Here is a 144179-nt window from a genome sequence, read left to right on the forward strand (position 1 = left end):
CCGAATCCGTCATGCATGTAGCATGTACGGAACCCGGAATGCCATGTTGTTGGAATACATGTAAATTACATATCTGTTAGGTGGAAAATGCTCCAGAACTATTTTTCTGTGAAAAATGAACGAATTCGAACCTGGTGTTAGGGAAAGATTGTGAAAATGTGTACACGTGTCTAGATGAATATAGTACTTTTATAGAGGATGAAAGATTAGTATCCACATGATCTCAACTCAGGAATGCATGTTTGTCAAAGCCGTCATGTATGTAGCATGTACGGAACACGGAATATCATGTAGATGGAATCTATGCAAATTACATATGTCTAGGGAAGAATTCGCTCCAAGAGGGTTTTTGTGGGATCAAAGTGTGATTCTTGAAACTGGTGATAGGAAGAAGATACAAAGTCAAAGAAAATATTTCAGAGTGCATAGGTAACTTGTTTGGTGGTTGAAACATCAGTCATGCGCATGATCACTATTCAGAAATGCATGTTTGAAGAATCCGAGATGCATGAAACATGCTCGTAATACGGAATGCCATGGTTATGTAAACAATGTAAATTACATGTGTATTTTTGAGAATTCGCTCAAAGAGTGTTTTCTGGTGCCAAATGTCCAATTTAGAAACCTGGTGATAGAAAAATCTATGAAGTCAGAGTAAATAATTCTAAGTGTATATACGCATTGTTTGGTGGATGAAAGGTCAGTAATCCACATGCTCACAAGTCAGAACTGCATGATTGCCGAAGCCGTCATGCATGTAGCATGTACGGAACCCGGAATGCCATGTTGTTGGAATACATGTAAATTACATATCTGTTAGGTGGAAAACGCTCCAGAACAATTTTTCTGTGAAAAATGAACGAATTCGAACCTGGTTTTAGGGAAAGCTTGTGAAAATGTGTACACGTGTCTAGATGAAAATAGTACTTTTATAGAGGATGAAAGATTAGTAATCCACATGCTCTCAACTCAGGAATGCATGTTTGTCAAAGCCGTCATGTATGTAGCATGTACGGAACAAGGAATAACATGTAGATGGAATCTATGCAAATTACATATGTCTAGGGAAGAATTCGCTCCAAGAGGGTTTTTGTGGGATCAAAGTGTGATTCTTGAAACTGGTGATAGGAAGAAGCTACAAAGTCAAAGTAATTATTTCAGAGTGCATAGGTAACATGTTTGGTGATTGAAACATCAGTCATGCGCATGTTCACTATTCAGAAATGCATGTTTGAGGAATCCGAGATGCATGAAACATGCTCGTAATACGGAATGCCATGGTTATGTAAACAATGTAAATTACATGTGTATTTGTGAGAATACGCTCAAAGAGTGTTTTCTGGTGCCAAATGTCCGATTTTTGAACCTGGTGATAGGAAAAACCTATAAAGTCAGAGTAAATATTTCTAAGTCTATATACGCCTTGTTCGGAGGGTGAAAGGTCTGTAATCCACATGCTCACAAGTCAGAAACGCATGATTGCCAAATCCGTCATACTTGTAGCATGTACGGAACCCGGAATGCCATGTTGTTGGAATACATGTAAATTACATATCTGTTAGGTGGAAAACGCTCCAGAACTATTTTTCTGTGAAAAATGAACGAATTCGAACATGGTGTTAGGGAAAGCTTGTGAAAATGTGTACACGTGTCTAGATGAAAATATTCCTTTTATACAGGATGAAAGATTAATAATCCACATGCTCTCAACTCAGGAATGCATGTTTGTCAAAGCCGTCATGTATGTAGCATGTAAGGAACACGGAATATCATGTAGATGGATTCTATTCAAATTACATATGTCTAGGGAAGAATTCGCTCCAAGAGGGTTTTTCTGGGATCAAAGTGTGATTCTTGAAACTGGTGATAGGAAGAAGCTACGAAGTCAAAATAAATATTTCATAGTGCAATAGTAACTTGTTTGGTGGTTGAAACATCTGTCAAGCACATGTTCATAACTCAGAAATTCAAGTTTGAAGAATCCGTGATGCATGAAACATGCTCGTAATACGGAATGCCATGCTTATGTAAACAATGTAAATTACATGTGTATTGGTGAGAATTCGCTCAAAGAGTGTTTTCTGGTGCCAGATGTCCGATTTTAGAACCTGGTGATAGAAAAATCTATGAAGTCAGAGTAAATAATTCTAAGTGTACATACGCATTGTTTGGTGGAGGAAAGGTCAGTAATGCACATGCACACAAGTCAGAACTGCATGATTGCCAAATCCGTCATGCATGTATCATGTACGGAACCCGGAATGCCATGTTGTTGGAATACATGTAAATTACACATCTGTTAGGAGGAAAACGCTCCAGAACTATTTTTCTGTGAAAAATGAACGAATTCGAACCTGGTGTTAGGGAAAGCTTGTGAAAATGTGTACACGTGTCTAGATGAATATAGTACTTTTATAGAGGATGAAAGATTAGTAATCCACATGCTCTCAACTCAGGAATGCATGTTTGTCAAAGCAGTCATGTATGTAGCATGTACGGAACACGGAATATCATGTAGATGGAATCTATGCAAATTACATATGTCTAGGGAAGAATTCGCTCCAAGAGGGTTTTTGTGGGATCAAAGTGTGATTCTTGAAACTGGTGATAGGAAGAAGCTACAAAGTCAAAGTAAATATTTCAGAGTGCATAGGTAACTTGTTTGGTGGTTGAAACATCAGTCATGCGCATGTTCACTATTCAGAAATGCATGTTTGAGGAATCCGAGATGCATGAAACATGCTCGTAATACGGAATGCCATGGTTATGTAAACAATGTAAATTACATGTGTATTTGTGAGAATTCGCTCAAAGAGTGTTTTCTGGTGCCAAATGTCCGATTTTAGAACCTGGTGATAGGAAAAACATATGAAGACAGAGTAAATATTTCTAAGTCTATATACACTTTGTTCGGAGGTTGAAAGGTCTGTATCAACATGCTCACAAGTCAGAAACGCATGACTGCCAAATCTATCATACATGTAGCATGTACGGAACCCGGAATGCCATGTTGTTGGAATACATTTAAATTACATATCTGTAAGGTGGAAATCGTTCCAGAACTATTTTTCTGTGAAAAATGAACGAATTCGAACCTGGTTTTAGGGAAAGCTTGTGAAAATGTGTACACGTGTCTAGATGAAAATAGTATTTTTATAGAGGATGAAAGATTAGTAATCCACATGCTCTCAACTCAGGAATGCATGTTTGTCAAAGCCGTCATGTATGTAGCATGTAAGGAACACGGAATATCATGTAGATGGATTCTATTCAAATTACATATGTCTAGGGAAGAATTCGCTCCAAGAGGGTTTTTCTGGGATCAAAGTGTGATTCTTGAAACTGGTGATAGGAAGAAGCTACGAAGTCAAAATTAATATTTCATAGTGCATAAGTAACTTGCTTGGTGTTTGAAATATCAGTCATGCGCATGTTCACAACTCAGAAATTCAAGTTTGAGGAATCCGTGATGCATGAAACATGTTCGTAATACGGAATGCCATGGTTATGTAAACAATGTAATTTACATGTGTATTGGTGAGAATTCGCTCAAAGAGTGTTTTCTGGTGCCAGATGTCCGATTTTAGAACCTGGTGATAGAAAAATCTATGAAGTCAGAGTAAATAATTCTAAGTGTATATACGCATTGTTTGGTGGAGGAAAGGTCAGTAATCCACATGCTCACAAGTCAGAACTGAATGATTGCCGAATCCGTCATGCATGTAGCATGTACGGAACCCGGAATGCCATGTTGATGGAATTCATGTAAATTACATACCTATTAGGTGGAAATCGCTCCAGAACTATTTTTTTGTGAAAAATGCACGAATTCGAACCTGGTTTTAGGGAAAGCTTGTGAAAATGTGTACACGTGTCTTGATGAAAATAGTACTTTTATAGAGGAGGAAAGATTAGTAATCCAGATGCCCTCAACTCAGGAATGTATATTTGTCGATTCCGTCATGTATGTAGCATGTACGGAACACGGAATATCATGTAGATGGAATCTATGCAAATTACATATGTCTAGGGAAGAATTCGCTCCAAGAGGGTTTTTGTGGGATCAAAGTGTGATTCTTGAAACTGGTGTTAGGAAGAAGCTACAAAGTCAAAGTAAATATTTCAGAGTGCATAGGTAATTTGTTTGGTGGTTGAAACATCAGTCATGCGCATGTTCACTATTCAGAAATGCATGTTTGAGGAATCCGAGATGCATGAAACATGCTCGTAATACGGAATACCATGGTTATGTAAACAATGTAAATTACATGTGTATTTGTGAGAATTCGCTCAAAGAGTGTTTTCTGGTGCCAAATGTCCGATTTTAGAACCTGGTGATAGGAAAAACATATGAAGACAGAGTAAATATTTCTAAGTCTATATACACATTGTTCGGAGGTTGAAAGGTCTGTATCAACATGCTCACAAGTCAGAAACGCATGACTGCCAAATCTATCATACATGTAGCATGTACGGAACCCAGAATGCCATGTTGTTGGAATACATGTAAATTACATATCTGTTAGGTGGAAAATGCTCCAGAACTATTTTTCTGTGAAAAATGAACGAATTCGAACCTGGTGTTAGGGAAAGATTGTGAAAATGTGTACACGTGTCTAGATGAATATAGTACTTTTATAGAGGATGAAAGATTAGTATCCACATGATCTCAACTCAGGAATGCATGTTTGTCAAAGCCGTCATGTATGTAGCATGTACGGAACACGGAATATCATGTAGATGGAATCTATGCAAATTACATATGTCTAGGGAAGAATTCGCTCCAAGAGGGTTTTTGTGGGATCAAAGTGTGATTCTTGAAACTGGTGATAGGAAGAAGATACAAAGTCAAAGAAAATATTTCAGAGTGCATAGGTAACTTGTTTGGTGGTTGAAACATCAGTCATGCGCATGATCACTATTCAGAAATGCATGTTTGAAGAATCCGAGATGCATGAAACATGCTCGTAATACGGAATGCCATGGTTATGTAAACAATGTAAATTACATGTGTATTTTTGAGAATTCGCTCAAAGAGTGTTTTCTGGTGCCAAATGTCCAATTTAGAAACCTGGTGATAGAAAAATCTATGAAGTCAGAGTAAATAATTCTAAGTGTATATACGCATTGTTTGGTGGATGAAAGGTCAGTAATCCACATGCTCACAAGTCAGAACTGCATGATTGCCGAAGCCGTCATGCATGTAGCATGTACGGAACCCGGAATGCCATGTTGTTGGAATACATGTAAATTACATATTTGTTAGGTGGAAAACGCTCCAGAACTATTTTTCTGTGAAAAATGAACGAATTCGAACCTGGTGTTAGGGAAAGCTTATGAAAATGTGTACACGTGTCTAGATGAAAATATTCCTTTTATAGAGGATGAAAGATTAGTAATCCACATGCTCTCAACTCAGGAATGCATGTTTGTCAAAGCCGTCAGGTATGTAGCATGTACGGAACACGGAATATCATGTAGATGGAATCTATGCAAATTACATATGTCTAGGGAAGAATTCGCTCCAAGAGGGTTTTTGTGGGATCAAAGTGTGATTCTTGAAACTGGTGATAGGAAGAAGCTACAAAGTCAAATAAATATTTCAGAGTGCATAGGTAACTTGTTTGGTGGTTGAAACATCAGTCATGCGCATGTTCACTATTCAGAAATGCATGTTTGAGGAATCCGAGATGCATGAAACATGCTCGTAATACGGAATGCCATGGTTATGTAAACAATGTAAATTACATGTGTATTTGTGAGAATTCGCTCAAAGAGTGTTTTCTGGTGCCAAATGTCCGATTTTAGAACCTGGTGATAGGAAAAACCTATAAACTCAGAGTAAATATTTCTAAGTCTATATACGCCTTGTTTGGAGGGTTAAAGGTCTGTAATCCACATGCTCACAAGTCAAAAACGCATGATTTCCAAATCCGTCATACATGTAGCATGTACGGAACCCGGAATGCCATGTTGTTGGAATACATGTAAATTACATATCTGTTAGGTGGAAAACGCTCCAGAACTATTTTTCTGTGAAAAATGAAGGAATTCGAACCTGGTGTTAGGGAAAGCTTGTGAAAATGTGTACACATGTCTAGATGAAAATAGTACTTTTATAGAGGATGAAAGATTAGTAATCCACATGTTCTCAACTCAGGAATGCATGTTTGTCAAAGCCGTCATGTATGTAGCATGTAAGGAACACGGAATATCATGTAGATGGAATCAATGCAAATTACATATGTCTAGGGAAGAATTCGCTCCAAGAGGGTTTTTGTGGGATCAAAGTGTGATTCTTGAAACTGGTGATAGGAAGAAGCTACGAAGTCAAAGTAAATATTTCATAGTGCATAGGTAACTTGTTTGGTGGTTGAAACATCAGTCATGCGCATGTTCACAACTCAGAAATGCATGTTTGAGGAATCCGTGATGCATGAAACATGCTCGTAATAGGGAATGCCATGGTTATGTAAACAATGTAAATTACATGTGTATTGGTGAGAATTCGCTCAAAGAGTGTTTTCTGGTGCCAAATGTCCGATTTTAGAACCTGGTGATAGGAAAAACCTATAAAGTCAGAGTAAATATTTCTAAGTCTATATACGCCTTGTTCGGAGGGTGAAAGGTCTGTAATCCCCATGCTCACAAGTCAGAAACGCATGATTGCCAAATCCGTCATGCATGTAGCATGTACGGAACCCGGAATGCCATGTTGTTGGAATACATGTAAATTACACATCTGTTAGGTGCAAAACGCTCCAGAACTATTTTTCTGTGAAACATGAACGAATTCGAACCTGGTGTTAGGGAAAGCTTGTGAAAATGTGTACACGTGTCTAGATGAATATAGTACTTTTATAGAGGATGAAAGATTAGTAATCCACATGCTCTCAACTCAGGAATGCATGTTTGTCAAAGCCGTCATGTATGTAGCATGTAAGGAACACGGAATATCATGTAGATGGATTCTATTCAAATTACATATGTCTAGGGAAGAATTCGCTCCAAGAGGGTTTTTCTGGGATCAAAGTGTGATTCTTGAAACTGGTGATAGGAAGAAGCTACGAAGTCAAAATAAATATTTCATAGTGCATAGGTAACTTGTTTGGTGGTTGAAACATCAGTCATGCGCATGTTCACTACTCAGAAATGCATGTTTGAGGAATCCGTGATGCATGAAACATGCTCGTAATACGGAATGCCATGGTTATGTAAACAATGTAAATTACATGTGTATTGGTGAGAATTCGCTCAAAGAGTGTTTTCTGGTGCCAGATGTCCGATTTTAGAACCTGGTGATAGAAAAATCTATGAAGTCAGAGTAAATAATTCTAAGTGTATATACGCATTGTTTGGTGGATGAAAGGTCAGTAATCCACATGCGCACAAGTCAGGACTGCATGATTGCCGAATCCGTCATGCATGTAGCATGTACGGAACCCGGAATGCCATGTTGTTGGAATACATGTAAATTACACATCTGTTAGGTGGAAAACGCTCCAGAACTATTTTTCTGTGAAAAATGAACGAATTCGAACCTGGTGTTAGGGAAAGCTTGTGAAAATGTGTACACGTGTCTAGATGAATATAGTACTTTTATAGAGGATGAAAGATTAGTAATCCACATGCTCTCAACTCAGGAATGCATGTTTGTCAAAGCCGTCTTGTATGTAGCATGTACGGAACACGGAATATCATGTAGATGGAATCTATGCAAATTACATATGTCTAGGGAAGAATTCGCTCCAAGAGTGTTTTTGTGGGATCAAAGTGTGATTCTTGAAACTGGTGATAGGAAGAAGCTACAAAGTCAAAGTAAATAGTTCAGAGTGCATAGGTAACTTGTTTGGTGGTTGAAACATCAGTCATGCGCATGTTCACTATTCAGAAATGCATGTTTGAGGAATCCGAGATGCATGAAACATGCTCATAATACGGAATGCCATGGTTATGTAAACAATGTAAATTACATGTGTATTTGTGAGAATTCGCTCAAAGAGTGTTTTCTGGTGCCAAATGTCCGATTTTAGAACCTGGTGATAGGAAAAACCTATAAAGTCAGAGTAAATATTTCTAAGTCTATATACGCCTTGTTCGGAGGGTGAAAGGTCTGTAATCCACATGCTCACAAGTCAGAAACGCATGATTTCCAAATCCGTCATACATGTAGCATGTACGGAACCCGGAATGCCATGTTGTTGGAATACATGTAAATTACATATCTGTTAGGTGGAAAACGCTCCAGAACTATTTTTCTGTGAAAAATGAACGAATTCGAACCTGGTGTTAGGGAAAGCTTGTGAAAATGTGTACACGTGTCTAGATGAAAATATTCCTTTTATAGAGGATGAAAGATTAGTAATCCACATGCTCTCAACTCAGGAATGCATGTTTGTCAAAGCCGTCATGTATGTAGCATGTAAGGAACACGGAATATCATGTAGATGGATTCTATTCAAATTACATATGTCTAGGGAAGAATTCGCTCCAAGAGGGTTTTTCTGGGATCAAAGTGTGATTCTTGAAACTGGTGATAGGAAGAAGCTACGAAGTCAAAATGAATATTTCAGAGTGCATAGGTAACTTCTTTGGTGGTTGAAACATCAGTCATGCGCATGTTCACAACTCAGAAATGCATGTTTGAGGAATCCGTGATGCATGAAACATGCTCGTAATACGGAATGCCATGGTTATGTAAACAATGTAAATTACATGTGTATTTTTGAGAATTCGCTCAAAGAGTGTTTTCTGGTGCCAGATGTCCAATTTAGAAACCTGGTGATAGAAAAATCTATGAAGTCAGAGTAAATAATTCTAAGTGTATATACGCATTGTTTGGTGGATGAAAGGTCAGTAATCCACATGCTCACAAGTCAGAACTGCATGATTGCCGAATCCGTCATGCATGTAGCATGTACGGATCCCGGAATGCCATGTTGTTGGAATACATGTAAATTACATATCTGTTAGGTGGAAAACGCTCCAGAACTATTTTTCTGTGAAAAATGAACGAATTCGAACCTGGTGTTAGGGAAAGCTTGTGAAAATGTGTACACGTGTCTAGATGAATATAGTACTTTTATAGAGGATGAAAGATTATTAATCCACATGCTCTCAACTCAGGAATGCATGTTTGTCAAAGCCGTCATGTATGTAGCATGTACGGAACACGGAATATCATGTAGATGGAATCTATGCAAATTACATATGTCTAGGGAAGAATTCGCTCCAAGAGGGTTTTTGTGGGATCAAAGTGTGATTCTTGAAACTGGTGATAGGAAGAAGCTACAAAGTCAAAGTAATTATTTCAGAGTGCATAGGTAACTTGTTTGGTGATTGAAACATCAGTCATGCGCATGTTCACTATTCAGAAATGCATGTTTGAGGAATCCGAGATGCATGAAACATGCTCGTAATACGGAATGCCATGGTTATGTAAACAATGTAAATTACATGTGTATTTGTGAGAATTCGCTCAAAGAGTGTTTTCTGGTGCCAAATGTCCGATTTTTGAACCTGGTGATAGGAAAAACCTATAAAGTCAGAGTAAATATTTCTAAGTCTATATACGCCTTGTTCGGAGGGTGAAAGGTCTGTAATCCACATTCTCACAAGTCAGAAACGCATGATTGCCAAATCCGTCATACATGTAGCATGTACGGAACCCGGAATGCCATGTTGTTGGAATACATGTAAATTACATATCTGTTAGGTGGAAAACGCTCCAGAACTATTTTTCTGTGAAAAATGAACGAATTCGAACCTGGTGTTAGGGAAAGCTTGTGAAAATGTGTACACGTGTCTAGATGAAAATATTCCTTTTATAGAGGATGAAAGATTAATAATCCACATGCTCTCAACTCAGGAATGCATGTTTGTCAAAGCCGTCATGTATGTAGCATGTACGGAACACGGAATATCATTTAGATGGAATCTATGCAAATTACATATGTCTAGGGAAGAATTCGCTCCAAGAGGGTTTTTGTGGGATCAAAGTGTGATTCTTGAAACTGGTGATAGGAAGAAGCTACAAAGTCAAAGTAATTATTTCAGAGTGCATAGGTAACTTGTTTGGTGATTGAAACATCAGTCATGCGCATGTTCACTATTCAGAAATGCATGTTTGAGGAATCCGAGATGCATGAAACATGCTCGTAATACGGAATGCCATGGTTATGTAAACAATGTAAATTACATGTGTATTTGTGAGAATTCGCTCAAAGAGTGTTTTCTGGTGCCAAATGTCCGATTTTTGAACCTGGTGATAGGAAAAACCTATAAAGTCAGAGTAAATATTTCTAAGTCTATATACGCCTTGTTCGGAGGGTGAAAGGTCTGTAATCCACATTCTCACAAGTCAGAAACGCATGATTGCCAAATCCGTCATACATGTAGCATGTACGGAACCCGGAATGCCATGTTGTTGGAATACATGTAAATTACATATCTGTTAGGTGGAAAACGCTCCAGAACTATTTTTCTGTGAAAAATGAACGAATTCGAACCTGGTGTTAGGGAAAGCTTGTGAAAATGTGTACACGTGTCTAGATGAAAATATTCCTTTTATAGAGGATGAAAGATTAATAATCCACATGCTCTCAACTCAGGAATGCATGTTTGTCAAAGCCGTCATGTATGTAGCATGTACGGAACACGGAATATCATGTAGATGGAATCTATGCAAATTACATATGTCTAGGGAAGAATTCGCTCCAAGAGGGTTTTTGTGGGATCAAAGTGTGATTCTTGAAACTGGTGATAGGAAGAAGCTACAAAGTCAAAGTAATTATTTCAGAGTGCATAGGTAACTTGTTTGGTGATTGAAACATCAGTCATGCGCATGATCACTATTCAGAAATGCATGTTTGAGGAATCCGAGATGCATTAAACATGCTCGTAATACGGAATGCCATGGTTATGTAAACAATGTAAATTACATGTGTATTTGTGAGAATTCGCTCAAAGAGTGTTTTCTGGTGCCAAATGTCCGATTTTTGAACCTGGTGATAGGAAAAACCTATAAAGTCAGAGTAAATATTTCTAAGTCTATATACGCCTTGTTCGGAGGGTGAAAGGTCTGTAATCCACATGCTCACAAGTCAGAAACGCATGATTGCCAAATCCGTCATACATGTAGCATGTACGGAACCCGGAATGCCATGTTGTTGGAATACATATAAATTACATATCTGTTAGGTGAAAAACGCTCCAGAACTATTTTTCTGTGAAAAATGAACGAATTCGAACATGGTGTTAGGGAAAGCTTGTGAAAATATGTACACGTGTCTAGATGAAAATATTCCTTTTATACAGGATGAAAGATTAATAATCCACATGCTCTCAACTCAGGAATGCATGTTTGTCAAAGCCGTCATGTATGTAGCATGTAAGGAACACGGAATATCATGTAGATGGATTCTATTCAAATTACATATGTCTAGGGAAGAATTCGCTCCAAGAGGGTTTTTCTGGGATCAAAGTGTGATTCTTGAAACTGGTGATAGGAAGAAGCTACGAAGTCAAAATAAATATTTCATAGTGCATAGGTAACTTGTTTGGTGGTTGAAACATCAGTCATGCGCATGTTCACAACTCAGAAATGCATGTTTGAGGAATCCGTGATGCATGAAACATGCTCGTAATACGGAATGCCATGGTTATGTAAACAATGTAAATTACATGTGTATTGGTGAGAATTCGCTCAAAGAGTGTTTTCTGGTGCCAGATGTCCGATTTTAGAACCTGGTGATAGAAAAATCTATGAAGTCAGAGTAAATAATTCTAAGTGTATATACGCATTGTTTGGTGGATGAAAGGTCAGTAATCCACATGCGCACAAGTCAGAACTGCATGATTGCCGAATCCGTCATGCATGTAGCATGTACGGAACCCGGAATGCCATGTTGTTGGAATACACGTAAATTACACATCTGTTAGGTGGAAAACGCTCCAGAACTATTTTTCTGTGAAAAATGAACGAATTCGAACCTGGTGTTAGGGAAAGCTTGTGAAAATGTGTACACGTGTCTAGATGAATATAGTACTTTTATAGAGGATGAAAGATTAGTAATCCACATGCTCTCAACTCAGGAATGCATGTTTGTCAAAGCCGTCTTGTATGTAGCATGTACGGAACACGGAATATCATGTAGATGGAATCTATGCAAATTACATATGTCTAGGGAAGAATTCGCTCCAAGAGAGTTTTTGTGGGATCAAAGTGTGATTCTTGAAACTGGTGATAGGAAGAAGCTACAAAGTCAAAGTAAATATTTCAGAGTGCATAGGTAACATGTTTGGTGGTTGAAACATCAGTCATGCGCATGTTCACTATTCAGAAATGCATGTTTGAGGAATCCGAGATGCATGAAACATGCTCGTAATACGGAATGCCATGGTTATGTAAACAATGTAAATTACATGTGTATTTGTGAGAATTCGCTCAAAGAGTGTTTTCTGGTGCCAAATGTCCGATTTTAGAACCTGGTGATAGGAAAAACCTATAAAGTCAGAGTAAATATTTCTAAGTCTATATACGCCTTGTTCGGAGGGTGAAAGGTCTGTAATCCACATGCTCACAAGTCAGAAACGCATGATTTCCAAATCCGTCATACATGTAGCATGTACGGAACCCGGAATGCCATGTTGTTGGAATACATTTAAATTACATATCTGTTAGGTGGAAAATGCTCCAGAACTATTTTTCTGTGAAAAATGAACGAATTCGAACCTGGTGTTAGGGAAAGCTTGTGAAAATGTGTACACGTGTCTAGATGAAAATATTCCTTTTATAGAGGATGAAAGACTAGTAATCCACATGCTCTCAACTCAGGAATGCATGTTTGTCAAAGCCGTCATGTATGTAGCATGTAAGGAACACGGAATATCATGTAGATGGATTCTATTCAAATTACATATGTCTAGGGAAGAATTCGCTCCGAGAGGGTTTTTCTGGGATCAAAGTGTGATTCTTGAAACTGGTGATAGGAAGAAGCTACGAAGTCAAAATAAATATTTCATAGTGCATAGGTAACTTGTTTGGTGGTTGAAACATCAGTCATGCGCATGTTCACAACTCAGAAATGCATGTTTGAAGAATCCGTGATGCATGAAACATGCTCGTAATACGGAATGCCATGGTTATGTAAACAATGTAAATTACATGTGTATTTTTGAGAATTCGCTCAAAGAGTGTTTTCTGGTGCCAGATGTCCAATTTAGAAACCTGGTGATAGAAAAATCTATGAAGTCAGAGTAAATAATTCTAAGTGTATATACGCATTGTTTGGTGGATGAAAGGTCAGTAATCCACATGCTCACAAGTCAGAACTGCATGATTGCCGAATCCGTCATGCATGTAGCATGTACGGAACCCGGAATGCCATGTTGTTGGAATACATGTAAATTACATATCTGTTAGGTGGAAAACGCTCCAGAACTATTTTTCTGTGAAAAATGAACGAATTCGAACCTGGTGTTAGGGAAAGCTTGTGAAAATGTGTACACGTGTCTAGATGAAAATAGTACTTTTATAGAGGATGAAAGATTAGTAATCCACATGCTCTCAACTCAGGAATGCATGTTTGTCAAATCCGCAATGTATGTAGCATGTACGGAACACGGAATTTCATGTAGATGGAATCTATGCAAATTACATATGTCTAGGGAAGAATTCGCTCCAAGAGGGTTTTTGTGGGATCAAAGTGTGATTCTTGAAACTGGTGATAGGAAGAAGCTACAAAGTCAAAGTAATTATTTAAGAGTGCATAGGTAACTTGTTTGGTGATTGAAACATCAGTCATGCGCATGTTCACTATTCAGAAATGCATGTTTGAGGAATCCGAGATGCATGAAACATGCTCGTAAAACGGAATGCCATGGTTATGTAAACAATGTAAATTACATGTGTATTTGTGAGAATTCGCTCAAAGAGTGTTTTCTGGTGCCAAATGTCCGATTTATGAACCTGGTGATAGGAAAAACCTATGAAGACAGAGTAAATATTTCTAAGTCTATATACGCATTGTTCGGAGGGTGAAAGGTCTGTAATCCACATGCTCACAAGTCAGAAACGCATGATTGCCAAATCCGTCATACATGTAGCATGTACGGAACCCGGAATGCCATGTTGTTGGAATACATGTAAATTACATATCTGTTAGGTGGAAAACGCTCCAGAACTATTTTTCTGTGAAAAATGAACGAATTCGAACATGGTGTTAGGGAAAGCTTGTGAAAATGTGTACACGTGTCTAGATGAAAATATTCCTTTTATACAGGATGAAAGATTAATAATCCACATGCTCTCAACTCAGGAATGCATGTTTGTCAAAGCCGTCATGTATGTAGCATGTAAGGAACACGGAATATCATGTAGATGGATTCTATTCAAATTACATATGTCTAGGGAAGAATTCGCTCCAAGAGGGTTTTTCTGGGATCAAAGTGTGATTCTTGAAACTGGTGATAGGAAGAAGCTACGAAGTCAAAATAAATATTTCATAGTGCAATAGTAACTTGTTTGGTGGTTGAAACATCTGTCATGCACATGTTCATAACTCAGAAATTCAAGTTTGAGGAAACCGTGATGCATGAAACATGCTCGTAATACGGAATGCCTTGGTTATGTAAACAATGTAAATTACATGTGTATTGGTGAGAATTCGCTCAAAGAGTGTTTTCTGGTGCCAGATGTCCGATTTTAGAACCTGGTGATAGAAAAATCTATGAAGTCAGAATAAATAATTCTAAGTGTATATACGCATTGTTTGGTGGATGAAAGGTCAGTAATCCACATGCTCACAAGTCAGAACTGCATGATTGCCGAATCCGTCATGCATGTATCATGTACGGAACCCGGAATGCCATGTTGTTGGAATACATGTAAATTACACATCTGTTAGGTGGAAAACGCTCCAGAACTATTTTTCTGTGAAAAATTAACGAATTCGAACCTGGTGTTAGGGAAAGCTTGTGAAAATGTGTACACGTGTCTAGATGAATATAGTACTTTTATAGAGGATGAAAGATTAGTAATCCACATGCTCTCAACTCAGGAATGCATGTTTGTCAAAGCAGTCATGTATGTAGCATGTACGGAACACGGAATATCATGTAGATGGAATCTATGCAAATTACATATGTCTAGGGAAGAATTCGCTCCAAGAGGGTTTTTGTGGGATCAAAGTGTGATTCTTGAAACTGGTGATAGGAAGAAGCTACAAAGTCAAAGTAATTATTTCAGAGTGCATATGTAACTTGTTTGGTGATTGAAACATCAGTCATGCGCATGTTCACTATTCAGAAATGCATGTTTGAGGAATCCGAGATGCATGAAACATGCTCGTAATACGGAATGCCATGGTTATGTAAACAATGTAAATTACATGTGTATTTGTGAGAATTCGCTCAAAGAGTGTTTTCTGGTGCCAAATGTCCGATTTTTGAACCTGGTGATAGGAAAAACCTATAAAGTCAGAGTAAATATTTCTAAGTCTATATACGCCTTGTTCGGAGGGTGAAAGGTCTGTAATCCACATGCTCACAAGTCAGAAACGCATGATTGCCAAATCCGTCATACATGTAGCATGTACGGAACCCGGAATGCCATGTTGTTGGAATACATATAAATTACATATCTGTTAGGTGAAAAACGCTCCAGAACTATTTTTCTGTGAAAAATGAACGAATTCGAACATGGTGTTAGGGAAAGCTTGTGAAAATATGTACACGTGTCTAGATGAAAATATTCCTTTTATACAGGATGAAAGATTAATAATCCACATGCTCTCAACTCAGGAATGCATGTTTGTCAAAGCCGTCATGTATGTAGCATGTAAGGAACACGGAATATCATGTAGATGGATTCTATTCAAATTACATATGTCTAGGGAAGAATTCGCTCCAAGAGGGTTTTTCTGGGATCAAAGTGTGATTCTTGAAACTGGTGATAGGAAGAAGCTACGAAGTCAAAATAAATATTTCATAGTGCATAGGTAACTTGTTTGGTGGTTGAAACATCAGTCATGCGCATGTTCACAACTCAGAAATGCATGTTTGAGGAATCCGTGATGCATGAAACATGCTCGTAATACGGAATGCCATGGTTATGTAAACAATGTAAATTACATGTGTATTGGTGAGAATTCGCTCAAAGAGTGTTTTCTGGTGCCAGATGTCCGATTTTAGAACCTGGTGATAGAAAAATCTATGAAGTCAGAGTAAATAATTCTAAGTGTATATACGCATTGTTTGGTGGATGAAAGGTCAGTAATCCACATGCGCACAAGTCAGAACTGCATGATTGCCGAATCCGTCATGCATGTAGCATGTACGGAACCCGGAATGCCATGTTGTTGGAATACACGTAAATTACACATCTGTTAGGTGGAAAACGCTCCAGAACTATTTTTCTGTGAAAAATGAACGAATTCGAACCTGGTGTTAGGGAAAGCTTGTGAAAATGTGTACACGTGTCTAGATGAATATAGTACTTTTATAGAGGATGAAAGATTAGTAATCCACATGCTCTCAACTCAGGAATGCATGTTTGTCAAAGCCGTCTTGTATGTAGCATGTACGGAACACGGAATATCATGTAGATGGAATCTATGCAAATTACATATGTCTAGGGAAGAATTCGCTCCAAGAGGGTTTTTGTGGGATCAAAGTGTGATTCTTGAAACTGGTGATAGGAAGAAGCTACAAAGTCAAAGTAAATATTTCAGAGTGCATAGGTAACATGTTTGGTGGTTGAAACATCAGTCATGCGCATGTTCACTATTCAGAAATGCATGTTTGAGGAATCCGAGATGCATGAAACATGCTCGTAATACGGAATGCCATGGTTATGTAAACAATGTAAATTACATGTGTATTTGTGAGAATTCGCTCAAAGAGTGTTTTCTGGTGCCAAATGTCCGATTTTAGAACCTGGTGATAGGAAAAACCTATAAAGTCAGAGTAAATATTTCTAAGTCTATATACGCCTTGTTCGGAGGGTGAAAGGTCTGTAATCCACATGCTCACAAGTCAGAAATGCATGATTTCCAAATCCGTCATACATGTAGCATGTACGGAACCCGGAATGCCATGTTGTTGGAATACATTTAAATTACATATCTGTTAGGTGGAAAACGCTCCAGAACTATTTTTCTGTGAAAAATGAACGAATTCGAACCTGGTGTTAGGGAAAGCTTGTGAAAATGTGTACACGTGTCTAGATGAAAATATTCCTTTTATAGAGGATGAAAGACTAGTAATCCACATGCTCTCAACTCAGGAATGCATGTTTGTCAAAGCCGTCATGTATGTAGCATGTAAGGAACACGGAATATCATGTAGATGGATTCTATTCAAATTACATATGTCTAGGGAAGAATTCGCTCCAAGAGGGTTTTTCTGGGATCAAAGTGTGATTCTTGAAACTGGTGATAGGAAGAAGCTACGAAGTCAAAATAAATATTTCATAGTGCATAGGTAACTTGTTTGGTGGTTGAAACATCAGTCATGCGCATGTTCACAACTCAGAAATGCATGTTTGAAGAATCCGTGATGCATGAAACATGCTCGTAATACGGAATGCCATGGTTATGTAAACAATGTAAATTACATGTGTATTTTTGAGAATTCGCTCAAAGAGTGTTTTCTGGTGCCAGATGTCCAATTTAGAAACCTGGTGATAGAAAAATCTATGAAGTCAGAGTAAATAATTCTAAGTGTATATACGCATTGTTTGGTGGATGAAAGGTCAGTAATCCACATGCTCACAAGTCAGAACTGCATGATTGCCGAATCCGTCATGCATGTAGCATGTACGGAACCCGGAATGCCATGTTGTTGGAATACATGTAAATTACATATCTGTTAGGTGGAAAACGCTCCAGAACTATTTTTCTGTGAAAAATGAACGAATTCGAACCTGGTGTTAGGGAAAGCTTGTGAAAATGTGTACACGTGTCTAGATGAAAATAGTACTTTTATAGAGGATGAAAGATTAGTAATCCACATGCTCTCAACTCAGGAATGCATGTTTGTCAAATCCGCAATGTATGTAGCATGTACGGAACACGGAATTTCATGTAGATGGAATCTATGCAAATTACATATGTCTAGGGAAGAATTCGCTCCAAGAGGGTTTTTGTGGGATCAAAGTGTGATTCTTGAAACTGGTGATAGGAAGAAGCTACAAAGTCAAAGTAATTATTTAAGAGTGCATAGGTAACTTGTTTGGTGATTGAAACATCAGTCATGCGCATGTTCACTATTCAGAAATGCATGTTTGAGGAATCCGAGATGCATGAAACATGCTCGTAATACGGAATGCCATGGTTATGTAAACAATGTAAATTACATGTGTATTTGTGAGAATTCGCTCAAAGAGTGTTTTCTGGTGCCAAATGTCCGATTTATGAACCTGGTGATAGGAAAAACCTATGAAGACGGAGTAAATATTTCTAAGTCTATATACGCCTTGTTCGGAGGGTGAAAGGTCTGTAATCCACATGCTCACAAGTCAGAAACGCATGATTGCCAAATCCGTCATACATGTAGCATGTACGGAACCCGGAATGCCATGTTGTTGGAATACATGTAAATTACATATCTGTTAGGTGGAAAACGCTCCAGAACTATTTTTCTGTGAAAAATGAACGAATTCGAACATGGTGTTAGGGAAAGCTTGTGAAAATGTGTACACGTGTCTAGATGAAAATATTCCTTTTATACAGGATGAAAGATTAATAATCCACATGCTCTCAACTCAGGAATGCATGTTTGTCAAAGCCGTCATGTATGTAGCATGTAAGGAACACGGAATATCATGTAGATGGATTCTATTCAAATTACATATGTCTAGGGAAGAATTCGCTCCAAGAGGGTTTTTCTGGGATCAAAGTGTGATTCTTGAAACTGGTGATAGGAAGAAGCTACGAAGTCAAAATAAATATTTCATAGTGCAATAGTAACTTGTTTGGTGGTTGAAACATCTGTCATGCACATGTTCATAACTCAGAAATTCAAGTTAGATGAAACCGTGATGCATGAAACATGCTCGTAATACGGAATGCCTTGGTTATGTAAACAATGTAAATTACATGTGTATTGGTGAGAATTCGCTCAAAGAGTGTTTTCTGGTGCCAGATGTCCGATTTTAGAACCTGGTGATAGAAAAATCTATGAAGTCAGAATAAATAATTCTAAGTGTATATACGCATTGTTTGGTGGATGAAAGGTCAGTAATCCACATGCTCACAAGTCAGAACTGCATGATTGCCGAATCCGTCATGCATGTAGCATGTACGGAACCCGGAATGCCATGTTGTTGGAATACATGTAAATTACACATCTGTTAGGTGGAAAACGCTCCAGAACTATTTTTCTGTGAAAAATGAACGAATTCGAACCTGGTGTTAGGGAAAGCTTGTGAAAATGTGTACACGTGTCTAGATGAATATAGTACTTTTATAGAGGATGAAAGATTAGTAATCCACATGCTCTCAACTCAGGAATGCATGTTTGTCAAAGCAGTCATGTATGTAGCATGTACGGAACACGGAATATCATGTAGATGGAATCTATGCAAATTACATATGTCTAGGGAAGAATTCGCTCCAAGAGGGTTTTTGTGGGATCAAAGTGTGATTCTTGAAACTGGTGATAGGAAGAAGCTACAAAGTCAAAGAAAATATTTCAGAGTGCATAGGTAACTTGTTTGGTGGTTGAAACATCAGTCATGCGCATGTTCACTATTCAGAAATGCATGTTTGAGGAATCCGAGATGCATGAAACATGCTCGTAATACGGAATGCCATGGTTATGTAAACAATGTAAATTACATGTGTATTTGTGAGAATTCGCTCAAAGAGTGTTTTCTGGTGCCAAATGTCCGATTTTAGAACCTGGTGATAGGAAAAACATATGAAGACAGAGTAAATATTTCTAAGTCTATATACACTTTGTTCGGAGGTTGAAAGGTCTGTATCAACATGCTCACAAGTCAGAAACGCATGACTGCCAAATCTATCATACATGTAGCATGTACGGAACCCGGAATGCCATGTTGTTGGAATACATTTAAATTACATATCTGTAAGGTGGAAATCGTTCCAGAACTATTTTTCTGTGAAAAATGAACGAATTCGAACCTGGTTTTAGGGAAAGCTTGTGAAAAAGTGTACACGTGTCTAGATGAAAATAGTACTTTTATAGAGGATGAAAGATTAGTAATCCACATGCTCTCAACTCAGGAATGCATGTTTGTCAAAGCCGTCATGTATGTAGCATGTAAGGAACACGGAATATCATGTAGATGGATTCTATTCAAATTACATATGTCTAGGGAAGAATTCGCTCCAAGAGGGTTTTTCTGGGATCAAAGTGTGATTCTTGAAACTGGTGATAGGAAGAAGCTACGAAGTCAAAATAAATATTTCATAGTGCATAGGTAACTTGTTTGGTGGTTGAAACATCTGTCATGCACATGTTCATAACTCAGAAATTCAAGTTTGAGGAATCCGTGATGCATGAAACATGCTCGTAATACGGAATGCCATGGTTATGTAAACAATGTAAATTACATGTGTATTGGTGAGAATTCGCTCAAAGAGTGTTTTCTGGTGCCAGATGTCCGATTTTAGATCCTGGTGATAGAAAAATCTATGAAGTCAGAGTAAATAATTCTAAGTGTATATACGCATTGTTTGGTGGATGAAAGGTCAGTAATCCACATGCTCACAAGTCAGAACTGCATGATTGCCGAATCCGTCATGCATGTAGCATGTACGGAACCCGGAATGCCATGTTGTTGGAATACATGTAAATTACATATCTGTTAGGTGGAAAATGCTCCAGAACTATTTTTCTGTGAAAAATGAACGAATTCGAACCTGGTGTTAGGGAAAGATTGTGAAAATGTGTACACGTGTCTAGATGAATATAGTACTTTTATAGAGGATGAAAGATTAGTATCCACATGATCTCAATTCAGGAATGCATGTTTGTCAAAGCCGTCATGTATGTAGCATGTACGGAACACGGAATATCATGTAGATGGAATCTATGCAAATTACATATGTCTAGGGAAGAATTCGCTCCAAGAGGGTTTTGTGGGATCAAAGTGTGATTCTTGAAACTGGTGATAGGAAGAAGCTACAAAGTCAAAGAAAATATTTCAGAGTGCATAGGTAACTTGTTTGGTGGTTGAAACATCAGTCATGCGCATGTTCACTATTCAGAAATGCATGTTTGAGGAATCCGAGATGCATGAAACATGCTCGTAGTACGGAATGTAATGGTTATGTAAACAATGTAAATTATATGTGTATTTGTGAGAATTCGCTCAAAGAGTGTTTTCTGGTGCCAAATGTCCGATTTTAGAACCTGGTGATAGGAAAAACCTATAAAGTCAGAGTAAATATTTCTAAGTCTATATACGCCTTGTTCGGAGGGTGAAAGGTCTGTAATCCACATGCTCACAAGTCAGAACTTCATGATTGCCGAATCCGTCATGCATGTAGCATGTACGGAACCCGGAATGCCATGTTGATGGAATTCATGTAAATTACATACCTATTAGGTGGAAATCGCTCCAGAAATATTTTTTTGTGAAAAATGCACGAATTCGAACCTGGTGTTAGGGAAAGCTTTTGAAAATGTGTACACATGTCTAGATGAAAATATTCCTTTTATAGAGGATGAAAGATTAGTAATCCACATGCTCTCAACTCAGGAATGCATGTTTGTCAAAGCCGTCATGTATGTAGCATGTAAGGTACACGGAATATCATGTAGATGGAAACTATTCAAATTACATATATCTAGGGAAGAATTCGCTCCAAGAGGGTTATTCTGGGATCAAAGTGTGATTCTTGAAACTGGTGATAGGAAGAAGCTACGAAGTCAAAATTAATATTTCATAGTGCATAAGTAACTTGCTTGGTGTTTGAAATATCAGTCATGCGCATGTTCACAACTCAGAAATTCAAGTTTGAGGAATCCGTGATGCATGAAACATGTTCGTAACACGGAATGCCATGGTTATGTAAACAATGTAAATTACATGTGTATTGGTGAGAATTCGCTCAAAGAGTGTTTTCTGGTGCCAGATGTCCGATTTTAGAACCTGGTGATAGAAAAATCTATGAAGTCAGAGTAAATAATTCTAAGTGTATATACGCATTGTTTGGTGGAGGAAAGGTCAGTAATCCACATGCTCACAAGTCAGAACTGAATGATTGCCGAATCCGTCATGCATGTAGCATGTACGGAACCCGGAATGCCATGTTGATGGAATTCATGTAAATTACATACCTATTAGGTGGAAATCGCTCCAGAACTATTTTTTTGTGAGAAATGCACGAATTCGAACCTGGTTTTAGGGAAAGCTTGTGAAAATGTGTACACGTGTCTTGATGAAAATAGTACTTTTATAGAGGAGGAAAGATTAGTAATCCAGATGCCCTCAACTCAGGAATGTATATTTGTCGATTCCGTCATGTATGTAGCATGTACGGAACACGGAATATCATGTAGATGGAATCTATGCAAATTACATATGTCTAGGGAAGAATTCGCTCCAAGAGGGTTTTTGTGGGATCAAAGTGTGATTCTTGAAACTGGTGATAGGAAGAAGCTACAAAGTCAAAGTAAATATTTCAGAGTGCATAGGTAACTTGTTTGGTGGTTGAAACATCAGTCATGCGCATGTTCACTATTCAGAAATGCATGTTTGAGGAATCCGAGATGCATGAAACATGCTCGTAATACGGAATGCCATGGTTATGTAAACAATGTAAATTACATGTGTATTTGTGAGAATTCGCTCAAAGAGTGTTTTCTGGTGTCAAATGTCCGATTTTAGAACCTGGTGATAGGAAAAACATATGAAGACAGAGTAAATATTTCTAAGTCTATATACACATTGTTCGGAGTTTGAAAGGTCTGTATCAACATGCTCACAAGTCAGAAACGCATGACTGCCAAATCTATCATACATGTAGCATGTACGGAACCCGGAATGCCATGTTGTTGGAATACATTTAAATTACATATCTGTAAGGTGGAAATCGTTCCAGAACTATTTTTCTGTGAAAAATGAACGAATTCGAACCTGGTTTTAGGGAAAGCTTGTGAAAATGTGTACACGTGTCTAGATGAAAATAGTACTTTTATAGAGGATGAAAGATTAGTAATCCACATGCTCTCAACTCAGGAATGCATGTTTGTCAAAGCCGTCATGTATGTAGCATGTAAGGAACACGGAATATCATGTAGATGGATTCTATTCAAATTACATATGTCTAGGGAAGAATTCGCTCCAAGAGGGTTTTTCTGGGATCAAAGTGTGATTCTTGAAACTGGTGATAGGAAGAAGCTACGAAGTCAAAATAAATATTTCATAGTGCATAGGTAACTTGTTTGGTGGTTGAAACATCTGTCATGCACATGTTCATAACTCAGAAATTCAAGTTTGAGGAATCCGTGATGCATGAAACATGTTCGTAATACGGAATGCCATGGTTATGTAAACAATGTAAATTACATGTGTATTGGTGAGAATTCGCTCAAAGAGTGTTTTCTGGTGCCAGATGTCCGATTTTAGATCCTGGTGATAGAAAAATCTATGAAGTCAGAGTAAATAATTCTAAGTGTATATACGCATTGTTTGGTGGATGAAAGGTCAGTAATCCACATGCTCACAAGTCAGAACTGCATGATTGCCGAATCCGTCATGCATGTAGCATGTACGGAACCCGGAATGCCATGTTGTTGGAATACATGTAAATTACATATCTGTTAGGTGGAAAATGCTCCAGAACTATTTTTCTGTGAAAAATGAACGAATTCGAACCTGGTGTTAGGGAAAGATTGTGAAAATGTGTACACGTGTCTAGATGAATATAGTACTTTTATAGAGGATGAAAGATTAGTATCCACATGATCTCAACTCAGGAATGCATGTTTGTCAAAGCCGTCATGTATGTAGCATGTACGGAACACGGAATATCATGTAGATGGAATCTATGCAAATTACATATGTCTAGGGAAGAATTCGCTCCAAGAGGGTTTTTGTGGGATCAAAGTGTGATTCTTGAAACTGGTGATAGGAAGAAGATACAAAGTCAAAGAAAATATTTCAGAGTGCATAGGTAACTTGTTTGGTGGTTGAAACATCAGTCATGTGCATGATCACTATTCAGAAATGCATGTTTGAAGAATCCGAGATGCATGAAACATGCTCGTAATACGGAATGCCATGGTTATGTAAACAATGTAAATTACATGTGTATTTTTGAGAATTCGCTCAAAGAGTGTTTTCTGGTGCCAAATGTCCAATTTAGAAACCTGGTGATAGAAAAATCTATGAAGTCAGAGTAAATAATTCTAAGTGTATATACGCATTTTTTGGTGGATGAAAGGTCAGTAATCCACATGCTCACAAGTCAGAACTGCATGATTGCCGAAGCCGTCATGCATGTAGCATGTACGGAACCCGGAATGCCATGTTGTTGGAATACATGTAAATTACATATCTGTTAGGTGGAAAACGCTCCAGAACAATTTTTCTGTGAAAAATGAACGAATTCGAACCTGGTGTTAGGGAAAGCTTGTGAAAATGTGTACACGTGTCTAGATGAAAATAGTACTTTTATAGAGGATGAAAGATTAGTAATCCACATGCTCTCAACTCAGGAATGCATGTTTGTCAAAGCCGTCATGTATGTAGCATGTACGGAACAAGGAATAACATGTAGATGGAATCTATGCAAATTACATATGTCTAGGGAAGAATTCGCTCCAAGAGGGTTTTTGTGGGATCAAAGTGTGATTCTTGAAACTGGTGATAGGAAGAAGCTACAAAGTCAAAGTAATTATTTCAGAGTGCATAGGTAACATGTTTGGTGATTGAAACATCAGTCATGCGCATGTTCACTATTCAGAAATGCATGTTTGAGGAATCCGAGATGCATGAAACATGCTTGTAATACGGAATGCCATGGTTATGTAAACAATGTAAATTACATGTGTATTTGTGAGAATACGCTCAAAGAGTGTTTTCTGGTGCCAAATGTCCGATTTTTGAACCTGGTGATAGGAAAAACCTATAAAGTCAGAGTAAATATTTCTAAGTCTATATACGCCTTGTTCGGAGGGTGAAAGGTCTGTAATCCACATGCTCACAAGTCAGAAACGCATGATTGCCAAATCCGTCATACATGTAGCATGTACGGAACCCGGAATGCCATGTTGTTGGAATACATGTAAATTACATATCTGTTAGGTGGAAAACGCTCCAGAACTATTTTTCTGTGAAAAATGAACGAATTCGAACATGGTGTTAGGGAAAGCTTGTGAAAATGTGTACACGTGTCTAGATGAAAATATTCCTTTTATACAGGATGAAAGATTAATAATCCACATGCTCTCAACTCAGGAATGCATGTTTGTCAAAGCCGTCATGTATGTAGCATGTAAGGAACACGGAATATCATGTAGATGGATTCTATTCAAATTACATATGTCTAGGGAAGAATTCGCTCCAAGAGGGTTTTTCTGGGATCAAAGTGTGATTCTTGAAACTGGTGATAGGAAGAAGCTACGAAGTCAAAATAAATATTTCATAGTGCATAGGTAACTTGTTTGGTGGTTGAAACATCTGTCATGCACATGTTCATAACTCAGAAATTCAAGTTTGAGGAATCCGTGATGCATGAAACATGCTCGTAATACGGAATGCCATGGTTATGTAAACAATGTAAATTACATGTGTATTGGTGAGAATTCGCTCAAAGAGTGTTTTCTGGTGCCAGATGTCCGATTTTAGATCCTGGTGATAGAAAAATCTATGAAGTCAGAGTAAATAATTCTAAGTGTATATACGCATTGTTTGGTGGATGAAAGGTCAGTAATCCACATGCTCACAAGTCAGAACTGCATGATTGCCGAATCCGTCATGCATGTAGCATGTACGGAACCCGGAATGCCATGTTGTTGGAATACATGTAAATTACATATCTGTTAGGTGGAAAATGCTCCAGAACTATTTTTCTGTGAAAAATGAACGAATTCGAACCTGGTGTTAGGGAAAGATTGTGAAAATGTGTACACGTGTCTAGATGAATATAGTACTTTTATAGAGGATGAAAGATTAGTATCCACATGATCTCAACTCAGGAATGCATGTTTGTCAAAGCCGTCATGTATGTAGCATGTACGGAACACGGAATATCATGTAGATGGAATCTATGCAAATTACATATGTCTAGGGAAGAATTCGCTCCAAGAGGGTTTTTGTGGGATCAAAGTGTGATTCTTGAAACTGGTGATAGGAAGAAGATACAAAGTCAAAGAAAATATTTCAGAGTGCATAGGTAACTTGTTTGGTGGTTGAAACATCAGTCATGCGCATGATCACTATTCAGAAATGCATGTTTGAAGAATCCGAGATGCATGAAACATGCTCGTAATACGGAATGCCATGGTTATGTAAACAATGTAAATTACATGTGTATTTTTGAGAATTCGCTCAAAGAGTGTTTTCTGGTGCCAAATGTCCAATTTAGAAACCTGGTGATAGAAAAATCTATGAAGTCAGAGTAAATAATTCTAAGTGTATATACGCATTGTTTGGTGGATGAAAGGTCAGTAATCCACATGCTCACAAGTCAGAACTGCATGATTGCCGAAGCCGTCATGCATGTAGCATGTACGGAACCCGGAATGCCATGTTGTTGGAATACATGTAAATTACATATCTGTTAGGTGGAAAACGCTCCAGAACTATTTTTCTGTGAAAAATGAACGAATTCGAACCTGGTGTTAGGGAAAGCTTGTGAAAATGTGTACACGTGTCTAGATGAAAATAGTACTTTTATAGAGGATGAAAGATTAGTAATCCACATGCTCTCAACTCAGGAATGCATGTTTGTCAAAGCCGTCATGTATGTAGCATGTACGGAACAAGGAATAACATGTAGATGGAATCTATGCAAATTACATATGTCTAGGGAAGAATTCGCTCCAAGAGGGTTTTTGTGGGATCAAAGTGTGATTCTTGAAACTGGTGATAGGAAGAAGCTACAAAGTCAAAGTAATTATTTCAGAGTGCATAGGTAACATGTTTGGTGATTGAAACATCAGTCATGCGCATGTTCACTCTTCAGAAATGCATGTTTGAGGAATCCGAGATGCATGAAACATGCTTGTAATACGGAATGCCATGGTTATGTAAACAATGTAAATTACATGTGTATTTGTGAGAATACGCTCAAAGAGTGTTTTCTGGTGCCAAATGTCCGATTTTTGAACCTGGTGATAGGAAAAACCTATAAAGTCAGAGTAAATATTTCTAAGTCTATATACGCCTTGTTCGGAGGGTGAAAGGTCTGTAATCCACATGCTCACAAGTCAGAAACGCATGATTGCCAAATCCGTCATACATGTAGCATGTACGGAACCCGGAATGCCATGTTGTTGGAATACATGTAAATTACATATCTGTTAGGTGGAAAACGCTCCAGAACTATTTTTCTGTGAAAAATGAACGAATTCGAACATGGTGTTAGGGAAAGCTTGTGAAAATGTGTACACGTGTCTAGATGAAAATATTCCTTTTATACAGGATGAAAGATTAATAATCCACATGCTCTCAACTCAGGAATGCATGTTTGTCAAAGCCGTCATGTATGTAGCATGTAAGGAACACGGAATATCATGTAGATGGATTCTATTCAAATTACATATGTCTAGGGAAGAATTCGCTCCAAGAGGGTTTTTCTGGGATCAAAGTGTGATTCTTGAAACTGGTGATAGGAAGAAGCTACGAAGTCAAAATAAATATTTCATAGTGCAATAGTAACTTGTTTGGTGGTTGAAACATCTGTCAAGCACATGTTCATAACTCAGAAATTCAAGTTTGAAGAATCCGTGATGCATGAAACATGCTCGTAATACGGAATGCCATGCTTATGTAAACAATGTAAATTACATGTGTATTTGTGAGAATTCGCTCAAAGAGTGTTTTCTGGTGCCACTTGTCTGATTTTATAACCTGGTGATAGAAAAATCTATGAAGTCAGAATAAATAATTCTAAGTGTATATACAAATTGTTTGGTGGATGAAAGGTCAGTAATCCACATGCTCAGAAGTCAGAAACGCATGATTGCCGAATCCATCATGCATGTAGCATGTACGGAACCCGGAATGCCATGTTGATGGAATTCATGTAAATTACATACCTATTAGGTGGAAATCGCTCCAGAAATATTTTCTTGTGAAAAATGCACGAATTCGAACCTGGTTTTAGGGAAAGCTTGTGAAAATGTGTACACGTGTCTAGAAGAAAATAGTACTTATATAGAGGAGGAAAGATTAGTAATCCAGATGCCCTCAACTCAAGAATGTATATTTGTCGAATCCGTCATGTATGTAGCATGTACAGAACACGGAATATCATGTAGATGGAATCTATGCAAATTACATATGTCTAGGGAAGAATTCGCTCCAAGAGGGTTTTTGTGGGATCAAAGTGTGATTCTTGAAACTGGTGATAGGAAGAAGCTACAAAGTCAAAATAAATATTTCAGAGTGCATAGGTAACTTGTTTGGTGGTTGAAACATCAGTCATGCGAATGTTCACAATTCAGAAATGCATGTTTGAGGAATCCGAGATGCATGAAACATGCTCGTAATACGGAATACCATGGTTATGTAAACAATGTAATTTAAATGTGTATTGGTGAGAATTCACTCAAAGTGTGTTTTCTGGTGCCAGATGTCTGATTTTAGAACCTGGTGATAGAAAAATCTATGAAGTCAGAGTAAATAATTCTAAGTGTATATACGCATTGTTTGGTGGATGAAAGGTCAGTAATCCACATGCTCACAAGTCAGAACTGCATGATTGCCGAATCCGTCATGCATGTAGCATGTACGGAACCCGGAATGCCATGTTGTTGGAATACATGTAAATTACACATCTGTTAGGTGGAAAACGCTCCAGAACTATTTTTCTGTGAAAAATGAACGAATTCGAACCTGGTGTTAGGGAAAGCTTGTGAAAATGTGTACACGTGTCTAGATGAAAATATTCCTTTTATAGAGGGTGAAAGATTAATAATCCACATGCTCTCAACTCAGGAATGCATGTTTGTCAAAGCCGTCATGTATGTAGCATGTAAGGAACATGGAATATCATGTAGATGGATTCTATTCAAATTACATATGTCTAGGGAAGAATTCGCTCCAAGAGGGTTTTTCTGGGATCAAAGTGTGATTCTTGAAACTGGTGATAGGAAGAAGCTACGAAGTCAAAATAAATATTTCATGGTGCATAGGTAACTTGTTTGGTGGTTGAAACATCAGTCATGCGCATGTTCACAACTCAGAAATGCATGTTTGAGGAATCCGTGATGCATGAAACATGCTCGTAATACGGAATGCCATGGTTATGTAAACAATGTAAATTACATGTGTATTGGTGAGAATTCGCTCAAAGAGTGTTTTCTGGTGCCAGATGTCCGATTTTAGAACCTGGTGATAGAAAAATCTATGAAGTCAAAGTAAATAATTCTAAGTGTATATACGCATTGTTTGGTGGATGAAAGGTCAGTAATCCACATGCTCACAAGTCAGAACTGCATGATTGCCGAATCCGTCATGCATGTAGCATGTACGGAACCCGGAATGCCATGTTGCTGGAATACATGTAAATTACATATCTGTTAGGTGGAAAACGCTCCAGAACTATTTTTCTGTGAAAAATGAACGAATTCGAACCTGGTGTTAGGGAAAGCTTGTGAAAATGTGTACACGTGTCTAGATGAAAATAGTACTTTTATAGAGGATGAAAGATTAGTAATCCACATGCTCTCAACTCAGGAATGCATGTTTGTCAAAGCCGTCATGTATGTAGCATGTACGGAACACGGAATATCATGTAGATGGAATCTATGCAAATTACATATGTCTAGGGAAGAATTCGCTCCAAGAGGGTTTTTGTGGGATCAAAGTGTGATTCTTGAAACTGGTGATAGGAAGAAGCTACAAAGTCAAAGAAAATATTTCAGAGTGCATAGGTAACTTGTTTGGTGGTTGAAACATCAGTCATGCGCATGTTCACTATTCAGAAATGCATGTTTGAGGAATCCGAGATGCATGAAACATGCTCGTAATACGGAATGCCATGGTTATGTAAACAATGTAAATTACATGTTTATTTGTGAGAATTCGCTCAAAGAGTGTTTTCTGGTGCCAAATGTCCGATTTTAGAACCTGGTGATAGGAAAAACCTATAAAGTCAGAGTAAATATTTCTAAGTCTATATACGCCTTGTTCGGAGGGTGAAAGGTCTGTAATCCACATGCTCACAAGTCAGAAACGCATGATTGCCGAATCCGTCATACATGTAGCATGTACGGAACCCGGAATGCCATGTTGTTGGAATACATTTAAATTACATATTTGTAAGGTGGAAAACGCTCCAGAACTATTTTTCTGTGAAAAATGAACGAATTCGAACCTGGTGTTAGGGAAAGCTTGTGAAAATGTGTACACGTGTCTAGATGAAAATATTCCTTTTATAGAGGATGAAAGATTAGTAATCCACATGCTCTCAACTCAGGAATGCATGTTTGTCAGAGCCGTCATGTATGTAGCATGTAAGGAACACGGAATATCATGTAGATGGAATCAATTCAAATTACATATGTCTAGGGAAGAATTCGCTCCAAGATGGTTTTTCTGGGATCAAAGTGTGATTCTTGAAACTGGTGATAGGAAGAAGCTACGAAGTCAAAATAAATATTTCATAGTGCATAGGTAACTTGTTTGGTGGTTGAAACATCAGTCATGCGCATGTTCACAACTCAGAAATTCAAGTTTGAGGAATCCGTGATGCATGAAACATGTTCGTAATAAGGAATGCCATGGTTATGTAAACAATGTAAATTACATGTGTATTGGTGAGAATTCGCTCAAAGAGTGTTTTCTGGTGCCAGATGTCCGATTTTAGAACCTGGTGATAGAAAAATCTATGAAGTCAGAGTAAATAATTCTAAGTGTATATACGCATTGTTTGGTGGAGGAAAGGTCAGTAATCCACATGCTCACAAGTCAGAAACGCATGATTGCCTAATCCGTCATGCATGTAGCATGTACGGAACCCGGAATGCCATGTTGATGGAATTCATGTAAATTACATACCTATTAGTTGGAAATCGCTCCAGAACTATTTTTTTGTGAAAAATGCACGAATTCGAACCTGGTTTTAGGGAAAGCTTGTGAAAATGTGTACACGTGTCTTGATGAAAATAGTACTTTTATAGAGGAGGAAAGATTAGTAATCCAGATGCCCTCAACTCAGGAATGTATATTTGTCGATTCCGTCATGTATGTAGCATGTACGGAACACGGAATATCATGTAGATGGAATCTATGCAAATTACATATGTCTAGGGAAGAATTCGCTCCAAGAGGGTTTTTGTGGGATCAAAGTGTGATTCTTGAAACTGGTGATAGGAAGAAGCTACAAAGTCAAAGTAAATATTTCAGAGTGCATAGGTAACTTGTTTGGTGTTTGAAACATCAGTCATGCGCATGTTCACTATTCAGAAATGCATGTTTGAGGAATCCGAGATGCATGAAACATGCTCGTAATACGGAATGCCATGGTTATGTAAACAATGTAAATTACATGTGTATTTGTGAGAATTCGCTCAAAGAGTGTTTTCTGGTGCCAAATGTCCGATTTTAGAACCTGGTGATAGGAAAAACATATGAAGACAGAGTAAATATTTCTAAGTCTATATACACATTGTTCGGAGGTTGAAAGGTCTGTATCAACATGCTCACAAGTCAGAAACGCATGACTGCCAAATCTATCATACATGTAGCATGTACGGAACCCGGAATGCCATGTTGTTGGAATATATTTAAATTACATATCTGTAAGGTGGAAATCGTTCCAGAACTATTTTTCTGTGAAAAATGAACGAATTCGAACCTGGTTTTAGGGAAAGCTTGTGAAAATGTGTACACGTGTCTAGATGAAAATAGTAATTTTATAGAGGATGAAAGATTAATAATCCACATGCTCTCAACTCAGGAATGCATGTTTGTCAAAGCCGTCATGTATGTAGCATGTAAGGAACACGGAATATCATGTAGATGGATTCTATTCAAATTACATATGTCTAGGGAAGAATTCGCTCCAAGAGGGTTTTTCTGGGATCAAAGTGTGATTCTTGAAACTGGTGATAGGAAGAAGCTACGAAGTCAAAATAAATATTTCATAGTGCATAGGTAACTTGTTTGGTGTTTGAAACATCTGTCATGCACATGTTCATAACTCAGAAATTCAAGTTTGAGGAATCCGTGATGCATGAAACATGCTCGTAATACGGAATGCCATGGTTATGTAAACAATGTAAATTACATGTGTATTGGTGAGAATTCGCTCAAAGAGTGTTTTCTGGTGCCAGATGTCCGATTTTAGATCCTGGTGATAGAAAAATCTATGAAGTCATAGTAAATAATTCTAAGTGTATATACGCATTGTTTGGTGGATGAAAGGTCAGTAATCCACATGCTCACAAGTCAGAACTGCATGATTGCCGAATCCGTCATGCATGTAGCATGTACGGAACCCGGAATGCCATGTTGTTGGAATACATGTAAATTACATATCTGTTAGGTGGAAAATGCTCCAGAACTATTTTTCTGTGAAAAATGAACGAATTCGAACCTGGTGTTAGGGAAAGATTGTGAAAATGTGTACACGTGTCTAGATGAATATAGTACTTTTATAGAGGATGAAAGATTAGTATCCACATGATCTCAACTCAGGAATGCATGTTTGTCAAAGCCGTCATGTATGTAGCATGTACGGAACACGGAATATCATGTAGATGGAATCTATGCAAATTACATATGTCTAGGGAAGAATTCGCTCCAAGAGGGTTTTTGTGGGATCAAAGTGTGATTCTTGAAACTGGTGATAGGAAGAAGATACAAAGTCAAAGAAAATATTTCAGAGTGCATAGGTAACTTGTTTGGTGGTTGAAACATCAGTCATGTGCATGATCACTATTCAGAAATGCATGTTTGAAGAATCCGAGATGCATGAAACATGCTCGTAATACGGAATGCCATGGTTATGTAAACAATGTAAATTACATGTGTATTTTTGAGAATTCGCTCAAAGAGTGTTTTCTGGTGCCAAATGTCCAATTTAGAAACCTGGTGATAGAAAAATCTATGAAGTCAGAGTAAATAATTCTAAGTGTATATACGCATTGTTTGGTGGATGAAAGGTCAGTAATCCACATGCTCACAAGTCAGAACTGCATGATTGCCGAAGCCGTCATGCATGTAGCATGTACGGAACCCGGAATGCCATGTTGTTGGAATACATGTAAATTACATATCTGTTAGGTGGAAAACGCTCCAGAACTATTTTTCTGTGAAAAATGAACGAATTCGAACCTGGTGTTAGGGAAAGCTTGTGAAAATGTGTACACGTGTCTAGATGAAAATAGTACTTTTATAGAGGATGAAAGATTAGTAATCCACATGCTCTCAACTCAGGAATGCATGTTTGTCAAAGCCGTCATGTATGTAGCATGTACGGAACAAGGAATAACATGTAGATGGAATCTATGCAAATTACATATGTCTAGGGAAGAATTCGCTCCAAGAGGGTTTTTGTGGGATCAAAGTGTGATTCTTGAAACTGGTGATAGGAAGAAGCTACAAAGTCAAAGTAATTATTTCAGAGTGCATAGGTAACATGTTTGGTGATTGAAACATCAGTCATGCGCATGTTCACTCTTCAGAAATGCATGTTTGAGGAATCCGAGATGCATGAAACATGCTCGTAATACGGAATGCCATGGTTATGTAAACAATGTAAATTACATGTGTATTTGTGAGAATACGCTCAAAGAGTGTTTTCTGGTGCCAAATGTCCGATTTTTGAACCTGGTGATAGGAAAAACCTATAAAGTCAGAGTAAATATTTCTAAGTCTATATACGCCTTGTTCGGAGGGTGAAAGGTCTGTAATACACATGCTCACAAGTCAGAAACGCATGATTGCCAAATCCGTCATACATGTAGCATGTACGGAACCCGGAATGCCATGTTGTTGGAATACATGTAAATTACATATCTGTTAGGTGGAAAACGCTCCAGAACTATTTTTCTGTGAAAAATGAACGAATTCGAACATGGTGTTAGGGAAAGCTTGTGAAAATGTGTACACGTGTCTAGATGAAAATATTCCTTTTATACAGGATGAAAGATTAATAATCCACATGCTCTCAACTCAGGAATGCATGTTTGTCAAAGCCGTCATGTATGTAGCATGTAAGGAACACGGAATATCATGTAGATGGATTCTATTCAAATTACATATGTCTAGGGAAGAATTCGCTCCAAGAGGGTTTTTCTGGGATCAAAGTGTGATTCTTGAAACTGGTGATAGGAAGAAGCTACGAAGTCAAAATAAATATTTCATAGTGCAATAGTAACTTGTTTGGTGGTTGAAACATCTGTCAAGCACATGTTCATAACTCAGAAATTCAAGTTTGAAGAATCCGTGATGCATGAAACATGCTCGTAATACGGAATGCCATGCTTATGTAAACAATGTAAATTACATGTGTATTGGTGAGAATTCGCTCAAAGAGTGTTTTCTGGTGCCAGATGTCCGATTTTATAACCTGGTGATAGAAAAATCTATGAAGTCAGAGTAAATAATTCTAAGTGTACATACGCATTGTTTGGTGGAGGAAAGGTCAGTAATGCACATGCTCACAAGTCAGAACTGCATGATTGCCAAATCCGTCATGCATGTAGCATGTACGGAACCCGGAATGCCATGTTGTTGGAATACATGTAAATTACATATCTGTTAGGTGGAAAACGCTCCAGAACTATTTTTCTGTGAAAAATGAACGAATTCGAACCTGGTGTTAGGGAAAGATTGTGAAAATGTGTACACGTGTCTAGATGAAAATAGTACTTTTATAGAGGATGAAAGATTAGTAATCCACATGCTCTCAACTCAGGAATGCATGTTTGTCAAAGCCGTCATATATGTAGCATGTACGGAACACGGATTATCATGTAGATGGAATCTATGCAAATTACATATGTCTAGGGAAGAATTCGCTCCAAGAGGGTTTTTGTGGGATCAAAGTGTGATTCTTGAAACTGGTGATAGGAAGAAGCTACAAAGTCAAAGAAAATATTTCAGAGTGCATAGGTAACTTGTTTGGTGGTTGAAACATCAGTCATGCGCATGTTCACTATTCAGAAATGCATGTTTGAGGAATCCGAGATGCATGAAACATGCTCGTAGTACGGAATGCAATGGTTATGTAAACAATGTAAATTATATGTGTATTTGTGAGAATTCGCTCAAAGAGTGTTTTCTGGTGCCAAATGTCCGATTTTATAACCTTGTGATAGGAAAAACCTATAAAGTCAGAGTAAATATTTCTAAGTCTATATACGCCTTGTTCGGAGGGTGAAAGGTCTGTAATACACATGCTCACAAGTCAGAACTTCATGATTGCCGAATCCGTCATGCATGTAGCATGTACGGAACCCGGAATGCCATGTTGATGGAATTCATGTAAATTACATACCTATTAGGTGGAAATCGCTCCAGAAATATTTTTTTGTGAAAAATGCACGAATTCGAACCTGGTGTTAGGGAAAGCTTGTGAAAATGTGTACACGTGTCTAGATGAAAATATTCCTTTTATAGAGGATGAAAGATTAGTAATCCACATGCTCTCAACTCAGGAATGCATGTTTGTCAAAGCCGTCATGTATGTAGCATGTAAGGTACACGGAATATCATGTAGATGGAAACTATTCAAATTACATATGTCTAGGGAAGAATTCGCTCCAAGAGGGTTATTCTGGTATCAAAGTGTGATTCTTGAAACTGGTGATAGGGAGAAGCTACGAAGTCAAAATTTATATTTCATAGTGCATAAGTAACTTGCTTGTTGTTTGAAAAATCACTCATGCGCATGTTCACAACTCAGAAATTCAAGTTTGAGGAATCCGTGATGCATGAAACATGTTCGTAATACGGAATGCCTTGGTTATGTAAACAATGTAAATTACATGTGTATTGGTGAGAAATCGCTCAAAGAGTGTTTTCTGGTGCCAGATGTCCGATTTTTGAACCTGGTGATAGAAAAATCTATGAAGTCAGAGTAAATAAGTCTAACTGTATATACGCATTGTTTGGTGGATGAAAGGTCAGTAATCCACATGCTCACAAGTCAGAACTGCATGATTGCTGAATCCGTCATGCATGTAGCATGTACGGAACCCGGAATGCCATGTTGATGGAATTCATGTAAATTACATACCTATTAGGTGGAAATCGCTCCAGAAATATTTTTTTGTGAAAAATGCACGAATTCGAACCTGGTTTTAGGGAAAGCTTGTGAAATTGTGTACACGTGTCTAGATGAAAATAGTACTTTTATAGAGGAGGAAAGATTTGTAATCCAGATGCCCTCAACTCAGGAATGTATATTTGTCGAATCCGTCATGTATGTAGCATGTACCGAACACGGAATATCATGTAGATGGAATCTATGCAAATTACATATGTCTAGGGAAGTATTCGCTCCAAGAGGGTTTTTCTGGGATCAAAGTGTGATTCTTGAGCCTGGTGATAGGAAGAAGCTACAAAGTCAAAGTAAATATTTCAGAGTGCATAGGTAACTTGTTGGTTGGTTGAAACTTCAGTCATGCGCATGTTCACAATTCAGAAATTCATGTTTGAGGAATCCGAGATGCATGAAACATGCTCGTAATACGGAATGCCATGGTTATGTAAACAATGTAAATTACATGTTTATTTGTGAGAATTCGCTCAAAGAGTGTTTTCTGGTGCCAAATGTCCGATTTTAGAACCTGGTGATAGGAAAAACCTATAAAGTCAGAGTAAATATTTCTAAGTCTATATACGCCTTGTTCGGAGGGTGAAAGGTCTGTAATCCACATGCTCACAAGTCAGAAACGCATGATTGCCGAATCCGTCATACATGTAGCATGTACGGAACCCGGAATGCCATGTTGTTGGAATACATTTAAATTACATATTTGTAAGGTGGAAAACGCTCCAGAACTATTTTTCTGTGAAAAATGAACGAATTCGAACCTGGTGTTAGGGAAAGCTTGTGAAAATGTGTACACGTGTCTAGATGAAAATAGTACTTTTATAGAGGAGGAAAGATTAGTAATCCAGATGCCCTCAATTCAGGAATGTATATTTGTCGAATCCGTCATTTATGTAGCATGTACGGAACACGGAATATCATGTAGATGGAATCTATGCAAATTACATATGTCTAGGGAAGAATTCGCTCCAAGAGGGTTTTTGTGGGATCAAAGTGTGATTCTTGAAACTGGAGATAGGAAGAAGCTACAAAGTCAAAGTAAATATTTCAGAGTGCATAGGTAACTTGTTTGGTGATTGAAACATCAGTCATGCGCATGTTCACAATTCAGAAATGCATGTTTGAGGAATCCGAGATGCATGAAACATGCTCGTAATACGGAATGCCATGGTTATGTAAACAATGTAAATTACATGTGTATTTGTGAGAATTCGCTTAAAGAGTGTTTTCTGGTGCCAAATGTCCGATTTTAGAACCTGGTGATAGGAAAAACCTATAAAGTCAGAGTAAATATTTCTCAGTCTATATACGCCTTGTTCGGAGGGTGAAAGGTCTGTAATCCACATGCTCACAAGTCAGAAACGCATGATTGCCGAATCCGTCATACATGTAGCATGTACGGAACCCGGAATGCCATGTTGTTGGAATACATGTAAATTACATATCTGTAAGGTGGAAAACGCTCCAGAACTATTTTTCTGTGAAAAATGAACGAATTCGAACCTGGTGTTAGGGAAAGCTTGTGAAAATGTGTACACGTGTCTAGATGAAAATATTCCTTTTATAGAGGATGAAAGATTAGTAATCCACATGCTCTCAACTCAGGAATGCATGTCTGTCAAAGCCGACATGTATGTAGCATGTAAGGAACACGGAATATCATGTAGATGGAATCTATTCAAATTACATATGTCTAGGGAAGAATTCGCTCCAAGAGGGTTTTTCTGGGATCAAAGTGTGATTCTTGAAACTGGTGATAGGAAGAAGCTACGAAGTCAAAATAAATATTTCATAGTGCATAGGTAACTTGTTTGGTGGTTGAAACATCAGTCATGCGCATGTTCACAACTCAGAAATTCAAGTTTGAGGAATCGGTGATGCATGAAACATGTTCGTAATACGGAATGCCATGGTTATGTAAACAATGTAAATTACATGTGTATTTGTGAGAATTCGCTCAAAGAGTGTTTTCTGGTGCCACTTGTCTGATTTTATAACCTGGTGATAGAAAAATCTATGAAGTCAGAATAAATAATTCTAAGTGTATATACAAATTGTTTGGTGGATGAAAGGTCAGTAATCCACATGCTCAGAAGTCAGAAACGCATGATTGCCGAATCCATCATGCATGTAGCATGTACGGAACCCGGAATGCCATGTTGATGGAATTCATGTAAATTACATACCTATTAGGTGGAAATCGCTCCAGAAATATTTTCTTGTGAAAAATGCACGAATTCGAACCTGGTTTTAGGGAAAGCTTGTGAAAATGTGTACACGTGTCTAGAAGAAAATAGTACTTATATAGAGGAGGAAAGATTAGTAATCCAGATGCCCTCAACTCAAGAATGTATATTTGTCGAATCCGTCATGTATGTAGCATGTACAGAACACGGAATATCATGTAGATGGAATCTATGCAAATTACATATGTCTAGGGAAGAATTCGCTCCAAGAGGGTTTTTGTGGGATCAAAGTGTGATTCTTGAAACTGGTGATAGGAAGAAGCTACAAAGTCAAAATAAATATTTCAGAGTGCATAGGTAACTTGTTTGGTGGTTGAAACATCAGTCATGCGAATGTTCACAATTCAGAAATGCATGTTTGAGGAATCCGAGATGCATGAAACATGCTCGTAATACGGAATACCATGGTTATGTAAACAATGTAAATTAAATGTGTATTGGTGAGAATTCACTCAAAGTGTGTTTTCTGGTGCCAGATGTCTGATTTTAGAACCTGGTGATAGAAAAATCTATGAAGTCAGAGTAAATAATTCTAAGTGTATATACGCATTGTTTGGTGGATGAAAGGTCAGTAATCCACATGCTCACAAGTCAGAACTGCATGATTGCCGAATCCGTCATGCATGTAGCATGTACGGAACCCGGAATGCCATGTTGTTGGAATACATGTAAATTACACATCTGTTAGGTGGAAAACGCTCCAGAACTATTTTTCTGTGAAAAATGAACGAATTCGAACCTGGTGTTAGGGAAAGCTTGTGAAAATGTGTACACGTGTCTAGATGAAAATATTCCTTTTATAGAGGGTGAAAGATTAATAATCCACATGCTCTCAACTCAGGAATGCATGTTTGTCAAAGCCGTCATGTATGTAGCATGTAAGGAACATGGAATATCATGTAGATGGATTCTATTCAAATTACATATGTCTAGGGAAGAATTCGCTCCAAGAGGGTTTTTCTGGGATCAAAGTGTGATTCTTGACACTGGTGATAGGAAGAAGCTACGAAGTCAAAATAAATATTTCATGGTGCATAGGTAACTTGTTTGGTGGTTGAAACATCAGTCATGCGCATGTTCACAACTCAGAAATGCATGTTTGAGGAATCCGTGATGCATGAAACATGCTCGTAATACGGAATGCCATGGTTATGTAAACAATGTAAATTACATGTGTATTGGTGAGAATTCGCTCAAAGAGTGTTTTCTGGTGCCAGATGTCCGATTTTAGAACCTGGTGATAGAAAAATCTATGAAGTCAAAGTAAATAATTCTAAGTGTATATACGCATTGTTTGGTGGATGAAAGGTCAGTAATCCACATGCTCACAAGTCAGAACTGCATGATTGCCGAATCCGTCATGCATGTAGCATGTACGGAACCCGGAATGCCATGTTGCTGGAATACATGTAAATTACATATCTGTTAGGTGGAAAACGCTCCAGAACTATTTTTCTGTGAAAAATGAACGAATTCGAACCTGGTGTTAGGGAAAGCTTGTGAAAATGTGTACACGTGTCTAGATGAAAATAGTACTTTTATAGAGGATGAAAGATTAGTAATCCACATGCTCTCAACTCAGGAATGCATGTTTGTCAAAGCCGTCATGTATGTAGCATGTACGGAACACGGAATATCATGTAGATGGAATCTATGCAAATTACATATGTCTAGGGAAGAATTCGCTCCAAGAGGGTTTTTGTGGGATCAAAGTGTGATTCTTGAAACTGGTGATAGGAAGAAGCTACAAAGTCAAAGAAAATATTTCAGAGTGCATAGGTAACTTGTTTGGTGGTTGAAACATCAGTCATGCGCATGTTCACTATTCAGAAATGCATGTTTGAGGAATCCGAGATGCATGAAACATGCTCGTAATACGGAATGCCATGGTTATGTAAACAATGTAAATTACATGTTTATTTGTGAGAATTCGCTCAAAGAGTGTTTTCTGGTGCCAAATGTCCGATTTTAGAACCTGGTGATAGGAAAAACCTATAAAGTCAGAGTAAATATTTCTAAGTCTATATACGCCTTGTTCGGAGGGTGAAAGGTCTGTAATCCACATGCTCACAAGTCAGAAACGCATGATTGCCGAATCCGTCATACATGTAGCATGTACGGAACCCGGAATGCCATGTTGTTGGAATACATTTAAATTACATATTTGTAAGGTGGAAAACGCTCCAGAACTATTTTTCTGTGAAAAATGAACGAATTCGAACCTGGTGTTAGGGAAAGCTTGTGAAAATGTGTACACGTGTCTAGATGAAAATATTCCTTTTATAGAGGATGAAAGATTAGTAATCCACATGCTCTCAACTCAGGAATGCATGTTTGTCAGAGCCGTCATGTATGTAGCATGTAAGGAACACGGAATATCATGTAGATGGAATCAATTCAAATTACATATGTCTAGGGAAGAATTCGCTCCAAGATGGTTTTTCTGGGATCAAAGTGTGATTCTTGAAACTGGTGATAGGAAGAAGCTACGAAGTCAAAATAAATATTTCATAGTGCATAGGTAACTTGTTTGGTGGTTGAAACATCAGTCATGCGCATGTTCACAACTCAGAAATTCAAGTTTGAGGAATCCGTGATGTATGAAACATGTTCGTAATAAGGAATGCCATGGTTATGTAAACAATGTAAATTACATGTGTATTGGTGAGAATTCGCTCAAAGAGTGTTTTCTGGTGCCAAATGTCCGATTTTTGAACCTGGTGATAGGAAAAACCTATAAAGTCAGAGTAAATAATTCTAAGTCTATATACGCCTTGTTCGGAGGGTGAAAGGTCTGTAATCCACATGATCACAAGTCAGAAACGCATGATTGCCAAATCCGTCATACATGTAGCATGTACGGAACCCGGAATGCCATGTTGTTGGAATACATGTAAATTACATATCTGTTAGGTGGAAAACGCTCCAGAACTATTTTTCTGTGAAAAATGAACGAATTCGAACCTGGTGTTAGGGAAAGCTTGTGAAAATGTGTACACGTGTCTAGATGAAAATATTCCTTTTATAGAGGGTGAAAGATTAATAATCCACATGCTCTCAACTCAGGAATGCATGTTTGTCAAAGCCGTCATGTATGTAGCATGTACGGAACACGGAATATCATGTAGATGGAATCTATGCAAATTACATATGTCTAGGGAAGAATTCGCTCCAAGAGGGTTTTTGTGGGATCAAAGTGTGATTCTTGAAACTGGTGATAGGAAGAAGCTACAAAGTCAAAGAAAATATTTCAGAGTTCATAGGTAACTTGTTTGGTGGTTGAAACATCAGTCATGCGCATGTTCACTATTCAGAAATGCATGTTTGAGGAATCCGAGATGCATGAAACATGCTCGTAATACGGAATGCAATGGTTATGTAAACAATGTAAATTATATGTGTATTTGTGAGAATTCGCTCAAAGAGTGTTTTCTGGTGCCAAATGTCCGATTTTAGAACCTGGTGATAGGTAAAACCTATAAAGTCAGGGTAAATATTTCTAAGTCTATATACGCCTTGTTCGGGGGTGGAAAGGTCTGTAATCCACATGCTCACAAGTCAGAACTGCATGATTGCCGAATCCGTCATGCATGTAGCATGTAAGGAACCCGGAATGCCATGTTGATGGAATTCATGTAAATTACATACCTATTAGGTGGAAATCGCTCCAGAAATATTTTTTTGTGAAAAATGCACGAATTCGAACCTGGTGTTAGGGAAAGCTTGTGAAAATGTGTACACGTGTGTAGATGAAAATATTCCATTTATAGAGGATGAAAGATTAGTAATCCACATGCTCTCAACTCAGGAATGCATGTTTGTCAAAGCCGTCATGTATGTAGCATGTAAGGAACACGGAATAACATGTAGATGGATTCTATTCAAATTAAATATGTCTAGGGAAGAATTCGCTCCAAGAGGGTTTTTCTGGGATCAAAGTGTGATTCTTGAAACTGGTGATAGGAAGAAGCTACGAAGTCAAAATAAATATTTCATAGTGCATAGGTAACTTGTTTGGTGGTTGAAACATCAGTCATGCGCATGTTCACAACTCAGAAATTCAAGTTTGAGGAATCCGTGATGCATGAAACATGTTCGTTATACGGAATGCCATGGTTATGTAAACAATGTAAATTACATGTGTTTTGGTGAGAATTCTCTCAAAGAGTGTTTTCTGGTGCCAGATGTCCGATTTTAGAACCTGGTGATAGAAAAATCTATGAAGTCAGAGTAAATAAGTCTAAGTGTATATACGCATTGTTTGGTGGATGAAAGGTCAGTAATCCACATGCTCACAAGTCAGAACTGCATGATTGCCGAATCCGTCATGCATGTAGCATGTACGGAACCCGGAAAGCCATGTTGATGGAATTCATGTAAATTACATACCTATTAGGTGGAAATCGCTCCAGAACTATTTTTTTGTGAAAAATGCACGAATTCGAACCTGGTGTTAGGGAAAGCTTGTGAAAATGTGTACACGTGTCTAGATGAAAATAGTACTTTTATAGAGGAGGAAAGATTAGTAATCCAGATGCCCTCAACTCAGGAATGTATATTTGTCGAATCCGTCATGTATATAGCATGTATGGAACACGGAATATCATGTAGATGGAATTTAGGCAAATTACATATTTCTAGGGAAGAATTCGCTCCAAGAGGGTTTTTGTGGGATCAAAGTGTGATTCTTGAAACTGGTGATAGGAAGAAGCTACAAAGTCAAAGTAAATATTTCAGAGTGCATAGGTAACTTGTTTGGTGGTTGAAACATCAGTCATGCGCATGTTCACAATTCAGAAATGCATGTTTGAGGAATCCGTGATGCATGAAACATGTTCGTAATACGGAATGCCATGGTTATGTAAACAATGTAAATTACATGTGTATTTGTGAGAATTCGCTCAAAGAGTGTTTTCTGGTGCCACTTGTCTGATTTTAAACCTGGTGATAGAAAAATCTATGAAGTCAGTGTAAATAATTCTTAGTGTATATACACATTTTTTGGTGGAGGAAAGGTCAGTAATCCACATGCTCACAAGTCAGAACTGAATGATTGCCGAATCCGTCATGCATGTAGCATGTACGGAACCCGGAATGCCATGTTGATGGAATTCATGTAAATTACATACCTATTAGGTGCAAATGGCTCCAGAACTATTGTTTTGTGAAAAATGCACGAATTCGAACCTGGTTTTAGGGAAAGCTTGTGAAAATGTGTACACGTGTCTAGATGAAAATAGTACTTTTATAGAGGAGGAAAGATTCGTAATCCAGATGCCCTCAACTCAGGAATGTATATTTGTCGATTCCGTCATGTATGTAGCATGTACGGAACACGGAATATCATGTAGATGGAATCTATGCAAATTACATATGTCTAGGGAAGAATTCGCTCCAAGAGGGTTTTTGTGGGATCAAAGTGTGATTCTTGAAACTGGTGATAGGAAGAAGCTACAAAGTCAAAGTAAATATTTCAGAGTGCATAGGTAACTTGTTTGGTGTTTGAAACATCAGTCATGCGCATGTTCACTATTCAGAAATGCATGCTTGAGGAATCCGAGATGCATGAAACATGCTCGTAATACGGAATGCCATGGTTATGTAAACAATGTAAATTACATGTGTATTTGTGAGAATTCGCACAAAGAGTGTTTTCTGGTGCCAAATGTCCGATTTTAGAACCTGGTGATAGGAAAAACATATGAAGACAGAGTAAATATTTCTAAGTCTATATACACCTTGTTCGGAGGGTGAAAGGTCTGTATCAACATGCTCACAAGTCAGAAACGCATGACTGCCAAATCTATCATACATGTAGCATGTACGGAACCCGGAATGCCATGTTGTTGGAATACATTTAAATTACATATCTGTAAGGTGGAAATCGTTCCAGAACTATTTTTCTGTGAAAAATGAATGAATTCGAACCTGGTTTTAGGGAATGCTTGTGAAAATGTGTACACGTGTCTAGATGAAAATATTCCTTTTATAGAGGATGAAAGATTATAAATCCACATGCACTCAACTCAGGAATGCATGTTTCTCAAAGCCGTCTTGTATGTAGGATGTAAGATCACGGAATATCATGTAGATGGAATCTATTCAAATTACATATGTCTAGGGAAGAATTCGCTCCAAGAGGTTTTTTCTGGGATCAAAATGTGATTCTTGGATCTGGTGATAGGAAGAAGCTACGAAGTCAAAATAAATATTTCATAGAGCATAGGTAACTTGTTTGGTGGTTGAAATATCAGTCATGCGCATGTTCACAACTCAGAAATTCAAGTTTGAGGAATCCGTGATGCATGAAACATGTTCGTAATTCGGAATGCCATGGTTATGTAAACAATGTAAATTACATGTGTATTGGTGAGAATTCGCTCAAAGAGTTGTTTATGGAGCCACTTGTCTGATTTTATAACCTGGTGATAGATAAATCTATGAAGTCAGAGTAAATAATTCTAAGTGTATATACACATTGTTTGGTGGAGGAAAGGTCAGTAATCCACATGCTCACAAGTCAGAACTTCATGATTGCCGAATCCGTCATGCATGTAGCATGTACGGAACCCGGAATGCCATGTTGATGGAATTCATGTAAATTACATACCTATTAGGTGGAAATCGCTCCAGAAATATTTTTTTGTGAAAAATGCACGAATTCGAACCTGGTTTTAGGGAAAGCTTGTGAAAATGTGTACACGTGTCTAGATGTAAATATTACTTTTAAAGAGGAGGAAAAATTAGTAATCCAGATGACCTCAACTCAGGAATGTATATTTGTCGAATCGGTCATGTATGTAGCATGTACGGAACACGGAATATCATGTAGATGGAATCTATGCAAATTACATATGTCTAGGGAAGAATTCGCTCCAAGAGGATTTTTCTGGGATCAAAGTGTGATTCTTGAAACTGGTGATAGGAAGAAGCTACGAAGTCAAAATAAATATTTCATAGTGCATAGGTAAGTTGTTTGATGTTTGAAAAATCAGTCATGCGCATGTTCACAACTCAGAAATTCAAGTTTGAGGAATCCGTGATGCATGAAACATGTTCGTAATACGGAATGCCTTGGTTATGTCAACAATGTAAATTACATGTGTATTGGTGAGAAATCGCTCAAAGAGTGTTTTCTGGTGCCAGATGTCCGATTTTAGAACCTGGTGATAGAAAAATCTATGAAGTCAGAGTAAATAAGTCTAAGTGTATATACGCATTGTTTGGTGGATGAAAGGTCAGTAATCCACATGCTCACAAGTCAGAACTGCATGATTGCCGAATCCGTCATGCATGTAGCATGTACGGAACCCGGAATGCCATGTTGATGGAATTCATGTAAATTACATACCTATTAGGTGGAAATCGCTCCAGAAATATTTTTTTGTGAAAAATGCACGAATTCGAACATGGTGTTAGGGAAAGCTTGTGAAATTGTGTACACGTGTCTAGATGAAAATAGTACTTTTATAGAGGAGGAAAGATTAGTAATCCAGATGCCCTCAACTCAGGAATGTATATTTGTCGAATCCGTCATGTATGTAGCATGTACGGAACACGGAATATCATGTAGATGGAATCTATGCAAATTACATATGTCTAGGGAAGTATTCGCTCCAAGAGGGTTTTTCTTGGATCAAAGTGTGATTCTTGAACCTGGCGATAGGAAGAAGCTACAAAGTCAAAGTAAATATTTCAGAGTGCATAGGTAACTTGTTTGGTGGTTGAAACATCAGTCATGCGCATGTTCACAATTCAGAAATGCATGTTTGAGGAATCCGAGATGCATGAAACATGATCGTAATACGGAATGCCATGGTTATATAAACAATGTAAATTACATGTGTATTTGTGAGAATTCGCTCAAAGAGTGTTTTCTGGTGCCAAATGTCCGATTTTAGAACCTGTTGATAGGAAAAACCTATAAAGTCAGATTAAATATTTCTAAGTCTATATATGCCTTGTTCGGAGGTTGAAAAGTCTGTAATCCACATGCTCACAAGTCAGAAACGCATAATTGCCAAATCAATCATACATGTAGCATGTACGGAACCCGGAATGCCATGTTGTTGGAATACATGTAAATAACATATTTGTAAGGTGGAAAACGCTCCAGAACTATTTTTCTGTGAAAAATGAACGAATTCGAATCTGGTGTTAGGGAAAGCTTGTGAAAATTTGTACACGTGTCTAGATGAAAATATTCCTTTATAGAGGATGAAAGATTAGTAATCCACATGCTCTCAACTCAGGAATGCATGTTTGTCAAATCCGTCATACATGTAGCTTGTACGGAACCCGGAAAGCCATGTTGATGGAATTCATGTAAATTACATACCTATTAGGTGGAAATCGCTCCAGAACTATTTTTCTGTAAAAAATGCACGAATTCGAACCTGGTGTTAGGGAAAGCTTGTGAAAATGTGTACACGGGTCTAGATGAAAATATTCCTTTAATAGAGGATGAAAGATTATTAATCCACATGCTCTCAACTCAGGAATGCATGTTTGTCAAAGCCGTCACGTATGTAGCATGTAAGGAACACGGAATATCATGTAGATTGAATCTACACAAATTACATATCTCTAGGGTAGAATTCGCAACAAGAGTGTTTTTCTGGGATCAAAGTGTGATTCTTGAAACTGGTGTTAGGAAGAAGCTACGAAGTCAAAATAAATATTTCAGAGTGCATAAGTAACTTGTTTGGTGGTTGAAAGATCAGTCATGCGCATGTTCACAACTCAGAAATGCATGTTTGAGGAAACCGTGATGAATGAAACATGCTCGTAATACGGAATTCTATGGTTATGTAAACAATGTAAATTACATGTGTATTGGTGAGAATTCGCTCAAAGAGTGTTTTCTGGTGCCAAATGTCCGATTTTAGAACATGGTGATAGGACAAACCTATGAAGTCAGAGGAAATATTTGTAAGTCTATTTACGCCTTTTTTGGAGGGTGAAAGGTGTGTAATCCACATGCTCACAAGTCAGAAACGCATGATTGCCAAATTCTTCATACATGTAGCATGTACGGAACCCGAAATGCCATGTTGTTGGAATACATGTAAATTACATATCTGTTAGGTGGAAAACGCTCCAGAACTATTTTTCTGTGAAAAATGCACGAATTTGAACCTGGTGTTAGGGAAAGCTTGTGAAAATGTGTACACGTGTCTAGATGAAAATATTCCTTTTATAGAGGATGAAAGATTAGTAATCCACATGCTCTCAACTCAGGAATGCATGTTTGTCAAAGCCGTCATGTATGTAGCATGTAAGGAACACGGAATATAATGTAGATGGAATCTATTCAAATTACATATGTCTAGGGAAGAATTCGCTCCAAGAGGGTTTTTCTGGGATCAAAGTGTGATTCTTGACATTGGTGATAGGAAGAAGCTACGAATTCAAAATTAATATTTCAGAGTGCATAGGTAACTTGTTTGGTGATTGAAACATCAGTCATGCGCATGTTCACAACTCAGAAATTCAAGTTGGAGGAATCCGTGATGCATGAAACATGTTCGTAATACGGAATGCCATGGTTTTGTAAACAATGTAAATTACATGTGTATTGGTGAGAATTCGCTCAAAGAGTGTTTTCTGGTGTCAAATGTCCGATTTTAGAACCTGGTGATAGAAAAATCTACGAAGTAAGAGTAAATAATTCTAAGTGTATATACGCATTGTTTGGTGGATGAAAGGTCAGTAATCCACATGCTCACAAGTCAGAACTGCATGATTGCCGAATCCGTCATGCATGTAGCATGTACGGAACCCGGAATGCCATATTGATGAAATTCATGTAAATTACATACCTATTAGGTGGAAATCGCTCCAGAAATATTTTTTTGTGAAAAATGCACGAATTCGAACCTGGTTTTAGGGAAAGCTTGTGAAAAGGTGTACACGGGTCTAGATGAAAATAGTACTTTTATAGAGGAGGAAACATTAGTAATCCAGATGCCCTCAACTCAGGAATGTATATTTGTCGAATCCGTCATGTATGTAGCATGTACGGAACACGGAATATGATGTAGATGGATTCTATTCAAATTACATATGTCTAGGGAAGAATTCGCTCCAAGAGGGTTTTTGTGGGATCAAAGTGTGATTCTTGAAACTGGTGATAGGAAGAAGCTACGAAGTCAAAATAAATATTTCATAGTGCATAGGTAACTTGTTTGGTGGTTGAAACATCAGTCATGCGCATGTTCACAGCTCAGAAATTCAAGTTTGAGGAATCCGTGATGCATGAAACATGCTCGTAATACGGAATGCCATGGTTATGTAAACAATGTAAATTACATGTGTATTGGTGAGAATTCGCTCAAAGAGTGTTTTCTGGTGCCAGATGTCCGATTTTAGAACCTGGTGATAGAAAAAACTATGAAGTCAGTGTAAATAATTCTAAGTGTATATACGCATTGTTTGGTGGATGAAAGGTCAGTAATCCACATGCTCACAAGTCAGAACTGCATGATTGCCGAATCCGTCATGCATGTAGCATGTACGGATCCCGGAATGCCATGTTGTTGGAATACATGTAAATTACACATCTGTTAGGTGGAAAACGCTCCAGAACTATTTTTCTGTGAAAAATGAACGAATTCGAACCTGGTGTTAGGGAAAGCTTGTGAAAATGTGTACACGTGTCTAGATGAATATATTCCTTTTATAGAGGATGAAAGATTAGTAATCCACATGCTCTCAACTCAGGAATGCATGTTTGTCAAAGCCGTCATGTATGTAGCATGTAAGGAACACGGAATATCATGTAGATGGATTCTATTCAAATTACATATGTCTAGGGAAGAATTCGCTCCAAGAGGGTTTTTCTGGGATCAAAGTGTGATTCTTGAAACTGGTCATAGGAAGAAGCTACGAAGTCAAAATAAATATTTCATAGTGCATAGGTAACTTGTTTGGTGGTTGAAACATCAGTCATGCGCATGTTCACAACTCAGAAATTCAAGTTTGAGGAATCCGTGATGCATGAATCATGCTCGTAATACGGAATGCCATGGTTATGTAAACAATGTAAATTACATGTGTATTGGTGAGAATTCGCTCAAAGAGTGTTTTCTGGTGCCAGATGTCCGATTTTAGAACCTGGTGATAGAAAAATCTATGAAGTCAGAGTAAATAATTCTAAGTGTATATACGCATTGTTTGGTGGATGAAAGGTCAGTAATCCACATGCTCACAAGTCAGAACTGCATGATTGCCGAATCCGTCATGCATGTAGCATGTACGGAACCCGGAATGCCATGTTGTTGGAATACATGTAAATTACACATCTGTTAGGTGGAAAACGCTCCAGAACTATTTTTCTGTGAAAAATGAACGAATTCGAACCTGGTGTTAGGGAAAGCTTGTGAAAATGTGTACACGTGTCTAGATGAAAATAGTACTTTTATTGAGGATGAAAGATTAGTAATCCACATGTTCTCAACTCAGGAATGCACGTTTGTCAAAGCCGTCATGTATGTAGCATGTACGGAACACGGAATATCATGTAGATGGAATCTATGCAAATTACATATGTCTAGGGAAGAATTCGCTCTAAGAGGGTTTTTGTGGGATCAAAGTGTGATTCTTGAACCTGGTGATAGGAAGAAGCTACAAAGTCAAAGTAAATATTTCAGAGTGCATAGGTAACTTGTTTGGTGGTTGAAACATCAGTCATGCGCATGTTCACAATTCAGAAATGCATGTTTGAGGAATCCGAGATGCATGAAACATGCTCGTAATACGGAATGCCATGGTTATGTAAACAATGTAAATTACGTGTGTATTTGTGAGAATTCGCTCAAAGAGTGTTTTCTGGTGCCAAATGTCCGATTTTAGAACCTGGTGATAGGAAAAACCTATAAAGTCAGAGTAAATATTTCTAAGTCTATATACGCCTTGTTCGGAGGGTGAAAGGTCTGTAATCCACATGCTCACAAGTCAGAAACGCATGATTTCCAAATCCGTCATACATGTAGCATGTACGGAACCCGGAATGCCATGTTGTTGGAATACATGTAAATTACATATCTGTTAGGTGGAAAACGCTCCAGAACTATTTTTCTGTGAAAAATGAACGAATTCGAACCTGGTGTTAGGGAAAGCTTGTGAAAATGTGTACACGTGTCTAGATGAAAATATTCCTTTTATAGAGGATGAAAGATTAGTAATCCACATGTTCTCAACTCAGGAATGCACGTTTGTCAAAGCCGTCATGTATGTAGCATGTAAGGAACACGGAATATCATGTAGATGGAATCAATGCAAATTACATATGTCTAGGGAAGAATTCGCTCCAAGAGGGTTTTTCTGGGATCAAAGTGTGATTCTTGACATTGGTGATAGGAAGAAGCTACGAATTCAAAATTAATATTTCAGAGTGCATAGGTAACTTGTTTGGTGATTGAAACATCAGTCATGCGCATGTTCACAACTCAGAAATTCAAGTTGGAGGAATCCGTGATGCATGAAACATGTTCGTAATACGGAATGCCATGGTTTTGTAAACAATGTAAATTACATGTGTATTGATGAGAATTCGCTCAAAGAGTGTTTTCTGGTGTCAAATGTCCGATTTTAGAACCTGGTGATAGAAAAATCTACGAAGTAAGAGTAAATAATTCTAAGTGTATATACGCATTGTTTGGTGGATGAAAGGTCAGTAATCCACATGCTCACAAGTCAGAACTGCATGATTGCCGAATCCGTCATGCATGTAGCATGTACGGAACCCGGAATGCCATATTGATGAAATTCATGTAAATTACATACCTATTAGGTGGAAATCGCTCCAGAAATATTTTTTTGTGAAAAATGCACGAATTCGAACCTGGTTTTAGGGAAAGCTTGTGAAAAGGTGTACACGGGTCTAGATGAAAATAGTACTTTTATAGAGGAGGAAACATTAGTAATCCAGATGCCCTCAACTCAGGAATGTATATTTGTCGAATCCGTCATGTATGTAGCATGTACGGAACACGGAATATCATGTAGATGGATTCTATTCAAATTACATATGTCTAGGGAAGAATTCGCTCCAAGAGGGTTTTTGTGGGATCAAAGTGTGATTCTTGAAACTGGTGATAGGAAGAAGCTACGAAGTCAAAATAAATATTTCATAGTGCATAGGTAACTTGTTTGGTGGTTGAAACATCAGTCATGCGCATGTTCACAGCTCAGAAATTCAAGTTTGAGGAATCCGTGATGCATGAAACATGCTCGTAATACGGAATGCCATGGTTATGTAAACAATGTAAATTACATGTGTATTGGTGAGAATTCGCTCAAAGAGTGTTTTCTGGTGCCAGATGTCCGATTTTAGAACCTGGTGATAGAAAAAACTATGAAGTCAGAGTAAATAATTCTAAGTGTATATACGCTTTGTTTGGTGGATGAAAGGTCAGTAATCCACATGCTCACAAGTCAGAACTGCATGATTGCCGAATCCGTCATGCATGTAGCATGTACGGATCCCGGAATGCCATGTTGTTGGAATACATGTAAATTACACATCTGTTAGGTGGAAAACGCTCCAGAACTATTTTTCTGTGAAAAATGAACGAATTCGAACCTGGTGTTAGGGAAAGCTTGTGAAAATGTGTACACGTGTCTAGATGAATATATTCCTTTTATAGAGGATGAAAGATTAGTAATCCACATGCTCTCAACTCAGGAATGCATGTTTGTCAAAGCCGTCATGTATGTAGCATGTAAGGAACACGGAATATCATGTAGATGGATTCTATTCAAATTACATATGTCTAGGGAAGAATTCGCTCCAAGAGGGTTTTTCTGGGATCAAAGTGTGATTCTTGAAACTGGTGATAGGAAGAAGCTACGAAGTCAAAATAAATATTTCATAGTGCATAGGTAACTTGTTTGGTGGTTGAAACATCAGTCATGCGCATGTTCACAATTCAGAAATGCATGTTTGAGGAATCCGAGATGCATGAAACATGCTCGTAATACGGAATGCCATGGTTATGTAAACAATGTAAATTACGTGTGTATTTGTGAGAATTCGCTCAAAGAGTGTTTTCTGGTGCCAAATGTCCGATTTTAGAACCTGGTGATAGGAAAAACCTATAAAGTCAGAGTAAATATTTCTAAGTTTATATACGCCTTGTTTGGAGGGTGAAAGGTCTGTAATCCACATGATCACAAGTCAGAAACGCATGATTGCCAAATGCGTCATACATGTAGCATGTACGGAACCCGGAATGCCATGTTGTTGGAATACATGTAAATTACATATCTGTTAGGTGGAAAACGCTCCAGAACTATTTTTCTGTGAAAAATGAACGAATTCGAACCTGGTGTTAGGGAAAGCTTGTGAAAATGTGTACACGTGTCTAGATGAAAATATTCCTTTTATAGAGGATGAAAGATTAGTAATCCACATGCTCTCAACTCAGGAATGCATGTTTGTCAAAGCCGTCATGTATGTAGCATGTAAGGAACACGGAATATCATGTAGATGGATTCTATTCAAATTACATATGTCTAGGGAAGAATTCGCTCCAAGAGTGTTTTTCTGGGATCAAAGTGTGATTCTTGAAACTGGTGATAGGAAGAAGCTACGAAGTCAAAATAAATATTTCATAGTGCATAGGTAACTTGTTTGGTGGTTGAAACATCAGTCATGCGCATGTTCACAACTCAGAAATGCATGTTTGAGGAATCCGTGATGCATGAAACATGCTCGTAATACGGAATGCCATGGTTATGTAAACAATGTAAATTACATGTGGATTGGTGAGAATTCGCTCAAAGAGTGTTTTCTGGTGCCAGATGTCCGATTTTAGAACCTGGTGATAGAAAAATCTATGAAGTCAGAGTAAATAATTCTAAGTGTATATACGCATTGTTTGGTGATGAAAGGTCAGTAATCCACATGCTCACAAGTCAGAACTGCATGATTGCCGAATCCATCATGCATGTAACATGTACGGAACCCGGAATGCCATGTTGTTGGAATACATGTAAATTACACATCTGTTAGGTGGAAAACGCTGCAGAAGTATTTTTCTGTGAAAAATGAACGAATTCGAACCTGGTGTTAGGGAAAGCTTGTGAAAATGTGTACACGTGTCTAGATGAAAATATTCCTTTTATAGAGGATGAAAGATTAGTAATCCACATGCTCTCAACTCAGGAATGCATGTTTGTCAAAGCCGTCATGTATGTAGCATGTACGGAACACGGAATATCATGTAGATGGAAACTATGCAAATTAAATATGTCTAGGGAAGAATTCGCTCCAAGAGGGTTTTTGTGGGATCAAAGTGTGATTCTTGAAACTGGTGATAGGAAGAAGCTACAAAGTCAAAGTAATTATTTCAGAGTGCATAGGTAACTTGTTTGGTGGTTGAAACATCAGTCATGCGCATGTTCACAATTCAGAAATGCATGTTTGAGGAATCCGAGATGCATGAAACATGCTCGTAATACGGAATGCCATGGTTATGTAAACAATGTAAATTACATGTGTATTTGTGAGAATTCGCTCAAAGAGTGTTTTCTGGTGCCAAATGTCCGATTTTAGAACCTGGTGATAGGAAAAACCTATAAAGTCAGAGTAAATATTTCTAAGTCTATATACGCCTTGTTCGGAGGGTGAAAGGTCTGTAATCCACATGCTCACAAGTCAGAAACGCATGATTTCCAAATCCGTCATACATGTAGCATGTACAGAACCCGGAATGCCATGTTGTTGGAATACATGTAAATTACACATCTGTTAGGTGGAAAACGCTCCAGAACTATTTTTCTGTGAAAAATGAACGAATTCGAACCTGGTGTTAGGGAAAGCTTGTGAAAATGTGTACACGTGTCTAGATGAAAATAGTACTTTTATTGAGGATGAAAGATTAGTAATCCACATGTTCTCAACTCAGGAATGCACGTTTGTCAAAGCCGTCATGTATGTAGCATGTACGGAACACGGAATATCATGTAGATGGAATCTATGCAAATTACATATGTCTAGGGAAGAATTCGCTCCAAGAGGGTTTTTGTGGGATCAAAGTGTGATTCTTGAAACTGGTGATAGGAAGAAGCTACAAAGTCAAAGTAAATATTTCAGAGTGCATAGGTAACTTGTTTGGTGGTTGAAACATCAGTCATGCGCATGTTCACAATTCAGAAATGCATGTTTGAGGAATCCGAGATGCATGAAACATGCTCGTAATACGGAATGCCATGGTTATGTAAACAATGTAAATTACGTGTGTATTTGTGAGAATTCGCTCAAAGAGTGTTTTCTGGTGCCAAATGTCCGATTTTAGAACCTGGTGATAGGAAAAACCTATAAAGTCAGAGTAAATATTTCTAAGTCTATATACGCCTTGTTCGGAGGGTGAAAGGTCTGTAATCCACATGCTCACAAGTCAGAAACGCATGATTTCCAAATCCGTCATACATGTAGCATGTACGGAACCCGGAATGCCATGTTGTTGGAATACATGTAAATTACATATCTGTTAGGTGGAAAACGCTCCAGAACTATTTTTCTGTGAAAAATGAACGAATTCGAACCTGGTGTTAGGGAAAGCTTGTGAAAATGTGTACACGTGTCTAGATGAAAATATTCCTTTTATAGAGGATGAAAGATTAGTAATCCACATGTTCTCAACTCAGGAATGCACGTTTGTCAAAGCCGTCATGTATGTAGCATGTAAGGAACACGGAATATCATGTAGATGGAATCAATGCAAATTACATATGTCTAGGGAAGAATTCGCTCCAAGAGGGTTTTTGTGGGATCAAAGTGTGATTCTTGAAACTGGTGATAGGAAGAAGCTAAAAGTCAAAGTAAATATTTCAGTGTGCATTGGTAACTTGTTGGGTGGTTGAAACATCAGTCATGCGCATGTTCACTATTCTGAAATGCATGTTTGAGGAATCCGAGATGCATGAAACATGCTCGTAATACGGAATGCCATGGTTATGTAAACAATGTAAATTACATGTGTATTTGTGAGAATTCGCTCAAAGAGTGTTTTCTGGTGCCAAATGTCCGATTTTAGAACCTGGTGATAGGAAAAACCTATAAAGTCAGAGTAAATATTTCTAAGTTTATATACGCCTTGTTCGGAGGGTGAAAGGTCTGTAATCCACATGCTCACAAGTCAGAAACGCATGATTGCCAAATGCGTCATACATGTAGCATGTACGGAACCCGGAATGCCATGTTGTTGGAATACATGTAAATTACATATCTGTTAGGTGGAAAACGCTCCAGAACTATTTTTCTGTGAAAAATGAACGAATTCGAACCTGGTGTTAGGGAAAGCTTGTGAAAATGTGTACACGTGTCTAGATGAAAATATTCCTTTTATAGAGGATGAAAGATTAGTAATCCACATGCTCTCAACTCAGGAATGCATGTTTGTCAAAGCCGTCATGTATGTAGCATGTACGGAACACGGAATATCATGTAGATGGAATCTATGCAAATTAAATATGTCTAGGGAAGAATTCGCTCCAAGAGGGTTTTTGTGGGATCAAAGTGTGATTCTTGAAACTGGTGATAGGAAGAAGCTACAAAGTCAAAGTAAATATTTCAGAGTGCATAGGTAACTTGTTTGGTGGTTGAAACATCAGTCATGCGCATGTTCACAATTCAGAAATGCATGTTTGAGGAATCCGAGATGCATGAAACATGCTCGTAATACGGAATGCCATGGTTATGTAAACAATGTAAATTACATGTGTATTTGTGAGAATTCGCTCAAAGAGTGTTTTCTGGTGCCAAATGTCCGATTTTAGAACCTGGTGATAGGAAAAACCTATAAAGTCAGAGTAAATATTTCTAAGTCTATATACGCCTTGTTCGGAGGGTGAAAGGTCTGTAATCCACATGCTCACAAGTCAGAAACGCATGATTTCCAAATCCGTCATACATGTAGCATGTACGGAACCCGGAATGCCATGTTGTTGGAATACATGTAAATTACATATCTGTTAGGTGGAAACCGCTCCAGAACTATTTTTCTGTGAAAAATGAACGAATTCGAACCTGGTGTTAGGGAAAACTTGTGAAAATGTGTACACGTGTCTAGATGAAAATAGTACTTTTATAGAGGATGAAAGATTAGTAATCCACATGTTCTCAACTCAGGAATGCACGTTTGTCAAAGCCGTCATGTATGTAGCATGTAAGGAACACGGAATATCATGTAGATGGAATCAATGCAAATTACATATGTCTAGGGAAGAATTCGCTCCAAGAGGTTTTTGTGGGATCAAAGTGTGATTCCTGAAACTGGTGATAGGAAGAAGCTACAAAGTCAAAGTAAATATTTCAGAGTGCATAGGTAACTTGTTGGGTGGTTGAAACATAAGTCATGCGCATGTTCACTATTCAGAAATGCATGTTTGAGGAATCCGAGATGCATGAAACATGCTCGTAATACGGAATGCCATGGTTATGTAAACAATATAAATTACATGTGTATTTGTGAGAATTCGCTCAAAGAGTGTTTTCTGGTGCCAAATGTCCGATTTTAGAACCTGGTGATAGGAAAAACCTATAAAGTCAGAGTAAATATTTCTAAGTTTATATACGCCTTGTTCGGAGGGTGAAAGGTCTGTAATCCACATGCTCACAAGTCAGAAACGCATGATTGCCAAATGCGTCATACATGTAGCATGTACGGGACCCGGAATGCCATGTTGTTGGAATACATGTAAATTACATATCTGTTAGGTGGAAAACGCTCCAGAACTATTTTTCTGTGAAAAATGAACGAATTCGAACCTGGTGTTAGGGAAAGCTTGTGAAAATGTGTACACGTGTCTAGATGAAAATATTCCTTTTATAGAGGATGAAAGATTAGTAATCCACATGCTCTCAACTCAGGAATGCATGTTTGTCAAAGCCGTCATGTATGTAGCATGTAAGGAACACGGAATATCATGTAGATGGATTCTATTCAAATTACATATGTCTAGGGAAGAATTCGCTCCAAGAGTGTTTTTCTGGGATCAAAGTGTGATTCTTGAAACTGGTGATAGGAAGAAGCTACGAAGTCAAAATAAATATTTCATAGTGCATAGGTAACTTGTTTGGTGGTTGAAACATCAGTCATGCGCATGTTCACAACTCAGAAATGCATGTTTGAGGAATCCGTGATGCATGAAACATGCTCGTAATACGGAATGCCATGGTTATGTAAACAATGTAAATTACATGTGGATTGGTGAGAATTCGCTCAAAGAGTGTTTTCTGGTGCCAGATGTCCGATTTTAGAACCTGGTGATAGAAAAAGCTATGAAGTCAGAGTAAATAATTCTAAGTGTATATACGCATTGTTTGGTGGATGAAAGGTCAGTAATCCACATGCTCACAAGTCAGAACTGCATGATTGCCGAATCCGTCATGCATGTAGCATGTACGGAACCCGGAATGCCATGTTGTTGGAATACATGTAAATTACACATCTGTTAGGTGGAAAACGCTGCAGAACTATTTTTCTGTGAAAAATGAACGAATTCGAACCTAGTTTTAGGGAAAGCTTGTGAAAATGTGTACATGTGTCTAGATGAAAATAGTACTTATATAGAGGAGGAAAGATTAGTAATCCAGATGCCCTCAACTCAAGAATGTATATTTGTCGAATCCGTCATGTATGTAGCATTTACGGAACACGGAATATCATGTAGATGGAATCTATGCAAATTACATATGTCTAGGGAAGTATTCGCTCCAAGAGGGTTTTTGTGGGATCAAAGTGTGATTCTTGAAACTGGTGATAGGAAGAAGCTACAAAGTCAAAATAAATATTTCAGAGTGCATAAATAACTTGTTTGGTGGTTGAAACATCAGTCATGCGCATGTTCACAATTCAGAAATGCATGTTTGAGGAATCCGAGATGCATGAAACATGCTCGTAATACGGAATGCCATGGTTATATAAACAATGTAAATTACATGTGTATTTGTGAGAATTCGCTCAAAGAGTGTTTTCTGGTGCCAAATGTCCGATTTTAGAACCTGGTGATAGGAAAAACCTATAAAGTCCGATTAAATATTTCTAAGTCTATATATGCCTTGTTCGGAGGTTGAAAGGTCTGTAATCCACATGCTCACAAGTCAGAAACGCATGATTGCCAAATCAATCATACATGTAGCATGTACGGAACCCGGAATGCCATGTTGTTGGAATACATGTAAATTACATATTTGTAAGGTGGAAAACGCTCCAGAACTATTTTTCTGTGAAAAATGAACGAATTCGAATCTGGTGTTAGGGAAAGTTTGTGAAAATTTGTACACGTGTCTAGATGAAAATATTCCTTTATAGAGGATGAAAGATTAGTAATCCACATGCTCTCAACTCAGGAATGCATGTTTGTCAAATCCGTCATACATGTAGCTTGTACGGAACCCGGAAAGCCATGTTGATGGAATTCATGTAAATTACATACCTATTAGGTGGAAATCGCTCCAGAACTATTTTTCTGTAAAAAATGCACGAATTCGAACCTGGTGTTAGGGAAAGCTTTTGAAAATGTGTACAAGGGTCTAGATGAAAATATTCCTTTAATAGAGGATGAAAGATTATTAATCCACATGCTCTCAACTCAGGAATGCATGTTTATCAAAGCCGTCACGTATGTAGCATGTAAGGAACACGGAATATCATGTAGATGGAATCTAATCAAATTACATATCTCTAGGGTAGAATTCGCAACAAGATTGTTTTTCTGGGATCAAAGTGTGATTCTTGAAACTGGTGTTAGGAAGAAGCTACGAAGTCAAAATAAATATTTCAGAGTGCATAAGTAACTTGTTTGGTGGTTGAAACATCAGTCATGCGCATGTTCACAACTCAGAAATGCATGTTTGAGGAATCCGTGATGAATGAAACATGCTCGTAATACGGAATTCTATGGTTATGTAAACAATGTAAATTACATGTGTATTGGTGAGAATTCACTCAAAGAGTGTTTTCTGGTGCCAAATGTCCGATTTTAGAACATGGTGATAGGACAAACCTATGAAGTCAGAAGAAATATTTGTAAGTCTATATACGCCTTTTTTGGAGGGTGAAAGGTGTGTAATCCACATGCTCACAAGTCAGAAACGCATGATTGCCAAATTCTTCATACATGTAGCATGTACGGAACCCGAAATGCCATGTTGTTGGAATACATGTAAATTACATATCTGTTAGGTGGAAAACGCTCCAGAAATATTTTTCTGTGAAAAATGCACGAATTTGAACCTGGTGTTAGGGAAAGCTTGTGAAAATGTGTACACGTGTCTAGATGAAAATATTCCTTTTATAGAGGATGAAAGATTAGTAATCCACATGCTCTCAACTCAGGAATGCATGTTTGTCAAAGCCGTCATGTATGAAGCATGTAAGGAACACGGATTATCATGTAGATGGAATCTATTCAAATTACATATGTCTAGGGAAGAATTCGCTCCAAGAGGGTTTTTCTGGGATCAAAGTGTGATTCTTGACACTGGTGATAGGAAGAAGCTACGAATTCAAAATTAATATTTCAGAGTGCATAGGTAACTTGTTTGGTGATTGAAACATCAGTCATGCGCATGTTCACAACTCAGAAATTCAAGTTGGAGGAATCCGTGATGCATGAAACATGTTCGTAATACGAAATGCCATGGTTTTGTAAACAATGTAAATTACATGTGTATTGGTGAGAATTCGCTCAAAAAGTGTTTTCTGGTGTCAAATGTCCGATTTTAGAACCTGGTGATAGAAAAATCTACGAAGTAAGAGTAAATAATTCTAAGTGTATGTACGAATTGTTTGGTGGATGAAAGGTCAGTAATCCACATGCTCACAAGTCAGAACTGCATGATTGCCGAATCCGTCATGCATGTAGCATGTACGGAACCCGGAATGCCATGTTGTTGGAATACATGTAAATTACACATCTGTTAGGTGGAAAACGCTCCAGAACTATTTTTCTGTGAAAAATGAACGAATTCGAACCTGGTGTTAGGGAAAGCTTGTGAAAATGTGTACACGTGTCTAGATGAATATATTCCTTTTATAGAGGATGAAAGATTAGTAATCCACATGCTCTCAACTCAGGAATGCATGTTTGTCAAAGCCGTCATGTATGTAGCATGTACGGAACACGGAATATCATGTAGATGGAATCTATGCAAATTAAATATGTCTAGGGAAGAATTCGCTCCAAGAGGGTTTTTGTGGGATCAAAGTGTGATTCTTGAAACTGGTGATAGGAAGAAGCTACAAAGTCAAAGTAAATATTTCAGAGTGCATAGGTAACTTGTTTGGTGGTTGAAACATCAGTCATGCGCATGTTCACAATTCAGAAATGCATGTTTGAGGAATCCGAGATGCATGAAACATGCTCGTAATACGGAATGCCATGGTTATGTAAACAATGTAAATTACATGTGTATTTGTGAGAATTCGCACAAATAGTGTTTTCTGGTGCCAAATGTCCGATTTTAGAACCTGGTGATAGGAAAAACCTATAAAGTCAGAGTAAATATTTCTAAGTCTATATACGCCTTGTTCGGAGGGTGAAAGGTCTGTAATCCACATGCTCACAAGTCAGAAACGCATGATTTCCAAATCCGTCATACATGTAGCATGTACGGAACCCGGAATGCCATGTTGTTGGAATACATGTAAATTACATATCTGTTAGGTGGAAACCGCTCCAGAACTATTTTTCTGTGAAAAATGAACGAATTCGAACCTGGTGTTAGGGAAAGCTTGTGAAAATGTGTACAAGTGTCTAGATGAAAATATTCCTTTTATAGAGGATGAAAGATTAGTAATCCACATGCTCTCAACTCAGGAATGCATGTTTGTCAAAGCCGTCATGTATGTAGCATGTAAGGAACACGGAATATCATGTAGATGGATACTATTCAAATTACATATGTCTAGGGAAGAATTCGCTCCAAGAGGGTTTTTCTGGGATCAAAGTGTGATTCTTGAAACTGGTGAAAGGAAGAAGCTACGAAGTCAAAATAAATATTTCATAGTGCATAGGTAACATGTTTGGTGGTTGAAACATCAGTCATGCGCATGTTCACAATTCAGAAATGCATGTTTGAGGAATCCGAGATGCATGAAACATGCTCGTAATACGGAATGCCATGGTTATATAAACAATGTAAATTACATGTGTATTTGTGAGAATTCGCTCAAAGAGTGTTTTCTGGTGCCAAATGTCCGATTTTAGAACCTGGTGATAGGAAAAACCTATAAAGTCCGATTAAATATTTCTAAGTCTATATATGCCTTGTTCGGAGGTTGAAAGGTCTGTAATCCACATGCTCACAAGTCAGAAACGCATGATTGCCAAATCAATCATACATGTAGCATGTACGGAACCCGGAATGCCATGTTGTTGGAATACATGTAAATTACATATTTGTAAGGTGGAAAACGCTCCAGAACTATTTTTCTGTGAAAAATGAACGAATTCGAATCTGGTGTTAGGGAAAGCTTGTGAAAATTTGTACACGTGTCTAGATGAAAATATTCCTTTATAGAGGATGAAAGATTACTAATCCACATGCTCTCAACTCAGGAATGCATGTTTGTCAAATCCGTCATACATGTAGCTTGTACGGAACCCGGAAAGCCATGTTGATGGAATTCATGTAAATTACATACCTATTAGGTGGAAATCGCTCCAGAACTATTTTTCTGTAAAAAATGCACGAATTCGAACCTGGTGTTAGGGAAAGCTTTTGAAAATGTGTACAAGGGTCTAGATGAAAATATTCCTTTAATAGAGGATGAAAGATTATTAATCCACATGCTCTCAACTCAGGAATGCATGTTTATCAAAGCCGTCACGTATGTAGCATGTAAGGAACACGGAATATCATGTAGATGGAATCTAATCAAATTACATATCTCTAGGGTAGAATTCGCAACAAGATTGTTTTTCTGGGATCAAAGTGTGATTCTTGAAACTGGTGTTAGGAAGAAGCTACGAAGTCAAAATAAATATTTCAGAGTGCATAAGTAACTTGTTTGGTGGTTGAAACATCAGTCATGCGCATGTTCACAACTCAGAAATGCATGTTTGAGGAATCCGTGATGAATGAAACATGCTCGTAATACGGAATTCTATGGTTATGTAAACAATGTAAATTACATGTGTATTGGTGAGAATTCACTCAAAGAGTGTTTTCTGGTGCCAAATGTCCGATTTTAGAACATGGTGATAGGACAAAACTATGAAGTCAGAAGAAATATTTGTAAGTCTATATACGCCTTTTTTGGAGGGTGAAAGGTGTGTAATCCACATGCTCACAAGTCAGAAACGCATGATTGCCAAATTCTTCATACATGTAGCATGTACGGAACCCGAAATGCCATGTTGTTGGAATACATGTAAATTACATATCTGTTAGGTGGAAAACGCTCCAGAAATATTTTTCTGTGAAAAATGCACGAATTTGAACCTGTTGTTAGGGAAAGCTTGTGAAAATGTGTACACGTGTCTAGATGAAAATATTCCTTTTATAGAGGATGAAAGATTAGTAATCCACATGCTCTCAACTCAGGAATGCATGTTTGTCAAAGCCGTCATGTATGTAGCATGTAAGGAACACGGATTATCATGTAGATGGAATCTATTCAAATTACATATGTCTAGGGAAGAATTCGCTCCAAGAGGGTTTTTCTGGGATCAAAGTGTGATTCTTGACACTGGTGATAGGAAGAAGCTACGAATTCAAAATTAATATTTCAGAGTGCATAGGTAACTTGTTTGGTGATTGAAACATCAGTCATGCGCATGTTCACAACTCAGAAATTCAAGTTGGAGGAATCCGTGATGCATGAAACATGTTCGTAATACGAAATGCCATGGTTTTGTAAACAATGTAAATTACATGTGTATTGGTGAGAATTCGCTCAAAAAGTGTTTTCTGGTGTCAAATGTCCGATTTTAGAACCTGGTGATAGAAAAATCTACGAAGTAAGAGTAAATAATTCTAAGTGTATGTACGAATTGTTTGGTGGATGAAAGGTCAGTAATCCACATGCTCACAAGTCAGAACTGCATGATTGCCGAATCCGTCATGCATGTAGCATGTACGGAACCCGGAATGCCATATTGATGGAATTCATGTAAATTACATACCTATTAGGTGGAAATCGCTCCAGAAATATTTTTTTGTGAAAAATGCACGAATTCGAACCTGGTTTTAGGGAAAGCTTGTGAAAATGTGTACACGGGTCTAGATGAAAATAGTACTTTTATAGAGGAGGAAAGATTAGTAATCCAGATGCCCTCAACTCAGGAATGTATATTTGTCGAATCCGTCATGTATGTAGCATGTACGGAACACGGAATATCATGTAGATGGAATCTATGCAAATTACATATGTCTAGGGAAGAATTCGCTCCAAGAGGGTTTTTGTGGGATCAAAGTGTGATTCTTGAAACTGGTGATAGGAAGAAGCTACAAAGTCAAAGTAAATATTTCAGAGTGCATAGGTTACTGGTTTGGTGGTTGAAACATCAGTCATGCGCATGTACACAATTCAGAAATGCATGTTTGAGGAATCCGAGATGCATGAAACATGCTCGTAATACGGAATGCCATGGTTATGTAAACAATGTAAATTACATGTGTATTGGTGAGAATTCGCTCAAAGAGTGTTTTCTGGTGCCAGATGTCCGATTTTAGAACCTGGTGATAGAAAAATCTATGAAGTCAGAGTAAATAATTCTAAGTGTATATACGCATTGTTTGGTGGATGAAAGGTCAGTAATCCACATGCTCACAAGTCAGAACTGCATGATTGCCGAATCCGTCATGCATGTAGCATGTACGGAACCCGGAATGCCATGTTGTTGGAATACATGTAAATTACACATCTGTTAGGTGGAAAACGCTCCAGAACTATTTTTCTGTGAAAAATGAACGAATTCGAACCTGGTGTTAGGGAAAGCTTGTGAAAATGTGTACACGTGTCTAGATGAAAATAGTACTTTTATAGAGGATGAAAGATTAGTAATCCACATGCTCTCAACTCAGGAATGCATGTTTGTCAAAGCCGTCATGTATGTAGCATGTACGGAACACGGAATATCATGTAGATGGAATCTATGCAAATTAAATATGTCTAGGGAAGAATTCGCTCCAAGAGGGTTTTTGTGGGATCAAAGTGTGATTCTTGAAACTGGTGATAGGAAGAAGCTACAAAGTCAAAGTAAATATTTCAGAGTGCATAGGTAACTTGTTTGGTGGTTGAAACATCAGTCATGCGCATGTTCACAATTCAGAAATGCATGTTTGAGGAATCCGAGATGCATGAAACATGCTCGTAATACGGAATGCCATGGTTATGTAAACAATGTAAATTACATGTGTATTTGTGAGAATTCGCTCAAAGAGTGTTTTCTGGTGCCAAATGTCCGATTTTTGAACCTGGTGATAGGAAAAACCTATAAAGTCAGAGTAAATATTTCTAAGTCTATATACGCCTTGTTCGGAGGGTGAAAGGTCTGTAATCCACATGCTCACAAGTCAGAAACGCATGATTTCCAAATCCGTCATACATGTAGCATGTACGGAACCCGGAATGCCATGTTGTTGGAATACATGTAAATTACATATCTGTTAGGTGGAAACCGCTCCAGAACTATTTTTCTGTGAAAAATGAACGAATTCGAACCTGGTGTTAGGGAAAGCTTGTGAAAATGTGTACAAGTGTCTAGATGAAAATATTCCTTTTATAGAGGATGAAAGATTAGTAATCCACATGCTCTCAACTCAGGAATGCATGTTTGTCAAAGCCGTCATGTATGTAGCATGTAAGGAACACGGAATATCATGTAGATGGATTCTATTCAAATTACATATGTCTAGGGAAGAATTCGCTCCAAGAGGGTTTTTCTGGGATCAAAGTGTGATTCTTGAAACTGGTGAAAGGAAGAAGCTACGAAGTCAAAATAAATATTTCATAGTGCATAGGTAACATGTTTGGTGGTTGAAACATCAGTCATGCGCATGTTCACAACTCAGAAATGCATGTTGAGGAATCCGTGATGCATGAAACATGCTCCTAATACGGAATGCCATGGTTATGTAAACAATGTAAATTACATGTGTATTGGTGAGAATTCGCTCAAAGAGTGTTTTCTGGTGCCAGATGTCCGATTTTAGAACCTGGTGATAGAAAAATCTATGAAGTCAGAGTAAATAATTCTAAGTGTATATACGCATAGTTTGGTGGATGAAAGGTCAGTAATCCACATGCTCACAAGTCAGAACTGCATGATTGCCGAATCCGTCATGCATGTAGCATGTACGGAACCCGGAATGCCATGTTGTTGGAATACATGTAAATTACATATCTGTTAGGTGGAAAACGCTCCAGAACTATTTTTCTGTGAAAAATGAACGAATTCGAACCTGGTGTTAGGGAAAGCTTGTGAAAATGTGTACAAGTGTCTAGATGAAAATATTCCTTTTATAGAGGATGAAAGATTAGTAATCCACATGCTCTCAACTCAGGAATGCATGTTTGTCAAAGCCGTCATGTATGTAGCATGTAAGGAACACGGAATATCATGTAGATGGAATCAATGCAAATTACATATGTCTAGGGAAGAATTCGCTCCAAGAGGGTTTTTGTGGGATCAAAGTGTGATTCTTGAAACTGGTGATAGGAAGAAGCTACAAAGTCAAAGTAAATATTTCAGTGTGCATTGGTAACTTGTTGGGTGGTTGAAACATAAGTCATGCGCATGTTCAGTATTCAGAAATGCATGTTTGAAGAATCCGAGATGCATGAAACATGCTCGTAATACGGAATGCCATGGTTATGTAAATAATGTAAATTACATGTGTATTTGTGAGAATTCGCTCAAAGAGTGTTTTCTGGTGCCAAATGTCCGATTTTAGAACCTGGTGATAGGAAAAACCTATAAAGTCAGAGTAAATATTTCTAAGTTTATATACGCCTTGTTCGGAGGGTGAAAGGTCTGTAATCCACATGCTCACAAGTCAGAAACGCATGATTGCCAAATCCGTCATACATGTAGCATGTACGGAACCCGGAATGCCATGTTGTTGGAATACATGTAAATTACATATCTGTTAGGTGGAAAAAGCTCCAGAACTATTTTTCTGTGAAAAATGAACGAATTTGAACCTGGTGTTAGGGAAAGCTTGTGAAAATGTGTACACGTGTCTAGATGAAAATATTCCTTTTATAGAGGATGAAAGATTAGTAATCCACATGCTCTCAACTCAGGAATGCATGTTTGTCAAAGCCGTCATGTATGTAGCATGTAAGGAACACGGAATATCATGTAGATGGAATCAATGCAAATTACATATGTCTAGGGAAGAATTCGCTCCAAGAGGGTTTTTGTGGGATCAAAGTGTGATTCTTGAAACTGGTGATAGGAAGAAGCTACAAAGTCAAAGTAAATATTTCAGTGTGCATTGGTAACTTGTTGGGTGGTTGAAACATAAGTCATGCGCATGTTCAGTATTCAGAAATGCATGTTTGAGGAATCCGAGATGCATGAAACATGCTCGTAATACGGAATGCCATGGTTATGTAAACAATGTAAATTACATGTGTATTTGTGAGAATTCGCTCAAAGAGTGTTTTCTGGTGCCAAATGTCCGATTTTAGAACCTGGTGATAGGAAAAACCTATAAAGTCAGAGTAAATATTTCTAAGTTTATATACGCCTTGTTCGGAGGGTGAAAGGTCTGTAATCCACATGCTCACAAGTCAGAAACGCATGATTGCCAAATCCGTCATACATGTAGCATGTACGGAACCCGGAATGCCATGTTGTTGGAATACATGTAAATTACATATCTGTTAGGTGGAAAACGCTCCAGAACTATTTTTCTGTGAAAAATGAACGAATTCGAACCTGGTGTTAGGGAAAGCTTGTGAAAATGTGTACACGTGTCTAGATGAAAATATTCCTTTTATAGAGGATGAAAGATTAGTAATCCACATGCTCTCAACTCAGGAATGCATGTCTGTCAAAGCCGTCATGTATGAAGCATGTAAGGAACACGGAATATCATGTAGATGGAATCTATTCAAATTACATATGTCTAGGGAAGAATTCGCTCCAAGAGGGTTTTTCTGGGATCAAAGTGTGATTCTTGAAACTGGTGATAGGAAGAAGCTACGAAGTCAAAATAAATATTTCATAGTGCATAGGTAACTTGTTTGGTGGTTGAAACATCAGTCATGCGCATGTTCACAACTCAGAAATGCATGTTTGAGGAATCCGAGATGCATGAAACATGCTCGTAATACGGAATGCCATGGTTATGTAAACAATGTAAATTACATGTGTATTTGTGAGAATTCGCTCAAAGAGTGTTTTCTGGTGCCAAATGTCCGATTTTAGAACCTGGTGATAGGAAAAACATATGAAGACAGAGTAAATATTTCTAAGTCTATATACACCTTTTTCGGAGGGTGAAAGGTCTGTATCAACATGCTCACAAGTCAGAAACGCATGACTGCCAAATCTATCATACATGTAGCATGTACGGAACCCGGAATGCCATGTTGTTGGAATATATTTAAATTACATATCTGTAAGGTGGAAATCGTTCCAGAACTATTTTTCTGTTAAAAATGAATGAATTCGAACCTGGTTTTAGGGAAAGCTTGTGAAAATGTGTACACGTGTCTAGATGAAAATATTCCTTTTATAGAGGATGAAAGATTATAAATCCACATGCACTCAACTCAGGAATGCATGTTTGTGAAAGCTGTCTTGTATGTAGAATGTAAGAACACGGAATATCATGTAGATGGAATCTATTCAAATTACATATGTCTAGGGAAGAATTCGCTCCAAGAGGTTTTTTCTGGGATCAAAGTGTGATTCTTGAAACTGGTGATAGGAAAAAGCTACGAAGTCAAAATAAATATTTCATAGAGCATAGGTAACTTGTTTGGTGGTTGAAATATCAGTCATGCGCATGTTCACAACTCAGAAATTCAAGTTTGAGGAATCCGTGATGCATGAAACATGTTCGTAATTCGGAATGCCATGGTTATGTAAACAATGTAAATTACATGTGTATTGGTGAGAATTCGCTCAAAGAGTTGTTTATGGAGCCACTTGTCTGATTTTATAACCTGGTGATAGATAAATCTATGAAGTCAGAGTAAATAATTCTAAGTGTATATACACATTGTTTGGTGGAGGAAAGGTCAGTAATCCACATGCTCACAAGTCAGAGCTTCATGATTGCCGAATCCGTCATGCATGTAGCATGTACGGAACCCGGAATGCCATGTTGATGGAATTCATGTAAATTACATACCTATTAGGTGGAAATCGCTCCAGAAATATTTTTTTGTGAAAAATGCACGAATTCGAACCTGGTTTTAGGGAAAGCTTGTGAAAATGTATACACGTGTCTAGATGTAAATATTACTTTTAAAGAGGAGGAAAGATTAGTAATCCAGATGACCTCAACTCAGGAATGTATATTTGTCGAATCGGTCATGTATGTAGCATGTACGGAACACGGAATATCATGTAGATGGAATCTATGCAAATTACATATGTCTAGGGAAGAATTCGCTCCAAGAGGATTTTTCTGGGATCAAAGTGTGATTCTTGAAACTGGTGATAGGAAGAAGCTACGAAGTCAAAATCAATATTTCATAGTGCATTGGTAAGTTGTTTGGTGTTTGAAAAATCAGTCATGCGCATGTTCACAACTCAGAATTTCAAGTTTGAGGAATCCGTGATGCATGAAACATGTTCGTAATACGGAATGCCTTGGTTATGTAAACAATGTAAATTACATGTGTATTGGTGAGAAATCGCTCAAAGAGTGTTTTCTGGTGTCAAATGTCCGATTTTAGAACCTGGTGATAGAAAAATCTATGAAGTCAGTGTAAATAAGTCTAAGTGTATATACGCATTGTTTGGTGGATGAAAGGTCAGTAATCCACATGCTCACAAGTCAGAACTGCATGATTGCCGAATCCGTCATGCATGTAGCATGTACGGAACCCGGAATGCCATGTTGATGGAATTCATGTAAATTACATACCTATTAGGTGGAAATCGCTCCAGAAATATTTTTTTGTGAAAAATGCACAAATTCGAACCTGGTTTTAGGGAAAGCTTGTGAAATTGTGTACACGTGTCTAGATGAAAATAGTACTTTTATAGAGGAGGAAAGATTAGTAATCCAGATGGCCTCAACTCAGGAATGTATATTTGTCGAATCCGTCATGTATGTAGCATGTACGGAACACGGAATATCATGTAGATGGAATCTATGCAAATTACATATGTCTAGGGAAGTATTCGCACCAAGAGGTTTTTTCTGGGATCAAAGTGTGATTCTTGAACCTGGTGATAGGAAGAAGCTACAAAGTCAAAGTAAACATTTCAGAGTGCATAGGTAACTTGTTGGGTGGTTGAAACTTCAGTCATGCGCATGTTCACAATTCAGAAATGCATGTTTGAGGAATCCGAGATGCATGAAACATGCTCGTAATACGGAATGCCATGGTTATGTAAACAATGTAAATTACATGTGTATTTGTGAGAATTCGCACAAAGAGTGTTTTCTGGTGCCAAATGTCCGATTTTAGAACCTGGTGATAGGAAAAACATATGAAGACACAGTAAATATTTCTAAGTATATATACACCTTGTTCGGAGGGTGAAAGGTCTGTATCAACATGCTCACAAGTCAGAAACGCATGATTGCCAAATCCGTCATACATGTAGCATGTACGGAACCCGGAATGCCATGTTGTTGGAATACATGTTAATTACATATTTGTAAGGTGGAAAACGCTCCAGAACTATTTTTCTGTGAAAAATGAACGAATTCGAACCTGGTGATAGGAAAAGCTTGTGAAAATGTGTACACGTGTCTAGATGAAAATATTCCTTTTATAGAGGATGAAAGATTAGTAATCCACATGCTCTCAACTCAGGAATGCATGTTTGTCAAAGCCGTAATATATGTAGCATGTAAGGAACACGGAATATCATGTAGATGGAATCTATTCAAATTACATATGTCTAGGGAAGAATTCGCTCCTAGATGGTTTTTCTGGGATCAAAGTTTGATTCTTGAAACTGGTGATAGGAAGAAGCTACGAAGTCAAAATAAATATTTCATAGTGCATAGGTAACTTGTTTGGTGGTTGAAACATCAGTCATGCGCATGTTCACAACTCAGAAATTCAAGTTTGAGGAATCCGTGATGCATGAAACATGTTCGTAATAAGGAATGCCATGGTTATGTAAACAATGTAAATTACATGTGTATTGGTGAGAATTCGCTCAAAGAGTGTTTTCTGGTGCCAGATGTCCGATTTGAAAACCTGGTGATAGAAAAATCTATCAAGTCAGAGTAAATAATTCTAAGTGTATATACGCATTGTTTGGTGGATGAAAGGTCAGTAATCCACATGCTCACAAGTCAGAACTGCATGATTGCCGAATCCGTCATGCATGTAGCATGTACGGAACCTGGAATGCCATGTTGATGGAATTCATGTAAATTACATACCTATTAGGTGGAAATCGCTCCAGAAATATTTTTTTGTGAAAAATGCACGAATTCGAACCTGGTGTTAGGGAAAGCTTGTGAAAATGTGTACACGTGTCTAGATGAAAATAGTACTTTTATAGAGGAGGAAAGATTAGTAATCCAGATGCCCTCAATTCAGGAATGTATATTTGTCGAATCCGTCATTTATGTAGCATTTACGGAACACGGAATATCATGTAGATGGAATCTATGCAAATTACATATGTCTAGGGAAGGATTCGCTCCAAGAGGGTTTTTGTGGGATCAAAGTGTGATTCTTGAAACTGGTGATAGGAAGAAGCTACAAAGTCAAAGTAAATATTTCAGAGTGCATAGGTAACTTGTTTGGTGGTTGAAACATCAGTCATGCGCATGTTCACAATTCAGAAATGCATGTTTGAGGAATCCGAGATGCATGAAACATGCTCGTAATACGGAATGCCATGGTTATGTAAACAATATAAATTACATGTGTATTTGTGAGAATTCGCTCAAAGAGTGTTTTCTGGTGCCAAATGTCCGATTTTAGAACCTGGTGATAGGAAAAACCTATAAAGTCAGAGTAAATATTTCTAAGTCTATATACGCCTTGTTCGGAGGGTGAAAGGTCTGTAATCCACATGCTCACAAGTCAGAAACGCATGATTGCCAAATCCGTCATACATGTAGCATGTACGGAACCCGGAATGCCATGTTGTTGGAATACATGTAAATTACATATCTGTAAGGTGGAAAACGCTCCAGAACTATTTTTCTGTGAAAAATGAACGAATTCGAACCTGGTGTTAGGGAAAGCTTGTGAAAATGTGTACACGTGTCTAGATGAAAATATTCCTTTTATAGAGGATGAAAGATTAGTAATCCACATGCTCGCAACTCAGGAATGCATGTTTGTCAAAGCCGACATGTATGTAGCATGTAAGGAACACGGAATATCATGTAGATGGAATCTATTCAAATTACATATGTCTAGGGAAGAATTCGCTCCAAGAGGGTTTTTCTGTGATCAAAGTGTGATTCTTGAAACTGGTGATAGGAAGAAGCTACGAAGTCAAAATAAATATTTCATAGTGCATAGGTAACTTGTTTGGTGGTTGAAATATCAGTCATGCGAATGTTCACAACTCAGAAATTCAAGTTTGAGGAATCCGTGATGCATGAAACATGTTCGTAATACGGAATGCCATGGTTATGTAAACAATGTAAATTACATGTGTATTTGTGAGAATTCGCTCAAAGAGTGTTTTCTGGTGCCACTTGTCTGATTTTATAACCTGGTGATAGAAAAATCAATGAAGTCAGAGTAAATAATTCTAAGTGTATATACAAATTGTTTGGTGGATGAAAGGTCAGTAATCCACATGCTCACAAGTCAGAACTGCATGATTGCCGAATCCGTCATGCATGTAGCATGTACGGAACCTGGAATGCCATGTTGATGGAATTCATGTAAATTACATACCTATTAGGTGGAAATCGCTCCAGAAATATTTTTTTGTGAAAAATGCACGAATTCGAACCTGGTTTTAGGGAAAGCTTGTGAAAATGTGTACACGTGTCTAGATGAAAATAGTACTTTTATAGAGGAGGAAAGATTAGTAATCCAGATGCCCTCAACTCAAGAATGTATATTTGTCGAATCCGTCATGTATGTAGCATGTATGTAACACGGAATATCATGTAGATGGAATCTATGCAAATTAGATATGTCTAGGGAAGAATTCGCTCCAAGAGGGTTTTTGTGGGATCAAAGTGTGATTCTTGAAACTGGTGATAGGAAGAATCTACAAAGTCAAAGTAAATATTTCAGAGTGCATAGGTAACTTGTTTGGTGGTTGAAACATCAGTCATGCGCATGTTCACAATTCAGAAATGCATGTTTGAGGAATCCGAGATGCATGAAACATGCTCGTAATACGGAATGCCATGGTTATATAAACAATGTAATTTACATGTGTATTTGTGAGAATTCACTCAAAGAGTGTTTTCTGGTGCCAAATGTCCGATTTTAGAACCTGGTGATAGGAAAAACCTATAAAGTCAGATTAAATATTTCTAAGTCTATATATGCCTTGTTCGGAGGTTGAAAGGTCTGTAATCCACATGCTCACAAGTCAGAAACGCATGATTGCCAAATCAATCATACATGTAGCATGTACGGAACCCGGAATGCCATGTTGTTGGAATACATGTAAATTACATATTTGTAAGGTGGAAAACGCTCCAGAACTATTTTTCTGTGAAAAATGAACGAATTCGAATCTGGTGTTAGGGAAAGCTTGTGAAAATTTGTACACGTGTCTAGATGAAAATATTCCTTTATAGAGGATGAAAGATTAGTAATCCACATGCTCTCAACTCAGGAATGCATGTTTGTCAAATCCGTCATACATGTAGCTTGTACGGAACCCGGAAAGCCATGTTGATGGAATTCATGTAAATTACATACCTATTAGTTGGAAATCGCTCCAGAACTATTTTTCTGTGAAAAATGCTCGAATTCGAACGTGGTGTTAGGGAAAGCTTGTGAAAATGTGTACACGTGTCTAGATGAAAATATTCCTTTAATAGAGAATGAAAGATTAGTAATAAACATGCTCTCAACTTAGGAATGCATGTTTGTCAAAGCCGTCATGTATGTAGCATGTACGGAACACGGAATATCATGTAGATGGAATCTATTCAAATTACATATGTCTAGGGAAGAATTCGCTCCAAGAGGGTTTTTCTGGGATCAAAGTGTGATTCTTGAAACTGGTGATAGGAAGAAGCTACGAAGTCAAAATAAATATTTCAGAATGCATAAGTAACTTGTTTGGTGGTTGAAACATCAGTCATGCGCATGTTCACAACTCAGATATTCAAGATTGAGGAATCCATGATGCATGAAACATGTTCGTAATACGGAATGCCATGGTTATGTAAACAATGTAAATTACATGAGTATTGGTGAGAATTCGCTCAAAGAGTGTTTTCTGTTGCCAGATGTCCGATTTTAGAACCTGGTGATAGAAAAATCTACGAAATAAGAGTAAATAATTCTAAGTGTATATACGCATTGTTTGGTGGATGAAAGGTCAGTAATCCACATGCTCACAAGTCAGAACTGCATGATTGCCGAATCCGTCATGCATGTAGCATGTACGGAACCCGGAATGCCATAATGATGGAATTCATGTAAATTACATACCTATTAGGTGGAAATCGCTCCAGAACAATTTTTCTGTGAAAAATTCACGAATATGAACCTGGGGTTAGGGAAAGCTTGTGAAAATTTGTACACGTGTCTAGATGAAAATATTCCTTTTATAGAGGATGAAATATTAGTAATCCACATGCTCTCAACTCAGGAATGCATGTTTGTCAAATCCGTCATACATGTAGCATGTACAGAACCCGGAAAGCCATGTTGATGGAATTCATTTAAATTACATACCTATTAGGTGGAAATCGCTCCAGAACTATTTTTCTGTGAAAAATGCACGAATTCGAATCTGGTGTTAGGGAAAGCATGTGAAAATGTGTACACGGGTCTAGATGAAAATATTCCTTTTATAGAGGATGAAAGATTTTTAATCCACATGCTCTCAACTCAGGAATGCATGTTTGTCAAAGCCGTCACGTATGTAGCATGTAAGGAACACGGAATATCATGTAGATGGAATCTACTCAAATTACATATCTCTAGGGTAGAATTCGCAACAAGAGGGTTTTTCTGGGATCAAAGTGTGATTCTTTAAACAGGTGATAGGAAGAAGCTACGAAGTCAAAGTAAATATTTCAGAGTGCATAAGTAACTTGTTTGGTGGTTGAAATATCAGTCATGCGCATGTTCACAACTCAGAAATGCATGTTTGAGGAATCCGTGATGCATGAAACATGCTCGTAATACGGAATGCCATGGTTATGTAAACAATGTAAATTACATGTGTATTGGTGAGAATTCGCTCAAAGAGTGTTTTCTGGTGCCAAATGTCCGATTTTAGAACCTGGTGATAGAAAAATCTATGAAGTCAGAGTAAATAATTCTAAGTGTATATACGCATTGTTTGGTGGATGAAAGGTCAGTAATCCACATGCTCACAAGTCAGAACTGCATGATTGCCGAATCCGTCATGCATGTAGCATGTACGGAACCCGGAATGCCATGTTGATGGAATTCATGTAAATTACATACCTATTAGGTGGAAATCGCTCCAGAAATATTTTTTTGTGAAAAATGCACGAATTCGAACCTGGTTTTAGGGAAAGCTTGTGAAAATGTGTACACGTGTCTAGATGAAAATAGTACTTTTATAGAGGAGGAAAGATTAGTAATCCAGATGCCCTCAACTCAGGAATGTATATTTGTCGAATCCGTCATGTATGTAGCATGTACGTAACACGGAATATCATGTAGATGGAATCTATGCAAATTACATATGTCTAGGGAAGAATTCGCTCCAAGAGGGTTTTTGTGGGATCAAAGTGTGATTCTTGAAACTGGTGACAGGAAGAAGCTACAAAGTCAAAGTAAATATTTCAGAGTGCATAGGTAACTTGTTTGGTGGTTGAAACATCAGTCATGCGCATGTTCACAACTCAGAAATGCATGTTTGAGGAATCCGTGATGTATGAAACATGCTCGTAATACGGAATTCCATGGTTATGTAAACAATGTAAATTACATGTATATTGGTGAGTATTCGCTCAAATAGTTTTTTCTGGTGCCAAATGTCCGATTTTAGAACCTGGTGATAGGAAAAACCTATGAAGTCAGAGTAAATATTTCTACGTTTTTATACGCCTTGTTCGGAGGGTGAAAGATCTTTAATCCACATGCTCACAAGTCAGAAACGCATGATTGTCAAATCCGTCATACATGTAGAATGTACGGAACTCGGAATGCCATGGTGTTGGAATACATGTAAATTACATATCTGTTAGGTGGAAATCGTTTCAGAACTATTTTTCTGTGAAAAATTCACGAATTGAATCTGGTGTTTGGGAAAGCTTGTGAAAATTTCTACACGTGTCTAGATGAAAATATTCCTTTTGTAGAGAATGAAAGATTAGAAATCCACATGCTATCAACTCAGGAATGCATGTTTGTCAAATACGTCATACATGTAGCATATACGGAACCCGGAAAGCCATGTTGATGGAATTCATGTAAATTACATACCTATTAGGTGCAAATCGCTCCAGAACTATTTTTCTGTGAAAAATGCTCGAATTCGAACGTGGTGTTAGGGAAAGCTTGTGAAAATGTGTACACGTGTCTAGATGAAAATATTCCTTTAATAGAGGATGAAAGATTTGTAATCAACATGCTCTCAACTTAGGAATGCATGTTTGTCAAAGCCGTCATGTATGTAGCATGTACGGAACACGGAATATCATGTAGATGGAATCTATTCAAATTACATATGTCTAGGGAAGAATTCGCTCCAAGAGGGTTTTTCTGGGATCAAAGTGTGATTCTTGAAACTGGTGATAGGAAGAAGCTACGAAGTCAAAATAAATATTTCAGAGTGCATAAGTAACTTGTTTGGTGGTTGAAACATCAGTCATGCGCATGTTCACAACTCAGATATTCAAGATTGAGGAATCCGAGATGCATGAAACATGCTTGTAATACGGAATGCCATGGTTATGTAAACAATGTAAATTATATGTGTATTTGTGAGAATTCGCTCAAAGAGTGTTTTCTGGTGCCAAATGTCCGATTTTAGAACCTGGTGATAGGAAAAACCTATAAAGTCAGAGTAAATATTTCTAAGTCTATATACGCCATGTTCGGAGGGTGAAAGGTCTGTAATCCACATGCTCACAAGTCAGAAACGCATGATTGCCAAATCCGTCATACATGTAGCATGTATGGAACCCGGAATGCCATGTTGTTGGAATACATGTAAATTACATATCTGGTAGGTGGAAAACACTCCAGAAATATTTTTCTGTGAAAAATGAACGAATTCGAACCTGGTGTTAGGGAAAGCTTGTGAAAATGTGTACACGTGTCTAGATGAAAATATTCCTTTTATAGAGGATGAAAGATTAGTAATCCACATGCTCTCAACTCAGGAATGCATGTTTGTCAAAGCCGTCATTTATGTAGCATGTAAGGAACACGGAATATTATGTAGATGGATTCTATTCAAATTACATATGTCTAGGGAAGAATTCGCTCCAAGAGGGTTTTTCTGGGATCAAAGTGTGATTCTTGAAACTGGTGATAGGAAGAAGCTACGAAGTCAAAATAAATATTCCATAGTGCATAGGTAACTTGTTTGGTGGTTGAAACATCAGTCATGCGCATGTTCACAACTCAGAAATTCATGTTTGAGGAATCCGTGATGCATGAATCATGCTCGTAATACGGAATGCCATGGTTATGTAAACAATGTAAATTACATGTGTATTGGTGAGAATTCGCTCAAAGAGTGTTTTCTGGTGCCAGATGTCCGATTTTAGAAGCTGGTGATAGAAAAATCTATGAAGTCAGAGTAAATAATTCTATGTGTATATACGCATTGTTTGGTGGATGAAAGGTCTGTAATCCACATGCTCACAAGTCAGAACTGCATGATTGCCGAATCCGTCATGCATGTAGCATGTACGGAACCCGGAATGCCATGTTGTTGGAATACATGTAAATTACACATCTGTTAGGTGGAAAACGCTCCAGAACTATTTTTCTGTGAAAAATGAACGAATTCGAACCTGGTGTTAGGGAAAGCTTGTGAAAATGTGTACACGTGTCTAGATGAAAATAGTACTTTTATAGAGGATGAAAGATTAGTAATCCACATGCTCTCAACTCAGGAATGCATGTTTGTCAAAGCCGTCATGTATGTAGCATGTACGGAACACGGAATATCATGTAGATGGAATCTATGCAAATTACATATGTCTAGGGAAGAATTCGCTCCAAGAGGGTTTTTGTGGGATCAAAGTGTGATTCTTGAAACTGGTGATAGGAAGAAGCTACAAAGTCAAATAAATATTTCAGAGTGCATAGGTAACTTTTTTGGTGGTTGAAACATCAGTCATGCGCATGTTCACTATTCAGAAATGCATGTTTGAGGAATCCGAGATGCATGAAACATGCTCGTAATACGGAATGCCATGGTTATGTAAACAATGTAAATTACATGTGTATTGGTGAGAATTCGCTCAAAGAGTGTTTTCTGGTGCCAAATGTCCGATTTTAGAACCTGGTGATAGGAAAAACCTATAAAGTCAGAGTAAATATTTCTAAGTCTATATACGCCTTGTTCGGAGGGTGAAAGGTCTGTAATCCACATGCTCACACGTCAGAAACGCATGATTGCCAAATCCGTCATACATGTAGCATGTACGGAACCCGGAATGCCATGTTGTTGGAATACATGTAAATTACACATCTGTTAGGTGGAAAACGCTCCAGAACTATTTTTCTGTGAAAAATGAACGAATTCGAACCTGGTGTTAGGGAAAGCTTGTGAAAATGTGTTCACGTGTCTAGATGAAAATATTCCTTTTATAGAGGATGAAAGATTAGTAATCCACATGCTCTCAACTCAGGAATGCATGTTTCTCAAAGCCGTCATGTATGTAGCATGTAAGGAACACGGAATATCATGTAGATGGATTCTATTCAAATTACATATGTCTAGGGATGAATTCGCTCCAAGAGGGTTTTTCTGGGATCAAAGTGTGATTCTTGAAACTGGTGATAGGAAGAAGCTACGAAGTCAAAATAAATATTTCATAGTGCATAGGTAACTTGTTTGGTGGTTGAAACATCAGTCATGCGCATGTTCACAACTCAGAAATGCATGTTTGAGGAATCCGTGATGCATGAAACATGCTCGTAATACGGAATGCCATGGTTATGTAAACAATGTAAATTACATGTGTATTGGTGAGAATTCGCTCAAAGAGTGTTTTCTGGTGCCAGATGTCCGATTTTATAACCTGGTGATAGAAAAATCTATGAAGTCAGAGTAAATAATTCTAAGTGTATATACGCATTGTTTGGTGGATGAAAGGTCAGTAATCCACATGCTCACAAGTCAGAACTGCATGATTGCCGAATCCGTCATGCATGTAGCATGTACGGAACCTGGAATGCCATGTTGTTGGAATACATGTAAATTTCACATCTGTTAGTTGGAAAACGCTCCAGAACTATTTTTCTGTGAAAAATGAACGAATTCGAACCTGGTGTTAGGGAAAGCTTATGAAAATGTTTACACGTGTCTAGATGAAAATATTCCTTTTATAGAGGATGAAAGATTAGTAATCCACATGCTCTCAACTCAGGAATGCATGTTTGTCAAAGCCGTCATGTATGTAGCATGTACGGAACACGGAATATCATGTAGATGGAATCTATGCAAATTACATATGTCTAGGGAAGAATTCGCTCCAAGAGGGTTTTTGTGTGATCAAAGTGTGATTCTTGAAACTGGTGATAGGAAGAAGCTACAAAGTCAAAGTAAATATTTCAGAGTGCATAAGTAAGTTTTTTGGTGGTTGTAACATCAGTCATGCGCATGTTCACTATTCAGAAATGCATGTTTGAGGAATCCGAGATGCATGAAACATGCTCGTAATACGGAATGCCATGGTTATGTAAACAATGTAAATTACATGTGTATTTGTGAGAATTCGCTCAAAGAGTGTTTTCTGGTGCCAAATGTCCGATTTTAGAACCTGGTGATAGGAAAAACCTATAAAGTCAGAGTAAATATTTCTAAGTCTATATACGCCTTGTTCGGAGGGTGAAAGGTCTGTAATCCATATGCTCACAAGTCAGAAACGCATGATTTCCAAATCCGTCATACATGTAGCATGTACGGAACCCGGAATGCCATGTTGTTGGAATACATGTAAATTACATATCTGTTAGGTGGAAAACGCTCCAGAACTATTTTTCTGTGAAAAATGAACGAATTCGAACCTGGTGTTAGGGAAAGCTTGTGAAAATGTGTACACGTGTCTAGATGAAAATAGTACTTTTATAGAGGAGGAAAGATTAGTAATCCAGATGCCCTCAACTCAGGAATGCATGTTTGTCAAAGCCGTCATGTATGTAGCATGTACGGAACACGGAATATCATGTAGATGGAATCTATGCAAATTACATATGTCTAGGGAAGAATTCGCTCCAAGAGGGTTTTTGTGGGATCAAAGTGTGATTCTTGAAACTGGTGATAGGAAGAAGCTACAAAGTCAAATAAATATTTCAGAGTGCATAGGTAACTTTTTTGGTGGTTGAAACATCAGTCATGCGCATGTTCACTATTCAGAAATGCATGTTTGAGGAATCCGAGATGCATGAAACATGCTCGTAATACGGAATGCCATGGTTATGTAAACAATGTAAATTACATGTGTATTTGTGAGAATTCGCTCAAAGAGTGTTTTCTGGTGCCAAATGTCCGATTTTAGAACCTGGTGATAGGAAAAACCTATAAAGTCAGAGTAAATATTTCTAAGTCTATATACGCCTTGTTCGGAGGGTGAAAGGTCTGTAATCCACATGCTCACACGTCAGAAACGCATGATTGCCAAATCCGTCATACATGTAGCATGTACGGAACCCGGAATGCCATGTTGTTGGAATACATGTAAATTACACATCTGTTAGGTGGAAAACGCTCCAGAACTATTTTTCTGTGAAAAATGAACGAATTCGAACCTGGTGTTAGGGAAAGCTTGTGAAAATGTGTTCACGTGTCTAGATGAAAATATTCCTTTTATAGAGGATGAAAGATTAGTAATCCACATGCTCTCAACTCAGGAATGCATGTTTCTCAAAGCCGTCATGTATGTAGCATGTAAGGAACACGGAATATCATGTAGATGGATTCTATTCAAATTACATATGTCTAGGGAAGAATTCGCTCCAAGAGGGTTTTTCTGGGATCAAAGTGTGATTCTTGAAACTGGTGATAGGAAGAAGCTACGAAGTCAAAATAAATATTTCATAGTGCATAGGTAACTTGTTTGGTGGTTGAAACATCAGTCATGCGCATGTTCACAACTCAGAAATGCATGTTTGAGGAATCCGTGATGCATGAAACATGCTCGTAATACGGAATGCCATGGTTATGTAAACAATGTAAATTACATGTGTATTGGTGAGAATTCGCTCAAAGAGTGTTTTCTGGTGCCAGATGTCCGATTTTATAACCTGGTGATAGAAAAATCTATGAAGTCAGAGTAAATAATTCTAAGTGTATATACGCATTGTTTGGTGGATGAAAGGTCAGTAATCCACATGCTCACAAGTCAGAACTGCATGATTGCCGAATCCGTCATGCATGTAGCATGTACGGAACCTGGAATGCCATGTTGTTGGAATACATGTAAATTTCACATCTGTTAGGTGGAAAACGCTCCAGAACTATTTTTCTGTGAAAAATGAACGAATTCGAACCTGGTTTAGGGAAAGCTTATGAAAATGTTTACACGTGTCTAGATGAAAATATTCCTTTTATAGAGGATGAAAGATTAGTAATCCACATGCTCTCAACTCAGGAATGCATGTTTGTCAAAGCCGTCATGTATGTAGCATGTACGGAACACGGAATATCATGTAGATGGAATCTATGCAAATTACATATGTCTAGGGAAGAATTCGCTCCAAGAGGGTTTTTGTGTGATCAAAGTGTGATTCTTGAAACTGGTGATAGGAAGAAGCTACAAAGTCAAAGTAAATATTTCAGAGTGCATAAGTAAGTTTTTTGGTGGTTGTAACATCAGTCATGCGCATGTTCACTATTCAGAAATGCATGTTTGAGGAATCCGAGATGCATGAAACATGCTCGTAATACGGAATGCCATGGTTATGTAAACAATGTAAATTACATGTGTATTTGTGAGAATTCGCTCAAAGAGTGTTTTCTGGTGCCAAATGTCCGATTTTAGAACCTGGTGATAGGAAAAACCTATAAAGTCAGAGTAAATATTTCTAAGTCTATATACGCCTTGTTCGGAGGGTGAAAGGTCTGTAATCCATATGCTCACAAGTCAGAAACGCATGATTTCCAAATCCGTCATACATGTAGCATGTACGGAACCCGGAATGCCATGTTGTTGGAATACATGTAAATTACATATCTGTTAGGTGGAAAACGCTCCAGAACTATTTTTCTGTGAAAAATGAACGAATTCGAACCTGGTGTTAGGGAAAGCTTGTGAAAATGTGTACACGTGTCTAGATGAAAATAGTACTTTTATAGAGGAGGAAAGATTAGTAATCCAGATGCCCTCAACTCAGGAATGTATATTTGTCGAATCCGTCATGTATGTAGCATGTACGTAACACGGAATATCATGTAGATGGAATCTATGCAAATTACATATGTCTAGGGAAGAATTCGCTCCAAGAGGGTTTTTGTGGGATCAAAGTGTGATTCTTGAAACTGGTGACAGGAAGAAGCTACAAAGTCAAAGTAAATATTTCAGAGTGCATAGGTAACTTGTTTGGTGGTTGAAACATCAGTCATGCGCATGTTCACAACTCAGAAATGCATGTTTGAGGAATCCGTGATGTATGAAACATGCTCGTAATACGGAATTCCATGGTTATGTAAACAATGTAAATTACATGTATATTGGTGAGTATTCGCTCAAATAGTTTTTTCTGGTGCCAAATGTCCGATTTTAGAACCTGGTGATAGGAAAAACCTATGAAGTCAGAGTAAATATTTCTACGTTTTTATACGCCTTGTTCGGAGGGTGAAAGATCTTTAATCCACATGCTCACAAGTCAGAAACGCATGATTGTCAAATCCGTCATACATGTAGAATGTACGGAACCCGGAATGCCATGGTGTTGGAATACATGTAAATTACATATCTGTTAGGTGGAAATCGTTTCAGAACTATTTTTCTGTGAAAAATTCACGAATTGAATCTGGTGTTTGGGAAAGCTTGTGAAAATTTCTACACGTGTCTAGATGAAAATATTCCTTTTGTAGAGAATGAAAGATTAGAAATCCACATGCTATCAACTCAGGAATGCATGTTTGTCAAATACGTCATACATGTAGCATATACGGAACCCGGAAAGCCATGTTGATGGAATTCATGTAAATTACATACCTATTAGGTGCAAATCGCTCCAGAACTATTTTTCTGTGAAAAATGCTCGAATTCGAACGTGGTGTTAGGGAAAGCTTGTGAAAATGTGTACACGTGTCTAGATGAAAATATTCCTTTAATAGAGAATGAAAGATTTGTAATCAACATGCTCTCAACTTAGGAATGCATGTTTGTCAAAGCCGTCATGTATGTAGCATGTACGGAACACGGAATATCATGTAGATGGAATCTATTCAAATTACATATGTCTAGGGAAGAATTCGCTCCAAGAGGGTTTTTCTGGGATCAAAGTGTGATTCTTGAAACTGGTGATAGGAAGAAGCTACGAAGTCAAAATAAATATTTCAGAGTGCATAAGTAACTTGTTTGGTGGTTGAAACATCAGTCATGCGCATGTTCACAACTCAGATATTCAAGATTGAGGAATCCGAGATGCATGAAACATGCTTGTAATACGGAATGCCATGGTTATGTAAACAATGTAAATTACATGTGTATTTGTGAGAATTCGCTCAAAGAGTGTTTTCTGGTGCCAAATGTCCGATTTTAGAACCTGGTGATAGGAAAAACCTATAAAGTCAGAGTAAATATTTCTAAGTCTATATACGCCATGTTCGGAGGGTGAAAGGTCTGTAATCCACATGCTCACAAGTCAGAAACGCATGATTGCCAAATCCGTCATACATGTAGCATGTACGGAACCCGGAATGCCATGTTGTTGGAATACGTGTAAATTACATATCTGTTAGGTGGAAAACGCTCCAGAAATATTTTTCTGTGAAAAATGAACGAATTCGAACCTGGTGTTAGGGAAAGCTTGTGAAAATGTGTACACGTGTCTAGATGAAAATATTCCTTTTATAGAGGATGAAAGATTAGTAATCCACATGCTCTCAACTCAGGAATGCATGTTTGTCAAAGCCGTCATTTATGTAGCATGTAAGGAACACGGAATATTATGTAGATGGATTCTATTCAAATTACATATGTCTAGGGAAGAATTCGCTCCAAGAGTGTTTTTCTGGGATCAAAGTGTGATTCTTGAAACTGGTGATAGGAAGAAGCTACGAAGTCAAAATAAATATTCCATAGTGCATAGGTAACTTGTTTGGTGGTTGAAACATCAGTCATGCGCATGTTCACAACTCAGAAATTCATGTTTGAGGAATCCGTGATGCATGAAACATGCTCGTAATACGGAATGCCATGGTTATGTAAACAATGTAAATTACATGTGTATTGGTGAGAATTCGCACAAATAGTGTTTTCTGGTGCCAGATGTCCGATTTTAGAAGCTGGTGATAGAAAAATCTATGAAGTCAGAGTAAATAATTCTATGTGTATATACGCATTGTTTGGTGAATGAAAGGTCTGTAATCCACATGCTCACAAGTCAGAAACGCATGATTGCCAAATCCGTCATACATGTAGCATGTACGGAACCCGGAATGCCATGTTGTTGGAATACATGTAAATTACACATCTGTTAGGTGGAAAACGCTCCAGAACTATTTTTCTGTGAAAAATGAACGAATTCGAACCTGGTGTTAGGGAAAGCTTGTGAAAATGTGTTCACGTGTCTAGATGAAAATATTCCTTTTATAGAGGATGAAAGATTAGTAATCCACATGCTCTCAACTCAGGAATGCATGTTTGTCAAAGCCGTCATGTATGTAGCATGTAAGGAACACGGAATATCATGTAGATGGATTCTATTCAAATTACATATGTCTAGGGAAGAATTCGCTCCAAGAGGGTTTTTCTGGGATCAAAGTGTGATTCTTGAAACTGGTGATAGGAAGAAGCTACGAAGTCAAAATAAATATTTCATAGTGCATAGGTAACTTGTTTGGTGGTTGAAACATCAGTCATGCGCATGTTCACAACTCAGAAATGCATGTTTGAGGAATCCGTGATGCATGAAACATGCTCGTAATACGGAATGCCATGGTTATGTAAACAATGTAAATTACATGTGTATTGGTGAGAATTCGCTCAAAGAGTGTTTTCTGGTGCCAGATGTCCGATTTTAGATCCTGGTGATAGAAAAATCTATGAAGTCAGAGTAAATAATTCTAAGTGTATATACGCATTGTTTGGTGGATGAAAGGTCAGTAATCCACATGCTCACAAGTCAGAACTGCATGATTGCCGAATCCGTCATGCATGTAGCATGTACGGAACCCGGAATGCCATGTTGTTGGAATACATGTAAATTTCACATCTGTTAGGTGGAAAACGCTCCAGAACTATTTTTCTGTGAAAAATGAACGAATTCGAACCTGGTGTTAGGGAAAGCTTATGAAAATGTTTACACGTGTCTAGATGAAAACATTCCTTTTATAGAGGATGAAAGATTAGTAATCCACATGCTCTCAACTCAGGAATGCATGTTTGTCAAAGCCGTCATGTATGTAGCATGTACGGAACACGGAATATCATGTAGATAGAATCTTTGCAAATTACATATGTCTAGGGAAGAATTCGCTCCAAGAGGGTTTTTCTGGGATCAAAGTGTGATTCTTGAAACTGGTGATAGGAAGAAGCTACAAAGTCAAAGTAAATATTTCAGAGTGCATAAGTAAGTTTTTTGGTGGTTGAAACATCAGTCATGCGCATGTTCACTATTCAGAAATGCATGTTTGAGGAATCCGAGATGCATGAAACATGCTCGTAATACGGAATGCCATGGTTATGTAAACAATGTAAATTACATGTGTATTTGTGAGAATTCGCTCAAAGAGTGTTTTCTGGTGCCAAATGTCCGATTTTAGAACCTGGTGATAGGAAAAACCTATAAAGTCAGAGTAAATATTTCTAAGTCTATATACGCCTTGTTCGGAGGGTGAAAGGTCTGTAATCCATATGCTCACAAGTCAGAAACGCATGATTTCCAAATCCGTCATACATGTAGCATGTACGGAACCCGGAATGCCATGTTGTTGGAATACATGTAAATTACATATCTGTTAGGTGTAAAACGCTCCAGAACTATTTTTCTGTGAAAAATGAACGAATTCGAACCTGGTGTTAGGGAAAGCTTGTGAAAATGTGTACACGTGTCTAGATGAAAATAGTACTTTTATAGAGGAGGAAAGATTAGTAATCCAGATGCCCTCAACTCAGGAATGTATATTTGTCGAATCCGTCATGTATGTAGCATGTACGTAACACGGAATATCATGTAGATGGAATCTATGCAAATTACATATGTCTAGGGAAGAATTCGCTCCAAGAGGGTTTTTGTGGGATCAAAGTGTGATTCTTGAAACTGGTGACAGGAAGAAGCTACAAAGTCAAAGTAAATATTTCAGAGTGCATAGGTAACTTGTTTGGTGGTTGAAACATCAGTCATGCGCATGTTCACAACTCAGAAATGCATGTTTGAGGAATCCGTGATGTATGAAACATGCTCGTAATACGGAATTCCATGGTTATGTAAACAATGTAAATTACATGTATATTGGTGAGTATTCGCTCAAATAATTTTTTCTGGTGCCAAATGTCCGATTTTAGAACCTGGTGATAGGAAAAACCTATGAAGTCAGAGTAAATATTTCTACGTTTTTATACGCCTTGTTCGGAGGGTGAAAGATCTTTAATCCACATGCTCACAAGTCAGAAACGCATGATTGTCAAATCCGTCATACATGTAGAATGTACGGAACCCGGAATGCCATGGTGTTGGAATACATGTAAATTACATATCAGTTAGGTGGAAATCGTTTCAGAACTATTTTTCTGTGAAAAATTCACGAATTGAATCTGGTGTTTGGGAAAGCTTGTGAAAATTTCTACACGTGTCTAGATGAAAATATTCCTTTTGTAGAGAATGAAAGATTAGAAATCCACATGCTATCAACTCAGGAATGCATGTTTGTCAAATACGTCATACATGTAGCATATACGGAACCCGGAAAGCCATGTTGATGGAATTCATGTAAATTACATACCTATTAGGTGCAAATCGCTCCAGAACTATTTTTCTGTGAAAAATGCTCGAATTCGAACGTGGTGTTAGGGAAAGCTTGTGAAAATGTGTACACGTGTCTAGATGAAAATATTCCTTTAATAGAGGATGAAAGATTTGTAATCAACATGCTCTCAACTTAGGAATGCATGTTTGTCAAAGCCGTCATGTATGTAGCATGTACGGAACACGGAATATCATGTAGATGGAATCTATTCAAATTACATATGTCTAGGGAAGAATTCGCTCCAAGAGGGTTTTTCTGGGATCAAAGTGTGATTCTTGAAACTGGTGATAGGAAGAAGCTACGAAGTCAAAATAAATATTTCAGAGTGCATAAGTAACTTGTTTGGTGGTTGAAACATCAGTCATGCGCATGTTCACAACTCAGATATTCAAGATTGAGGAATCCATGATGCATGAAAAATGTTCGTAATACGGAATGCCATGGTTATGTAAACAATGTAAATTACATGTGTATTGGTGAGAATTCGCTCAAAGAGTGTTTTCTGTTGCCAGATGTCCGATTTTAGAACCTGGTGATAGAAAAATCTACGAAGTAAGAGTTAATAATTCTAAGTGTATATACGCATTGTTTGGTGGATGAAAGGTCAGTAATCCACATGCTCACAAGTCAGAAATGCATGATTGTCGAATCCGTCATGCATGTAGCATGTACGGAACCCGGAATGCCATGTTGTTGGAATACATGTAAATTACACATCTGTTAGGTGGAAAACGCTGCAGAAATATTTTTCTGTGAAAAATGAACGAATTCGAACCTGGTGTTAGGGAAAGCTTGTGAAAATGTGTACACGTGTCTAGATGAAAATAGTACTTATATACAGGATGAAAGATTAGTAATCCACATGCTCTCAACTCAGGAATGCATGTTTGTCAAAGCCGTCATGTATGTAGCATATAAGGAACACGGAATATCATGTAGATGGAATCAATGCAAATTACATATGTCTAGGGAAGAATTCAATCCAAGAGGGTTTTTGTGGGATCAAAGTGTGATTCTTGAAACTGGTGATAGGAAGAAGCTACAAAGTCAAAGTAAATATTTCAGAGTGCATAGGTAACTTGTTGGGTGGTTGAAACATAAGTCATGCGCATGTTCACTATTCAGAAATGCATGTTTGAGGAATCCGAGATGCATGAAACATGCTTGTAATACGGAATGCCATGGTTATGTAAACAATGTAAATTACATGTGTATTTGTGAGAATTCGCTCAAAGAGTGTTTTCTGGTGCCAAATGTCCGATTTTAGAACCTGGTGATAGGAAAAACCTATAAAGTCAGAGTAAATATTTCTAAGTCTATATACGCCATGTTCGGAGGGTGAAAGGTCTGTAATCCACATGCTCACAAGTCAGAAACGCATGATTGCCAAATCCGTCATACATGTAGCATGTACGGAACCCGGAATGCCATGTTGTTGGAATACATGTAAATTACATATCTGTTAGGTGGAAAAAGCTCCAGAAATATTTTTCTGTGAAAAATGAACGAATTCGAACCTGGTGTTAGGGAAAGCTTGTGAAAATGTGTACACGTGTCTAGATGAAAATATTCCTATTATAGAGGATGAAAGATTAGTAATCCACATGCTCTCAACTCAGGAATGCATGTTTGTCAAAGCCGTCATTTATGTAGCATGTAAGGAACACGGAATATTATGTAGATGGATTCTTTTCAAATTACATATGTCTAGGGAAGAATTCGCTCCAAGAGGGTTTTTCTGGGATCAAAGTGTGATTCTTGAAACTGGTGATAGGAAGAAGCTACGAAGTCAAAATAAATATTCCATAGTGCATAGGTAACTTGTTTGGTGGTTGAAACATCAGTCATGCGCATGTTCACAACTCAGAAATTCATGTTTGAGGAATCCGTGATGCATGAAACATGCTCGTAATACGGAATGCCATGGTTATGTAAACAATATAAATTACATGTGTATTGGTGAGAATTCGCTCAAAGAGTGTTTTCTGGTGCCAGATGTCCGATTTTAGAAGCTGGTGATAGAAAAATCTATGAAGTCAGAGTAAATAATTCTATGTGTATATACGCATTGTTTGGTGGATGAAAGGTCTGTAATCCACATGCTCACAAGTCAGAACTGCATGATTGCCGAATCCGTCATACATGTAGCATGTACGGAACCCGGAATGCCATGTTGTTGGAATACATGTAAATTACACATCTGTTAGGTGGAAAACGCTCCAGAACTATTTTTCTGTGAAAAATGAACGAATTCGAACCTGGTGTTAGGGAAAGCTTGTGAAAATGTTTACACGTGTCTAGATGAAAACATTCCATTTATAGAGGATGAAAGATTAGTAATCCACATGCTCTCAACTCAGGAATGCATGTTTGTCAAAGCCGTCATGTATGTAGCATGTACGGAACACGGAATATCATGTAGATGGAATCTATGCAAATTACATATGTCTAGGGAAGAATTCGCTCCAAGAGAGTTTTTGTGTGATCAAAGTGTGATTCTTGAAACTGATGATAGGAAGAAGCTACAAAGTCAAAGTAAATATTTCAGAGTGCATAAGTAACTTTTTTGGTGGTTGAAACACCAGTCATGCGCATGTTCACTATTCAGAAATGCATGTTTGAGGAATCCGAGATGCATGAAACATGCTCGTAATACGGAATGCCATGGTTATGTAAACAATGTAAATTACATGTGTATTTGTGAGAATTCGCTCAAAGAGTGTTTTCTGGTGCCAAATGTCCGATTTTAGAACCTGGTGATAGGAAAAACCTATAAAGTCAGAGTAAATATTTCTAAGTCTATATACGCCTTGTTCGGAGGGTGAAAGGTCTGTAATCCATATGCTCACAAGTCAGAAACGCATGATTTCCAAATCCGTCATACATGTAGCATGTACGGAACCCGGAATGCCATGTTGTTGGAATACATGTAAATTACATATCTGTTAGGTGGAAAACGCTCCAGAACTATTTTTCTGTGAAAAATGAACGAATTCGAACCTGGTGTTAGGGAAAGCTTGTGAAAATGTGTACACGTGTCTAGATGAAAATAGTACTTTTATAGAGGATGAAGGATTAGTAATCCACATGTTCTCAACTCAGGAATGCACGTTTGTCAAAGCCGTCATGTATGTAGCATGTACGGAACACGGAATATCATGTAGACGGAATCAATGCAAATTACATATGTCTAGGGAAGAATTCGCTCCAAGAGGGCTTTGTGGGATCAAAGTGTGATTCTTGAAACTGGTGATAGGAAGAAGCTACAAAGCCAAAGTAAATATTTCAGAGTGCATAGGTAACTTTTTCGGTAGTTGAAACATAAGTCATGCGCATGTTCACTATTCAGAAATGCATGTTTGAGGAATCCGAGATGCATGAAACATGCTCGTAATACGGAATGCCATGGTTATGTAAACAATGTAAATTACATGTGTATTTGTGAGAATTCGCTCAAAGAGTGTTTTCTGGTGCCAAATGTCCGATTTTAGAACCTGGTGATAGGAAAAACCTATAAAGTCAGAGTAAATATTTCTAAGTCTATATACGTCTTGTTCGGAGGGTGAAAGGTCTGTAATCCACATGCTCACAAGTCAGAAACGCATGATTGCCAAATCCGTCATGCATGTAACATGTACGGAACCCGGAATGCCATGTTGTTGAAATACATGTAAATTACACATCTGTTAGGTGGAAAACGCTCCAGAACTATTTTTCTGTGAAAAATGAACGAATTCGAACCTGGTGTTAGGGAAAGCTTGTGAAAATGTGTTCACGTGTCTAGATGAAAATATTCCTTTTATAGAGGATGAAAGATTAGTAATCCACATGCTCTCAACTCAGGAATGCATGTTTGTCAAGCCGTCATGTATGTAGCATGTAAGGAACACGGAATATCATGTAGATGGATTCTATTCAAATTACATATGTCTAGGGAAGAATTCGCTCCAAGAGGGTTTTTCTGGGATCAAAGTGTGATTCTTGAAACTGGTGATAGGAAGAAGCTACGAAGTCAAAATAAATATTTCATAGTGCATAGGTAACTTGTTTGGTGGTTGAAACATCAGTCATGCGCATGTTCACAACTCAGAAATGCATGTTTGAGGAATCCGTGATGCATGAATCATGCTCGTAATACGGAATGCCATGGTTATGTAAACAATGTAAATTACATGTGTATTGGTGAGAATTCTCTCAAAGAGTGTTTTCTGGTGCCAGATGTCCGATTTTAGAACCTGGTGATAGAAAAATCTATGAAGTCAGAGTAAATAATTCTAAGTGTATATACGCATAGTTTGGTGGATGAAAGGTCAGTAATCCACATGCTCACAAGTCAGAACTGCATGAGTGCCGAATCCGTCATGCATGTAGCATGTACGGAACCCGGAATGCCATGTTGTTGGAATACATGTAAATTTCACATCTGTTAGGTGGAAAACGCTCCAGAACTATTTTTCTGTGAAAAATGAACGAATTCGAACCTGGTGTTAGGGAAAGATTGTGAAAATGTGTACACGTGTCTAGATGAAAATAGTACTTTTATAGAGGATGAAAGATTAGTAATCCACATGCTCTCAACTCAGGAATGCATGTTTGTCAAAGCCGTCATATATGTAGCATGTACGGAACACGGAATATCATGTAGATGGAATCTATGCAAATTACATATGTCTAGGGAAGAATTCGCTCCAAGAGGGTTTTTGTGGGATCAAAGTGTGATTCTTGAAACTGGTGATAAGAAGAAGCTACAAAGTCAAAGAAAATATTTCAGAGTGCATAGGTAACTTGTTTGGTGGTTGAAACATCAGTCATGCGCATGTTCACTATTCAGAAATGCATGTTTGAGGAATCCGAGATGCATGAAACATGCTCGTAGTACGGAATGCAATGGTTATGTAAACAATGTAAATTATATGTGTATTTGTGAGAATTCGCTCAAAGAGTGTTTTCTGGTGCCAAATGTCCGATTTTAGAACCTGGTGATAGGAAAAACCTATAAAGTCAGAGTAAAAATTTCTAAGTCTATATACGCCTTGTTCGGAGGGTGAAAGGTCTGTAATACACATGCTCACAAGTCAGAACTTCATGATTGCCGAATCCGTCATGCATGTAGCATGTACGGAACCCGGAATGCCATGTTGATGGAATTCATGTAAATTACATACCTATTAGGTGGAAATCGCTCCAGAAATATTTTTTTGTGAAAAATGCACGAATTCGAACCTGGTGTTAAGGGAAAGCTTGTGAAAATGTGTACACGTGTCTAGATGAAAATATTCCTTTTATAGAGGATGAAAGATTAGTAATCCACATGCTCTCAACTCAGGAATGCATGTTTGTCAAAGCCGTCATGTATGTAGCATGTAAGGTACACGGAATATCATGTAGATGGAAACTATTCAAATTACATATGTCTAGGGAAGAATTCGCTCCAAGAGGGTTATTCTGGTATCAAAGTGTGATTCTTGAAATTGGTGATAGGAAGAAGCTACGAAGTCAAAATTAATATTTCATAGTGCATAAGTAACTTGCTTGGTGTTTGAAATATCAGTCATGCGCATTTTCACAACTCAGAAATTCAAGTTTGAGGAATCCGTGATGCATGAAACATGTTCGTAATACGGAATGCCATGGTTATGTAAACAATGTAAATTACATGTGTATTGGTGAGAATTCGCTCAAAGAGTGTTTTCTGGTGCCAGATGTCCGATTTTAGAACCTGGTGATAGAAAAATCAATGAAATCAGAGTAAATAATTCTAAGTGTATATACGCATTGTTTGGTGGAGGAAAGGTCAGTAATCCACATGCTCACAAGTCAGAACTGCATGATTGCCGAATCCGTCATGCATGTAGCATGTACGGAACCCGGAATGCCATGTTGATGGAATTCATGTAAATTACATACCTATTAGGTGGAAATCGCTCCAGAACTATTTTTTTGTGAAAAATGCACGAATTCGAACCTGGTTTTAGGGAAAGCTTGTGAAAATGTGTACACGTGTCTTGATGAAAATAGTACTTTTATAGAGGAGGAAAGATTAGTAATCCAGATGCCCTCAACTCAGGAATGTATATTTGTCGATTCCGTCATGTATGTAGCATGTACGGAACACGGAATATCATGTAGATGGAATCTATGCAAATTACATATGTCTAGGGAAGAATTCGCTCCAAGAGGTTTTTTGTGGGATCAAAGTGTGATTCTTGAAACTGGTGATAGGAAGAAGCTACAAAGTCAAAGTAAATATTTCAGAGTGCATAGGTAACTTGTTTGGTGGTTGAAACATCAGTCATGCGCATGTACACTATTCAGAAATGCATGTTTGAGGAATCCGAGATGCATGAAACATGCTCGTAATACGGAATGCCATGGTTATGTAAACAATTTAAATTACATGTGTATTTGTGAGAATTCGCTCAAAGAGTGTTTTCTGGTGCCAAATGTCCGATTTTAGAACCTGGTGATAGGAAAAACATATGAAGACAGAGTAAATATTTCTAAGTCTATATACACATTGTTCGGAGGTTGAAAGGTCTGTATCAACATGCTCACAAGTCAGAAACGCATGACTGCCAAATCTATCATACATGTAGCATGTACGGAACCCGGAATGCCATGTTGTTGGAATACATTTAAATTAAATATCTGTAAGGTGGAAATCGTTCCAGAACTATTTTTCTGTGAAAAATGAACGAATTCGAACCTGGTGTTAGGGAAAGCTTGTGAAAATGTGTACACGTGTCTAGATGAAAATAGTACTTTTATAGAGGATGAAAGATTAATAATCCACATGCTCTCAACTCAGGAATGCATGTTTGTCAAAGCCGTCATGTATGTAGCATGTAAGGAACACGGAATATCATGTAGATGGATTCTATTCAAATTACATATGTCTAGGGAAGAATTCGCTCCAAGAGGGTTTTTCTGGGATCAAAGTGTGATTCTTGAAACTGGTGATAGGAAGAAGCTACGAAGTCAAAATAAATATTTCATAGTGCATAGGTAACTTGTTTGGTGGTTGAAATATCTGTCATGCACATGTTCATAACTCAGAAATTCAAGTTTGAGGAATCCGTGATGCATGAAACATGCTCGTAATACGGAATGCCATGGTTATGTAAACAATGTAAATTACATGTGTATTGGTGAGAATTCGCTCAAAGAGTGTTTTCTGGTGCCAGATGTCCGATTTTAGATCCTGGTGATAGAAAAATCTATGAAGTCAGAGTAAATAATTCTAAGTGTATATACGCATTGTTTGGTGGATGAAAGGTCAGTAATCCACATGCTCACAAGTCAGAACTGCATGATTGCCGAATCCGTCATGCATGTAGCATGTACGGAACCCGGAATGCCATGTTGTTGGAATACATGTAAATTTCACATCTGTTAGGTGGAAAACGCTCCAGAACTATTTTTCTGTGAAAAATGAACGAATTCGAACCTGGTGTTAGGGAAAGCTTATGAAAATGTGTACACGTGTCTAGATGAAAATAGTACTTTTATAGAGGATGAAAGATTAATAATCCACATGCTCTCAACTCAGGAATGCATGTTTGTCAAAGCCGTCATGTATGTAGCATGTAAGGAACACGGAATATCATGTAGATGGATTCTATTCAAATTACATATGTCTAGGGAAGAATTCGCTCCAAGAGGGTTTTTCTGGGATCAAAGTGTGATTCTTGAAACTGGTGATATGAAGAAGCTACGAAGTCAAAATAAATATTTCATAGTGCAATAGTAACTTGTTTGGTGGTTGAAACATCTGTCAAGCACATGTTCATAACTCAGAAATTCAAGTTTGAAGAATCCGTGATGCATGAAACATGCTCGTAATACGGAATGCCATGCTTATGTAAACAATGTAAATTACATGTGTATTGGTGAGAATTCGCTCAAAGAGTGTTTTCTGGTGCCAGATGTCCGATTTTAGAACCTGGTGATAGAAAAATCTATGAAGTCAGAGTAAATAATTCTAAGTGTACATACGCATTGTTTGGTGGAGGAAAGGTCAGTAATGCACATGCTCACAAGTCAGAACTGCATGATTGCCAAATCCGTCATGCATGTAGCATGTACGGAACCCGGAATGCCATGTTGTTGGAATACATGTAAATTACATATCTGTTAGGTGGAAAACGCTCCAGAACTATTTTTCTGTGAAAAATGAACGAATTCGAACCTGGTGTTAGGGAAAGATTGTGAAAATGTGTACACGTGTCTAGATGAAAATAGTACTTTTATAGAGGATGAAAGATTAGTAATCCACATGCTCTCAACTCAGGAATGCATGTTTGTCAAAGCCGTCATATATGTAGCATGTACGGAACACGGAATATCATGTAGATGGAATCTATGCAAATTACATATGTCTAGGGAAGAATTCGCTCCAAGAGGGTTTTTGTGGGATCAAAGTGTGATTCTTGAAACTGGTGATAAGAAGAAGCTACAAAGTCAAAGAAAATATTTCAGAGTGCATAGGTAACTTGTTTGGTGGTTGAAACATCAGTCATGCGCATGTTCACTATTCAGAAATGCATGTTTGAGGAATCCGAGATGCATGAAACATGCTCGTAGTACGGAATGCAATGGTTATGTAAACAATGTAAATTATATGTGTATTTGTGAGAATTCGCTCAAAGAGTGTTTTCTGGTGCCAAATGTCCGATTTTAGAACCTGGTGATAGGAAAAACCTATAAAGTCAGAGTAAAAATTTCTAAGTCTATATACGCCTTGTTCGGAGGGTGAAAGGTCTGTAATACACATGCTCACAAGTCAGAACTTCATGATTGCCGAATCCGTCATGCATGTAGCATGTACGGAACCCGGAATGCCATGTTGATGGAATTCATGTAAATTACATACCTATTAGGTGGAAATCGCTCCAGAAATATTTTTTTGTGAAAAATGCACGAATTCGAACCTGGTGTTAAGGGAAAGCTTGTGAAAATGTGTACACGTGTCTAGATGAAAATATTCCTTTTATAGAGGATGAAAGATTAGTAATCCACATGCTCTCAACTCAGGAATGCATGTTTGTCAAAGCCGTCATGTATGTAGCATGTAAGGTACACGGAATATCATGTAGATGGAAACTATTCAAATTACATATGTCTAGGGAAGAATTCGCTCCAAGAGGGTTATTCTGGTATCAAAGTGTGATTCTTGAAATTGGTGATAGGAAGAAGCTACGAAGTCAAAATTAATATTTTATAGTGCATAAGTAACTTGCTTGGTGTTTGAAATATCAGTCATGCGCATTTTCACAACTCAGAAATTCAAGTTTGAGGAATCCGTGATGCATGAAACATGTTCGTAATACGGAATGCCATGGTTATGTAAACAATGTAAATTACATGTGTATTGGTGAGAATTCGCTCAAAGAGTGTTTTCTGGTGCCAGATGTCCGATTTTAGAACCTGGTGATAGAAAAATCAATGAAATCAGAGTAAATAATTCTAAGTGTATATACGCATTGTTTGGTGGAGGAAAGGTCAGTAATCCACATGCTCACAAGTCAGAACTGCATGATTGCCGAATCCGTCATGCATGTAGCATGTACGGAACCCGGAATGCCATGTTGATGGAATTCATGTAAATTACATACCTATTAGGTGGAAATCGCTCCAGAACTATTTTTTTGTGAAAAATGCACGAATTCGAACCTGGTTTTAGGGAAAGCTTGTGAAAATGTGTACACGTGTCTAGATGAAAATAGTACTTTTATAGAGGAGGAAAGATTAGTAATCCAGATGCCCTCAACTCAGGAATGTATATTTGTCGATTCCGTCATGTATGTAGCATGTACGGAACACGGAATATCATGTAGATGGAATCTATGCAAATTACATATGTCTAGGGAAGAATTCGCTCCAAGAGGTTTTTTGTGGGATCAAAGTGTGATTCTTGAAACTGGTGATAGGAAGAAGCTACAAAGTCAAAGTAAATATTTCAGAGTGCATAGGTAACTTGTTTGGTGGTTGAAACATCAGTCATGCGCATGTACACTATTCAGAAATGCATGTTTGAGGAATCCGAGATGCATGAAACATGCTCGTAATACGGAATGCCATGGTTATGTAAACAATTTAAATTACATGTGTATTTGTGAGAATTCGCTCAAAGAGTGTTTTCTGGTGCCAAATGTCCGATTTTAGAACCTGGTGATAGGAAAAACATATGAAGACAGAGTAAATATTTCTAAGTCTATATACACATTGTTCGGAGGTTGAAAGGTCTGTATCAACATGCTCACAAGTCAGAAACGCATGACTGCCAAATCTATCATACATGTAGCATGTACGGAACCCGGAATGCCATGTTGTTGGAATACATTTAAATTAAATATCTGTAAGGTGGAAATCGTTCCAGAACTATTTTTCTGTGAAAAATGAACGAATTCGAACCTGGTGTTAGGGAAAGCTTGTGAAAATGTGTACACGTGTCTAGATGAAAATAGTACTTTTATAGAGGATGAAAGATTAATAATCCACATGCTCTCAACTCAGGAATGCATGTTTGTCAAAGCCGTCATGTATGTAGCATGTAAGGAACACGGAATATCATGTAGATGGATTCTATTCAAATTACATATGTCTAGGGAAGAATTCGCTCCAAGAGGGTTTTTCTGGGATCAAAGTGTGATTCTTGAAACTGGTGATAGGAAGAAGCTACGAAGTCAAAATAAATATTTCATAGTGCATAGGTAACTTGTTTGGTGGTTGAAATATCTGTCATGCACATGTTCATAACTCAGAAATTCAAGTTTGAGGAATCCGTGATGCATGAAACATGCTCGTAATACGGAATGCCATGGTTATGTAAACAATGTAAATTACATGTGTATTGGTGAGAATTCGCTCAAAGAGTGTTTTCTGGTGCCAGATGTCCGATTTTAGATCCTGGTGATAGAAAAATCTATGAAGTCAGAGTAAATAATTCTAAGTGTATATACGCATTGTTTGGTGGATGAAAGGTCAGTAATCCACATGCTCACAAGTCAGAACTGCATGATTGCCGAATCCGTCATGCATGTAGCATGTACGGAACCCGGAATGCCATGTTGTTGGAATACATGTAAATTACATATCTGTTAGGTGGAAAACGCTCCAGAACTATTTTTCTGTGAAAAATGAACGAATTCGAACCTGGTGTTAGGGAAAGATTGTGAAAATGTGTACACGTGTCTAGATGAATATAGTACTTTTATAGAGGATGAAAGATTATTATCCACATGATCTCAACTCAGGAATGCATGTTTGTCAAAGCCGTAATGTATGTAGCATGTACGGAACACGGAATATCATGTAGATGGAATCTATGCAAATTACATATGTCTAGGGAAGAATTCGCTCCAAGAGGGTTTTTGTGGGATCAAAGTGTGATTCTTGAAACTGGTGATAGGAAGAAGCTACAAAGTCAAATAAATATTTCAGAGTGCATAGGTAACTTTTTTGGTGGTTGAAACATCAGTCATGCGCATGTTCACTATTCAGAAATGCATGTTTGAGGAATCCGAGATGCATGAAACATGCTCGTAATACGGAATGCCATGGTTATGTAAACAATGTAAATTACATGTGTATTTGTGAGAATTCGCTCAAAGAGTGTTTTCTGGTGCCAAATGTCCGATTTTAGAACCTGGTGATAGGAAAAACCTATAAAGTCAGAGTAAATATTTCTAAGTCTATATACGCCTTGTTCGGAGGGTGAAAGGTCTGTAATCCACATGCTCACAAGTCAGAAACGCATGATTGCCAAATCCGTCATACATGTAGCATGTACGGAACCCGGAATGCCATGTTGTTGGAATACATGTAAATTACACATCTGTTAGGTGGAAAACGCTCCAGAACTATTTTTCTGTGAAAAATGAACGAATTCGAACCTGGTGTTAGGGAAAGCTTGTGAAAATGTGTTCACGTGTCTAGATGAAAATATTCCTTTTATAGAGGATGAAAGATTAGTAATCCACATGCTCTCAACTCAGGAATGCATGTTTGTCAAAGCCGTCATGTATGTAGCATGTAAGGAACACGGAATATCATGTAGATGGATTCTATTCAAATTGCATATGTCTAGGGAAGAATTCGCTCCAAGAGGGTTTTTCTGGGATCAAAGTGTGATTCTTGAAACTGGTGATAGGAAGAAGCTACGAAGTCAAAATAAATATTTCATAGTGCATAGGTAACTTGTTTGGTGGTTGAAACATCAGTCATGCGCATGTTCACAACTCAGAAATGCATGTTTGAGGAATCCGTGATGCATGAAACATGCTCGTAATACGGAATGCCATGGTTATGTAAACAATGTAAATTACATGTGTATTGGTGAGAATTCGCTCAAAGAGTGTTTTCTGGTGCCAGATGTCCGATTTTAGAACCTGGTGATAGAAAAATCTATGAAGTCAGAGTAAATAATTCTAAGTGTATATACGCATTGTTTGGTGGATGAAAGGTCAGTAATCCACATGCTCACAAGTCAGAACTGCATGATTGCCGAATCCGTCATGCATGTAGCATGTACGGAACCCGGAATGCCATGTTGTTGGAATACATGTAAATTTCACATCTGTTAGGTGGAAAACGCTCCAGAACTATTTTTCTGTGAAAAATGAACGAATTCGAACCTGGTGTTAGGGAAAGCTTATGAAAATGTTTACACGTGTCTAGATGAAAACATTCCTTTTATAGAGGATGAAAGATTAGTAATCCACATGCTCTCAACTCAGGAATGCATGTTTGTCAAAGCCGTCATGTATGTAGCATGTACGGAACACGGAATATCATGTAGATGGAATCTATGCAAATTACATATGTCTAGGGAAGAATTCGCTCCAAGAGAGTTTTTGTGTGATCAAAGTGTGATTCTTGAAACTGATGATAGGAAGAAGCTACAAAGTCAAAGTAAATATTTCAGAGTGCATAAGTAAGTTTTTTGGTGGTTGAAACATCAGTCATGCGCATGTTCACTATTCAGAAATGCATGTTTGAGGAATCAGAGATGCATGAAACATGCTCGTAATACGGAATGCCATGGTTATGTAAACAATGTAAATTACATGTGTATTGGTGAGAATTCGCTCAAAGAGTGTTTTCTGGTGCCAGATGTCCGATTTTAGAACCTGGTGATAGAAAAATCTATGAAGTCAGAGTAAATAATTCTAAGTGTATATACGCATTGTTTGGTGGATGAAAGGTCAGTAATCCACATGCTCACAAGTCAGAACTGCATGATTGCCGAATCCGTCATGCATGTAGCATGTACGGAACCCGGAATGCCATGTTGATGGAATTCATGTAAATTACATACCTATTAGGTGGAAATCGCTCCAGAAATATTTTTTTGTGAAAAATGCACGAATTCGAACCTGGTTTTAGGGAAAGCTTGTGAAAATGTGTACACGTGTCTAGATGAAAATAGTACTTTTATAGAGGAGGAAAGATTAGTAATCCAGATGCCCTCAACTCAGGAATGTATATTTGTCGAATCCGTCATGTATGTAGCATGTACGTAACACGGAATATCATGTAGATGGAATCTATGCAAATTGCATATGTCTAGGGAAGAATTCGCTCCAAGAGGGTTTTTGTGGGATCAAAGTGTGATTCTTGAAACTGGTGATAGGAAGAAGCTACAAAGTCAAAGTAAATATTTCAGAGTGCATAAGTAACTTGTTTGGTGGTTGAAACATCAGTCATGCGCATGTTCACAACTCAGAAATGCATGTTTGAGGAATCCGTGATGTATGAAACATGCTCGTAATACGGAATTCCATGGTTATGTAAACAATGTAAATTACATGTATATTGGTGAGTATTCGCTCAAATAGTTTTTTCTGGTGCCAAATGTCCGATTTTAGAACCTGGTGATAGGAAAAACCTATGAAGTCAGAGTAAATATTTCTACGTTTTTATACGCCTTGTTCGGAGGGTGAAAGGTCTTTAATCCACATGCTCACAAGTCAGAAACGCATGATTGTCAAATCCGTCATACATGTAGAATGTACGGAACCCGGAATGCCATGTTGTTGGAATACATGTAAATTACATATCTGTTAGGTGGAAATCGTTTCAAAACTATTTTTCTGTGAAAAATTCACGAATTGAACCTGGTGTTTGGGAAAGCTTGTGAAAATTTCTACACGTGTCTAGATGAAAATATTCCTTTTGTAGAGAATGAAAGATTAGAAATCCACATGCTCTCAACTCAGGAATGCATTTTTGTCAAATACGTCATACATGTAGCATATACGGAACCCGGAAAGCCATGTTGATGGAATTCATGTAAATTACATACCTATTAGGTGTAAATCGCTCCAGAACTATTTTTCTGTGAAAAATGCTCGAATTCGAACGTGGTGTTAGGGAAAGCTTGTGAAAATGTGTACACGTGTCTAGATGAAAATATTCCTTTAATAGAGGATGAAAGATTAGTAATCAACATGCTCTCAACTTAGGAATGCATGTTTGTCAAAGCCGTCATGTATGTAGCATGTATGGAACACGGAATATCATGTAGATGGAATCTATTCAAATTACATATATCTAGGGAAGAATTCGCTCCAAGAGGGTTTTTCTGGGATCAAAGTGTGATTCTTGAAACTGGTGATAGGAAGAAGCTACGAAGTCAAAATAAATATTTCAGAGTGCATAAGTAACTTGTTTGGTGGTTGAAATATCAGTCATGCGCATGTTCACAACTCAGATATTCAAGATTGAGGAATCCATGATGCATGAAACATGTTCGTAATACGGAATGCCATGGTTATGTAAACAATGTAAATTACATGTGTATTGGTGAGAATTCGCTCAAAGAGTGTTTTCTGTTGCCAGATGTCCGATTTTAGAACCTGGTGATAGAAAAATCTACGAAATAAGAGTAAATAATTCTAAGTGTATATACGCATTGTTTGGTGGATGAAAGGTCAGTAATCCACATGCTCACAAGTCAGAACTGCATGATTGCCGAATCCGTTATGCATGTAGCATGTACGGAACCCGGAATGCCATATTGATGGAATTCATGTAAATTACATACCTATTAGGTGGAAATCGCTCCAGAACTATTTTTCTGTGAAAAATTCACGAATATGAACCTGGGGTAAGGGAAAGCTTGTGAAAATTTGTACACGTGTCTAGATGAAAATATTCCTTTTATAGAGGATGAAATATTAGTAATCCACATGCTCTCAACTCAGGAATGCATGTTTGTCAAATCCGTCATACATGTAGCATGTACAGAACCCGGAAAGCCATGTTGATGGAATTCATTTAAATTACATACCTATTAGGTGGAAATCGCTCCAGAACTATTTTTCTGTGAAAAATGCACGAATTCGAATCTGGTGTTAGGGAAAGCATGTGAAAATGTGTACACGGGTCTAGATGAAAATATTCCTTTTATAGAGGATGAAAGATTTTTAATCCACATGCTCTCAACTCAGGAATGCATGTTTGTCAAAGCCGTCACGTATGTAGCATGTAAGGAACACGGAATATCATGTAGATGGAATCTACTCAAATTACATATCTCTAGGGTAGAATTCGCAACAAGAGGGTTTTTCTGGGATCAAAGTGTGATTCTTTAAACTGGTGATAGGAAGAAGCTACGAAGTCAAAGTAAATATTTCAGAGTGCATAAGTAACTTGTTTGGTGGTTGAAATATCAGTCATGCGCATGTTCACAACTCAGAAATGCATGTTTGAGGAATCCGTGATGCATGAAACATGCTCGTAATACGGAATGCCATGGTTATGTAAACAATGTAAATTACATGTGTATTGGTGAGAATTCGCTCAAAGAGTGTTTTCTGGTGCCAAATGTCCGATTTTAAAACCTGGTGATAGAAAAATCTATGAAGTCAGAGTAAATAATTCTAAGTGTATATACGCATTGTTTGGTGGATGAAAGGTCAGTAATCCACATGCTCACAAGTCAGAACTGCATGATTGCCGAATCCGTCATGCATGTAGCATGTACGGAACCCGGAATGCCATGTTGATGGAATTCATGTAAATTACATACCTATTAGGTGGAAATCGCTCCAGAACTATTTTTTTGTGAAAAATGCACGAATTCGAACCTGGTTTTAGGGAAAGCTTGTGAAAATGTGTACACGTGTCTAGATGAAAATAGTACTTTTATAGAGGAGGAAAGATTAGTAATCCACATGCTCTCAACTCAGGAATGCATGTTTGTCAAAGCCGTCATGTATGTAGCATGTACGGAACACGGAATATCATGTAGATGGAATCTATGCAAATTACATATGTCTAGGGAAGAATTCGCTCCAAGAGGGTTTTTGTGTGATCAAAGTGTGATTCTTGAAACTGGTGATAGGAAGAAGCTACAAAGTCAAAGTAAATATTTCAGAGTGCATAAGTAACTTTTTTGGTGGTTGAAACATCAGTCATGCGCATGTTCACTATTCAGAAATGCATGTTTGAGGAATCCGAGATGCATGAAACATGCTCGTAATACGGAATGCCATGGTTATGTAAACAATGTAAATTACATGTGTATTTGTGAGAATTCGCTCAAAGAGTGTTTTCTGGTGCCAAATGTCCGATTTTAGAACCTGGTGATAGGAAAAACCTATAAAGTCAGAGTAAATATTTCTAAGTCTATATACGCCTTGTTCGGAGGGTGAAAGGTCTGTAATCCATATGCTCACAAGTCAGAAACGCATGATTTCCAAATCCGTCATACATGTAGCATGTACGGAACCCGGAATGCCATGTTGTTGGAATACATGTAAATTACATATCTGTTAGGTGGAAAACGCTCCAGAACTATTTTTCTGTGAAAAATGAACGAATTCGAACCTGGTGTTAGGGAAAGCTTGTGAAAATGTGTACACGTGTCTAGATGAAAATAGTACTTTTATAGAGGAGGAAAGATTAGTAATCCAGATGCCCTCAACTCAGGAATGTATATTTGTCGAATCCGTCATGTATGTAGCATGTACGTAACACGGAATATCATGTAGATGGAATCTATGCAAATTACATATGTCTAGGGAAGAATTCGCTCCAAGAGGGTTTTTGTGGGATCAAAGTGTGATTCTTGAAACTGGTGACAGGAAGAAGCTACAAAGTCAAAGTAAATATTTCAGAGTGCATAGGTAACTTGTTTGGTGGTTGAAACATCAGTCATGCGCATGTTCACAACTCAGAAATGCATGTTTGAGGAATCCGTGATGTATGAAACATGCTCGTAATACGGAATTCCATGGTTATGTAAACAATGTAAATTACATGTATATTGGTGAGTATTCGCTCAAATAGTTTTTTCTGGTGCCAGATGTCCGATTTTAGAACCTGGTGATAGAAAAATCTATGAAGTCAGAGTAAATAAGTCTAAGTGTATATACGCATTGTTTGGTGGATGAAAGGTCAGTAATCCACATGCTCACAAGTCAGAACTGCATGATTGCCGAATCCGTCATGCATGTAGCATGTACGGAACCCAGAATGCCATGTTGATGGAATTCATGTAAATTACATACCTATTAGGTGGAAATCGCTCCAGAAATATTTTTTTGTGAAAAATGCACGAATTCGAACCTGGTTTTAGGGAAACTTGTGAAAATGTATACACATGTCTAGATGAAAATAGTACTTTTATAGAGGAGGAAAGTTTAGTAATCCAGATGCCCTCAACTCAGGAATGTATATTTGTCGAATCCGTCATGTATGTAGCATGTACGGAACACGGAATATCATGTAGATGGAATCTATGCAAATTACATATGTCTAGGGAAGAATTCTCTCCAAGAGGGTTTTTCTGGGATCATAGTGTGATTCTTGAAACTGGTGATAGGAAGAATCTACAAAGTCAAAGTAAATATTTCAGAGTGCATAGGTAATTTGTTGGGTGGTTGAAACATCAGTCATGCGCATGTTCACAATTCAGAAATGCATGTTTGAGGAATCCGAGATGCATGAAACATGCTCGTAATACGGAATGCCATGGTTATGTAAACAATGTAAATTACATGTGTATTTGTGAGAATTCGCTCAAAGAGTGTTTTCTGGTGCCAAATGTCCGATTTTAGATCCTGGTGATAGGAAAAACCTATGAAGACAGAGTAAATATTTCTAAGTCTATATATACCTTGTTCGGAGGTTGAAAGGTCTGTATCAACATGCTCACAAGTCAGAAACGCATGACTGCCAAATCCATCATACATGTAGCATGTACGGAACCCGGAATGCCATGTTGTTGGAATACATGTAAATTACATATCTGTTAGTTGGAAAACACTCCAGAACTATTTTTCTGTGAAAAATAAACGAATTCGTACCTGGTGTTAGGGAAAGCTTGTGAAAATGTGTACACGGGTCTAGATGAAAATATTCCTTTTATAGAGGATGAAAGATTAGTAATCCACATGCTCTCAACTTAAGAATGCATGTTTGTCAAAGCCGTCATGTATGTAGCATGTAAGGAACACGGAATATCATGTAGATGGAATCTATTCAAATTACATATGTCTAGGGAAGAATTCGCTCCAAGAGTGTTTTTCTGGGATCAAAGTGTGATTCTTGAAACTGGTGATAGGAAGAAGCTATGAAGTCAAAATAAATATTTCATAGTGCATAGTTAACTTGTTTGGTGGTTGAAACATCAGTCATGCGCATGTTCACAACTCAGAAATTCAAGTTTGAGGAATCCGTGATGCATGAAACATGCTCGTAATACGGAATGCCATGGTTATGTAAACAATGTAAATTACATGTGTATTGGTGAGAATTCGCTCAAAGAGTGTTTTCTAGAGCCAGATGTCCAATTTGAAACCTGGTGATAGAAAAATCTATGAAGTCAGAGTAAATAATTCTAAGTGTATATACGCATTGTTTGGTGGATGAAAGGTCAGTAATCCACATGCTCACAAGTCAGAACTGCATGATTGCCGAATCCGTCATGCATGTAGCATGTACGGAACCCGGAATGCCATGTTGATGGAATTCATGTAAATTACATACCTATTAGGTGGAAATCGCTCCAGAAATATTTTTCTGGGAAAAATGCACGAATTCTAACCTGGTTTTAGGGAAAGCTTGTGAAAATGTGTACACGTGTCTAGATGAAATTAGTACATTTTTAGAGGAGGAAATATTTGTAATCCAGATGCCCGCAACTCAGGAATGTATATTTGTCGAATCCGTCATGTATGTAGCATGTACGGAACACGGAATATCATGTAGATGGAACCTATGCAAATTACATATGTCTAGGGAAGAATTCGCTCCAAGAGGGTTTTTGTGGGATCAAAGTGTGATTCTTGAAACTGGTGATAGGAAGAAGCTACAATGTCAAAGTAAATATTTCAGAGTGCATAGGTAACTTGTTTGGTGGTTGAAATATCAGTCATGCGCATGTTCACTATTCAGAAATGCATGTTTGAGGAATCCGAGATGCATGAAACATGCTCGTAATACGGAATGCCATGGTTATGTAAACAATGTAAATTACATGTGTATTTGTGAGAATTCGCTCAAAGAGTGTTTTCTGGTGCCAAATGTCCGATTTTAGAACCTGGTGATAGGAAAAACCTATAAAGTCAGAGTAAATAATTCTAAGTCTATATACGCCTTGTTCGGAGGGTGAAAGGTCTGTAATCCACATGCACACAAGTCAGAAACGCATGATTGCCAAATCCGTCATACATGTAGCATGTACAGAACCCGGAATGCCATGTTGTTGGAATACATGTAAATTACATATCTGTTAGGTGGAAAACGCTCCAGAACTATTTTTCTGTGAAAAATGAACGAATTCGAACCTGGTGTTAGGGAAAGCTTGTGAAAATGTGTACACGTGTGTAGATGAAAATATTCCATTTATAGAGGATGAAAGATTAGTAATCCACATGCTCTCAACTCAGGAATGCATGTTTGTCAAAGCCGTCATGTATATAGCATGTAAGGAACACGGAATATCATGTAGATGGAATCTGTTCAAATTACATATGTCTAGGGAAGAATTCGCTCCAAGAGGGTTTTTGTGGGATCAAAGTGTGATTCTTCAAACTGGTGATAGGATGAAGCTACAAAGTCAAAATAAATATTTCATAGTGCATAGGTAACTTGTTTGGTGGTTGAAACATCAGTCATGCGCATGATCACAACTCAGACATTCAAGTTTGAGGAATCCGTGATGTATGAAACATGTTCGTAATACGGAATGCCATGGTTATGTAAACAATGTAAATTACATGTGTATTGGTGAGAATTCGCTCAAAGAGTGTTTTCTGGTGCCAGATGTCCGATTTTAGAACCTGGTGATAGAAAAATCTATGAAGTCAGAGTAAATAATTGTAAGTGTATATACGCATTGTTTGGTGGATGAAAGGTCAGTAATCCACATGCTCACAAGTCAGAACTGCATGATTGCCGAATCCGTCATGCATGTATCATGTACGGAACCCGGAATGCCATGTTGATGGAATTCATGTAAATTAAATACCTATTAGGTGGAAATCGTCCAGAAATATTTTTTTGTGAAAAATGCACGAATTCGAACCTGGTTTTAGGGAAAGCTTGTGAAAATGTGTACACGTGTCTAGATGAAAATAGTACTTTTATAGAGGAGGAAAGATTAGTAATCCAGATGCCCTCAACTCAGGAATGTCTATTTGTCGAATCCGTCATGTATGTAGCATGTACGGAACACGAAATATCATGTAAATGAAATCTATGCAAATTACATATGTCTAGGGAAGAATTCGCTCCAAGAGGGTTTTTGTGGGATCAAAGTGTGATTCTTGAATCTGGTGATAGGAAGATGCTACAAAGTCAAAGTAAATATTTCAGAGTGCATAGGTAACTTATTGGGTGGTTGAAACATCAGTCATGCGCATGTTCACAATTCAGAAATGCATGTTTGAGGTATCCGAGATGCATGGAAAATGCTCGTAATACGGAATGCCATGGTTATGTAAACAATGTAAATTACATGTGTATTTGTGAGAATTCGCTCAAAGAGTGTTTTCTGGTGCCAAATGTCCGATTTTAGAACCTGGTGATAGGAAAAACCTATGAAGTCAGAGTAAATATTTCTACGTTTTTATACGCCTTGTTCGGAGGGTGAAAGGTCTTTAATCCACATGCTCACAAGTCAGAAACGCATGATTGTCAAATCCGTCATACATGTAGAATGTACGGAACCCGGAATGCCATGTTGTTGGAATACATGTAAATTACATATCTGTTAGGTGGAAATCGTTTCAAAACTATTTTTCTGTGAAAAATTCACGAATTGAACCTGGTGTTTGGGAAAGCTTGTGAAAATTTCTACACGTGTCTAGATGAAAATATTCCTTTTGTAGAGAATGAAAGATTAGAAATCCACATGCTCTCAACTCAGGAATGCATTTTTGTCAAATACGTCATACATGTAGCATATACGGAACCCGGAAAGCCATGTTGATGGAATTCATGTAAATTACATACCTATTAGGTGTAAATCGCTCCAGAACTATTTTTCTGTGAAAAATGCTCGAATTCGAACGTGGTGTTAGGGAAAGCTTGTGAAAATGTGTACACGTGTCTAGATGAAAATATTCCTTTAATAGAGGATGAAAGATTAGTAATCAACATGCTCTCAACTTAGGAATGCATGTTTGTCAAAGCCGTCATGTATGTAGCATGTATGGAACACGGAATATCATGTAGATGGAATCTATTCAAATTACATATATCTAGGGAAGAATTCGCTCCAAGAGGGTTTTTCTGGGATCAAAGTGTGATTCTTGAAACTGGTGATAGGAAGAAGCTACGAAGTCAAAATAAATATTTCAGAGTGCATAAGTAACTTGTTTGGTGGTTGAAATATCAGTCATGCGCATGTTCACAACTCAGATATTCAAGATTGAGGAATCCATGATGCATGAAACATGTTCGTAATACGGAATGCCATGGTTATGTAAACAATGTAAATTACATGTGTATTGGTGAGAATTCGCTCAAAGAGTGTTTTCTGTTGCCAGATGTCCGATTTTAGAACCTGGTGATAGAAAAATCTACGAAATAAGAGTAAATAATTCTAAGTGTATATACGCATAGTTTGGTGGATGAAAGGTCAGTAATCCACATGCTCACAAGTCAGAACTGCATGATTGCCGAATCCGTTATGCATGTAGCATGTACGGAACCCGGAATGCCATATTGATGGAATTCATGTAAATTACATACCTATTAGGTGGAAATCGCTCCAGAACTATTTTTCTGTGAAAAATTCACGAATATGAACCTGGGGTAAGGGAAAGCTTGTGAAAATTTGTACACGTGTCTAGATGAAAATATTCCTTTTATAGAGGATGAAATATTAGTAATCCACATGCTCTCAACTCAGGAATGCATGTTTGTCAAATCCGTCATACATGTAGCATGTACAGAACCCGGAAAGCCATGTTGATGGAATTCATTTAAATTACATACCTATTAGGTGGAAATCGCTCCAGAACTATTTTTCTGTGAAAAATGCACGAATTCGAATCTGGTGTTAGGGAAAGCATGTGAAAATGTGTACACGGGTCTAGATGAAAATATTCCTTTTATAGAGGATGAAAGATTTTTAATCCACATGCTCTCAACTCAGGAATGCATGTTTGTCAAAGCCGTCACGTATGTAGCATGTAAGGAACACGGAATATCATGTAGATGGAATCTACTCAAATTACATATCTCTAGGGTAGAATTCGCAACAAGAGGGTTTTTCTGGGATCAAAGTGTGATTCTTTAAACTGGTGATAGGAAGAAGCTACGAAGTCAAAGTAAATATTTCAGAGTGCATAAGTAACTTGTTTGGTGGTTGAAATATCAGTCATGCGCATGTTCACAACTCAGAAATGCATGTTTGAGGAATCCGTGATGCATGAAACATGCTCGTAATACGGAATGCCATGGTTATGTAAACAATGTAAATTACATGTGTATTGGTGAGAATTCGCTCAAAGAGTGTTTTCTGGTGCCAAATGTCCGATTTTAAAACCTGGTGATAGAAAAATCTATGAAGTCAGAGTAAATAATTCTAAGTGTATATACGCATTGTTTGGTGGATGAAAGGTCAGTAATCCACATGCTCACAAGTCAGAACTGCATGATTGCCGAATCCGTCATGCATGTAGCATGTACGGAACCCGGAATGCCATGTTGATGGAATTCATGTAAATTACATACCTATTAGGTGGAAATCGCTCCAGAAATATTTTTTTGTGAAAAATGCACGAATTCGAACCTGGTTTTAGGGAAAGCTTGTGAAAATGTGTACACGTGTCTAGATGAAAATAGTACTTTTATAGAGGAGGAAAGATTAGTAATCCACATGCTCTCAACTCAGGAATGCATGTTTGTCAAAGCCGTCATGTATGTAGCATGTACGGAACACGGAATATCATGTAGATGGAATCTATGCAAATTACATATGTCTAGGGAAGAATTCGCTCCAAGAGGGTTTTTGTGTGATCAAAGTGTGATTCTTGAAACTGGTGATAGGAAGAAGCTACAAAGTCAAAGTAAATATTTCAGAGTGCATAAGTAACTTTTTTGGTGGTTGAAACATCAGTCATGCGCATGTTCACTATTCAGAAATGCATGTTTGAGGAATCCGAGATGCATGAAACATGCTCGTAATACGGAATGCCATGGTTATGTAAACAATGTAAATTACATGTGTATTTGTGAGAATTCGCTCAAAGAGTGTTTTCTGGTGCCAAATGTCCGATTTTAGAACCTGGTGATAGGAAAAACCTATAAAGTCAGAGTAAATATTTCTAAGTCTATATACGCCTTGTTCGGAGGGTGAAAGGTCTGTAATCCATATGCTCACAAGTCAGAAACGCATGATTTCCAAATCCGTCATGCATGTAGCATGTACGGAACCCGGAATGCCATGTTGATGGAATTCATGTAAATTACATACCTATTAGGTGGAAATCGCTCCAGAAATATTTTTTTGTGAAAAATGCACGAATTCGAACCTGGTTTTAGGGAAACTTGTGAAAATGTATACACGTGTCTAGATGAAAATAGTACTTTTATAGAGGAGGAAAGTTTAGTAATCCAGATGCCCTCAACTCAGGAATGTATATTTGTCGAATCCGTCATGTATGTAGCATGTACGGAACACGGAATATCATGTAGATGGAATCTATGCAAATTACATATGTCTAGGGAAGAATTCTCTCCAAGAGGGTTTTTCTGGGATCATAGTGTGATTCTTGAAACTGGTGATAGGAAGAATCTACAAAGTCAAAGTAAATATTTCAGAGTGCATAGGTAATTTGTTGGGTGGTTGAAACATCAGTCATGCGCATGTTCACAATTCAGAAATGCATGTTTGAGGAATCCGAGATGCATGAAACATGCTCGTAATACGGAATGCCATGGTTATGTAAACAATGTAAATTACATGTGTATTTGTGAGAATTCGCTCAAAGAGTGTTTTCTGGTGCCAAATGTCCGATTTTAGATCCTGGTGATAGGAAAAACCTATGAAGACAGAGTAAATATTTCTAAGTCTATATATACCTTGTTCGGAGGTTGAAAGGTCTGTATCAACATGCTCACAAGTCAGAAACGCATGACTGCCAAATCCATCATACATGTAGCATGTACGGAACCCGGAATGCCATGTTGTTGGAATACATGTAAATTACATATCTGTTAGTTGGAAAACACTCCAGAACTATTTTTCTGTGAAAAATAAACGAATTCGTACCTGGTGTTAGGGAAAGCTTGTGAAAATGTGTACACGGGTCTAGATGAAAATATTCCTTTTATAGAGGATGAAAGATTAGTAATCCACATGCTCTCAACTTAAGAATGCATGTTTGTCAAAGCCGTCATGTATGTAGCATGTAAGGAACACGGAATATCATGTAGATGGAATCTATTCAAATTACATATGTCTAGGGAAGAATTCGCTCCAAGAGTGTTTTTCTGGGATCAAAGTGTGATTCTTGAAACTGGTGATAGGAAGAAGCTATGAAGTCAAAATAAATATTTCATAGTGCATAGTTAACTTGTTTGGTGGTTGAAACATCAGTCATGCGCATGTTCACAACTCAGAAATGCATGTTTGAGGAATCCGTGATGCATGAAACATGCTCGTAATACGGAATGCCATGGTTATGTAAACAATGTAAATTACATGTGTATTGGTGAGAATTCGCTCAAAGAGTGTTTTCTGGTGCCAAATGTCCGATTTTAAAACCTGGTGATAGAAAAATCTATGAAGTCAGAGTAAATAATTCTAAGTGTATATACGCATTGTTTGGTGGATGAAAGGTCAGTAATCCACATGCTCACAAGTCAGAACTGCATGATTGCCGAATCCGTCATGCATGTAGCATGTACGGAACCCGGAATGCCATGTTGATGGAATTCATGTAAATTACATACCTATTAGGTGGAAATCGCTCCAGAAATATTTTTTTGTGAAAAATGCACGAATTCGAACCTGGTTTTAGGGAAAGCTTGTGAAAATGTGTACACGTGTCTAGATGAAAATAGTACTTTTATAGAGGAGGAAAGATTAGTAATCCACATGCTCTCAACTCAGGAATGCATGTTTGTCAAAGCCGTCATGTATGTAGCATGTACGGAACACGGAATATCATGTAGATGGAATCTATGCAAATTACATATGTCTAGGGAAGAATTCGCTCCAAGAGGGTTTTTGTGTGATCAAAGTGTGATTCTTGAAACTGGTGATAGGAAGAAGCTACAAAGTCAAAGTAAATATTTCAGAGTGCATAAGTAACTTTTTTGGTGGTTGAAACATCAGTCATGCGCATGTTCACTATTCAGAAATGCATGTTTGAGGAATCCGAGATGCATGAAACATGCTCGTAATACGGAATGCCATGGTTATGTAAACAATGTAAATTACATGTGTATTTGTGAGAATTCGCTCAAAGAGTGTTTTCTGGTGCCAAATGTCCGATTTTAGAACCTGGTGATAGGAAAAACCTATAAAGTCAGAGTAAATATTTCTAAGTCTATATACGCCTTGTTCGGAGGGTGAAAGGTCTGTAATCCATATGCTCACAAGTCAGAAACGCATGATTTCCAAATCCGTCATGCATGTAGCATGTACGGAACCCGGAATGCCATGTTGATGGAATTCATGTAAATTACATACCTATTAGGTGGAAATCGCTCCAGAAATATTTTTTTGTGAAAAATGCACGAATTCGAACCTGGTTTTAGGGAAACTTGTGAAAATGTATACACGTGTCTAGATGAAAATAGTACTTTTATAGAGGAGGAAAGTTTAGTAATCCAGATGCCCTCAACTCAGGAATGTATATTTGTCGAATCCGTCATGTATGTAGCATGTACGGAACACGGAATATCATGTAGATGGAATCTATGCAAATTACATATGTCTAGGGAAGAATTCTCTCCAAGAGGGTTTTTCTGGGATCATAGTGTGATTCTTGAAACTGGTGATAGGAAGAATCTACAAAGTCAAAGTAAATATTTCAGAGTGCATAGGTAATTTGTTGGGTGGTTGAAACATCAGTCATGCGCATGTTCACAATTCAGAAATGCATGTTTGAGGAATCCGAGATGCATGAAACATGCTCGTAATACGGAATGCCATGGTTATGTAAACAATGTAAATTACATGTGTATTTGTGAGAATTCGCTCAAAGAGTGTTTTCTGGTGCCAAATGTCCGATTTTAGATCCTGGTGATAGGAAAAACCTATGAAGACAGAGTAAATATTTCTAAGTCTATATATACCTTGTTCGGAGGTTGAAAGGTCTGTATCAACATGCTCACAAGTCAGAAACGCATGACTGCCAAATCCATCATACATGTAGCATGTACGGAACCCGGAATGCCATGTTGTTGGAATACATGTAAATTACATATCTGTTAGTTGGAAAACACTCCAGAACTATTTTTCTGTGAAAAATAAACGAATTCGTACCTGGTGTTAGGGAAAGCTTGTGAAAATGTGTACACGGGTCTAGATGAAAATATTCCTTTTATAGAGGATGAAAGATTAGTAATCCACATGCTCTCAACTTAAGAATGCATGTTTGTCAAAGCCGTCATGTATGTAGCATGTAAGGAACACGGAATATCATGTAGATGGAATCTATTCAAATTACATATGTCTAGGGAAGAATTCGCTCCAAGAGTGTTTTTCTGGGATCAAAGTGTGATTCTTGAAACTGGTGATAGGAAGAAGCTATGAAGTCAAAATAAATATTTCATAGTGCATAGTTAACTTGTTTGGTGGTTGAAACATCAGTCATGCGCATGTTCACAACTCAGAAATTCAAGTTTGAGGAATCCGTGATGCATGAAACATGCTCGTAATACGGAATGCCATGGTTATGTAAACAATGTAAATTACATGTGTATTGGTGAGAATTCGCTCAAAGAGTGTTTTCTAGAGCCAGATGTCCAATTTGAAACCTGGTGATAGAAAAATCTATGAAGTCAGAGTAAATAATTCTAAGTGTATATACGCATTGTTTGGTGGATGAAAGGTCAGTAATCCACATGCTCACAAGTCAGAACTGCATGATTGCCGAATCCGTCATGCATGTAGCATGTACGGAACCCGGAATGCCATGTTGATGGAATTCATGTAAATTACATACCTATTAGGTGGAAATCGCTCCAGAAATATTTTTCTGGGAAAAATGCACGAATTCTAACCTGGTTTTAGGGAAAGCTTGTGAAAATGTGTACACGTGTCTAGATGAAATTAGTACATTTTTAGAGGAGGAAATATTTGTAATCCAGATGCCCGCAACTCAGGAATGTATATTTGTCGAATCCGTCATGTATGTAGCATGTACGGAACACGGAATATCATGTAGATGGAACCTATGCAAATTACATATGTCTAGGGAAGAATTCGCTCCAAGAGGGTTTTTGTGGGATCAAAGTGTGATTCTTGAAACTGGTGATAGGAAGAAGCTACAATGTCAAAGTAAATATTTCAGAGTGCATAGGTAACTTGTTTGGTGGTTGAAATATCAGTCATGCGCATGTTCACTATTCAGAAATGCATGTTTGAGGAATCCGAGATGCATGAAACATGCTCGTAATACGGAATGCCATGGTTATGTAAACAATGTAAATTACATGTGTATTTGTGAGAATTCGCTCAAAGAGTGTTTTCTGGTGCCAAATGTCCGATTTTAGAACCTGGTGATAGGAAAAACCTATAAAGTCAGAGTAAATAATTCTAAGTCTATATACGCCTTGTTCGGAGGGTGAAAGGTCTGTAATCCACATGCACACAAGTCAGAAACGCATGATTGCCAAATCCGTCATACATGTAGCATGTACAGAACCCGGAATGCCATGTTGTTGGAATACATGTAAATTACATATCTGTTAGGTGGAAAACGCTCCAGAACTATTTTTCTGTGAAAAATGAACGAATTCGAACCTGGTGTTAGGGAAAGCTTGTGAAAATGTGTACACGTGTGTAGATGAAAATATTCCATTTATAGAGGATGAAAGATTAGTAATCCACATGCTCTCAACTCAGGAATGCATGTTTGTCAAAGCCGTCATGTATATAGCATGTAAGGAACACGGAATATCATGTAGATGGAATCTGTTCAAATTACATATGTCTAGGGAAGAATTCGCTCCAAGAGGGTTTTTGTGGGATCAAAGTGTGATTCTTCAAACTGGTGATAGGATGAAGCTACAAAGTCAAAATAAATATTTCATAGTGCATAGGTAACTTGTTTGGTGGTTGAAACATCAGTCATGCGCATGATCACAACTCAGACATTCAAGTTTGAGGAATCCGTGATGTATGAAACATGTTCGTAATACGGAATGCCATGGTTATGTAAACAATGTAAATTACATGTGTATTGGTGAGAATTCGCTCAAAGAGTGTTTTCTGGTGCCAGATGTCCGATTTTAGAACCTGGTGATAGAAAAATCTATGAAGTCAGAGTAAATAATTGTAAGTGTATATACGCATTGTTTGGTGGATGAAAGGTCAGTAATCCACATGCTCACAAGTCAGAACTGCATGATTGCCGAATCCGTCATGCATGTATCATGTACGGAACCCGGAATGCCATGTTGATGGAATTCATGTAAATTAAATACCTATTAGGTGGAAATCGTCCAGAAATATTTTTTTGTGAAAAATGCACGAATTCGAACCTGGTTTTAGGGAAAGCTTGTGAAAATGTGTACACGTGTCTAGATGAAAATAGTACTTTTATAGAGGAGGAAAGATTAGTAATCCAGATGCCCTCAACTCAGGAATGTCTATTTGTCGAATCCGTCATGTATGTAGCATGTACGGAACACGAAATATCATGTAAATGAAATCTATGCAAATTACATATGTCTAGGGAAGAATTCGCTCCAAGAGGGTTTTTGTGGGATCAAAGTGTGATTCTTGAATCTGGTGATAGGAAGATGCTACAAAGTCAAAGTAAATATTTCAGAGTGCATAGGTAACTTATTGGGTGGTTGAAACATCAGTCATGCGCATGTTCACAATTCAGAAATGCATGTTTGAGGTATCCGAGATGCATGGAAAATGCTCGTAATACGGAATGCCATGGTTATGTAAACAATGTAAATTACATGTGTATTTGTGAGAATTCGCTCAAAGAGTGTTTTCTGGTGCCAAATGTCCGATTTTTGAACCTGGTGATAGGAAAAACCTATAAAGTCAGAGTAAATATTTCTAAGTCTATATACGCCTTGTTCGGAGGGTGAAAGGTCTGTAATCCACATGCTCACAAGTCAGAAACGCATGATTGCCAAATCCGTCATACATGTAGCATGTACGGAACCCGGAATGCCATGTTGTTGGAATACATGTAAATTACATATCTGTTAGGTGGAAAACACTCCAGAACAATTTTTCTGTGAAAAATAAACGAATTCGTACCTGGTGTTAGGGAAAGCTTGTGAAAATGTGTACACGGGTCTAGATGAAAATATTCCTTTTATAGAGGATGAAAGATTAGTAATCCACATGCTCTAAACTTAAGAATGCATGTTTGTCAAAGCCGTCATGTATGTAGCATGTACGGAACACGGAATATCATGTAGATGGAATCTATTCAAATTACATATGTCTAGGGAAGAATTCGCTCCAAGAGTGTTTTTCTGGGATCAAAGTGTGATTCTTGAAACTGGTGATAGGAAGAAGCTATGAAGTCAAAATAAATATTTCATAGTGCATAGTTAACTTGTTTGGTGGTTGAAACATCAGTCATGCGCATGTTCACAACTCAGAAATTCAAGTTTGAGGAATCCGTGATGCATGAAACATGCTCGTAATACGGAATGCCATGGTTATGTAAACAATGTAAATTACATGTGTATTGGTGAGAATTCGCTCAAAGAGTGTTTTCTAGAGCCAGATGTCCGATTTGAAACCTGGTGATAGAAAAATCTATGAAGTCAGAGTAAATAATTCTAAGTGTATATACGCATTGTTTGGTGGATGAAAGGTCAGTAATCCACATGCTCACAAGTCAGAAACGCATGATTGCCTAATCCGTCATGCATGTAGCATGTACGGAACCCGGAATGCCATGTTGATGGAATTCAGGTAAATTACATATCTGTTAGCTGAAAATCGCTGAAGAAGTATTTTTCTGTGAAAAATGCATGAATTCGAAACTGGTTTTAGGGAAAGAATGTGAAAATGTGTACACGTGTCTAGATGAAAATATTCCTTTTATAGAGGATGAAAGATTAATCATCCACATGCTCTCCGATCAGGAATGCATGTTTTTCGAATCCGTCATGTATGTAGCATATACGGGACATGGAATATCATGTAGATGGAATCTATTCAAATTACATATCTCTAGGTTAGAATTGGCTCCAAGAGGGTTTTTCTGGTATCAAAGAGTGATTCCTGAAACTGGTGATAGGAAGAAGCTGCAAAGTCAAAGTAAATATTTCAGAGTGCATATGTAAATTGTTTGGTGTTTGAAACATCAGTCATGCACATGTTCACAACTCAGAAATGCATGTTTGAGGAATCCGTAATGCACGAATCATGTTCGTAATACGGAAATCCATGGTTATGTAAACAATGTAAATTACATGTGCATTCATGAGTATTCGCTCAAAGAGTGTTTTCTGGTGCCAAATGTCCGCTTTTAGTAACTGGTGATAGGAAAAACCTATGAAGGTAGACTTAATATTTCTAAGTGAATATACACCTTGTTTGGTGGATGAAAGGACTGTAATCCACATGCTCACAAGCCAGAAACATATGATTGCCGAATCCTTCATGCATGTATCATGTAAGGAACCCGGATGCCATGTTGATGGAATTCATGTAAATTACATACTTATTACATGGAAATCGCTCCAGAAATATTTTTCTGTGAAAAAACCACGAATTCGAAACTGGTGTTAGGGAGAGCTTGTGAAAATGTGTACACGTTTCTAGATGAAAACATTCCTTTTATAGAGGATGAAAGTTTAGTAATCTACATGCACTCAACTCAAAATGCATGTTTGTCAAATCCGTAATGTATGTAGCATATAAGGAACACGGAATATCATCTAGATTGGATCTATTCAAATTACATATCTCTAGGGTAGAATTCTCTCCAAGTGGGTTTTTTTGGGATCAAAGTGTGATTCTTGAAACTGGTGATAGGCAGAAACTACGAAGTCAAAATAAATATATAAATGTGCATATGTAAATTGTTGGGTGTTTGAAATTTCAGTCAGGCAAATGTTCACAACTCAGAAATTCAAGTTCGAGGAATCCGTGATGCATGAATCATGTTCGTAATATGGAATGCCATGGTTATGTAAACAATGTAAATTACATGTGTATTTGTGAGAATCCTCTCAAAGAGTGTTTTTTGGTGCCAAATGTCCGATTTTATAACCTGGTGATAGAAAAATCTATGAAGTCAGAGTAAATATTTCTTAGTGTATATACGCATTGTTTGGTGGAGGAAAGATCAGTAATCCACATGCTCACAAGTCAGAACTGCATGACTGCCGAATCCGTCATGCATGTAGCATGTACGGAACCCGGAATGCCATGTTGATGGAATTCATGTAAATTACATACCTATTAGGTGGAAATCGCTCCAGAAATATTTTTTTGTGAAAAATGCACGAATTCGAACCTGGTTTTAGGGAAAGCTTGTGAAAATGTGTACACGTGTCTAGAAGAAAATAGTACATTTATAGAGGAGGAAAGATTAGTAATCCAGATGCCCTCAACTCAGGAATGTATATTTGTCGAATCCGTCATGCATGTAGCATGTACGGAACACGGAATATCATGTAGATGGAATCTAAGCAAATTACATATGTCTAGGGAAGTATTCGCTCCAAGAGGGTTTTTGTGGGATCAAAGTGTGATTCTTGAAATTGGTGATAGGAAGAAGCTACAAAGTCAAAGTAAATATTTCAGAGTGCATAGGTAACTTGTTTGGTGGTTGAAACATCAGTCATGCGCATGTTCACAATTCAGAAATGCATGTTTGAGGAATCAGAGATGCATGAAACATGCTCGTAATACGAAAGGCCATGGTTATTTAAACAATGTAAATTACATGTGTATTTGTGAGAATTCGTACAAAGAGTGTTTTCTGGTGCCAAATGTCCGATTTTAGAACCTGGTGATAGGAAAAACCTATAAAGTCAGAGTAAATATTTCTAAGTCTATATACGCCTTGTTCGGAGGGTGAAAGGTCTGTAATACACAAGCTCACAAATCAGAAACGCATGATTGCCAAATCCGTCATACATGTAGCATGTACGGAACCCGGAATGCCATGATGTTGGAATACATGTAAATTACATATCTGTTAGGTGGAAAACGCTCCAGAACTATTTTTCTGTGAAAAATGAACGAATTCGAACCTGGTGTTAGGGAAAGCTTGTGAAAATGTGTACACGTGTCTAGATGAAAATAGTACTTTTATAGAGGAGGAAAGATTAGTAATCCACATGCTCTCAACTCAGGAATGCATGTTTGTCAAAGCCGTCATGTATGTAGCATGTAAGGAACACGGAATATCATGTAGATGGAATCTATTCAAATTACATATGTCTAGGGAAGAATTCGCTCCAAGAGGGTTTTTCTGGGATCAAAGTGTGATTCTTGAAACTGGTGATAGGAAGAAGCTACGAAGTCAAAATAAATATTTCATGGTGCATAGGTAACTTGTTTGGTGGTTGAAACATCAGTCATGCGCATGTTCACAACTCAGAAATTCAAGTTTAAGGAATCCGTGATGCATGAAACATGCTCGTAATACGGAATGCCATGGTTATGTAAACAATGTAAATTACATGTGTATTGGTGAGAATTCGCTCAAAGTGTGTTTTCTGGTGCCAGATGTCCGATTTTAGAACCTGGTGATAGAAAAATCTATGAAGTCAGAGTAAATAAGTCTAAGTGTATATACGCATTGTTTGGTGGATGAAAGGTCAGTAATCCACATGCTCACAAGTCAGAACTGCATGATTGCCGAATCCGTCATGCATGTAGCATGTACGGAACCCGGAATGCCATACTGATGGAATTCATGTAAATTACATACCTATTAGGTGGAAATCGCTCCAGAAATATTTTTTTGTGAAAAATGCACGAATTCGAACCTGGTTTTAGGGAAACTTGTGAAAATGTATACACGTGTCTAGATGAAAATAGTACTTTTATAGAGGAGGAAAGTTTAGTAATCCAGATGCCCTCAACTCAGGAATGTATATTTGTCGAATCCGTCATGTATGTAGCATGTACGGAACACGGAATATCATGTAGATGGAATCTATGCAAATTACATATGTCTAGGGAAGAATTCTCTCCAAGAGGGTTTTTGTGGGATCATAGTGTGATTCTTGAAACTGGTGATAGGAAGAATCTACAAAGTCAAAGTAAATATTTCAGAGTGCATAGGTAATTTGTTGGGTGGTTGAAACATCAGTCATGCGCATGTTCACAATTCAGAAATGCATGTTTGAGGAATCCGAGATGCATGAAACATGCTCGTAATACGGAATGCCATGGTTATGTAAACAATATAAATTACATGTGTATTTGTGAGAATTCGCTCAAAGAGGGTTTTCTGGTGCCAAATGTCCGATTTTAGATCCTGGTGATAGGAAAAACCTATGAAGACAGAGTAAATATTTCTAAGTCTATATATACCTTGTTCGGAGGTTGAAAGGTCTGTATCAACATGCTCACAAGTCAGAAACGCATGACTGCCAAATCCATCATACATGTAGCATGTACGGAACCCGGAATGCCATGTTGTTGGAATACATGTAAATTACATATCTGTAAGGTGGAAATCGTTCCAGAACTATTTTTCTGTGAAAAATGAACGAATTCGAACCTGGTTTTAGGGAAAGCTTGTGAAAATGTGTACACGTGTCTAGATGAAAATATTCCTTTTATAGAGGATGAAAGATTAGAAATCAACATGCACTCAACTCAGGAATGCATGTTTGTCAAAGCCGTCTTGTATGTAGCATGTAAGAACACGGAATATCATGTAGATGGAATCTATTCAAATTACATGTTTGTAGGGTAGAATTCGCTCCAAGAGGGTTTTTCTGGGATCAAAGTGTGATTCTTGAAACTGGTGATAGGAAGAAGCTACGAAGTCAAAATAAATATTTCATAGTGCATACGTAACTTGTTTGGTGGTTGAAACAACAGTCATGCGCATGTTCACAACTCAGAAATTCAAGTTTAAGGAATCCGTGATGCATGAAACATGTTCGTAATACGGAATGCCATGGTTATGTAAACAATGTAAATTACATGTGTATTGGTGAAAATTCGCTCAAAGTGTGTTTTCTGGTGCCAGATGTCCGATTTTAGAACCTGGTGATAGAAAAATCTATGAAGTCAGAGTAAATAATTCTAAGTGTATATACGCATTGTTTGGTGGATGAAAGGTCAGTAATCCACATGCTCACAAGTCAGAACTGCATGATTGCCGAATCCGTCATGCATGTAGCATGTACGGAACCCAGAATGCCATGTTGATGGAATTCATGTAAATTACATACCTATTAGGTGGAAATCGCTCCAGAAATATTTTTTTGTGAAAAATGCACGAATTCAAACCTGGTTTTAGGGAAACTTGTGAAAATGCATACACGTGTCTAGATGAAAATAGTACTTTTATAGAGGAGGAAAGTTTAGTAATCCAGATGCCCTCAACTCAGGAATGTATATTTGTCGAATCCGTCATGTATGTAGCATGTACGGAACACGGAATATCATGTAGATGGAATCTATGCAAATTACATATGTCTAGGGAAGAATTCTCTCCAAGAGGGTTTTTCTGGGATCATAGTGTGATTCTTGAAACTGGTGATAGGAAGAATCTACAAAGTCAAAGTAAATATTTCAGAGTGCATAGGTAATTTGTTGGGTGGTTGAAACATCAGTCATGCGCATGCTCACAATTCAGAAATGCATGTTTGAGGAATCCGAGATGCATGAAACATGCTCGTAATACGGAATGCCATGGTTATGTAAACAATGTAAATTACATGTGTATTTGTGAGAATTCGCTCAAAGAGTGTTTTCTGGTGCCAAATGTCCGATTTTAGATCCTGGTGATAGGAAAAACCTATGAAGACAGAGTAAATATTTCTAAGTCTATATATACCTTGTTCGGAGGTTGAAAGGTCTGTATCAACATGCTCACAAGTCAGAAACGCATGACTGCCAAATCCATCATACATGTAGCATGTACGGAACCCGGAATGCCATGTTGTTGGAATACATGTAAATTACATATCTGTTAGTTGGAAAACACTCCAGAACTATTTTTCTGTGAAAAATAAACGAATTCGTACCTGGTGTTAGGGAAAGCTTGTGAAAATGTGTACACGGGTCTAGATGAAAATATTCCTTTTATACAGGATGAAAGATTAGTAATCCACATGCTCTCAACTTAAGAATGCATGTTTGTCAAAGCCGTCATGTATGTAGCATGTAAGGAACACGGAATATCATGTAGATGGAATCTATTCAAATTACATATGTCTAGGGAAGAATTCGCTCCAAGAGTGTTTTTCTGGGATCAAAGTGTGATTCTTGAAACTGGTGATAGGAAGAAGCTATGAAGTCAAAATAAATATTTCATAGTGCATAGTTAACTTGTTTGGTGGTTGAAACATCAGTCATGCGCATGTTCACAACTCAGAAATTCAAGTTTGAGGAATCCGAGATGCATGAAACATGCTCGTAATACGGAATGCCATGGTTATGTAAACAATGTAAATTACATGTGTATTGGTGAGAATTCGCTCAAAGAGTGTTTTCTAGAGCCAGATGTCCAATTTGAAACCTGGTGATAGAAAAATCTATGAAGTCAGAGTAAATAATTCTAAGTGTATATACGCATTGTTTGGTGGATGAAAGGTCAGTAATCCACATGCTCACAAGTCAGAACTGCATGATTGCCGAATCCGTCATGCATGTAGCATGTACGGAACCCGGAATGCCATGTTGATGGAATTCATGTAAATTACATACCTATTAGGTGGAAATCGCTCCAGAAATATTTTTCTGGGAAAAATGCACGAATTCTAACCTGGTTTTAGGGAAAGCTTGTGAAAATGTGTACACGTGTCTAGATGAAATTAGTACATTTTTAGAGGAGGAAATATTTGTAATCCAGATGCCCGCAACTCAGGAATGTATATTTGTCGAATCCGTCATGTATGTAGCATGTACGGAACACGGAATATCATGTAGATGGAACCTATGCAAATTACATATGTCTAGGGAAGAATTCGCTCCAAGAGGGTTTTTGTGGGATCAAAGTGTGATTCTTGAAACTGGTGATAGGAAGAAGCTATGAAGTCAAAATAAATATTTCATAGTGCATAGTTAACTTGTTTGGTGGTTGAAACATCAGTCATGCGCATGTTCACAACTCAGAAATTCAAGTTTGAGGAATCCGTGATGCATGAAACATGCTCGTAATACGGAATGCCATGGTTATGTAAACAATGTAAATTACATGTGTATTGGTGAGAATTCGCTCAAAGAGTGTTTTCTAGAGCCAGATGTCCAATTTGAAACCTGGTGATAGAAAAATCTATGAAGTCAGAGTAAATAATTCTAAGTGTATATACGCATTGTTTGGTGGATGAAAGGTCAGTAATCCACATGCTCACAAGTCAGAACTGCATGATTGCCGAATCCGTCATGCATGTAGCATGTACGGAACCCGGAATGCCATGTTGATGGAATTCATGTAAATTACATACCTATTAGGTGGAAATCGCTCCAGAAATATTTTTCTGGGAAAAATGCACGAATTCTAACCTGGTTTTAGGGAAAGCTTGTGAAAATGTGTACACGTGTCTAGATGAAATTAGTACATTTTTAGAGGAGGAAATATTTGTAATCCAGATGCCCGCAACTCAGGAATGTATATTTGTCGAATCCGTCATGTATGTAGCATGTACGGAACACGGAATATCATGTAGATGGAACCTATGCAAATTACATATGTCTAGGGAAGAATTCGCTCCAAGAGGGTTTTTGTGGGATCAAAGTGTGATTCTTGAAACTGGTGATAGGAAGAAGCTACAATGTCAAAGTAAATATTTCAGAGTGCATAGGTAACTTGTTTGGTGGTTGAAATATCAGTCATGCGCATGTTCACTATTCAGAAATGCATGTTTGAGGAATCCGAGATGCATGAAACATGCTCGTAATACGGAATGCCATGGTTATGTAAACAATGTAAATTACATGTGTATTTGTGAGAATTCGCTCAAAGAGTGTTTTCTGGTGCCAAATGTCCGATTTTAGAACCTGGTGATAGGAAAAACCTATAAAGTCAGAGTAAATAATTCTAAGTCTATATACACCTTGTTCGGAGGGTGAAAGGTCTGTAATCCACATGCACACAAGTCAGAAACGCATGATTGCCAAATCCGTCATACATGTAGCATGTACAGAACCCGGAATGCCATGTTGTTGGAATACATGTAAATTACATATCTGTTAGGTGGAAAACGCTCCAGAACTATTTGTCTGTGAAAAATGAACGAATTCGAACCTGGTGTTAGGGAAAGCTTGTGAAAATGTTTACACGTGTCTAGATGAAAATATTCCTTTTATAGAGGATGAAAGATTAGTAATCCACATGCTCTCAACTCAGGAATGCATGTTTGTCAAAGCCGTCATGTATATAGCATGTAAGGAACACGGAATATCATGTAGATGGAATCTGTTCAAATTACATATGTCTAGGGAAGAATTCGCTCCAAGAGGGTTTTTGTGGGATCAAAGTGTGATTCTTCAAACTGGTGATAGGATGAAGCTACAAAGTCAAAATAAATATTTCATAGTGCATAGGTAACTTGTTTGGTGTTTGAAACATCAGTCATGCGCATGATCACAACTCAGACATTCAAGTTTGAGGAATCCGTGATGTATGAAACATGTTCGTAATACGGAATGCCATGGTTATGTAAACAATGTAAATTACATGTGTATTGGTGAGAATTCGCTCAAAGAGTGTTTTCTGGTGCCAGATGTCCGATTTTAGAACCTGGTGATAGAAAAATCTATGAAGTCAGAGTAAATAATTGTAAGTGTATATACGCATTGTTTGGTGGATGAAAGGTCAGTAATCCACATGCTCACAAGTCAGAACTGCATGATTGCCGAATCCGTCATGCATGTATCATGTACGGAACCCGGAATGCCATGTTGATGGAATTCATGTAAATTAAATACCTATTAGGTGGAAATCGTCCAGAAATATTTTTTTGTGAAAAATGCTCGAATTCGAACGTGGTGTTAGGGAAAGCTTGTGAAAATGTGTACACGTGTCTAGATGAAAATAGTACTTTTATAGAGGAGGAAAGATTAGTAATCCAGATGCCCTCAACTAAGGAATGTATATTTGTCGAATCCGTCATGTATGTAGCATGTACGTAACACGGAATATCATGTAGATGGAATCTATGCAAATTGCATATGTCTAGGGAAGAATTCGCTCCAAGAGGGTTTTTGTGGGATCAAAGTGTGATTCTTGAAACTGGTGATAGGAAGAAGCTACAAAGTCAAAGTAAATATTTCAGAGTGCATAAGTAACTTGTTTGGTGGTTGAAACATCAGTCATGCGCATGTTCACAACTCAGAAATGCATGTTTGAGGAATCCGTGATGTATGAAACATGCTCGTAATACGGAATTCCATGGTTATGTAAACAATGTAAATTACATGTATATTGGTGAGTATTCGCTCAAATAGTTTTTTCTGGTGCCAAATGTCCGATTTTAGAACCTGGTGATAGGAAAAACCTATGAAGTCAGAGTAAATATTTCTACGTTTTTATACGCCTTGTTCGGAGGGTGAAAGGTCTTTAATCCACATGCTCACAAGTCAGAAACGCATGATTGTCAAATCCGTCATACATGTAGAATGTACGGAACCCGGAATGCCATGTTGTTGGAATACATGTAAATTACATATCTGTTAGGTGGAAATCGTTTCAAAACTATTTTTCTGTGAAAAATTCACGAATTGAACCTGGTGTTTGGGAAAGCTTGTGAAAATTTCTACACGTGTCTAGATGAAAATATTCCTTTTGTAGAGAATGAAAGATTAGAAATCCACATGCTCTCAACTCAGGAATGCATTTTTGTCAAATACGTCATACATGTAGCATATACGGAACCCGGAAAGCCATGTTGATGGAATTCATGTAAATTACATACCTATTAGGTGTAAATCGCTCCAGAACTATTTTTCTGTGAAAAATGCTCGAATTCGAACGTGGTGTTAGGGAAAGCTTGTGAAAATGTGTACACGTGTCTAGATGAAAATATTCCTTTAATAGAGGATGAAAGATTAGTAATCAACATGCTCTCAACTTAGGAATGCATGTTTGTCAAAGCCGTCATGTATGTAGCATGTATGGAACACGGAATATCATGTAGATGGAATCTATTCAAATTACATATATCTAGGGAAGAATTCGCTCCAAGAGGGTTTTTCTGGGATCAAAGTGTGATTCTTGAAACTGGTGATAGGAAGAAGCTACGAAGTCAAAATAAATATTTCAGAGTGCATAAGTAACTTGTTTGGTGGTTGAAATATCAGTCATGCGCATGTTCACAACTCAGATATTCAAGATTGAGGAATCCATGATGCATGAAACATGTTCGTAATACGGAATGCCATGGTTATGTAAACAATGTAAATTACATGTGTATTGGTGAGAATTCGCTCAAAGAGTGTTTTCTGTTGCCAGATGTCCGATTTTAGAACCTGGTGATAGAAAAATCTACGAAATAAGAGTAAATAATTCTAAGTGTATATACGCATTGTTTGGTGGATGAAAGGTCAGTAATCCACATGCTCACAAGTCAGAACTGCATGATTGCCGAATCCGTTATGCATGTAGCATGTACGGAACCCGGAATGCCATATTGATGGAATTCATGTAAATTACATACCTATTAGGTGGAAATCGCTCCAGAACTATTTTTCTGTGAAAAATTCACGAATATGAACCTGGGGTAAGGGAAAGCTTGTGAAAATTTGTACACGTGTCTAGATGAAAATATTCCTTTTATAGAGGATGAAATATTAGTAATCCACATGCTCTCAACTCAGGAATGCATGTTTGTCAAATCCGTCATACATGTAGCATGTACAGAACCCGGAAAGCCATGTTGATGGAATTCATTTAAATTACATACCTATTAGGTGGAAATCGCTCCAGAACTATTTTTCTGTGAAAAATGCACGAATTCGAATCTGGTGTTAGGGAAAGCATGTGAAAATGTGTACACGGGTCTAGATGAAAATATTCCTTTTATAGAGGATGAAAGATTTTTAATCCACATGCTCTCAACTCAGGAATGCATGTTTGTCAAAGCCGTCACGTATGTAGCATGTAAGGAACACGGAATATCATGTAGATGGAATCTACTCAAATTACATATCTCTAGGGTAGAATTCGCAACAAGAGGGTTTTTCTGGGATCAAAGTGTGATTCTTTAAACTGGTGATAGGAAGAAGCTACGAAGTCAAAGTAAATATTTCAGAGTGCATAAGTAACTTGTTTGGTGGTTGAAATATCAGTCATGCGCATGTTCACAACTCAGAAATGCATGTTTGAGGAATCCGTGATGCATGAAACATGCTCGTAATACGGAATGCCATGGTTATGTAAACAATGTAAATTACATGTGTATTGGTGAGAATTCGCTCAAAGAGTGTTTTCTGGTGCCAAATGTCCGATTTTAAAACCTGGTGATAGAAAAATCTATGAAGTCAGAGTAAATAATTCTAAGTGTATATACGCATTGTTTGGTGGATGAAAGGTCAGTAATCCACATGCTCACAAGTCAGAACTGCATGATTGCCGAATCCGTCATGCATGTAGCATGTACGGAACCCGGAATGCCATGTTGATGGAATTCATGTAAATTACATACCTATTAGGTGGAAATCGCTCCAGAAATATTTTTTTGTGAAAAATGCACGAATTCGAACCTGGTTTTAGGGAAAGCTTGTGAAAATGTGTACACGTGTCTAGATGAAAATAGTACTTTTATAGAGGAGGAAAGATTAGTAATCCACATGCTCTCAACTCAGGAATGCATGTTTGTCAAAGCCGTCATGTATGTAGCATGTACGGAACACGGAATATCATGTAGATGGAATCTATGCAAATTACATATGTCTAGGGAAGAATTCGCTCCAAGAGGGTTTTTGTGTGATCAAAGTGTGATTCTTGAAACTGGTGATAGGAAGAAGCTACAAAGTCAAAGTAAATATTTCAGAGTGCATAAGTAACTTTTTTGGTGGTTGAAACATCAGTCATGCGCATGTTCACTATTCAGAAATGCATGTTTGAGGAATCCGAGATGCATGAAACATGCTCGTAATACGGAATGCCATGGTTATGTAAACAATGTAAATTACATGTGTATTTGTGAGAATTCGCTCAAAGAGTGTTTTCTGGTGCCAAATGTCCGATTTTAGAACCTGGTGATAGGAAAAACCTATAAAGTCAGAGTAAATATTTCTAAGTCTATATACGCCTTGTTCGGAGGGTGAAAGGTCTGTAATCCATATGCTCACAAGTCAGAAACGCATGATTTCCAAATCCGTCATGCATGTAGCATGTACGGAACCCGGAATGCCATGTTGATGGAATTCATGTAAATTACATACCTATTAGGTGGAAATCGCTCCAGAAATATTTTTTTGTGAAAAATGCACGAATTCGAACCTGGTTTTAGGGAAACTTGTGAAAATGTATACACGTGTCTAGATGAAAATAGTACTTTTATAGAGGAGGAAAGTTTAGTAATCCAGATGCCCTCAACTCAGGAATGTATATTTGTCGAATCCGTCATGTATGTAGCATGTACGGAACACGGAATATCATGTAGATGGAATCTATGCAAATTACATATGTCTAGGGAAGAATTCTCTCCAAGAGGGTTTTTCTGGGATCATAGTGTGATTCTTGAAACTGGTGATAGGAAGAATCTACAAAGTCAAAGTAAATATTTCAGAGTGCATAGGTAATTTGTTGGGTGGTTGAAACATCAGTCATGCGCATGTTCACAATTCAGAAATGCATGTTTGAGGAATCCGAGATGCATGAAACATGCTCGTAATACGGAATGCCATGGTTATGTAAACAATGTAAATTACATGTGTATTTGTGAGAATTCGCTCAAAGAGTGTTTTCTGGTGCCAAATGTCCGATTTTAGATCCTGGTGATAGGAAAAACCTATGAAGACAGAGTAAATATTTCTAAGTCTATATATACCTTGTTCGGAGGTTGAAAGGTCTGTATCAACATGCTCACAAGTCAGAAACGCATGACTGCCAAATCCATCATACATGTAGCATGTACGGAACCCGGAATGCCATGTTGTTGGAATACATGTAAATTACATATCTGTTAGTTGGAAAACACTCCAGAAATATTTTTCTGTGAAAAATAAACGAATTCGTACCTGGTGTTAGGGAAAGCTTGTGAAAATGTGTACACGGGTCTAGATGAAAATATTCCTTTTATAGAGGATGAAAGATTAGTAATCCACATGCTCTCAACTTAAGAATGCATGTTTGTCAAAGCCGTCATGTATGTAGCATGTAAGGAACACGGAATATCATGTAGATGGAATCTATTCAAATTACATATGTCTAGGGAAGAATTCGCTCCAAGAGTGTTTTTCTGGGATCAAAGTGTGATTCTTGAAACTGGTGATAGGAAGAAGCTATGAAGTCAAAATAAATATTTCATAGTGCATAGTTAACTTGTTTGGTGGTTGAAACATCAGTCATGCGCATGTTCACAACTCAGAAATTCAAGTTTGAGGAATCCGTGATGCATGAAACATGCTCGTAATACGGAATGCCATGGTTATGTAAACAATGTAAATTACATGTGTATTGGTGAGAATTCGCTCAAAGAGTGTTTTCTAGAGCCAGATGTCCAATTTGAAACCTGGTGATAGAAAAATCTATGAAGTCAGAGTAAATAATTCTAAGTGTATATACGCATTGTTTGGTGGATGAAAGGTCAGTAATCCACATGCTCACAAGTCAGAACTGCATGATTGCCGAATCCGTCATGCATGTAGCATGTACGGAACCCGGAATGCCATGTTGATGGAATTCATGTAAATTACATACCTATTAGGTGGAAATCGCTCCAGAAATATTTTTCTGGGAAAAATGCACGAATTCTAACCTGGTTTTAGGGAAAGCTTGTGAAAATGTGTACACGTGTCTAGATGAAATTAGTACATTTTTAGAGGAGGAAATATTTGTAATCCAGATGCCCGCAACTCAGGAATGTATATTTGTCGAATCCGTCATGTATGTAGCATGTACGGAACACGGAATATCATGTAGATGGAACCTATGCAAATTACATATGTCTAGGGAAGAATTCGCTCCAAGAGGGTTTTTGTGGGATCAAAGTGTGATTCTTGAAACTGGTGATAGGAAGAAGCTACAATGTCAAAGTAAATATTTCAGAGTGCATAGGTAACTTGTTTGGTGGTTGAAATATCAGTCATGCGCATGTTCACTATTCAGAAATGCATGTTTGAGGAATCCGAGATGCATGAAACATGCTCGTAATACGGAATGCCATGGTTATGTAAACAATGTAAATTACATGTGTATTTGTGAGAATTCGCTCAAAGAGTGTTTTCTGGTGCCAAATGTCCGATTTTAGAACCTGGTGATAGGAAAAACCTATAAAGTCAGAGTAAATAATTCTAAGTCTATATACGCCTTGTTCGGAGGGTGAAAGGTCTGTAATCCACATGCACACAAGTCAGAAACGCATGATTGCCAAATCCGTCATACATGTAGCATGTACAGAACCCGGAATGCCATGTTGTTGGAATACATGTAAATTACATATCTGTTAGGTGGAAAACGCTCCAGAACTATTTTTCTGTGAAAAATGAACGAATTCGAACCTGGTGTTAGGGAAAGCTTGTGAAAATGTGTACACGTGTGTAGATGAAAATATTCCATTTATAGAGGATGAAAGATTAGTAATCCACATGCTCTCAACTCAGGAATGCATGTTTGTCAAAGCCGTCATGTATATAGCATGTAAGGAACACGGAATATCATGTAGATGGAATCTGTTCAAATTACATATGTCTAGGGAAGAATTCGCTCCAAGAGGGTTTTTGTGGGATCAAAGTGTGATTCTTCAAACTGGTGATAGGATGAAGCTACAAAGTCAAAATAAATATTTCATAGTGCATAGGTAACTTGTTTGGTGGTTGAAACATCAGTCATGCGCATGATCACAACTCAGACATTCAAGTTTGAGGAATCCGTGATGTATGAAACATGTTCGTAATACGGAATGCCATGGTTATGTAAACAATGTAAATTACATGTGTATTGGTGAGAATTCGCTCAAAGAGTGTTTTCTGGTGCCAGATGTCCGATTTTAGAACCTGGTGATAGAAAAATCTATGAAGTCAGAGTAAATAATTGTAAGTGTATATACGCATTGTTTGGTGGATGAAAGGTCAGTAATCCACATGCTCACAAGTCAGAACTGCATGATTGCCGAATCCGTCATGCATGTATCATGTACGGAACCCGGAATGCCATGTTGATGGAATTCATGTAAATTAAATACCTATTAGGTGGAAATCGTCCAGAAATATTTTTTTGTGAAAAATGCACGAATTCGAACCTGGTTTTAGGGAAAGCTTGTGAAAATGTGTACACGTGTCTAGATGAAAATAGTACTTTTATAGAGGAGGAAAGATTAGTAATCCAGATGCCCTCAACTCAGGAATGTCTATTTGTCGAATCCGTCATGTATGTAGCATGTACGGAACACGAAATATCATGTAAATGAAATCTATGCAAATTACATATGTCTAGGGAAGAATTCGCTCCAAGAGGGTTTTTGTGGGATCAAAGTGTGATTCTTGAATCTGGTGATAGGAAGATGCTACAAAGTCAAAGTAAATATTTCAGAGTGCATAGGTAACTTATTGGGTGGTTGAAACATCAGTCATGCGCATGTTCACAATTCAGAAATGCATGTTTGAGGTATCCGAGATGCATGGAAAATGCTCGTAATACGGAATGCCATGGTTATGTAAACAATGTAAATTACATGTGTATTTGTGAGAATTCGCTCAAAGAGTGTTTTCTGGTGCCAAATGTCCGATTTTTGAACCTGGTGATAGGAAAAACCTATAAAGTCAGAGTAAATATTTCTAAGTCTATATACGCCTTGTTCGGAGGGTGAAAGGTCTGTAATCCACATGCTCACAAGTCAGAAACGCATGATTGCCAAATCCGTCATACATGTAGCATGTACGGAACCCGGAATGCCATGTTGTTGGAATACATGTAAATTACATATCTGTTAGGTGGAAAACACTCCAGAACTATTTTTCTGTGAAAAATAAACGAATTCGTACCTGGTGTTAGGGAAAGCTTGTGAAAATGTGTACACGGGTCTAGATGAAAATATTCCTTTTATAGAGGATGAAAGATTAGTAATCCACATGCTCTCAACTTAAGAATGCATGTTTGTCAAAGCCGTCATGTATGTAGCATGTACGGAACACGGAATATCATGTAGATGGAATCTATTCAAATTACATATGTCTAGGGAAGAATTCGCTCCAAGAGTGTTTTTCTGGGATCAAAGTGTGATTCTTGAAACTGGTGATAGGAAGAAGCTATGAAGTCAAAATAAATATTTCATAGTGCATAGTTAACTTGTTTGGTGGTTGAAACATCAGTCATGCGCATGTTCACAACTCAGAAATTCAAGTTTGAGGAATCCGTGATGCATGAAACATGCTCGTAATACGGAATGCCATGGTTATGTAAACAATGTAAATTACATGTGTATTGGTGAGAATTCGCTCAAAGAGTGTTTTCTAGAGCCAGATGTCCGATTTGAAACCTGGTGATAGAAAAATCTATGAAGTCAGAGTAAATAATTCTAAGTGTATATACGCATTGTTTGGTGGATGAAAGGTCAGTAATCCACATGCTCACAAGTCAGAAACGCATGATTGCCTAATCCGTCATGCATGTAGCATGTACGGAACCCGGAATGCCATGTTGATGGAATTCAGGTAAATTACATATCTGTTAGCTGAAAATCGCTGAAGAAGTATTTTTCTGTGAAAAATGCATGAATTCGAAACTGGTTTTAGGGAAAGAATGTGAAAATGTGTACACGTGTCTAGATGAAAATATTCCTTTTATAGAGGATGAAAGATTAATCATCCACATGCTCTCCGATCAGGAATGCATGTTTTTCGAATCCGTCATGTATGTAGCATATACGGGACATGGAATATCATGTAGATGGAATCTATTCAAATTACATATCTCTAGGTTAGAATTGGCTCCAAGAGGGTTTTTCTGGTATCAAAGAGTGATTCCTGAAACTGGTGATAGGAAGAAGCTGCAAAGTCAAAGTAAATATTTCAGAGTGCATATGTAAATTGTTTGGTGTTTGAAACATCAGTCATGCACATGTTCACAACTCAGAAATGCATGTTTGAGGAATCCGTAATGCACGAATCATGTTCGTAATACGGAAATCCATGGTTATGTAAACAATGTAAATTACATGTGCATTCATGAGTATTCGCTCAAAGAGTGTTTTCTGGTGCCAAATGTCCGCTTTTAGTAACTGGTGATAGGAAAAACCTATGAAGGTAGACTTAATATTTCTAAGTGAATATACACCTTGTTTGGTGGATGAAAGGACTGTAATCCACATGCTCACAAGCCAGAAACATATGATTGCCGAATCCTTCATGCATGTATCATGTAAGGAACCCGGATGCCATGTTGATGGAATTCATGTAAATTACATACTTATTACATGGAAATCGCTCCAGAAATATTTTTCTGTGAAAAAACCACGAATTCGAAACTGGTGTTAGGGAGAGCTTGTGAAAATGTGTACACGTTTCTAGATGAAAACATTCCTTTTATAGAGGATGAAAGTTTAGTAATCTACATGCACTCAACTCAAAATGCATGTTTGTCAAATCCGTAATGTATGTAGCATATAAGGAACACGGAATATCATCTAGATTGGATCTATTCAAATTACATATCTCTAGGGTAGAATTCTCTCCAAGTGGGTTTTTTTGGGATCAAAGTGTGATTCTTGAAACTGGTGATAGGCAGAAACTACGAAGTCAAAATAAATATATAAATGTGCATATGTAAATTGTTGGGTGTTTGAAATTTCAGTCAGGCAAATGTTCACAACTCAGAAATTCAAGTTCGAGGAATCCGTGATGCATGAATCATGTTCGTAATATGGAATGCCATGGTTATGTAAACAATGTAAATTACATGTGTATTTGTGAGAATCCTCTCAAAGAGTGTTTTTTGGTGCCAAATGTCCGATTTTATAACCTGGTGATAGAAAAATCTATGAAGTCAGAGTAAATATTTCTTAGTGTATATACGCATTGTTTGGTGGAGGAAAGATCAGTAATCCACATGCTCACAAGTCAGAACTGCATGACTGCCGAATCCGTCATGCATGTAGCATGTACGGAACCCGGAATGCCATGTTGATGGAATTCATGTAAATTACATACCTATTAGGTGGAAATCGCTCCAGAAATATTTTTTTGTGAAAAATGCACGAATTCGAACCTGGTTTTAGGGAAAGCTTGTGAAAATGTGTACACGTGTCTAGAAGAAAATAGTACATTTATAGAGGAGGAAAGATTAGTAATCCAGATGCCCTCAACTCAGGAATGTATATTTGTCGAATCCGTCATGCATGTAGCATGTACGGAACACGGAATATCATGTAGATGGAATCTAAGCAAATTACATATGTCTAGGGAAGTATTCGCTCCAAGAGGGTTTTTGTGGGATCAAAGTGTGATTCTTGAAACTGGTGATAGGAAGAAGCTACAAAGTCAAAGTAAATATTTCAGAGTGCATAGGTAACTTGTTTGGTGGTTGAAACATCAGTCATGCGCATGTTCACAATTCAGAAATGCATGTTTGAGGAATCAGAGATGCATGAAACATGCTCGTAATACGAAAGGCCATGGTTATTTAAACAATGTAAATTACATGTGTATTTGTGAGAATTCGTACAAAGAGTGTTTTCTGGTGCCAAATGTCCGATTTTAGAACCTGGTGATAGGAAAAACCTATAAAGTCAGAGTAAATATTTCTAAGTCTATATACGCCTTGTTCGGAGGGTGAAAGGTCTGTAATACACAAGCTCACAAATCAGAAACGCATGATTGCCAAATCCGTCATACATGTAGCATGTACGGAACCCGGAATGCCATGATGTTGGAATACATGTAAATTACATATCTGTTAGGTGGAAAACGCTCCAGAACTATTTTTCTGTGAAAAATGAACGAATTCGAACCTGGTGTTAGGGAAAGCTTGTGAAAATGTGTACACGTGTCTAGATGAAAATAGTACTTTTATAGAGGAGGAAAGATTAGTAATCCACATGCTCTCAACTCAGGAATGCATGTTTGTCAAAGCCGTCATGTATGTAGCATGTAAGGAACACGGAATATCATGTAGATGGAATCTATTCAAATTACATATGTCTAGGGAAGAATTCGCTCCAAGAGGGTTTTTCTGGGATCAAAGTGTGATTCTTGAAACTGGTGATAGGAAGAAGCTACGAAGTCAAAATAAATATTTCATGGTGCATAGGTAACTTGTTTGGTGGTTGAAACATCAGTCATGCGCATGTTCACAACTCAGAAATTCAAGTTTAAGGAATCCGTGATGCATGAAACATGCTCGTAATACGGAATGCCATGGTTATGTAAACAATGTAAATTACATGTGTATTGGTGAGAATTCGCTCAAAGTGTGTTTTCTGGTGCCAGATGTCCGATTTTAGAACCTGGTGATAGAAAAATCTATGAAGTCAGAGTAAATAATTCTAAGTGTATATACGCATTGTTTGGTGGATGAAAGGTCAGTAATCCACATGCTCACAAGTCAGAAACGCATGATTGCCTAATCCGTCATGCATGTAGCATGTACGGAACCCGGAATGCCATGTTGATGGAATTCAGGTAAATTACATATCTGTTAGCTGAAAATCGCTGAAGAAGTATTTTTCTGTGAAAAATGCATGAATTCGAAACTGGTTTTAGGGAAAGAATGTGAAAATGTGTACACGTGTCTAGATGAAAATATTCCTTTTATAGAGGATGAAAGATTAATCATCCACATGCTCTCCGATCAGGAATGCATGTTTTTCGAATCCGTCATGTATGTAGCATATACGGGACATGGAATATCATGTAGATGGAATCTATTCAAATTACATATCTCTAGGTTAGAATTGGCTCCAAGAGGGTTTTTCTGGTATCAAAGAGTGATTCCTGAAACTGGTGATAGGAAGAAGCTGCAAAGTCAAAGTAAATATTTCAGAGTGCATATGTAAATTGTTTGGTGTTTGAAACATCAGTCATGCACATGTTCACAACTCAGAAATGCATGTTTGAGGAATCCGTAATGCACGAATCATGTTCGTAATACGGAAATCCATGGTTATGTAAACAATGTAAATTACATGTGCATTCATGAGTATTCGCTCAAAGAGTGTTTTCTGGTGCCAAATGTCCGCTTTTAGTAACTGGTGATAGGAAAAACCTATGAAGGTAGACTTAATATTTCTAAGTGAATATACACCTTGTTTGGTGGATGAAAGGACTGTAATCCACATGCTCACAAGCCAGAAACATATGATTGCCGAATCCTTCATGCATGTATCATGTAAGGAACCCGGATGCCATGTTGATGGAATTCATGTAAATTACATACTTATTACATGGAAATCGCTCCAGAAATATTTTTCTGTGAAAAAACCACGAATTCGAAACTGGTGTTAGGGAGAGCTTGTGAAAATGTGTACACGTTTCTAGATGAAAACATTCCTTTTATAGAGGATGAAAGTTTAGTAATCTACATGCACTCAACTCAAAATGCATGTTTGTCAAATCCGTAATGTATGTAGCATATAAGGAACACGGAATATCATCTAGATTGGATCTATTCAAATTACATATCTCTAGGGTAGAATTCTCTCCAAGTGGGTTTTTTTGGGATCAAAGTGTGATTCTTGAAACTGGTGATAGGCAGAAACTACGAAGTCAAAATAAATATATAAATGTGCATATGTAAATTGTTGGGTGTTTGAAATTTCAGTCAGGCAAATGTTCACAACTCAGAAATTCAAGTTCGAGGAATCCGTGATGCATGAATCATGTTCGTAATATGGAATGCCATGGTTATGTAAACAATGTAAATTACATGTGTATTTGTGAGAATCCTCTCAAAGAGTGTTTTTTGGTGCCAAATGTCCGATTTTATAACCTGGTGATAGAAAAATCTATGAAGTCAGAGTAAATATTTCTTAGTGTATATACGCATTGTTTGGTGGAGGAAAGATCAGTAATCCACATGCTCACAAGTCAGAACTGCATGACTGCCGAATCCGTCATGCATGTAGCATGTACGGAACCCGGAATGCCATGTTGATGGAATTCATGTAAATTACATACCTATTAGGTGGAAATCGCTCCAGAAATATTTTTTTGTGAAAAATGCACGAATTCGAACCTGGTTTTAGGGAAAGCTTGTGAAAATGTGTACACGTGTCTAGAAGAAAATAGTACATTTATAGAGGAGGAAAGATTAGTAATCCAGATGCCCTCAACTCAGGAATGTATATTTGTCGAATCCGTCATGCATGTAGCATGTACGGAACACGGAATATCATGTAGATGGAATCTAAGCAAATTACATATGTCTAGGGAAGTATTCGCTCCAAGAGGGTTTTTGTGGGATCAAAGTGTGATTCTTGAAACTGGTGATAGGAAGAAGCTACAAAGTCAAAGTAAATATTTCAGAGTGCATAGGTAACTTGTTTGGTGGTTGAAACATCAGTCATGCGCATGTTCACAATTCAGAAATGCATGTTTGAGGAATCAGAGATGCATGAAACATGCTCGTAATACGAAAGGCCATGGTTATTTAAACAATGTAAATTACATGTGTATTTGTGAGAATTCGTACAAAGAGTGTTTTCTGGTGCCAAATGTCCGATTTTAGAACCTGGTGATAGGAAAAACCTATAAAGTCAGAGTAAATATTTCTAAGTCTATATACACCTTGTTCGGAGGGTGAAAGGTCTGTAATACACAAGCTCACAAATCAGAAACGCATGATTGCCAAATCCGTCATACATGTAGCATGTACGGAACCCGGAATGCCATGATGTTGGAATACATGTAAATTACATATCTGTTAGGTGGAAAACGCTCCAGAACTATTTTTCTGTGAAAAATGAACGAATTCGAACCTGGTGTTAGGGAAAGCTTGTGAAAATGTGTACACGTGTCTAGATGAAAATAGTACTTTTATAGAGGAGGAAAGATTAGTAATCCACATGCTCTCAACTCAGGAATGCATGTTTGTCAAAGCCGTCATGTATGTAGCATGTAAGGAACACGGAATATCATGTAGATGGAATCTATTCAAATTACATATGTCTAGGGAAGAATTCGCTCCAAGAGGGTTTTTCTGGGATCAAAGTGTGATTCTTGAAACTGGTGATAGGAAGAAGCTACGAAGTCAAAATAAATATTTCATGGTGCATAGGTAACTTGTTTGGTGGTTGAAACATCAGTCATGCGCATGTTCACAACTCAGAAATTCAAGTTTAAGGAATCCGTGATGCATGAAACATGCTCGTAATACGGAATGCCATGGTTATGTAAACAATGTAAATTACATGTGTATTGGTGAGAATTCGCTCAAAGTGTGTTTTCTGGTGCCAGATGTCCGATTTTAGAACCTGGTGATAGAAAAATCTATGAAGTCAGAGTAAATAAGTCTAAGTGTATATACGCATTGTTTGGTGGATGAAAGGTCAGTAATCCACATGCTCACAAGTCAGAACTGCATGATTGCCGAATCCGTCATGCATGTAGCATGTACGGAACCCGGAATGCCATACTGATGGAATTCATGTAAATTACATACCTATTAGGTGGAAATCGCTCCAGAAATATTTTTTTGTGAAAAATGCACGAATTCGAACCTGGTTTTAGGGAAACTTGTGAAAATGTATACACGTGTCTAGATGAAAATAGTACTTTTATAGAGGAGGAAAGTTTAGTAATCCAGATGCCCTCAACTCAGGAATGTATATTTGTCGAATCCGTCATGTATGTAGCATGTACGGAACACGGAATATCATGTAGATGGAATCTATGCAAATTACATATGTCTAGGGAAGAATTCTCTCCAAGAGGGTTTTTGTGGGATCATAGTGTGATTCTTGAAACTGGTGATAGGAAGAATCTACAAAGTCAAAGTAAATATTTCAGAGTGCATAGGTAATTTGTTGGGTGGTTGAAACATCAGTCATGCGCATGTTCACAATTCAGAAATGCATGTTTGAGGAATCCGAGATGCATGAAACATGCTCGTAATACGGAATGCCATGGTTATGTAAACAATATAAATTACATGTGTATTTGTGAGAATTCGCTCAAAGAGGGTTTTCTGGTGCCAAATGTCCGATTTTAGATCCTGGTGATAGGAAAAACCTATGAAGACAGAGTAAATATTTCTAAGTCTATATATACCTTGTTCGGAGGTTGAAAGGTCTGTATCAACATGCTCACAAGTCAGAAACGCATGACTGCCAAATCCATCATACATGTAGCATGTACGGAACCCGGAATGCCATGTTGTTGGAATACATGTAAATTACATATCTGTAAGGTGGAAATCGTTCCAGAACTATTTTTCTGTGAAAAATGAACGAATTCGAACCTGGTTTTAGGGAAAGCTTGTGAAAATGTGTACACGTGTCTAGATGAAAATATTCCTTTTATAGAGGATGAAAGATTAGAAATCAACATGCACTCAACTCAGGAATGCATGTTTGTCAAAGCCGTCTTGTATGTAGCATGTAAGAACACGGAATATCATGTAGATGGAATCTATTCAAATTACATGTTTGTAGGGTAGAATTCGCTCCAAGAGGGTTTTTCTGGGATCAAAGTGTGATTCTTGAAACTGGTGATAGGAAGAAGCTACGAAGTCAAAATAAATATTTCATAGTGCATACGTAACTTGTTTGGTGGTTGAAACAACAGTCATGCGCATGTTCACAACTCAGAAATTCAAGTTTAAGGAATCCGTGATGCATGAAACATGTTCGTAATACGGAATGCCATGGTTATGTAAACAATGTAAATTACATGTGTATTGGTGAAAATTCGCTCAAAGTGTGTTTTCTGGTGCCAGATGTCCGATTTTAGAACCTGGTGATAGAAAAATCTATGAAGTCAGAGTAAATAATTCTAAGTGTATATACGCATTGTTTGGTGGATGAAAGGTCAGTAATCCACATGCTCACAAGTCAGAACTGCATGATTGCCGAATCCGTCATGCATGTAGCATGTACGGAACCCAGAATGCCATGTTGATGGAATTCATGTAAATTACATACCTATTAGGTGGAAATCGCTCCAGAAATATTTTTTTGTGAAAAATGCACGAATTCAAACCTGGTTTTAGGGAAACTTGTGAAAATGCATACACGTGTCTAGATGAAAATAGTACTTTTATAGAGGAGGAAAGTTTAGTAATCCAGATGCCCTCAACTCAGGAATGTATATTTGTCGAATCCGTCATGTATGTAGCATGTACGGAACACGGAATATCATGTAGATGGAATCTATGCAAATTACATATGTCTAGGGAAGAATTCTCTCCAAGAGGGTTTTTCTGGGATCATAGTGTGATTCTTGAAACTGGTGATAGGAAGAATCTACAAAGTCAAAGTAAATATTTCAGAGTGCATAGGTAATTTGTTGGGTGGTTGAAACATCAGTCATGCGCATGCTCACAATTCAGAAATGCATGTTTGAGGAATCCGAGATGCATGAAACATGCTCGTAATACGGAATGCCATGGTTATGTAAACAATGTAAATTACATGTGTATTTGTGAGAATTCGCTCAAAGAGTGTTTTCTGGTGCCAAATGTCCGATTTTAGATCCTGGTGATAGGAAAAACCTATGAAGACAGAGTAAATATTTCTAAGTCTATATATACCTTGTTCGGAGGTTGAAAGGTCTGTATCAACATGCTCACAAGTCAGAAACGCATGACTGCCAAATCCATCATACATGTAGCATGTACGGAACCCGGAATGCCATGTTGTTGGAATACATGTAAATTACATATCTGTTAGTTGGAAAACACTCCAGAACTATTTTTCTGTGAAAAATAAACGAATTCGTACCTGGTGTTAGGGAAAGCTTGTGAAAATGTGTACACGGGTCTAGATGAAAATATTCCTTTTATACAGGATGAAAGATTAGTAATCCACATGCTCTCAACTTAAGAATGCATGTTTGTCAAAGCCGTCATGTATGTAGCATGTAAGGAACACGGAATATCATGTAGATGGAATCTATTCAAATTACATGTTTGTAGGGAAGAATTCGCTCCAAGAGTGTTTTTCTGGGATCAAAGTGTGATTCTTGAAACTGGTGATAGGAAGAAGCTATGAAGTCAAAATAAATATTTCATAGTGCATAGTTAACTTGTTTGGTGGTTGAAACATCAGTCATGCGCATGTTCACAACTCAGAAATTCAAGTTTGAGGAATCCGTGATGCATGAAACATGCTCGTAATACGGAATGCCATGGTTATGTAAACAATGTAAATTACATGTGTATTGGTGAGAATTCGCTCAAAGAGTGTTTTCTAGAGCCAGATGTCCAATTTGAAACCTGGTGATAGAAAAATCTATGAAGTCAGAGTAAATAATTCTAAGTGTATATACGCATTGTTTGGTGGATGAAAGGTCAGTAATCCACATGCTCACAAGTCAGAACTGCATGATTGCCGAATCCGTCATGCATGTAGCATGTACGGAACCCGGAATGCCATGTTGATGGAATTCATGTAAATTACATACCTATTAGGTGGAAATCGCTCCAGAAATATTTTTCTGGGAAAAATGCACGAATTCTAACCTGGTTTTAGGGAAAGCTTGTGAAAATGTGTACACGTGTCTAGATGAAATTAGTACATTTTTAGAGGAGGAAATATTTGTAATCCAGATGCCCGCAACTCAGGAATGTATATTTGTCGAATCCGTCATGTATGTAGCATGTACGGAACACGGAATATCATGTAGATGGAACCTATGCAAATTACATATGTCTAGGGAAGAATTCGCTCCAAGAGGGTTTTTGTGGGATCAAAGTGTGATTCTTGAAACTGGTGATAGGAAGAAGCTATGAAGTCAAAATAAATATTTCATAGTGCATAGTTAACTTGTTTGGTGGTTGAAACATCAGTCATGCGCATGTTCACAACTCAGAAATTCAAGTTTGAGGAATCCGTGATGCATGAAACATGCTCGTAATACGGAATGCCATGGTTATGTAAACAATGTAAATTACATGTGTATTGGTGAGAATTCGCTCAAAGAGTGTTTTCTAGAGCCAGATGTCCAATTTGAAACCTGGTGATAGAAAAATCTATGAAGTCAGAGTAAATAATTCTAAGTGTATATACGCATTGTTTGGTGGATGAAAGGTCAGTAATCCACATGCTCACAAGTCAGAACTGCATGATTGCCGAATCCGTCATGCATGTAGCATGTACGGAACCCGGAATGCCATGTTGATGGAATTCATGTAAATTACATACCTATTAGGTGGAAATCGCTCCAGAAATATTTTTCTGGGAAAAATGCACGAATTCTAACCTGGTTTTAGGGAAAGCTTGTGAAAATGTGTACACGTGTCTAGATGAAATTAGTACATTTTTAGAGGAGGAAATATTTGTAATCCAGATGCCCGCAACTCAGGAATGTATATTTGTCGAATCCGTCATGTATGTAGCATGTACGGAACACGGAATATCATGTAGATGGAACCTATGCAAATTACATATGTCTAGGGAAGAATTCGCTCCAAGAGGGTTTTTGTGGGATCAAAGTGTGATTCTTGAAACTGGTGATAGGAAGAAGCTACAATGTCAAAGTAAATATTTCAGAGTGCATAGGTAACTTGTTTGGTGGTTGAAATATCAGTCATGCGCATGTTCACTATTCAGAAATGCATGTTTGAGGAATCCGAGATGCATGAAACATGCTCGTAATACGGAATGCCATGGTTATGTAAACAATGTAAATTACATGTGTATTTGTGAGAATTCGCTCAAAGAGTGTTTTCTGGTGCCAAATGTCCGATTTTAGAACCTGGTGATAGGAAAAACCTATAAAGTCAGAGTAAATAATTCT

This window comes from Vicugna pacos, unplaced genomic scaffold (assembly GCF_048564905.1).
Source record: "Vicugna pacos unplaced genomic scaffold, VicPac4 scaffold_20, whole genome shotgun sequence".
Lineage (NCBI taxonomy): Eukaryota > Metazoa > Chordata > Mammalia > Artiodactyla > Camelidae > Vicugna > Vicugna pacos.